This window comes from Schistocerca nitens, chromosome 4 (genome assembly GCF_023898315.1).
Source record: "Schistocerca nitens isolate TAMUIC-IGC-003100 chromosome 4, iqSchNite1.1, whole genome shotgun sequence".
Classification (NCBI taxonomy): Eukaryota; Metazoa; Arthropoda; class Insecta; order Orthoptera; family Acrididae; genus Schistocerca; species Schistocerca nitens.
The window spans coordinates 428,865,141-429,009,319 of record NC_064617.1 but is presented as its reverse complement, the minus strand read 5'-3'; the positions used below and the strand labels follow the sequence as shown (position 1 = coordinate 429,009,319).

Sequence of the window (144,179 nt, the reverse complement as noted above, 5' to 3'; positions counted from 1 at the left end):
CCAGATCTCTAGGGCTACACTTGTTCTGTGATTTGGAATCAAGTCTTTCCATTCAACCACATACCTGCATTGGATCCTATGGAGAAGTCTTTTAATTATAACAACCACCAGTGAATCATATTTCTGGCACTCTCATATCTGGAAACAAGTCACCCTTCCCGAACCAATCTGCTACAGTAAAATTTTAGATAGTCCCTATTCTTCTTGCAACTGCCCCTCGTACTCTGTGCTGCCGCCCTGCAGCTTTGCACATGTGATCGTTCCAGTTTAAGTCAGAACTGAGTAGAAGTCTCAGAGAGACCTATATCTACCACCTTCTGCAGTCTGTGTAGAAACAGGCTAAGCTGAGTTAGTGCACAGAACCAATTTTTGACCATTCGATGGAAACGGGAACATGTCTTAGCTCCGCCAACAGTGTATGATGTGTAAGGTCAGCGCCAAAGGAAACCTGCCCCTGCAACATGAGATAGTATAAAGACAATACGAACACTTACAGTGGTGTTTCTTAAGGAAGACTCAGCATCATACAGGTACTGCAGTCCGAAGCAGATCTACGTTCCTCAGGGTGCCTCTATTCCACACCGTCCAACAGAGAACTCAACAAGATTTTTATTGCATCTCTCTCTTCCCATATATCGAAAACGAATAACGTCTGTGTGCCGGCATTGAGCACATGTGGCGATCCTATTAAATATACAGGTATTGATCCATTGGAGCAGGCAGCCAGTGATAGAAGTCGCTTGCATAGACCAGTGTCAGGTATGAACGCCCATACTGTAGGAGGATGTCCGTATCCCACAGACTATACCGTCAGTCACAAGAGGCTCCCCGTGTCATTGTTTAAAACAGTGGTTTTTTTCTGCTGTAACACACTCTGTACACTGCCACACATTTTGTTTTTACCGCCATGATTCCAAGGTCTGTGCCAGCTTCTAAACTGACATTAACATGTTCTGATCCATTGCCTCTCACAGAAAACTAGATGTCGCATGGTGTAAATCATGTTGTTGCTCCTGCTACCGCAACACACACACGATTATTTTAAATAAAAGACAGTCACGACATAAGGAAACTGGTAGAGTTTTGCGGTGTTGTGGAGTGTTTCCAAACTGCTATCCAAAGGTGATTGATGACCTCTGCATCTAAACTCATCTGTCACAGTGACAGAATAGATGATGACTTTTCCATTTCGATTGACTCCTTATATTGCAGTCATGTATGTGATCACTTTTTCGGTGCTAGCCACCCCCAGAAGCTGGTGTCCCTCCACCAAGACTCTTTCTCCATCTCAAACAAGCAATGTCACTCAATCATAATATGGTATCAACAGCATACCAGTGGATGGATGAAATGGAAAGGACACTGTCAATGTACTGTAATAATAAACATCACAGCCGATAGTGTGAACAATTTTAGCAATTTTATAGCAATTACAACACCGACCAGTGACTCGACAGAATGCTTCCCAATTTCAGTATCATCTCTAAACCGCCCCTCCTATACTTCTCGAGTACCATTGCACATGTCATTCATTGTTAATTCTGAAACATATACATCATCAAAGTATACCAGACAGCGATCTACATGTTTCTAACACCTCAAACATAGTGCATAATTTACGATCTGTCTCTACGTGGATGGGAGTCACAGGACATTCTCGCATTCTTAGGATTAAGTTAGAGACTGAGAGACCCCCTGGCATTGACTTTGAAAAACCCACCCTGCAGCACCATTACCGATTTAATCTGCAGCTGACCAGGAGTAGACCTCTACATTACGGGTCTCATGAATGAATGGAGCTTGATGAATCCGGACCCATCCAAGTGCACAAGATTTCACCAAATGCGCGCCTGTCGAGGAGGTTAGCACCCCTTATCGGTGTATAACGGTAGATTTGGAAGTGTTGTGATGTAATAACAGACAGTTAACAAGAACAAGGAACGGGTGGTTTTTATGCATGATGGAGCTCCGAATGGATAGAGTTCAAAGCATTTTATGTAAATCAGCTATGCTATCAGTTCAAAAGTATTGTGTCTGGAATCAGTACCAGGCTACACGACTCTGCACTTAAAACAGGCTATAATGTCAGATCGCTTCAGTTTCTGACCTAATAGTGATGTGGACTGCTGTGCCATTAAAAATCCAATATAAGAAATATATTTCCAGCACATCAGATACATCCATCTTGCAGGTTTCTCTACGATAAAAAAAACTTCTTCCTTAAAACATTGTAAGTAAGTGATCAAATATTTATGTAGCCGGTTTCCTATGACGGTTTTGTCTAGGGGTGCATGGCGCATGGCAGTGGTGGCCTGTGGCAGGAATGATTCACGTATCCCGCTAATGGCAGGAGCCGTTTGAATGGAAAGACCGGTTGGGGTACAGGACTGTAGCTGACCTAACTGTGTCACCCTCTAGACGGCTGAATAGCGAATTAATACTTGGTATGTGTTGGACAGCCTTTGTGATCATGTGTGTTCTCCATGGAAATTTGAGAAGATTCAATATGGACGTGTGTTTGCGCTGGACCACTATACCCTCCCATGTAAATTGTCTGACTGACTGCTTCTGCACATTTCCCACCTTTATTTGGTTAAGAGAATATAAATTGTGGTGTGAGCATCTAGCAGGTGAAATACAGGTGGAAGACTCGTTCTCTGGTTCTCTAGACATGAGAAACACCTTAGTTGACTTTGTAAATTTTAGGGATGATTTGGAATCTGTTAATCACCGACATTGGTATTCACGAGTGGAAATATCAGTTTCCCCTATTTTTTTCGAGTCTTCACATAAAGATCTTGGCAGACGGAATAAATTTGTAGTTACTCAGTGGTTTACAGCACACTGAACCTCGCTAAAGTTTTGGGTTTCAAGAGAAATAATTTCCAGTCTGTATCTTCGGAATTATACTGTGCAAGCGATACTGCTGTACAAGCGATATTGCTATGTGCTTGATGTCAAGAAGTATGGGGTAAATGGTGTAATTTTCTGGCAAACCATGTGAAAATACATATCTTCTTGTAATCCCAGAGTCTGGAGACTGGTGTAGAACGCAAGCAAGCAAGAAGGTTGGGGCCAGAAACAGTGATGCCTTTGTGCCGAGGGGAACCCACCCAGCCTTTCTACAACAGTCTTCGCAGTATATGTATGAGTGTCTGGTAGTCGCTAGTTGTATGCAGAATGCAGAAGTGATGATTTTGTATGGTGCAGGATACAAACTGCGTGTTTACTGCATCGATATGGTATGTGGTGATATATAGCCGAGATGGCTCTGAAATCTATGCATCAGCCATGGTAAACACGTGCGCAGCCAGACGCACCTCACGTGTAGGATGGGCTGTACTGTTAGGATCGCCAGGGAGAATGTATCCTATGTTATTCTAGGAATAAAGATTTCTTTAGCGCGTCCGGAGGGAGACTTGGCAGTTATTTACATAGACATGTGACTTTAGTATAACACTGAAACCTTTAAGCTGCGCCTGCAAGGGTGAGCCGCTGTGGAAACGTCTCTTGCTCGGCACTTGACCCGCAGCTCTGAAAGCTATACGTCAGCCATGGTAAACACGCACATGACTAGACGCATCTCGCATGTAGGACATGTTTCGCCGTTAGGATCGCTAGGGAGAATGCATTCTGTGCTATCCTAGGAAGCATTGCAGAAGATTTCTGTAGCGTGTCCAGAGGGGAACTTGGCTGTTATTTACATAGACATGAGACGTCAGTATAACACTCGAAGAATTCTAAGTGTTTACCCAAAATCAGACGTGACTTTCATCTGATGGGTGCAGGCAGCAACGGCTTGAGAGTGGTGGCTCGCATCTGGCTGGGCCTGCAAAGCACATGTGCAGAGTCAGTGGCATCGGCGTCGGACGTCGGCTGGTGGGATGTAGTTTTTACTAGCGGTCTCTTGTTTAAACTATATTCCATGATTTACCCGACCAATGGGATGCTGGGAAATAAAAAAAGCTACCCCACACATTTGCAGAATATCGATTTAATTATTTCACAAAAAATTTTTATATCAACATGGTGTTCTCATTACAATAGTTAAGGGGACGGGTAGGCTGGGTGGATGACGTGGAGCAGAACAGCAGTTTAAGTGCTGTACACTAGGTTAATTTGTATAATTAACTTGCACAATTATTTATGTAAAACGTGATTCAGTAGTTTAAGGGGGCGGGGGTGGGTAACCAAGAAGACTGCATCAGAAATGGCGTACAACAGAATGTAAAATTCGAAAATTGCACCATAAAATTATGGGAGGACATAACTAATTACTTAATTTGGTATCAAAGGCGGTATAATAATTTAAGGGGATGGGGGTGACATGGAAAACCACTTAACAGAACAATAGGTTAAGTGCCAACAAAGGGCCAAACATTAGGTTAAGACACCCAGAGTACAGTGCCGAACATAAGGTTATGCAACATGTTTGCCCCATTAATTACTTCTTACAAGACCTACATCTTTCTGAACAGCAGAGAATGATGAGCAAGAGAAATCCAACCCCTGCAAACACATTTTTTTTATAAATAAACAATATACTCTTCAGTTTCCTGTAATGTGATCCTTCCTGTCTGCCACAGAGCCACCATCAACATTATCGTCATTTTCTTGGGCCTTTGTGCCACTTCAACGTGGGGTCAGCCCTGTTATTATAGATTTGGTAATGTTAGTGTCAGAGGGTGGCCAGACGCCCTTCCTGTCGCCACCACGTACCTCCCCAAAGTGGAAGTAATGTACCCCAGCTGTCTACGTCTAATGAAGCCATGAAATAGTGTGAATGTTTTCAAATGTCGATGAGTCGTGCTACTGAGGCGAGACATGGGGACCAGCTCAGTATTCACCTATCAGGATGTAAAAAACCGCCTAAAAACCAGATCCAGGCTGGCCGGCACAACAGCCCTCGACGTGAATCCGTCAGGCGGATTCGATCTGGTGCCAGCTCGCCTAGCCGAGTCCAGAAAGCAGCGCATTAGTGCTCTTTTTTTTTTATAAAAACATTTATTAAAAAAACAATGTTACACTCCAAATACATACTAAGTTATGCATACATGAAGTTATTTAAACATTTCAGTTACGCTGACGTTAAGGAAAGACAACAGAGGATTGTGTTACTGACTAATTACCAGAAAGAATTAATTTAAACATCAAGAACAAAATTTTTAAAGACATTCAAACTTCAACCTGAAGAAGTAAAATCTGCACTTCGAATTACATGAGGTGCAATCTTTACAGAAGCATAATTTCTTTATGATGGATATCAGCAAGTTGATGGGATAATTTTAATTATAACAATTTAATAATCATATTAGACAATTTCTGAAATACTTGAGAAAGGCGGAAAGGAGATATATAATAAATTTGACTAGCCTTCCAACTACACTTTCTGGACATTAATTGAATCTGAAGTGATCAGATCTATATAATCAGTCTTTCACTGGATCAGATTTATAATCAGTCTTTCACTGAGAAAATGACTTACACATCACAGTGCAAAAATGAACAGGGCAATGTGTCAGCCATTGAATATTACATTTATCAGATAGAATCTTATGGTTTTAAACAATCGATAAGGACATTTCTATAAAAACTGTCTATTTCCAATTTTCTAGTATAAGCCAATAATGCACCTTTAATGTTTTGTGTTTTGACACTATTTCGACACACAATCTCAATGTCACATAAGTTCTGTACATTAGCTTATACGTTGCAAAAACTACTCTCTGAAGTAGAAAAAGTACACATCATTAATATACTGTAAAATCTTAAATAGTATCCTTATGGTAACTACAATACATCACTGTCAACACAGTCTTCTTTTTTATCTTAACCAATTCCTATTCTTTCAAATACAATTTTTAACATATTACCGAACTTTTTCTTGTGATTCGGATAGCTTCTAATTTTGTGAAACTCACATAGCATGTGTACCTTGAACTCTATGATGCTATCGGATCCTAATTTGTTAAGGACGTAGTTAACAAAATTTCCCAGCAACCAGTGCACAGCGTTATTTTTTGCTTCTGGGAAATAGCGTGCGTCAGGCCTGTGTATCAATGACAGCGATATATACTCAGGGGATGTTCTTGTAATCAGAGCTATTTGCTCTCGGACCCACTTCCAACTATTCATGTGACCACTGCAAGTATATCTGTGAATTACTGTGTCAACTAGATGGCATTGTTGACATAAATTTGTTTCACAGAGTCCGATTGCGTGCAGTCTTTCATTGGTGCTAACTATGTTGTTAACTGTCTTGTACCATGCCGTTTTTATGTTAGACGTGAGCACATTAGAACTAATGTTTTTCCAAATCTCAGTCCACTCAATGTTTGGAAACTGTCGTTCTATTTTGTTTCTTCCTTCGCTTTTCTTTCGTTCCCGCATTATGGCTCTCGATGTTAAGTGTCGTGACTGCCTGAGTTCGACACTGACATAACTAAACTCAACATAGAAAATCCTCACGTGCTGTAAGCGACTGTTGATATTCTGCACGTCAATCGGGGGAAGCAGGCTTGGAGGTTTAATGATCTCGAAAAGTTGGCTGGTTATGCTTTCTCGCGAGTCTCTTATTAAATTAACTTGCCTTTTGATAAAAAGAGCAGAGGCTTTATCCGTTATATCAGTTAATCCTAGTCCACCATTTTTAGGATCTAAAGTGGCTACTTTAGCAGGTACTCTGAACACTTCACCTCTCCACAAAAAGTTGGTGATTTTGGACATTATTCTCCTCGCTATCATTCTCGGTATTGGAAACAGCTGGGCAGTATAATAAGCCTTAGCAAGGATGCATGAGTTGATATACTGTGTTCTTTGAACTTGGTTCATATATTGAGTTAAATTCTCTACAATGACTCCTTGCACTTTATCTGCCGCAACTTTCCAATTTAAAGCCGTCATTTTCATAGGACATGCTGTCAGGGTGATCCCAAGTGTTTTATGTTGTCGGACTATTTTTGCCCACTCGACATTGATATTATCAAAACCTCTGAGATTTAACATCTTACTTTTTTTTTTCGTTTGCATTGGCTCCAGATGCTCTACAGTACGAATCAATCACCGTTGCTAGCGTGGTTACCTCGTCATTATTCCTTATAATGACCCCTATATCGTCAGCATAGGCTCTTATAACTGTTTTATTTCCTGATAATGTTAAGCCTTTTAATGTAGCATGGACATGTCGGAGGAAAGGTTCCAGCGAAATGGCGAAGAGCGACATGGACAGAGGACTTCCTTGAGGAACACCTCGTTGTATTTGCATCGGCCTGGATTGTTGACAATTCACCGCTATTTTAGCATTTATTCCAGTTGCTATGTTCTTAATCAACTGTATGACCCTATCGTTGAAACCTATTTTCTTCAATGTCTGTAGAAGATACTCATGATTAACTACATCGAACGCTTTATAAAAGTCTAAAAACAATAAAGCACACTTTATGTTTGTTACAGAAGTTATTGCAATGATATCCCTGAATTCAGCTAGATTTTGAAAAATGGTTCTGCCTTGTGCACAGTTCTGATGTTGACTAATAATTTTATCTGTAAGGCATGAAATTCTCTTGTTTATTATTCTAGCTATTAATTTATAATCAGAATTCAGCAGTGAAATTGGACGAAAATTATTTAAATCTTTGTTTCCATTATTTTTTGGCACCAAAACAATTTTACTCTCCTTTAACTCAGCCGGAATCATTTTCCCCTGAATAACCTCATTTACAATGTCCGTGATTTTTGCACCTACTATTGGCCAGCAACGGATGTAAAACTCTGCTGGCAGACCATCCGGTCCTGGGGATTTTTTTGGTGGTGAGGCGCACAGAGTCTCATACACGTCTTCTTCAGTGACAACCTCGAGAAAATTTTCGTTGTCATCATCTGTCAGCTGTGGGGCTAGGATGTCAAGGAATTCTTCCAAGGAAGCATCTCTACTTTGATGTACAGAATATAGCTCGCAATAATAGCGATAAATCTCGTCCATGATATCCCGCTGGGTTCTGAGAATCGTACCGTGTTTTGTTCGAATTTCATCAATAAAAGTCCTTCTCCCGTTTTTCGTATGCTTCACTAAATGATATAGGGAAGTAGTTTCACCTTCTGACACCGAATTTGCCTTCGATTTTATTTTCAACCCTTCCATTTGACTTCTCTTGATATTAAGTAACTTGGCTTTGACTTTTTTGATGTCTGCTATCCGAAGTGAGGAACCTGCTGAGACTTGATCATATAGATCTCTCAAAACGGAATAGTAATACTCTATAGTGCATTTCATTTCCCTTGCGCTCTGGGCACTGTATTGAATAAGAACTTTCCTCAACTTTGGCTTTGCCATTTTAACCCACCAGTCAATAGCAGTGGCATATCTACTACGGGCTCGCAGGCATATTGCCCATGTTTCTTTAATCAGATCTTCTAAATCATGATTTACTAACAAGGAAGTGTTCAAATTCCACTGATTCTTGAATCGGCGAACCGGTTGTCTTGTTAGATTTATGCAAGCTAAGACACTTGAATGGTCTGAAAAGTACGTAGGAATGGTTTCTACTTTTGTCACGGAAGTTTCAAGATTTTTAGAAATATATAGTCTATCAATCCTGCTGCGTGATATTGCCGTGACATAAGTGAACTCAACACTGGAGGGGTATTTGATTTCCCATACATCCTTTAATTCTAAACCAGTAACTAGTTGTTTTAGTTCACTTGAGAAATGAAAATTAGGTAACTGATCTTTTCGATTTAAAACACAATTAAAATCACCTCCAAGTAATAACTGTCTTGGCGATTTCCTTAACAAGTATATCAGGTCATCTTTGAAGAAACGTGCCCTGTCAGCTCGATGAGAACTTCTTGAAGGGGCATACAAGTTGACGATAGTCACATCATAGATATTTAGTCCTATTCCTCTTCCGGATTCCAGTCGTTCCACCTCGCTTACTGCAATCCATTCCCTCACCAAAATAGCTGTTCCAACACTTGTTTCGGTAGACACATTTATGTAACTGACAAAACCGGGAATTACCAAATCCGAAATTAGAACTTCTTGTAACAGGGCAATATCAGTCGCGGATTCGTACAAAAATTCCTTAAGGGCCAATAATTTCAAACCGGTCGTGATTTTATTTATGTTTATAGTGGTGACAGAATAAGATTGCGTCATTGTGCTGTCACTATGTAGTTGTTTTGATGAACTAATATAGTTTCATGTGGTTCAGGGTTCAGTTAAGCTGTAACAGCTTTCTCGGAAGGCTGAACATGGAATAACACTTCAGTCAGCTTATTAGTTACTGTCCCGTTTTTTTCTGCTTCTAATGTTTTCTCTTGTAACGCAAGCAGACTGATTTCCTGGTAAACTTTCTGATTTTTCCTCCAGTGATTCGTGTACGACCGTTTCGGACTGAACATTCTTTGGGCTTGGGTCGCCCCTACCGGATTTTCCCTTCCCTTGGTTACGAACTACATTCTCATTTGGCTGTGTCGGTATTTTACTTCGCGGCTTATCTGGAGCAGCAGCAGACGCTTTCGCAATTTCGGTTGCCGGCGCCTGCCCTGAGGTGTTGACCGTACTTTCAGTTTGGCCGCCACTTCCTCTTTCTTTATTAATTTCACTCACTTTCTGATCGAGGGAAACAAGTGGAGACTGCAGATTTGCAACCTCTCCCTGAATCTGTTTATTAACAGATAGATTCTGATCTTTGCAATCGGCTACTGCACCTGATGTTTCTTGCAAATTAATGCTGCTTACACCCCCTTCATTTTCTGGTACCGTATGTGTATTATCTTTCTGTTCATTAGTTTCCATTCGCATTTTGCCTTCAGGTTCCTCTGCCTCCTCATCGCACTGTTTTTGCTTGCGAAGTGAGGGAGTGGGACAAGACAGCTCGTCCTCTGAACAACTATCAGTTATCTCCAGAGGTCGTTTTTTCGGTTGCGTTTCAGTTTCACGAGTAGTGGCAACAGGGTTTCCTTTTGTTGTTAACGGGGGAAATTGACTGTTATCGTGAAGGGAGACATCAGCTTGGCCCGCTGCGTTAACATCCTCAACCAGTTGTTCCGGGCTATTCTTTGGTAACAGATCATTTAAGGTAAGCTTCTGACGCTGTATCAAATTACTTTTAAGAACAACAGTTCGCCGCGGACATTCCTGTCTGAAGTGGCCGGTTTCGTTACATATATGACATGTAGCTTCCTGACCTGTATAAACAATTTGTGCCTTATACCCACAAACAGTTATGTGAGACGGAATATTCGTCTTAACGTCCATCTCTACACAGCGGACCCCGTTAAAACACTGCAGTTTAAAGCGAGGCGACCATCTTTCATTTGCAATTGATTTAACGTCTCCGTAGTTTGAAAGAGCTTCCTTAATCTTATCGTTTTCAATTTCAATGGGAAGATTCAAGACACGAACGGTTTTGTAATGAATGTCCGCTCTATAGATGGAAACCTTACTTTTATAACCATTTCTATGCACAAAATCTACTTCATAGCCCCACTTTCGTAACACTTTATCAACAGTCGAAGCACTGATTAACTTGACAAAAACACAGTATTTTTCCTGATCCAGTTGCCAGGTATGAACGGTTTCAGAATTTAGACCAATTACCTGTGTAATCCAGTCATCTATTTCCAGGGATGTCGGCTGAACAGGACGGGATTCCTTGTCAAAAGCAAATACCAGAGTATTCTTCCTGAGGTTTGTAGCCATGGTTAATCCAGCGAAGCAATTTCGGTTTAAGAACCGAAATTCCAAGTAGCAGCAGCAAGACCAGAAAGAGCGATCAGATCACAAGGAACAGGAAAGAACACGGAGATTAACGGACGGACGGCACTCGGCGGAGCACAAGTACAACGATGTAAACACTGAAGTGCAGCGCAACAGTTAACAGCGGCCACTCGCGAGCGCGGCTGAAACGGAACTACGCTCTCGGCTAACCTGGTAGGTCTTCCACCACAGAGCCACCAATTTCCATATATTTTATGTACTGTCTTGAATTCCATAAATTGTTTAAATAAACAATATTCCACACATTGTCTAAATTGCTTAAACAATATTCCATAAACTGAAATCTAATTCCCACCAAACGACCGATCAACTCAGTATATTTCCTGCCAATTTCCAGGAGGGAATGTGGGAGGGGAGGGGTTTACCAGAGGTGGAGCAGTTAATTAATTGATCAATTTAATTATGTAGCCAATCAAAGTGATAACACTGAGAGGGGTTATTCCAATAACACAGACCTGAAAGTGTACCTGTAGCAGTGAGGGGGAGCTGATTGGTTGGAGGTTCCTGAGTGGCTGGGCGGGGGGTGGGGCAGAAGGGGCAGGGGAACAGTAGTTAAGGACCTATCAATCAAAAGGAAGAATCCTTTAAGAAAAACAATAGGTTAAGAACCTGTCAATCAAAGGAGAATAATAGGTTTGCCCTGAGTGCATGCCTGCCCCTGATGTAGGCAACTCGCACCAACAAACGTGCTGGTGCCCCTGGTGCTCTCCTACTATCGTCGTCATCTTTGATAACTTTTTTACTAATTATGTACATTGATTGTCGTTTTTTGCACTTTTCATGTCACTCATCTACAATTAACATGGTATTCTGAATGAAGTATTTCTTCTTTTTTCCCAGAGCTTTTGTTCTTGCTTGCAAGTATTGTGCAGAATGATGATTCGACACGCGCTCATCATTTTATCAGTTATCCGCCCCAGTGACAAAAACTTTTGGTGGCCATTGCGCTAGACGATATTTTGACAGTTGATATCATTCAAGTTCAACAACATCTTGTGCGATGCCGCCAAGCGAAGTGTCACCATTATAGATGGTGACAGTCTTCATACTACTGGGTGTCCAACGAAGGAGTCCCTGATTTCAGAATTAAGTGTCTCGAAAACTATGATCGATAGACGACTGCAACAAATTATCTAGTTATTTCGAAAGCTGTAATTTATACAAAAGTTATACAGAAGATTCGTAATAGTTCGATAAGCTACTAACAGAACAATGACTTTGCAATCATATCACAATCTTTCTGCAATGTCCATTACTCACAGTACGAAGTGGAAGATGGAGCGATGGAGGAAACGAAGCACCTTTTCTTACAAAAGGAAACTCAAAACTATTGGAAAACTATTTTTATTAATCGCCAAATATAATAAGGTTACCATTTTACAATACCTAACTACTGCCAACAATGTACTTAACTGAGAGTGGAAATATTTTGCTTGGAGTTTACGTCGGTCGGAAAATCTATAACACTATGCAGAGACAAATCGTTCTTTAAACCTGTTATTAAAAATCTCTATAAGTACTTGACTGATTTATTTAAAATTTACACGGCACTCTAACAAATTTACAGGCGGATATAGCTACATATTTTCTAAATATGCACTGAAGAACCAAAAAAACTGGTACACCCTACCTAATTTCGTGGAGGGCCCCCGCGAGCACGCAAAAGTGCCGTAACACAACGTGGCATGGACTCGATTAATGTCTGAAGTAGTGCTGGAGGGAACTGACACCGTGAGTCCTGCAGGGCTGTCCATAAATCCGTAAGAGTACGAGCAGGTTAAGACCTCTTCTGAGCAGCACGTTGCAAGGCATCCCAGATATGCTCAATAATGTTCATGTCTGGGGAGTTTGGTGGCCAGCGCAGGTGTTTAAACTCAGAAGAGTGTTCCTGGAGCATTTCTGTAGCCATTTTGGATGTGTGAGGTGTTGCATTGTCCTGCTGGTATTGCCCAAGTCCATCAGAATGCACAGTGGACCTGAATGGATGCAGGTGATCAGACAAGATGCTTACATACGTGTCTCCTGTCAGAGTCGTATCTATGTATCAGGCGTCCCATATCACTCCAATTGTGCAGGCCCCACACCATTACAGACCCTCCACCAACTTGAACAGTCGCCTGCTGGCATGCAGGGTTCGTGGATTCATGAGGTTGTCTCAATATATGTAAACGTCCATGCGCTCAATACAATTTTAAACGAGACTCGTCCTACCAAACAAACGTTTCCAGTCATCAACAGTTCAATGACAGTGTTGACAGGCCCAGATAAGGCGTAAAGCTTTGTGTTGTGCAGTCCCCAAGGACACACAAATGAGCCTTCGGCTCCGAAAGCCCATATCGATGATGTTTCGTTGGCTGGTTCGCATGTTGCCAGTTCTTGATGGCCCAGCACTGAAATCTGCAACAATTTGCGGAAGGGTTGCACTTCTGTCACGTTGAACGATTATCTTCAGTCGTCGTTGATCCCGTTCTTGCAGGATCTTTTTTCCGGCCGCAGCGATGTCGGAGATCTTATGTTTTACCACATTCCTGATAATCACGGTAGACTCGTGAAATGGTCGTATAGGAAAATCCCCACTTCATCGCTACCTCGGAGACACTGTGTCCCATCGCTCATGTGCCGACTATAACACCACATTCAAACTCACTTAAATCTTGATAACCTGCCATTGTAGCAGCTGTTACCGATCTAACAACTACGCCAGACACTTGTTGTCTTGTAGAGGCGTTGCCGACCGTAGCGCAGTATTGTGCTTGTTTACGTATCTCTGTATTTAAACATGCACGCCTATACCAGTTTCTTTGGCGCTTCAGTATATATGGTATATAAGTATAAATTTACTATATAAAGAAGCAACGTTATTAGCAAAAATCTCGAAAAGTATTTGGCCGATTTACTTCGAATTTTTACACGATACGCTAATGAAACATCGGATCGATATATATATATATATATACTTCTAATGACAGAATGAAGAGAAAACATTTAATGTAAAAATCTCGAAAAGTTCTTGACTGATTTACTTCAGATTTTGATACGACATTCTAATAAACATTTGGATGGACAAAAAAGTTACGAGAGAAAAGTTAGTGACCGACTTACTAAAATTTTTACCCGCTACTCTAATAAACATTCTGATGGGAAAAAGCTACATATCTTTTTAATAAATAAACTGTGTAATCCTGCCTGTTTGCAGATTGAAACTATGTGAAATACTGGTTACTTAAGCTGTTTTCCTCACAGATCCTGAAGCAAGTGAGATCTCTTATACCCCATATACCAATGACCCCCACAGATTTACCCATTTATTGTAAGTGCCTTCAGATCCCAATAAAGGTTTCCCTGGCTATAATAACAAACAAGGTTCAAAAGGGGAGGAAGAGCAAACGGACAGAGTGGCTAGGGGGCAGGGAGTGGACAAAGAGAGTGGGAAGGAGGAAATGGACAGAGAGAGGTGGGAGAGTAGGTGGGGAGAGACAGGGGGAGCAGGAGACAGACAGAGAATGGGTGGAGGAGGTTATAGACGGAGCGAGGGGAAGGAGAAGATAACAAAGAGAAGACAGAAGTGGAGATGGACAGAGAGAGAAACGGGAGAGAAAGAGAGCAGCACATATATATATATATAATTCTCATACACATTTATCGATAGCGAAGCAGTGCCGGGATAGATAGTGTTCAAACATATGCGAACGTTTCCTAGAGGGTGTCCCAGGAAGAACTGCCAATATTCAGGAAGCTGATATGAAACGATCATTCGAAAAAAAAGTATAGTAAATTTGGGCTATAAAATGCTTACCTTAAGAGTTATGAACACTTCATCTTCATACTGTGAAGCAAATGTAAGACAAGGTCCTTGCTTTCGATATTTTGAGTGGAGGTAGTATGGGCCAAAACAAGAAAAAATCGTATAGTAAACATGGCTCTAAAGTGTACAGCCTAAGAGCTATGAGAACTGTTTTCATAGAAGACATGTGTTTCACAGTAAGGAAGGTGAACAAAGTGCTCATAACTCGTACGGTTTGAACTTTAGAGCCTATGTTTACTCGACATTTTCCTTCTTTTGGTCAAAATATGGAAATCTAAGGGCTTGCGGTAAAAGAAATTTGTTTCACAATATCGAAGATCAATAAGTGCTCATATGTCTCAAGGCATGCGTTTTAGAGCCCATGTTTACTAGACTTTTCTGCTTGGAATGATCGTTCCTGTCCTATCCTTGAACAACGACCATTGCTCGTGGGGGACCTTGTATATTCACGTTTTAACTCATTTTTGACATTGACTTTTAATACGAGAGAAAACATAGTGAATTGTGACACTACTGGAAGCTTTTAGAAGAGAAAAACCGTCTGGCATTTATAGTTACAAGAAAGATAACGGCAAACGCCGAAACAGTTTTCAGATTTTACTCCAAATGATTCAGGAAAAAAGCGCAGGTGACGCCTGTATATAAGAAGGGTAGAAGGACGGATCCTCAAAATTACAGACCAATATCCTTAACATCGGTTTGTTGCAGGATTCTCGAACATATTCTCAGTTCGAATACAATTAATTTCCTTGAGACAGAGAAGTTGCTGTCAATGCATCAGCACGGCTTTAGAAAGCATCGCTCCTCTCCTACGAAACGCAACTCGCCCTTTTCTCACATGATATCTTGCGAACCATGGATGAAGGATATCAGACGTATGCCATATTCCTTGACTTCCGGAAAGCGTTTGACTCGGTACCCCACTGCAGACTCCTAACTAAGGTACGAGCATATAGGATTGGTTCACAAATATGTGAGTGGCTCGAAGACGTCTTAGCTAATAGAACCCAGTACGTTGTCCTCGATGGTGAGTGTTCATCGGAGGTGAGAGTATCATCAGGAGTGCCCCAGGGAAGTGTGGTAGGTCCGCTGTTGTTTTCGATCTACATAAATGAGCTTTTGGATAGGGTGGATAGCAATGTGCGGCTATTTGCTGATGATGCTGTGGTGTACGGGAAGGTGTCGTCGTTGAGTGACTGTAGGAGGATACAAGATGACTTGGACAGGTTTTGTGATTGGTGTAAAGAATGGCAGCTAACTCTAAATATAGATAAATGTAAATTAATGCAAGTGAATAGGAAAAAGAATCCCGTAATGTTTGAATACTCCATTAGTAGTGTAGCGCTTGACACAGTCACGTCGATTAAATATTTGGGCATAACATTGCAGAGCGATATGAAGTGGGACAAGCATGTAATGGCAGTTGTGGGGAAGACGGATAGTCGTCTTCGGTTCAAATGGTTCAAATGGTTCTGAGCACTATGGGACTTAACGTCTAAGGTCATCAGTCCCCTAGAACTCAGAACTACTTAAACCTAACTAACCTAAGGACATCACACACATCCAAGCCCGAGGCAGGATTCGAACCTGCGACCGTAGCGGTCGCGCGGTTCCAGACTGTAGCGCCTAGAACCGCTCGGCCACTCCGGCCGGCCAGTCGTCTTCGGTTCATTGGTAGAATTTTGGGAAGATGTGGTTCATCTGTAAAGGAGACCGCTTATGAAACACTAATCGACCTTTTCTTGAGTACTGCTCGAGCGTTTGGGATCCCTATCAGGTCGGATTGAGGGAGGACATACAAGCAATTCAGAGGCGGGCTGCTAGATTTGTTACTGCTAGGTTTGATCATCACGCGAGTGTTACGGAAATGCTTCAGCAACTCGGGTGGGAGTCTCTGGAGGAGAGGAGGCGTCCTTTTCGTGAATCGCTACTGAGGAAATTTAGAGAACCAGTATTTGAGGATGACTGCAGTACAATTATACTGCCGCCAACTTATATTTCGCAGAAAGACCACAAGGATGGGATAAAAGAGATTAGGGCTAGCACAGAGGCATATAGGCAGTCATATTTCCCTCGTTCTGTTTGGGAGTGGAACAGGGAGAGAAGATGCTAGTTGTGGTACGAGGTACCCTCCGCCACGCACCGTATGGGGATTGCGGAGTATGTATGTAGATGTAGATGTAGGGTACACTTGCAACTATTCAGTATCCATTACATGCTCTAATTTTACTCAAGTTGACACTGAATTAATACATATGTTTGTGTGACGGAGGAATATGCGAGCTCGCATTCGGATTCTCTGGAAGGCGGAGTGGTGGCGTGGTTGGACGGCTGAGGGGGAGGGGCGAAGGGACGCGAGCTACTATTCCCAGCGCATGCCCTTGTGTTCCTGACAAAGGTATTTACCTACAGTAAAAGGTATTTGCCTGAAGCTTCCTTCTTGAACTACGACAACAGCAGATGCTTGTTCAGAGATAAATAAATGCTTCGTGTCGACGCCTTGTTTGTGTAAAATTGGCGCATTTAATGCGCTTATCTGTGTACATACTTCTTGCAGTGTCATCGTTAAGCAGATTCATGTCGGTAAAAATTTGCAATATCGCGATAAAACCATGGGCACTGTGCCTGCATGAGAAGGAGGGACAAGCAATCCTTCAGACGAATGCTTTCACACTGCTTCTACGAAAACAATAAATTGTACATCTGTCGTCATGTGGTTTTGTTCCTAGTTCAGAGCTCGCGTTTCTTGTTTAACACATGGCTTAAGAAAATGGAATGAAATTAATGATTGCCATAACATCTCCAGAATGAATTTTCACTCTGCATCGGAGTGTGTGCTGATCTCAAACTTCCTGTCGACTAAAACAGCGTGCCAGACTGAGACTCGAACCTGGGAACTTTCGACTTTTACGGGCAAGTGCTCTACAGACGTTTTGTTCAGTGATATAAATTGCTACAAAAGCTTATTACAATGAAATTTAAAAGCAAAAACTGATGCAATCGACAGTATCATTCTGGGACGTCACTGCCATCTGGCATGTCGAGGGCTGCTTCTCTCGGATAAAATGATGCATGTATAGGGCTCTCCTCGCACCCAGTGTTCACATCCGCACATGCCATTGTTCCCTCAAGGCGGCAATGCGTAATCGAAAATATCTTTGCCGTAATCTGTTGAATTTCAATCTCGCACCCAGGTTTGACATCCGCACATACCATTGTTCCCCCAAAGCGGCAATGCGTAAGCGAAAATATCTTCGCCGTAATCTGTTGAATTTCAATCTGTCTTTGAACAGAGGGATCATGGCCAGCGAGCTCGTGGAGGATTGTGAAATATATTCCATGGTATGTCGTTGTCACAGCATTTTGTCGTGAACGTAATTCATCTTGTACAGTAGGCTTGGCACAGTCGAGCCCCCAACGGAGTGTTGAAGGATGTGCTCGAAGGCGTCTCACACAGTTGCTCCAAGTCGTTTCTATGACCTGCCCGTTTTCCAGATCACGGAGATGGGCAGTATTCAGCATCCACGTGCGTCGACCGCGTCACAGCTTCTGCCACTGGAGTGAGACAGTGCAGATGTAGGCGATATGCTCGAAGCAGGCTGTAAGCCAGTTGCATTCCTAGCATATGGTTAAAGTTGGGATGTTGATCCTTCTGGGATAACACACAATTGAAGTCGCCAACAAGAATAACGAATAAAAATCTGAAAACGCGATCGAGTCAGTTTTTAATTGACTTTTTGCTTTTTAAGAATAACATGGTTGTAACGGCCCACAAACAAATGGACGTCTATTTCTGAAGAGAATAGCGACCGTTCCTGTCGCTTGGCCGTGCCCTTCGACTGAGCTAATCAAGCTTGACACACGACTCGTCCTCCCAGCTTCACTTTCGCCTTCAAAACTTTACACAGGTTCTGCTGCAGCCACGGGGAGGGGGGGGGGGGGGGGGATAGCCCTCATGAAAGAAAGGATATCTCATAATCTCAGAGACACATTTCCGTCACAGCCTGGGGAATTGTTTTCAGAATGAATTTTCTCTCTGAAGAGGAATGTGCCCTGATATGAAACTTCCTGTTAGATTAAAACTGTATGCCGAACCGAGACTCGAACCTGGGACGTTTGCCTTTCATGGGCAAGTGCTCAGCAATTTGAGCTATGCAAGCACGCCTCCAAACCCGCCCTCACAGCCCTGCTGCAGCCGAAACCTCATCTCCTGTCTCCGCAATATTGTTTCTTCCAAAAGTGCCAGTCCCACAAGTTATGCAGGAGAACTTCTGTGAAGTTTTGGAAGCTAGGAGATGAAATACTAGTAGAATCAGGGCAATTAGGCAGGGGGTCGTGAGTTGTGCTTGCATAGCTTGGTTGGTAGAGCACTTGGCAATGAAAGGCAAAGCTCCCAAATTCGAGTCCCAGTCTGGCACACAGTTTTAATATCCCAGGAAACCACAACTGTATGGCATCAGCTATTCCGTTGACTTTCGTGTACCTGGCCACCATTTTTTGTTGTTTCACAGAAGGTGAGCCATTTTCCATCAAATTATTTCGGATTCTATAACGCGTCATATAAAATGTACTAATGCTTTTCCACTATTGCTTGTGGTCTTCATCAGGGTACTGGCAGTAGTAGCTGAAACGTTGGTACCTTTTGTAACATGATACAGTCTACAACGCGGAATAAGTTTATAGAAATTTATTCTAGCCGCAAAAACTAAACTCCGCCCGAACAAGCCTTGAAGGCCCAGCGGTACAGACCGGCCGCCGTGTCATCCTCAGCCCATCAGCATCACTGGATGCGGATATGAAGGGGCATGCAGTCAGCACACCACTCTCCCGGCCATATGTCGTCAGTTCACGAGACCGTCCAGTCGCTAAAGATAACGAATTTACAAGACGAGGCATGTACTGTCATTCCTCTACATACAGTTGTTTGTAGTACATATCTTAAAGACTGTTCGTTCGACATAATGGTACATACAGTGTGTTCTAAAGATGGGCATGTGGTCCAGTATCAGTTTGGCATTATACAATTTTAAAAATAAATCCTGTGTAGTTGATGTAGACTTTTAGTCATAACGGAATTACAATTAGGACACAAAGAATTAAAGACATTAGCTGCCAGTGGGCATTGATTTACATCAATGGGAAAAGTTGAAAATTTGTGCTGGACTGGAATTCGAACCTGGGTCTCCTACTTACTAGGCAGATGCGCTGACCACCATGCCATCTGGACACAGTGGTCACCACACCCGCACAGGCTACCCTAGCACGACTCCCGTCAGACCCAAATTCTCATACCTCACACTAATGATGTAGTGCCCCTGCTCATTGGCCTCATTACTCGCGGTATCTCGTCGATTCCTGTAAATGTTCGAACTTCATATGCACTTGCACTGAAGATATCATTGGCCTTCATCACCTTAATTATATATGTCGTGTCTGTTCTTTCAGACGTATCTGAAAGAACAGACACCATCTTGATCCTACAATCACTATGAATCAAGACACAAAGGAATGAAAGACGTTAGCTGCCAGTGGCCATTGATGTATATCAACGGGTCAAGTTGAAAGTCTGTGCCACATCGAGATTCGAACCTGGGTTTCCTGCTTGCTAGGCACATGCATTCACAACTACACCATCCAAACACAGTGATCACTAAACCTCATGGACTACTTCCACTATTGATATAAATCAACGCCCCTTAACAACTAATGTCTTTAATTCCTGGAGACGCCCCAGTCAGTGGTGGGATACGAATCTAACTGTTGCCTGCCGTATGGACTGACATCCAGTTTGCCATTTCTTTTCATAGCAGGTCCCCTTTGATTGTCATCCGCAACACACTTACAGCAAAGCGGTACGTCTACCATGTTCTGTGCCTCGTTTTGTTGCCCTTCAAGCCAAGCCATCCTGAGTTCACATTTCAGCAAGATAATGCCTGCCCGCAAACGGCCACAAGTTTCTACTGCTTGTCTTAGTGCTTACCAAACTCTACCTCGGCCAGAAAGGTGCCGGGTCTCTCCCCATCTGAGGATGATTGGAGCACTACGTGCAAGGCCCTCCAAGCAGCTTGGAACTTTGACGATCTAACGCGCAATTTGGCACAATATCCCTCAGGAGGACATCCAATAACTCCATCAAACAATACCAAGCGGAGTAATTGCTTGCATAAGGACCAGAGGTGGACCAACGTATTACCGACTTGCTCAATTTGTGAAACACTTCCTCTCGAATAAATCATCCAGTTTTTCTGAAACTGTAATCACTTGTATGTCTGTGCATGTACGTCAGATCTACCGACTTCCAGGCCCATTCGATTTATTCTTTTGCGGAGCGTCTTTCTGTGTGTGTGTGTGTGTGTGTGTGTGTGTGTGTGCGTGTGCGAGCGCTCGCGCGTGTGTATGTGATGTACAAGGGCGTACAGTGTGCATCGTGTGTGGAAAGTTGTTCTGGAGCTGTAAGAATACTTACCTACGACAGAGAAACCAGCAAGGGCGAGAAAGGAATGCCAGTTGTTTCCAGCGTGAGGGTGCCAAGTGATAATCGCGCTAATTCCCACTATGCTCCAGCACTGTCTACGAACGAGATATAAAACGGTTTTGTCAGTGCAAGGTCACTTCCTCTCATCTTCATTTTTGATTGGGAATCTAGAAGACAAGAAGCCATTCCAGGCAAATGCGACACTAGAAGGCGGGAATGTTCCATGTTGCTGTCTGCGTGAATTCGTATCTAAGAGCCGAGAATAGATTGAGGTTAATACTCCTCGCCTTAGCTCGCCGAGATTAAATGGCACTTTCATTCTGCAGTAGTGCAAACAGCTGGATTCGCCGCAGTAGATCCGACGCAGCACAGTAACAGCGCTACGTCCAAATGGTGCTACGTTTGATGTGATCGTCCGATTTCAGCCACTAGAATCTGACGTGTCCATATAGACGTGAATCATTACAAAATGTCCACTTACACAAAACTACAATCACCTGTAATCGTCAACACATCGACTGCATTAAAACTCTTACGAAATCGAAATAAACGGTAGAAACACCAACTGTGGGTCGCAAACAAGAATCAAAATATTAGAATGATAGTTCTTGAAACTAAAAGTTGGTAGCATGCCTATAACAGGCTACACTATTACTACACACAGCTACAGCAAATCGTTTGGTGCCCTTGAGGTCTATCATAAGTATACAAGTATACGTGCTGTGCTGTACTCTGAATATGTCTCCAAAAGCCAATTACTGTTACGACCAACATGAAATACTCCAATAGCAAAGTCAGTCAGACAAAACATGTGACATTTCCGACGGAACCACCACATTAGAAAACTTTCCCAACAGCTAAACATATGTCATATGCCCAGCGCTATATAAATAATTTCGAACAGCCGTCTGAAGGTGAACCTGTAGGTTGTAGACATCTAACGGCGCAGTTTGTTTAGTGAAAATGATAACCATCATTTGCTAATTTACATAAACTGTTGGAAACCATTTTGTACCATCTACGTATCTACGAAAATGTAAAGAATTAAAGAATAAGCTTTATGTGACTAACAAAAATGACTATGAAAAAAATAAATAAAGGCATTCTTCTCGAACTTCCATATCTTTGTTCATAAGTTCTATCAAAACCATCTGCTGGGTAAGGCTTCAACATTGTCCTGCACCAACACATGCGTTGTAACATCCTTGAAATCTCATTGGCGTTCTATCCAATGGCGGCCATACGGTAGATAGCTGCGAGGAGGCAGGCAAGACCTGAGATTGTGGAGTATTTTTAATATTTTGAAAGACGAATTGCAAGTAGCCACAGAAAAACACACGTACAAAGAAGCTAACTGCGAAGAAATGTAATGATCGGATGGCATAGGTGGCCAGGACGCACCATCGGAGAACTTCGGCCTCCGAGTTGCAAGTGTTATTTCAGGTGACGCCAGGCAACTTTCGTGACGGTGATGATGATGAGGACAACACAACATCCAGTCCAAGAGCAGAGAAAATCTCCAACTCGGCCGGCAGTCGAACCTGGGCCCGCTGCATGGAAGGCAAACACGTTACTACCCTTTTTTATACATCTCATTTTTTTCGTTATTGGTCGTTGTATGTGTTCGGGGCGGATGTCCCATGCAGCTTGTTCAAATCCGTCGTTGATCCACACACTCAGTTTTTTATTACAGAAGACAGCTATCCCTCTAACCGAACACGCTGAACTAAGGTGCCAGCAACTAAGCTAAGCTGGCGAACAACGGCAGATAACCACAGGTAACACGGGAAATAAATGAGTTGATTGATGAAAGGAAGAAGTACAAAAATGTTCAGCGAAATGCAGAAAAACGGAAATACAAATCACTTAGGAATGAAATAAACCGAAAGTGCAGGGAAGCTAAGGGGAAATTGATGCATGAAAAATATGACGAAAACTAAAAAGAGATGACTGTCGGCAAGGCTGGTTCAGCATACAGAAAAATTAAAACAACCGTCGGTGAAATTAGAACCAAGTGTGGTAACGTAAGAGTGCAATGGGAATTCCACTGTTAAATGCAGAGGAGAGAGCAGATAGGTGAAAAGATTACATTGAAAGCCGTTATGAGGGGGCAAGACGGGTGTGTGATGAAGTGACAAAAGAAGAAACAGGAGTCGATATAGAAGACATAGGGGATCCAGTTTAGAGTCAAAATTTAAAGAGCTTTGGAAGACTTACGATCAAAGAAGGCAGAAGGGATCGATAACATTCCGTCACAATTTCTTAAATCATTGGGGGAAGTGGCAACAAAAAGACTATTGACGTTGGTGTGTAGAATGTATGAGTCTGACTTTCCAAAAAATATCATCTGCACAATTCCGAAGACTGCAAGAGCTGACAAGTGCGAGAATTATTGCACAATCTGCTTCGCAGCTCATGCATCCAAGTTGCTGTCAAGATCTATGTACAGAAGAATGGAAAAGAAAATTGAGGATGTGCTAGATGGCGATCAGTTTGGTCTTCGACAAGGTAAAGGTACTCGACAGGCAATTCTGACGTTGCGGTTGATAATGGAAGCAATAAAAAAGAAGTCAAGACACGTTCACAGGATTTGTCAACTTGGAAAAAACCTTCGACAATATGAAATGGTGCAACATGTTCGAAATTCTGAGAAAAGAAAGGGGTAGGCTATAGAGAGAGACGGGTAATATACAATATGTACAAGAGCCAAGGGGGAATAACAGGAGTGGACGGCCAAGAACGAAATGCTCGGATTAAAAAGGGTAGAAGACAGGGATGTAGAGCCGGCCGCTGTGGCCGAGCGGTTTTAGGCGCTTCAGTCCGGAACCGCGCTGCTGCTATGGTCGCAGGTTCGAATCCTGCCTCAGGCATGGATGTGTGTGATGTCCTCATGTTAGTTCGGTTGAAGTAGTTCTATGTCTAGGGGAATGATGACCTCAGATCTTAAGTCCCATAGTGCTTAGAGCCATTTGAACCATTTTGGACAGGGATGTAGTGTTGCGCCCCTACTGTTCAATCTGTACATCGAAGAAGCAATGATGGAAATAAAAGAAAGGATCAGGATTGGAATTAACAAGGTGAAAGGATATCAATGATAAGATTCGCTGAAGACATTGGTATCCTGAATGAAAGTGAAGAAGAAATACATGATATGCTTAATGAAAAGAACAATCTGATAAGTGCAGAAGTAATGCGAAGTAGCAGAAATGAGAACAGCGAGAAACATAACATCAGGATTGATGGTAACGAAGTAGACGAAGTTAAGGAATTCTGCTATCTAGGCACCAAAATAACCAAAGACGAACGAAGCAAGGAGGACATCGAAAGCAGACTAGCAGAGGCGAAAAGGGCATTCCTGGCCCAGAGAAGTCTACTACTATCAAACATAAGGCTTAATTTGAGGAAGAAATTTCTGCAAATATACGTTTGGAGGACAGCATTGTATGGTAGTGAAACATGGATCTCAGGAAAACTGGAACAGAAGAGAATCGAAGCAATTGAGATGTGGTGCTACAGAAAGATGTTGAAAATTAAGTGGACTGATAAGGTAAGGCTCAAAAATGGCTTCGAGCATTATGGGACTTAACTTCTGAGGTCATCAGTCCCCTAGAACTTAGAGCTACTTAAACCTAACTAACCTAAGGACATCACACACATCCATGCCCGAGGCAGGATTCGAACCTGCGACCGTAGCGGTCGCGCGGTCCCAGACTGTAGCGCCTAGAACCGCTCGGCCACACAGGCCGGCTGATAAAGTAAGGAATGAGGAGGTTCTCCACAGAATCGGTCCGGAAAGGAATATATGGAAATCACTGACAATAAGAAGGGGCAGAATAATAGGTCACTTGTCAAGACCACAGGTAACAACTTCGATGGTACTAGAGGGAGGTTTAGAGGATAAAAATTCTAGAGGAAGACAAAGATTGGAATACACCCAGCAAATAATTGAGAATGCAGGTTGCAAATGCTATTCTGAGATGAAGATTGTAGCGGCACTACCGTTTCGGATAGTAGAAGTCAGTTTTGATTTAATATTTCTGAGTGTGCAAGTTACAGCCAGGTGCGGGCCCGTTTCCAGTGAGTTATGCTCACCAGCAGTTGCGAAGTAGAATAGAGGCCACAGGGGCGTATAACCGCCAGAAAAAGTACACACAGCCATTTGCATGGCATTAGTCACAGGCAGAAGGGGCCCACTGGCCAACCCAAGTGTTATGAATACGTGACTCGGTGCGGCGTGTAAGCAAAACAGAGGCTCACAGCCGCGTGTAATTAGGTGCCGATTTTCTAATGCAGGGGTTTCCAAGTGTGGCAGCTCTCCTGGATGGCGGGGCGTGTCACACCACCAGCTACACATAGCAGCAGATGGGGCGCCAGCATTCCAGTCCACGGCGGGTCGCTGGCTCAACCCTCTGAGGCCGACATGGGGTCCATAGCTAGCCAGCGGTGGGCCACGCCACGGCTCGCTACCATGGGCAGACTTGTTGGCTCCCAACACACGCTGGAGGCATCCCGAGGCGAGGGCCGCAGATTCGGACGTCGGATCACAGGCACTTGTTGTCGCCAGAGATCTGAACCACGACAGTGAAGAAGCGTACAGCGGGCCACCTGCGACCCCGGCGAGCAGCGCTGAGGCAGCAGGGGCGAAGACCACTGAGTCGACTGTTGGCCCATCCTGATGTCGCAGCTGTACAAGGCCGACACACAGCAGTGCGGGAAGGGGTCACTAAGGCAGCCATTCTGTGCCAAGCCGTTTCGAAGTCAGCAAAGTGGTGTCCTCAGCATTGCAGGACACAGTGACATAGACTGAAGGAAACACAACACTGTAGCAGGAAACAATAAATCACTTGGAAAGCTCGGACGAGTCTTAATATGGTGCCTTCTACTTCTTCCCGCTACATTCGGTTTTGCTGTTACATTCAGTATCAGAAGTTGCCACTATATTTCGTGTCAGAATAGCAGACGTCGTCTGTACAGTACCACATTCGAGCCCACCGCCTGCATTACAGTCACAAGATGTGGTGAGTTTTGACCAGTTTTCTTTTGAGTGTTGGACGTTTCCTTTCTTATTCGTGTTTTTGAGTATGGCTCATGGCAGGCCATTTAGATGTTTTGCGTGGGCACAGTATTTTTTGTTGTCAGAGTAAGTGTTAGTGTATTTGGGGCAATAAGATTTTTTTTCGTGGCATTTAATTACTTTTGTATTGGTTTGAGTATGTTGTTACTGAGTATGATATTACTGAGGTGTAGGGAGTCGGGTTATTTTTGTATTCAATTGTTTTGTTTTGGGATTAACTGGGAACAAAAGCAACACAATGGCAGAGTCAGGAATGTGAGGTGTGTCAGAACCAGAAGCGGTACGGATTTTATTGGAAAAGGTGGCACAATTGACAGCACACAATACGCATTTGAGGAGTGAATTAACATCTAGAAGAGAGCGGGAAACCGCATCTGATCAGTCGTTGTTGCCTAGGGTGTAGGAGATTGATCCAGCTGCTGCGAGTTTGATTATTCCGTTTTCTGGCAAGGCATCTAAGGATTTGCGTTCGTTTGTGGAGGACTTGGAAACTTCAGCTGTAATGAATGGTTGGTCTGATGAACAGTTGTTACATGTAGCCAAGCTTAGATTAAAGAGTGAAGTGAAGACATACGTAAGGTGTTCTGATGCCTTCAGGAAGGCAGGACAGTTTAAGCAGTTGAAGGAGAGGCTTTTGCAAAGGGCTCGGTACTGTGGAGAGGTTGAGTACAATGACGAAAGACAGGGGCAGACAGTAGATAAATCTGCGGACAGAATAAGAGAAATTAACGAGTACACTTACGAGTTGGGTCAGAGCGATGAAGCGAATGGTGTTCTGTTGCAGAAGACCGAGCAAAGGGTACTTTATGTATTTTTGAGGGGGTTACCAGCGCATTTGTCACAGAAAGTGTGTGAAGGGACTCCGAAAGCTTTGTATTCGGCTATTCAGCTGGCAATCCAATGTGAGCAAATAGACGTGGCAATGGGGGTATGTGATGGACAAACAGTGTTAACAGCAGGTATAAAATGTTATAAGTCTGGTCTTATGGGACATGTTCCGAGGCAATGTACCCAGTCACCGAGGAACAGAGGAAGGGGTGGAAATCAGCAGCGTGGAGAATGGAGAAGTGGAGTTAGTAGAGGTGGACAATCGTTAAACGGCAGAGGGGGCCCAAGACCCACCTAAGGGAGCTCCCGTTTAATTTCAGTGCTACAAATATGTATGCCAAGGTGGAATGTTCAGTGGCAGTATCCATAGGAACTAAAATGTTTAAGATTCTCTTGGACACAGGGGCACAAGTGTCAGTTAATGGGATGAAGGAAGTTAGACCCACCACGTTATAGGCTGTGTGGAGTGGGGGATAAGGAGGTCACACCTTTGGGGTCAGTGACAGTTGATTTTCGCATAGGGGAAGTCCTATTTGATGCATGCATGGAGGTAGTACCATGGGTAAACGAGGGCTACGACATGGTCTTAGGAGTAGATTTCTTGCATCAACATCATGCCAAAATTGACCTTGGACAACGAACTGTGGAACTTGGTGGAATGTTATTTCAGCTAGGGAAAACTGTTGTAGATGCAGAGCTGTCGCGAGCGGCATTCAACGTAGTGAACAAACCAATTGAACCACGTACATTAGCACTAAGGCTTAATTCGCATGAGTGTGTGTCTGGTGGCACTGGGAAGTCACTTTGGGTAAGTGTGGGGTCGAATCAACCTGTGGGTACAGTATGTGTTATTGAACCATTGGAGGATATTGAAGTTTTGCGTCCATTGGGTTGTTTTGTGAAACTTAGTATTGTACACTTACAGGAGGGGAACGACGGGCGAGTAGTTCCCATGAACGTGGACAATTTTAGCGCTGTAGACGCGAATTTGAGAAAAGGAGTTTTAGTAGCAAATTTGGATGTGCCAGATGACGAAGGCTGGTGTCGAGAGGTAGGCGAAGCGATCAACCACCAACTGCCGATAGAACTGCATTGCATGACAAAATTAAGCAATTGAAAGGAGTATAAAGAGAGCATATGGAAGAATTATTGTGTGAATTTAACGGTTTGTTTTTTCCGCAAGGGCCGTTGCCAACAACTCCATTAGTTCAACATAGGATACCAACAGCGAATGAAGCACCTGTTTACCGTAAACCATACAGAATACCGAGGTATTTGCAACCGATTGTGGAGGATTTCATTGATCAGCAGCTTGCGGACGGTATTATAGAGCATAGTAATAGATGCTGGGGAGCGTGCATTGTCGTTGTGCCTAAAAAATCTTACGATGGAACTATGAAATACAGGTTCTGTTGTGACTACCGACACCTCAATAACAAGACAGTAACGAACGCATACCCCATACCAAACATTTGGAGACTTTGGATCACTTAGGACAGTGCCAGTACTTTTCTACGATGAATTCGACAAGTGGTTATCATCAGTTAGAGGTGGCTCCAGAGGATCGTCCAAAAACTGCTTTCTCTACTCATGGAGGCCATTACCAGTGCATCACAACGCCATTCTGTTAGAAAAACGCTCCGGCAACGTTTCAGAGGTTGCTAGACGGTGTCTTGAGGGGTTTGAAACCATGGCAGTGTCTTGTCTGTTTGGATGACATTATATTTTTTTATCAAGCAGTATGGAGCAACATAGACAGCGGTTAAGGGAAGTCTTTATGAGGTTAAGAGCAGCTCGTTTGGCGTTTCGCCTGGAGAAGTGTCATTTTGCATTAGAAGAAGTAAAATATTTGGACCATATTATCAGTAAGGACAGAGTGTGACAGATCCGAGATTGGTACAGGCTGTAAGGGATTTTCGGAAACCGAAAACAGTTAAGGAAGTGCAGTCATTCATCGGAATTTGCTATTTCTATCGAAAGTTCGTGAAGAGTTTTACAGATTTAGCACAGCCATTGACGCGATTGTTACAGAAGGGTGGGAAATTTGAGTGGACAGAAAAGTGTCAGAAAGCATTTGACAAACTGAAAGAAGTGTTAACATCAAGTTCGGTTCTTGTGTTTCCAGATTTTGAAAAGGAGTTTATACTAGCATGCGCTGCATCGAATCAAGCATTATGGTGTGTTCTTAGTCAGGAAATTGATGGGAAAGAACATCCTGTAGCCTATGCGTCTAGGCAGTTGAATGCAGCAGAGAGGAATTACTCGATAACAGAGAGGGAGGTGCTTAGCATAATCTATGGAATCGCATATTTTAAATGTTATTTATATGGGAGAAGATTTTAGGTAGTGATGGATCATGCTGCACTGAAGTGGTTGTTGGGGTTGAAGGATCCGTCGACTAGACTAGCTAGATGGACTGTGAGGCTTAGTGAATTCGACTACAAGGTGGTGAACAAGCCTGGGAAGAAGTATGGTAATGCAGATGCACTGAGTAGGTAGGTGGCAAAAGTATAAGTCATAGGTTATGACCTAGCGGTATGGCAAGAATTACAGGATGCGGACAACGATTGTAAATTGTATCGGACACAGCCATGATTTAATATGTACGACGGTCTTCTGTGCAGGTAAACGAAGTTAGGGCCAAGGGTAGTAGTGTCAGTGAAACTGAGAGATTAGGTTTTAAAGGAAGCACATGATCACATGTTATCTGGTCAAGGAGGGTGTAGAGCGACGAATACGAGAGTGGCGGAGAGGTAGAAAAATAGATGTGGATCAGTATATCAAGAATTGTGTACCATTTGCGCAGAGAGCAAATTTGAGTCAGAAACAGATACAGCTACAACGATTGCCAGACGTGACATTCCCATTCTCTATGTTGGGGATTGATGTCTTAGGACCTTTCAGGCGAACACCATTGGGGAACAGGTTCGTTCTAACAATAATAGACAATTTTTCGAGGTATGTGGAGATGGTGGCTATGCCAAATCAACAGGCAGCAATGGTCGCGCAAGCGTTAGTAAATGACTGGATTTTGAAGTATAGTGTACTGAAGACAATAATTACAGACCAAGGGACCAACTTCATGTAAGATTTAATGAAGGAACAGTGTAAACTGTTGAACTTCAAGAAGTTTAGGTTGAACATGTTGCATCCACAGGCCAACGGAAGGACAGAACGGGTACACAGAACGATCAGGAAGATGCTGAGTTTTAATGTGGACTCTCATCACCGCCAGTGGGACGAGTATTTGAAGCATATTGTATGTGCATATAATGCAAAAATCCATACAAATACCGATTTGTGGGTCACCGTATGAGGTAGTGTACAAGCGAAAAATGTCGTCACCGTTTGATTTAGTGAAGCTACAGAAATAAGGACCGGTGAATCTGTACGTCAATTCGCGAGAACAATTCGGGATGTTTGGGAACGTGTACAAAAGGCGAATACAAAGGCTTTGGAAAGGTAGGAAACAGTGAAGCGGAAAGGAAATTTACAGCAGTATAGAGTGGGGCAATGGGTAATGCCGTCCAGCCCCTATATGCAAAAAGGAAAACGAAAAAGTCCCTCACAATGTATCAAGGGCCATCCCCCGTTAATGTTAAGCTGTAGCTGCCAGCTAGAACAACAATAGTACACATTGGGTGGTTACAGCCATTTAAGGGTTGCCCGGATGTAACTCCAGACATGTCACAGGAAAGAAAGAGGAAGAAAGAGAGAGTGAAGAGAGGTGCTAAGCACAGAGAAAAACAGAAAGACAAAGTACAGCATGAAGTATCATATGCTTTGCGAGCCACAAAGAAGTAGAGTATTTATAGTTTTTTGTTTTTCTTGTTATGTATAACTGGGTTTGCGTAGATTCATTAGGCATTGTATTTTTATGTGTTATATGTGTTTTCGAGTATTGTAAGCCTGCCAAGGACAACGGTCTTTTTTTTATTTTTTTTTTTTTTTTTAAGAGGATGTAAGGGTTATGGTGATCACTGTCTTCAGGTCGTTGAAAAGGAGAGCATTGAACAAGTTTGTGGAAGTGAAAACTAAGGAGGTATTGCTGATCTCAGTTGGTAACAGCTGGTACACCGAGATGACAAGGGAGGAATTACGGGGCTGCCATAGAGGGAAGGTAATGGTATGTCCAGCCAGGATGGTAAGCACCAATCCAGAGACTCGTGCGCAGTGCAGTTATTTTAGCTAGGGGGAAAGAAATAGACTGTGCAAGGGACATCATGGAGCCAAAATTGAGCTTGCAATGAGTCGGGATGCATTGGAAATTCTCCACCTACGAGATTTGGTAGTAGTAGCAAGTTGTTTTGAGCGAGGAGTATTTGCAGAAGCGAAATGTATAGAGCGCGAGGGGAGAGATAAATGTTAGTCAATGGAACTACATGTAACACAATAGGAACTACCTTCCACCTGCCAGCATCAATTTCAGGAGTCACACAATTGAATGTTACGCAGCCACAGCTGTACTGCCCAGAAGGCACTTTAGGGTTTTTACCAGGGCAGAATCTGATCTTGGTAAATCAAACTCTGGAGCCAGGTCTGTTGAGACCCGTAAACCAGTTCATTTTGGAGCAAGAGGGGCGCATATCAGCCGAACAGCTTGTGCATCATGTTGCTCAGTATAGTGAAAGGCAACGACAGATAATCATTTTGGGTACCTCTGTGCCAAGTGTTTTGGCAGCCTTAACTTTGTTATGTGTTGTTTTCATCTGACCAGGCGGAGAGCCAATTCCAAGAGGGAACCAAGGGTAGTCCCAGTGGATTGGATACCGAGGGCGAGATACGAGTAGGTAAAGGGTTGATCGAGCAATGGTCGTCCAGTAAGGAACTTTTACGTTTTGTTTCATGTCACGTGTTTTAAGGGGCACTAGACCACATTTAAGTTTTCTAAAAGTAAGGAAATATGTCATAGGTGCCAACCCAAACAAGTTAAGAGTTAGTTAAAGGTCGACCTTGGGACTGAGTCTTTCCGAAGGGGAGAATAATGTAACGGCACTGCCGTTTGGGATAGGAAAAGTCAGTTTTGGTGCAATATTTCTGAGTGTGGAAGTTACGAAGTAGAATCGAGGCCACAGGGGCTTAGAACCGCTGGAAAAAGTACACGCAGCAGTTTGCATGAGTACATGACTCAGAGCGGTGTGTAAGCAAAACAGAGGTGCACAGCCGCATATAAATAGGCGCCGATTTTCTAACGTGGGGTTTTCATGTATGGCAGCTCTCCCGGACAGCAGGACGTGTCACACCACCGGCTACACACAGCAGCAGATGGGGCGCCAGCATTCCAGTCCATGGCGGGTCTCTGGTTCGACCCTCTGAGGCTGACACAGGGTCTGTAGCCAGCCATGCGGTGGGCCACGTCACAGCTCGCTACCATGGGCAGACTTACTGGCTCCCAACACATGCCGGAGGCATCCCGAGGCGAGGGCTGCAGATTGGATGTCGGATTGCCGGCGCTTGTTGTCATCAGCGATCTGATCCATGGCGGAGAAGAAGCATGCAGTGGGCCGCCTGGGGCTCCCGGAGAAGAAGCATGCAGTGGACCACCTGCAGCTCCCGATGAACAGTGGTGAGGCAGCAGGGGCGGAGACTGCTGAGTCGACTGTTGGCGCATCCTGATGTCGCGGCTGTACAAGGCCGACACACAGCAGTGTGGGCATGGGTCACTGAAGCAACCATTCCACACCAAGCCGTTTTGCAGTCACCCAAGTGGTGTCCTCAGCATTGTGGGATCCAGTGATGCAGACTGAGGGGAATGTGGCGCTGTAGTTGGAAACAATAAATCACCTGGAAAGCTAGGACGATTCTTAATACGGTGCCTTCTACCTCTTCCTCCTACATTTGGTGTTGCTGTTAGAGTCAGTCTCAGAAGTTGCCATTATAAGAGGTTGGCACAGGAGAAGAATTCATGGCAGGCTGCATCAAACCAGTCAGGAGACTGATGACTTAATAACAATAAATAGCCATAAAAAGTTCAATTTCCTATCCTGTTTAAAATCTGTGTAATAGCAGTTTTTAAATTATTTTCTTGAAAGGAAAACGCCTGACTACACTTTGGGAGTGCCCCTGCCCCCCCCCCCCCCCCCGCCAACCCCCACCAGGGCCCCCTCCATGGATGGGAGCCCTTGATTCTGTCCACCAGATGGTCGAGAAGATGCTGCTCAGGCGTGTTCTTTGATAATGTCCCATCTGAGATCATCAATTGTATGAGCAGCATTCCTGGGATGGCACTTTACAAATTTAAGCTGGTTCCAGTCATTCTCAAATGGTTCCATATCAGCAGGTACTGGAGGCTATTCGATTCCTTGATTCCTGCTTTCTGGTGGAAGGTGTTCACGAGGTGAGCATTGTGTGCTCGTGGATTACCACCTTGCAATGTTAACTCATTGATGAAATGGATAATATGTCGGAGGATAGTGTCCTGATACTGCACAACACTCAAATTACCCTCAGCAGCGATTAGAATCGTCGACTCAAATTACTCTCAGTAGCGATGAGAGTCGTCCAACATGATTCCGTCCAAAACATAAATCTTGAATCTGCATACTTGGGTCGTGCATTGGTACCTGGCTGCCTCTAGACGTCATCGACAGGCGTCAGACAAATCGTGCACTCATTAATGAAATGAACCCAATGACAATGATACAGTTTCGATTCCAGATGTTCCCCCCGCCCACCTTCTTCATACATCCCTGAGGGGGTTTGTACTGATGTATGTAATAGATGCCCAGAGACCATACTGACCACGTGGGCTGAGTACTAGGTACTATACAGGTGGAAACAGCTTTCCCAGTCGCCTCTACAAAGGCAGTGTATTGTAATCTGCTCGGAGTACCCTCGAGCTGTAATTTGTAAGTTGTGGTCATCTGACATGTTGACAGTGGGGGATCCTTATGAGCCAGAGCTTCAATAATCTATATTTCACGATAGTGATTGTATTTCCAAATAAGGTCTCTGTGGTGTATGCCCATTTCACAAGCAACTTCCCTTGCTGACAACCCTCCATATCATAAAGTGACAACGTATGCACAATCTAAGCTTAAAGTAATCCTTGAAACCATATTCACAAAATGAACAATGTTTACAAGACTCATTGTCTCGCTGGCGACTGGGGATTCAGAGCACTCTACTGAACAGCACTGGAGTTACATGTTTATTTTTACCTCCATTACATAATATCGATGAGCCCAAACGTTATGACGACTGGCAACCATGAGATTGAAGGTCGCCTGTTGGATTTGAGGGCACGTGACACAGTGAGGAGAGTATATAAGCGAAGCAGAGACGAAAGCGGAATCACTCTAGTAACGATATTGGCCGCAAACAGAGAAATCTACTGACATAAGTGACTTTAACAAACTGGAGATTGTTATTGCCAAGTGCTTGGGAATGAGCATCTTGGGAGTAGTAAAGCTGATCTGCTGTTCACGTGCAATTCTCGTGAGAATGTGTAAAAATGGTGGAATGGCAGTGAGACCATAAATAGGCGACAAGGTGTTGGAAGTCCATGCATCACAGAACTTGGAAGTTGGAGGCTTGCCTGCTCTGTAAAGCGGGACAGTTGAGGATCTGTGGCAGACCTGAAGATAGAGTACAATACTGATGCTGACAGAAGTATTTTGGAGCACACCGTTCAGCGCACGTTGTTGAACATGAAGCCCAACTGTAGACGACCTCTATACGCTCCCATCGTCAGTTACCATTACAGTGGACACAGGATAATTGACATTGGTTCGTGGATCAATGGAATCGTCTTGCTGGGTGAGAAGAAACACGTTTCTTATTACACAGAGTCAACGGTCGTGACCAGATACACCACCATCCACTTTCCCAACTGCTTGAAGCGTGTGCCACACAATGGACACAAGCCAGTGTGGTCAGTATTACTAGGGGGGCTCACTGCACACTGGCTCACTCTCCATTGTTGCCAGAACTCATTATATAAAGAAACACACGTGTTACATTCAAGATCATCTTCCCTCATCTCCCCCTCCATCTCCACCACCATTCTGGGCCAGTGGGGAGACTTAAAAGTGGTTGGAAATTCAAATGGGCATCATTATATTTATCGTCGAGTCGCCACAGCCCGCTTAGTTGCCAGATCTCCTTATGTAGGTAAAAAGCTCATTTGTTCTATTGTCTTACTGTAAGCAAAGATGTCGCATAAACAAAGTGGCTATAAGTTACTTTGATGTTTTATCTTGGCTTCAGCTCAGAAGATCCATAGTTCTTGTTATTATAACAGTTATGTCTCTTGGCCTTCGCACCAAACCACACACTTGCACTCTTCCTAATGTAAACAATGACATCACCTATGTAAACAAATGACTCACTTTACTGAAACCCTCATAAACAAGAATAGCAATTGTGTAAAGAAAATGGCCACTTGTTCTCTTATTATTTATTTACTTAAGTCCCGGATGTTTATCCCCCTATCAAGTTGCTGCCTCCCCAGCTCCTACTCCCTCCCCCTCTCCACCATTCCTCTAGCCCAACTGGGTGATGAATAAATGGTATGGCAGGCTGAATTACTAAGATTTATGGCGTCAGACACTTGACAGTATAGTGTACCTATGAAAAACAGTGGGGCGTTATCCTGTTGGCTGAATTACTATAATTTAATGTCGTTACACACTTTTACACTACAGTGATATACCATAAATCTACCTGCACAGTGCTGTTTACAGTTTTGGGGACATTTTTTTCAAGTTTGAAGCAATTTTCCCCCATTATTCCTGACATCCACTTTCCCATCCAATGACACACATATATCTGAGACTTTAAATATTTAACAATTAACACAGTGAATTACTTAAAGCAAATACACTGTTGCTACATACCAAGTCTACATTTCATTGTAAGGAACTTGTTCCTGTACTATTACAGTGTAAAAAAAATGGATGCCACACTATGTTACCAATAGACAGCATGCTGCGTAACAGGGGTGACACAATGACTTTTCTGTGGATTTGTAAAAAAAGAAAAATTGCGTGGAATTAAAAAAATCCATGGAGAAACGTTTCTACAGACAAGACATTGCTAATAACCCCCATCTGTGCTGCTACCACTAGCACAGGACAGGGACGATATTGACATCTTTTTTTTATAAACAATCGGAAATGTGGGGAGAGTTTCTTCTGAGGTCCACGACGTGTTTTCCAAGTGCACAGTACTAAGCCACGACTCACTGCCACTGCTGCAACCGCAATCCATTTGCAATAAGAACTGCTATAAGACTGGCAGCCCAAGTGTGTGGATGCTGAGAGGGTACTACCATCAGGCACATGATACACAAACAAATAACTCATCCCACACAACTCAGCGAGCAGCAGTGAACAAATAGCTCTTTATTCTAGGCTGTAGCACCGTCCTCCAACAGCCAATGCTACTGAGATACTTCGATACACATTATCGTGACTAAACACGTGATGATCACATTGCGGTAGCATATTGCACATGGCCTGAGCTTTCTGTCATGTGTAATTTATCTTTTCGCAGCACACCCGATGTGCAATATCCACGGTTTTAAGTTGGTAATCGTATTTCTAAATAACATCTGAAAAAATAGGATGAGACAACCTTATTACCATATAAAACTTTGTTAGGGTCACAGATGGAATGGCAAGCCAAAGACTACTTTTAACTGCCCAAACATATAGAAGATACACCAGATTTCTACTGAATGAAATCACCTACACTATACCTACCAGCCCCCCTTTAGTATATTGCCGTATGAGACTGTCTATCCCTACATTCTCGCCTATAACAAATGCCCCATTAAAAATGGCAATCTTGGCACTTCTCTCTTTCTGTAATTGCTACATCTCAGCTTGTCAATCATTCAACAGTGTACCTATGATTTATTATTTTTATGGCAACGGAGGCCTTCCACATAAGTATGAAATTGTTATATTCCTTTCAAAGTAACAGCAAAGAACCATATTTCTTTTATACCACAAAAGAAATACAAGGAACATGCTTTCAAAGTAGACTTTACCGCTACCATCGCATTTCTAATGTACAGGTCATAGTAATAATATAAGAGAAGGTGTATACAATCACTCTTTCACTGTTCAGTATGCATACAACACAGAAAAAATCTGCGACAATCTATACCAAGCATGTTGCTTGCACCTAGAAGTAATTTCTTTAATAATGATCTGCTTAATTTATTCGAAAGTACTACTGCAGGTTAAAGCCTCTAGTATGCAACAAAGGACTCAGTAAGCCATCATCATGTAGGTATAGCAAAACATCCCATCAATGCTCTACAAAGCTTTTCCCAGGCGATACTACTGTCTACACCGAAAATCAGATACACTACACCTCGTGTCACACATTGTAACTATCCCAGGTCGGTGAGCGAATACTTGTAAAAAGATTTATCCGAATAAGTGTTTTGTAAACTGCTTCTCTCGTGAATTTAATACTGCAATGTAAGCTGATATTGCACATGTAACGATTTAGTTTACTGTTTATTTTTTCCACAAGCTTTTCGAGGGCAGAATGAATTTGATATAGGATTTAGGGTAGGGTAGCATATATTTCCTCTGTTTGCTGCAAGAACCTGAAAGTAATTTCTTTTAAAGGGATCTGCCTAACTCTGTTCAGTACATTGCCTCATTTTCTTAATGATGCAGGGTACTTATAAATGGTGGAAAAATCGGAATTTTTTTATGACTTTATTAAATTCTATGGTCTGTTCTGATGACATTGATAAATACGTTATAGGGTTTCAAATGAAAAATGACCTATATGTACACCAAATTTTAAAGTTATGGTCATGTAAGCCACCACACATCCTTTATTTCTGTTACAGAAACAGGTATTATTTCGAAAAGAACTGTGAACTTTCTGTTTACAGCGATTACACATACGATACATTGTATATGTTGGTAACAGTGCAGGTTTCTAGTGTCTGTAAATGATTATTCTTGCTAGTATTTACTTTTATTTCGCTGAAGCAGTTTGTTCACGTGTTACTGAATCCTTGTTGCCCAAGTGCTACATATATTTGTGGAAGTACATATCCTTAAGTGTGCAATAAATGCGAACTATGCCATGCATCAAGAAATTCAATGAAAGGAAATTCTGTGGTAACCAATTCACAAACAAAGCAAGCCACACAGCTGAAAGTAACCTAGTTATCAATTCTTCAGGGAAGAAACTCCCATATGGCACACCTCCTGAAGATTCAAATTTTTGTGTTAACTATGATGCTGCTTGTAGTGGATTTGTTGTTGTTGTTATGGGCATCTTATCTTCTTTGATGAAGGAAGTGGTGAAATGTAAACAATGTGATGGTATAGGCTGTCTGGAAATAACTGAACAACAAAGTAGCAAGAAGGATTTAGCGCCAAAATTAGTTGTTCTGTGTAGATTCTGCAATGAATCTGCCTCAAATATGACTTTGAACATTGTGCATGATTCATATGATGTGAATTTGAAGATTTCATATGCAATGCGTGGAATAGAAAATGGAAAAAAGGCTGCTCAAACTTTTTGTGGTTTGGTGGACATTCCTCCTCCGCCCAGTAGGTTCGACAAGTACATTAAACTACTTTTAGGTGCCTTGACGGTTGTGTCTACAGAATCTATGAAAAGAGAAGAAACTGTAAATATTAGTGGAACCAGGGACATGTCAATGTTGAGGTCATTGTTCCTTGAATGGTGTTGTAAGTGCTACTTCTCTGGAGAATGCAAAAGTTGTTGATGTTGAGTGCTTATCTAAGTACTGCCAAACCTGCCATGGTAACACTGTAGGACATCTTGAACATCAGTGTTCGAAGAATTATGATGGTTACAGTGGAGGTATGGAGTGTGATGGAGCTCTAAAAAATATTTCAGAGGTCAGTGCCCATTTATAAAAAAAAAATGGTTCAAATGGCTCTGAGCACTATGCGACTTAACTTCTGAGGTCATCAGTCGCCTAGAACTTAGAACTAATTAAACCTAACTAACCTAAGGACATCACACACATCCATGCCCGAGGCAGGATTCGAACCTGCGACTGTAGCGGTCGCTTGGTTCCAGACTCTAGCGGCTAGAACCGCACGGCCACTCCGGCCGGCGCCCATTTATAACATTAGATATACGACATACCTAGGCGATGGGGACACTAAAGCTTTCAATAAAATTAATGAGTTCAATGTTTATTGTGATACCTTGGTAACAAAACTGGAGTGTTGTCAACATGTGCAAAAGAGGATGGGTGCTAGATTGAGGATGGTACAAAGAGAAATGAAAGGAAATCTGCTATCTGATGGAAAATCTCTCTCTGGCTGAGGCAGATTGACAGAAACTGAAATAGACCTTCTTCAGAGTTATTATGGACTGGGCATTAGACAAACTGCATCTCTGAACGACGCTACAGCAATGAGAAAAGCTGTATAGGCCACCTACTTTCATAAGTTGTTCACGGATGACCACCCTGTTGACGGACTTTGCTCTAAAGGAGCAGATTCTTGGTGTGGTTACCAAAAAGCAAAAGAAAGTGGTCAAATATAATTTCATAACCATTCTCTTCCTGAGCCTTTTATAAATGAAATAAAACCAATTTTTAGAGACCTGTGTAACCCTGTTTTGCTTAGTAAATGTCTTCATGGAGGCACTCAGAAAACAAATGAAAGTTTCAACCATTGCATGTGGGAAAAAATACCCAACAATGTTTTTGTAGTACTAAACACATTAAAAGTTGGTGTACTACATGCAGTGATACGTTTCAATGATGGAGTGATAGGAAGGTTGGAAGTCCTAAGAAATTTAGGCATAAAATGTGGCTCTAATATGGAAGATCAATTGCTTGCGTGTGGCAGACAACAGGTGCATGAAGCTGAAATATTCGCTCTTCAACTTACCAAAGAAGCAAGAAGTGCTAAAAGGAATGTCAAGAGGAAACATGAAGATGAAGAAATGCTGCAGGATGAAGACTATGCTTCAGGAATGTTCTGAGCCACAGTTTAATTTGACTCACGTCTTCATTCACAATTTCCCACAAGCTGTATTTTTCAGAATTGAGGTACAAATATTTCCTAAAGTTTATAAAACATTGCTCTCATTTTTTGCTGTAACTTGCAATAGTCCATACTTATGTAGTAGACCTAAGCTTTCTTGTAGAATCAACTAATTTATAGAAGAAATAATATTTTTATTAGGAAAAAAATTATAAAAATTAAAAAGTAAGATGTGATTTTTTTATCCTTGTAATATACATAATAGGTGGAATTAAATAGGTCTAGTACCTCAGCCATCATGTCATGCATATCAGGTAAAAATTCAGGCCCCTTCAAATGTATAACATTGAATTAAATGGTACCTCAATTTGAGGAAGCATTTTGGGAAAAAATGCATTAATTTCTTTATAATTTTTTCAATAACCCTAAGCAGGTTCAATAATATTCAAAATGCTGATTTGTTTAGAAAGTGTGCTGCATTACCTCATATCAACAAAAAATCTGTAAAAGATGTACAATATAAACAGTGCCTGAAGGAAATAGGTGTTGATTTTTACACAAATTGAGCTAGAAAAGTACCCTGTATCCTTAAGACCTGTAGAATAACAGTATTTGTAGGAGCAGTAATAGTTAACAGCTTAGGGTGCAATTTTCTTAAGGCATATGGAACAACAACATGTACGATGTACAGTCCACTACACATTGCCTGACACAATTAGGCTGTAATAGCCCTCCCAATTATGTTATATAAACAACTGGTGTGGTGAACTAAATTCATGAAGATTCTAGCTATAATGGAACATTTGTTACCGGCGAGAATATAAGGGGAGATTGATTAATAGCTCCCCAGAGCAATGATCAAGCAGGCCTTGTTGATGCATCTCTAATTATACATTGCTTAGTGTAGCTGTCTGTCCATTTTTCAGTAGCAGTTTATATAACAGTTAATATTTTTCCATTTTGATGGTACTTGCCCTATAGTCTCGAGTTTTTTTTCTCTCCTCCATCCCAGTTTTTTGTTCCTTTCTTTTAGGGGGGGGGGGGGCATAACATTGTTTGTGGAACCCAACCACAATTCGTTAATATCTATACTTGACAGAAATGTGGAGAATAATACCCTAAAATTATACAGACTGCAGACCTCTGTTATTTGAGACACCTTTAATGAATGTGGCTCATCTGTTTTGTACACATACTACTCTACATCTACTTATGGAGGATATTTAGCAGTACATATTTATTGAAGTGTGACCCTCGATTTCTTTTTACTGTGAGCTGTCAGTCCCAAGCGAACATGATATCAGACTCAGGTAAATGTCAATGTCACAATCGCCTCATAATGGTTAATATGTAGTGCTGGGAACATGAAATGGGGACAAAACTCTAGAGAATAAACTTGATGGTGGTTGACCTAAAACATTTTCTTCAATTCTGTTTATTATTACGTTTGGGTGTACGTGAAATCTGTTGAGCCTCTATTCCCATTTGGATGTGCTTAAAGAGTATGATTGCACTGTATCAGCAGGTAGTGTACTGGACAATGTGCATCTTGTTATCTCACAGATCTTAAGGAAAAAATTGCAATAAACTGCTTCTGTTTATCGCAAATTGCATATGAGATAAGTAGACTGTTTTTTAATATTACCCATATTTTGCATTTCATTAGATATACAGAGTGACAAATCCTATCTAAAAGTTAGTAATAAACACTGGGTAATTATAATGACTAAAAGATAAAGTTGTTTTTGTTGTAGTGACATAGACCTATAACACATTAATATTCTATATAGATAACCTCTAAATGGGGCAACTCTTAATATGATGGCTGTGATTACACCATGTTCTTAACACTATAGCTTTAAAAACATCATTTTATTGCCTGCAGAGTCCTGTTGTTAAGACCTGTACTACACAGTTACATATCATCTGCTTCAAGTGCTTTGTGGGAGGAATAGTATGCCCAGAGGCAACAGTACGCTACACTAAGCTACACTAACAATTCCAGGGAATACTTTTAAGCTACGATTTACAACTATGAAATAGATTGTTCGTGTTTGTTCCCATGGAGGACTGCCTAAATGTGTTAAATACTATCGATATGGAACTGTTAAATTAAAGCAGGAGGAATATACAGGGTGTATCAAAAAGAATCATCCGATTAAAAACAGTTGTATCTATTATGTTATGTGAATAATATGTGTGAACAACGTGCTGTTGGATAGAGAAAACTCTAAGAGTTTTACGTGGTTCCCGCTAACTAGCAGCAGTGTGGACCCACTTCAGTTGTAGTAATTCTGGTATCAGGACAACAGAAAGTGTTCTGTGTTCTACATTTTGCGCAGTGCGGGTCGGTAATAATTGTTCAGTGTGACCTTCTTACCAGGTATCGTGTGAATCCTCCTAGAGCATAGAGCGTTAAACGACGATAATAACAATTCCGAGAAACAGGTTGTCTTTGTAAGAGCAAATCGTAGGGCCATCCCAAAGTGGCTGACACAGTCGTCGAACGCATCTGCTACAGTTTCACAAGCAGTCCGCAGAAATCTGTTCGCCATGCAGCTCGACAGTTCAACATGCCACCGATGTCCATCTGGGTGTGTTGCATCGACGTTTACACATGAAACCATACAAAATTCAACTGCTGCAAGCTCTTCGTGAAGGTGACAAACAACAAAGTATGGAGTTCTGTAATTTCGTCTTGTTAAGATGGAGGATGACCGTTTTCTTTCACACTTAGTGTTTAGTGACGATGCAAAATTCCATTTAAATGGAAAGGTGAACCATCACAATGTGACAATATGGGGTACAGAACAACCACATGACGTTGTACATCATGAGTGGGACTCTCCAAAATTTAACGTGTTTTGTGCGGTTTCATGAGAAAAGGTGTATGGTCCATTATTCTATGCCAAGACCACTGTTACGGGAACCATATAGCCCGATATGCTTCAGAACTATCTTCTCCCACCATTGGAGACTGATCTGAACGACTTTATTTACTAACAGGATGGGGCACTGCCACGTGGGCATCTGGAAGGTCAGAAATTTTTAAATCAAAGGGTTATTGAACGATGGGTCGGTCTCACTGGACCAAATGATTCAGCCTCATGTTATTGGCTTCCAAGATCACCAGATCTGATTTATGTAATTATTTCTTGTGGTGATTTATAAAAGACTCTGTTTATGTGCCTCCATTACCAACAATAATGAATGAACTCAGGCATCGCATAACAGCAGTTGTGGAAGCTGTAACTCAAGCCAAGCTCACTGCAGTGTGGGAAGAATTTGAGTAGCACATTGACGTATGCCAAATCAAATGATTCTTTTTGATGTACCCTGTATTTTTTTCTCAGTCTAGAATGTTGTTCGCTACAAGACCATCAAATATTCAGATATTATCTAACTCCAACAATGTTCTTTGTTGCCCTTAAGAAAGAGAAGCAATGTGTTGAACTTACATTACTTGTATATTACTCATATATTACAGTGACACGATGCTAGGGTAACATCCAATGTCAACAGCCGGCGTACATTACCTTGGTTTTTACTTGGGTTCTTGTAAGCAGATAGCTCGAAGAGACGTGGTGTTCTTTTGGTAATGACACCTCATATTAAAAAGGAACTGAGGCTGATACTTTAAGATGAATATGAAACTATAATTCATACCTAAGTAGATGTTTAAGAGTGCTGAGTACCACTAGGGATACTTGTGTATGTTTCATGTTCTATTGGTCTTATTAAACGCCCTCATACCATGCTTCCTGGTGTCTTTTTCTTGACCTCCAAACTCCGTTTTGTTGAAGTACTTGGCAACGGTTTCGGGCTTCATTTCGCTTACTGCCAAGCCAATCCAATTTATTGCATCCAGGTCAGAAACTGATCATGCAAGAGCAAATGTACTTCTGGCTTCTTCAAAACTAGGAGTAAGAGATTGAATGGGACTTGAATCTGTATATAATCGTCTGGCCCATGAGTTGTGTTAGGCTGGTTGAATATGGTGGGAACAAAGCTAATTTCACGTTTGATAACTTGAGTTTCGGATGGCAGGTTGCACTGTATAGGAAAAGAAGAACACAGCCATTTTCTCCTTTTATTTTGGCATTAAAAGGGCCCAACAATATTTCCGAAACATCACTCACCACGCCTGTTTATTGCTTCCCCATGTGACTGGAAGCTTACTGACGTATATGTTTTTGAAACAAAGCGGTTTTTCCGTCTTTCCAATCACCAGTCGCTTCTCCATTTCACCCAACATGAGTCCACACAGCAGTACAGTGAGTCTTCCCTTGGACATTTCGCCGTCGGTGCACTTTTCATCTCGAACTGCTAGAGATCTTGAAGGCAGTAAGTTACTTTCATTGGCACTGAACACGCCTTTCCGGTCATAACTAGCAATTAGGTTGTACATTATTGTAGTCCATTCTGTTGCTACACTTCTCTACACATCCTTAGGTTTCCCACACACTTTATTCCACACAATGTTATTGCGTCCTGTGGATGCCTTAAACTCCACTTTTCCAAGCCCTTCAGCGACTTTCAGAGCCTCACTCTGAAACATAGGTCTAGACAAAGGTAAGTTTTTCACCCACACACTAACGAAGCATTCCTACACTATCTCGCCAGTTCCTTCATTCTCAGTCTTTTTCGCTTTTCTTTTCATTTGCCCATTCCCTTTCGTCCATTTGTCCTGCATCTTATTCTTGGTTCAGAAAGCGTCATAAATCTGTGTTTTATCGCATTTGAAACGCAACATTATTTCTCATACATAGTTTCTCTTTCTCACTCGCCTCGATTACCTTAATCTTTTCATTAGATGTTAGCAACAAATAGTTTTTGTTCGACACTTACAGTGCTGCTAGTCAATCAAAACTATCAGAAAATAATGCTGGTAGCGTATTTCTTTGGAATGCTTGACGTTGCCGGGTAAAACCATTGTTTAATGGAACAACACCGACGTCTTCCACTGCGAAGATCGCAGCGGAATGTTCGTAGGTCCGCAGCAATGTTCCAAAGTGCGCGCTGGCGCGTCACTAATAATGGAAAACGAAAAACGACAACAGGGCGCTGAGGAACTAACCATTCCTTTGATGTACCGGCACTGCAGATAACCTTTTCATTGTTGCATAGAACGGCGCAGCTTTATATCCACACTCCATCGCTGTGCTGGGCCTAACCTTTTTTCTCGATTTCCCTCACATAACAGAACTGTCAGTGCTCTACAGTCTTCGTGTTAAAAATAGCGTCCTTGTAGAGTCGTGTATAACCAATGTACATGTAATACAGTAGTGCAATATAAGCTATTTTCCGCATTATAGAATGATTTATTAATTAAGTCTTAAAATTTTCACTCCGTTTCCACATTAGGCACGTTCTGCTTTATTAAAAAAATTAGCATATTAAAATGAATTGAATGCGTCGGAACTAAAATAGATGTGTGGTTTGGGCAGATTTCCGAATTATGCAAGTTCCGCTTTGATCAAGTTTTACTAACGTCAGACTTTTCACAGACGGTGCAATTATCTGTGAAGAAGTACTCTCTGAAAGAAGCTGTCCAAATATTCAATTATATCTTGGTAAGATTTCTAAGTGGGGCAAAGACCGGCAATTTGCTTTCAATGTTCATGAATGTAAAATTGTGCACTTCACAAAACGAGAAAACGTTGTACACAATAACTGTAATATCAATGAGACATAGTTGGAATTAATCAACTCATAAAAACACCCGGATGTAACGCTTCCTAGGGATATAAAATGAAACGACGATACAGCCTGTCATAGGTAACGCAGGTGGCGGATTGCAATTCATTGATAGAATACTAGGAAAATGCAATAAGTCTACAATGGAGACTGCACACAAAACACTTGTGAAACCAATCTTAGAATATTCTTCAGGTATAAGGGAATGAAGTCAAACGGGACTAACAGGGTACGGTATCGACCGCAATCCTATTGGCCAAGCTCTTTCAAATACACGCGCAGCCAATTACCCTGTTGCGTTTCTTAGTGAGCTCAATATTAAACCGGAGAGACTACTCAAAGGCGTCTTTGCCTAAAAAACCGTGACGATCTTTGGTGGAGCCATCATATTGTAACAGGGTAGTTACACTTCTTGTCGTTCTTCTGCTCGTGACTATAAAGTGATTCTGTTTCCTTTTTTAACAAACATTGTTAAGATTTGTGTTGAATACATATGCAGTAATCGATGAATAACAGGTAGTGGTAGGGCCTATTCAATTCCACCTGTAAGTTGCATATACTTTAATATCTGGTAAAGGAAATAGTATTCGAAAAATTCAGATACTGTAAAAAGATATCTAAAATCTTTTTAGTTTTCCTCACTTGTGTCCAGAACTTTTAAGGAAACAGGTGCATGTAGTACGAAGGGAATACTGGACTCCATCGAAACATAGCATCATTTGTAGCTCTTATTTTTTACAAAAGGCAGCTATATGTTTGACCATGAGCTGATACACAGCTGCTGAAGAATGACGCTAGACCACGTTTATTCAATTTCCCAGGCCATTTGATAGTGAAAATCAATCGGAGAAGGCAACTTGTTTGGAGTAAACCATCAGTTCCTGGGCTACAATCATATATTTAACTAGCAACAAGAATACACATTGCTGTTAATGTATCTTTCTGCAGTTCTAGTAGCTCGTAATTGTTGCTGATGGATTCTATTCATTTTGTTTCAGGGAATGAACGAGAGCCAATTGACAAATACATTGTGTGAATCCGATGCCAGTCATGAGAAATGTGGCAGAAGTGTTCAGAGTGATACCTCTCACAGAATTGTAGCCCTTAGGAAAAAAGTGAGACGATTGCAGATGAAACAATAGTGGCGTGAAATAAAGGTGGGGACAGTAGCAGAATTGTTAACAGTGCCGAAAAATAAGAAATTGTGTAAATGACAACCTGGAAAGTGTTCTTCAGGAACATTTTAGTGGCTTTCCTTAGTCTTTCCTGTTGCCCAATTGACAAACAGTGGTACCAAAGCAACAAATCAGGAGATACATTGAACTAACTAAATAGTTTGGCCTCACTCTCAATTTCTATTCCCCTAGGGCATATAGATTTGTATGCTCTATCTCCTTTGTCCCACACCAGTATTCTTCATGGTTGGGTTCCAGCTTCCAAGCTCTTTCAATTGCAACCAACACCTTAACAAAATGGCAAAGGTAATGTAAATCATAGCACTGGGAGGAGTTTTGGTCTAAATAAGAATTGATTTACACTTTCGTAACACCACTCGACAAATGATGGTTAAAGAAACACCACACCAACATTTTATCTGACAATCACTTTCAGTAATATGCGGTCTATGGTTAACAAGGTGATCAGCTGGGGATCAAGGTACCACACTAACCAGAACTAATCGCTTTATCTGACTTCATAAATGTGAATCTGTGGTGTGGCCCAACGACTACGCTACTATCAAACATCTATACTCTACTGTTGCACTAAGAAAAATATGGTTCCAAAGAACAGGGCGCTGAGATTCATACAATGGAGCCCTACGCCGTAGCAGCGAATACTTTACCCTTCCGCAGGTGAGAGCGGCACAGCACCACGCACTCGCCAAATGCAATCACGGACAGCGGCAATCTGTTATTAACGGCGTGCCCGGAAATAGGCAAGTACGAGTCCTGCGTTTGGCTGATTCGGAATGCAGATACTTCCCTACGAGCCTCTGAAACCCCGGTGGATTCCAGTGTGCAGGTGGACCCATTTGCTGGTCTGCCAAACTAATTTGACTCCGTGGCACGACTGTGCATGACAGAATATGTCAAACGTTTGGACGGCCGACCCACGCATAACTCATTGAGTGTGTATTGCAAGAAGCAGTACCTCTCATGGTTTAGATAATGACTGGCACAGGCTCTAAGTGGCACACTAGCAAAGGACAGAAGTCTTACCGTCTAGGTAAAGATTTGCCGTTCTTTATTAGCGAAGTGCCAGTACAAGAGTGCTCTTCTCTTTCTCTACAGCTTTCTTCTGCATCTCAGTAGCATTGCACATTTGTATGCTTAGATCACACCCACTTTAGCAAAAGCCAATCACGAACTATGGCTCAGCATTCGTAGCTGGGAGACCGCCCCTGCTCTGCATATACAGATTTGACCAACCAGCTACTTTAAAAATTAATTGGGAGAAAAAGAAAACAGATTCAGCTTCGCGTCCTCTTTCCCACGTGTTTACGCCGTGTCTTTGCTAAAAGCATGACTTGGATAGAACCACAGCACTCCATAAAAAGATCGTGTTGCGTCCATTTCGCACTTTCTAAAGAGCAGCCATAAACTCGCTAAAAGCCTCGTTCCTAATTGGGAGAAAAGGAAAACAGATTCAGCTTCGCGTCCTCTTTCCCACGTGTTTACGCCGTGTCTTTGCTAAAAGCATGACTTGGATAGAACCACAGCACTCCATAAAAAGATCGTGTTGCGTCCATTTCGCACTTTCTAAAGAGCAGCCATAAACTCGCTAAAAGCCTCGTTCCTTCACAAATATGTTCTGTAGCAGAGTCTGGACGCCTGGGTACCACTGCCCTGTCCCACGGAATTCGCAAAAACTCTCTGCTGTCTCAACCACTTTCCACTTAACAAGGTCCCACACTCTGCTTTATTACTGGCCGTCAGATCTGACAATGCGCCGGTCAAACCTGCAGCGACTCCCCGGCGCTAGTCAGCCTATCTGAACGTGGCCGCCGACCGACCGGCGCCACCCAATGTATCTGTAAAATGAGACCGGGGGACTTGTCTGTCGGCAAACGTTTTCGCCCGGGTTCCGCAGAAAAAAGCTCCCCTCAGCTCTCAGCCGCTGTACGCTTCCATTGCTGTCAATTAACTCAACACTCTCTTTCTTCGAACACAGGTTGAGCCTACTGCCATGCCTTCACAAGGCCACACAAGCAAGAGTGTTAAATACTGCCAATCATTTCATCATATGAATGAAGTCAGATCGTTTCAAATGTAGCAACCAAATAATAAAGATCACATTCCCTATGGGCATTAAGCTGTATGACACCATATCAAAAGTGAGAGTAGAATTGTTAGTTCCGGGGTTTGGTGTGATGGATGTAGTAGTTTTTTTCACTGGGGGGATTGCAGTGGCGTGGGTGTTGGGAAAGTGGATCAGGCTCATCAGTGGTTATGTAGGATTTGCAGCAGAGATAGGAAGATAGTGGAACAGGAGGGGAAAATTGCTGCCCTTCAGGCTGAGCTAGATCAGGCTAGGGAAGATCTGGACAGGTTAAGGAGGGAGAAGGGCAAAGAGAGGTGGGAAGTGGCAACAGGTAGCAGAAGGAACAGGCCTAGAACTAAGTCTGACAGTTTTGTGGTGAATGTCAAAAATAAGTTTGACCTGTTGCTTCAGTTAGAAACTGATGAGCCTCAAGCAGAGGTAGGTGTAGACAGGACACAACAAACTTTCAATAGGAAATTGAAAAAGAATGTAGGAAAGTCATCGAAAAGGAAGAAAGTTTTGTTGTTAGGCAGTTCTCATGCCAGAGGTGTAGGCCAACTTCTGCAGGAGGAATTAGGACCAGAATACCAGGTCACAAATTTTTTCAAACCAAGTGCTAGTCTGGATCAGGTGACAGAGGATTTAGGTTCACTCTGTAAAGGATTTACCAGGGAAGACACCGTGGTTATTGTGGGAGGGCCAGGGAACAGCATCGACAGAGATCCTGGGTACAGTATAGAGTGTGACCTGGTAAAGATTGCGTCGGCATCGAGACACACCAATGTTGAATTTGTATCTGTCCTGAGACGCCATGACCGGCCTCATTTGAACTCTTATGTTGGGAGAGTTAATTTGGAGTTGGAACGGCTGCTTGGGTCGGGTGCGGGGGCTCATATTGGTGTGGTTCCTGTTGATTATCTCAGTAGGTGAGACTATACCAGGCACGGCCTACATCTCAACAGGAAAGGGAAGGGGAAACTGGCTGGGGTAATAGCAGGAAATTTAAGGGGGGGAGGCACTGCCATGAATGGTAAAATACTAGTGGTTACAGGTGTTGGAGCAGCACCTTTTTTAGGATAGGTAAGACAGAAAGATGTCAAGTTCTACGAGAGGTCAGGATTGAAACAAATCTTCAGTTTAGGAAAGAAATTAAACAGCACAATTCTAGCACATTGGATCACCAATCACAGCTATCAATTATAAATTTTCACCAATCACCAGAAATTTTATCTCCACCAAGTTGTATCTCAGTCCTAGGTAATTGCATTGATGAATTAAAGTCACCCACCCCCAGTTGACATAATCTGCCTCTCTGAACACCGTGTGACCACTGGTATAGGAACTAGGCCTAGCACAATGAGAAACTCAGACAGGAGAGTACTGCAAATGTTAGAATAAGGAAAGGTTCTCATAAAAGTATAATTAAAAATAATGTAAGTATATTTCATCAAAATATTGGGAGTTTAAAGAATAAAGTAGATGAACTTCTGGTTTGTTTAGAAGATTTAGAAGCTGAGAATGAAATAGATATACTATGCCTGTCTGAGCATCACATTGTTACTGATATGGATAAGGTAAATGTAAGTGGATATAAGCTCTCTGCACATGTAATGAGAGAAAATATGGAGAAAGGAGGAGTTGCCATATATGTCAAAAGTTATCATTGTGCAAAAAGTATAGAAACAAAAAAGTTTTGTGTAGAGAAACATATAGAAGCATGTGCCAGTGAGCTTAAATTAAATAAAGGCACATTTATAATTGTAACTGTATATAGGTCCCCATCAGGAAATTTTCATCTATTTCTGAAAAATTTGGACTCCTTGTTGTGCTATCTGTCAGACAGGGGGAAGCAAATTATTATTTGTGGGGACTTCAATGTAGATTCTCTGAAAGAGGGTAATAGGAAAAATGACCTTGAAGTATTACTCGGCTCTTTCAATTTGACACCCGTTATTGATTTTCCTACTCGGGTGGTAAAGGATAGCAGCTCACTGATAGATAACTTCTTTATAGACCAAGATAAGTTTAACCAGATAAATGCTCAGCCTGTTGAGAATGGTCTTTCTGATCATGGTGCACAGCTAGTTACAATATATGACATAGCTCCATTCAGCAATACTAAACAGTCCTCCAAAGTAGTACGTTCAGTCAACGATTTAACAATTGCAAATTTCAGGGAAAGCCTACAGCAGTTAGACTGGGATGAGGTGTACCGTGAACCTGATGCCAATTTAAAATATAATTTATTTCATGACATTTTTGTAAATGCATTTGAAAACTGCTTCCCCAAGAAAATAGTTAAATATACTCGTAAGAAACCTTGTAACAAACCATGGCTTACTAAGGGTATAAAAATATCTTGTAACCGGAAAAGGGAAATGTATCTCACAGCAAGAAAGAGTAGTGACCCAGAAACTATCAAAAATTATAAAAACTACTGTGTTATATTAAGAAAAGTTATTAAAAAATCCAGGAGTATGTGTATCATGTCTGAAATCAGCAACTCTGATAATAAAATTAAAACAATTCGGAATATTATTAAACGAGAAACAGGTCAACCAAGAGCAGAGGAAGACAGTATTACCATCAAATTGAATGAAAACTTTACGAACAAAAAGTCAGAAGTTGAAAATATTTTTAATAATCATTTTCTAAATGTTGTGGATATAGTAGGATCCAGGTGTTCATTAGAAGATGCCAGGCTACCTATGCAATTTGATACAATTGAAATCTCACCCACTTCTCCCTCTGAAATTAGGAAACTAATAAACTTGCTTAAAAGCAAAAACTCACATGGAATTGATGGCATTTCCAGCAAAATACTAAAAGCTTGTTCTCAACAGATAAGTAAGATTCTCAGCCACCTGTGTAATAGCTCTCTGGAACAGGGCATTTTCCCTGATAGACTGAAATATGCTATTGTTATACCTTTGCATAAAAAGGGGGATAGATCTGATGTCAACAATTACCGTCCAATCTCCCTTCTAACAGCTTTATCCAAAATTTTTGAAAAAGTAATGTATTCAAGAGTAGCTTCACATATCTGTAAAAATGAAGTACTAACAAAATGTCAGTTTGGTTTCCAGAAAGGTTTTTCAACAGAAAATGCCATATATGCTTTCACCAGTCAAATTTTGAATGATCTGAATAACCGAACACCACCCATTGGGATTTTTTGTGATCTCTCAAAGGCTTTTGATTGTGTAAATCATGAAATTCTGCTAGACAAGCTCAAGTATTGTGGCATGAGTGGGACAGTGCACAAATGGTTTAATTCGTACCTAACTGGAAGAGTGCAGAAAGTAGAAATAAGTAGTTCTCGTAACATGCAAAGATCAGCACATTCCTCAAACTGGGGAACTATCAAGAATGGGGTTCCACAAGGGTCAGTCTTGGGTCCTTTGTTGTTCTTATTATATATTAATGACTTGCCATTTTATATTCATGAAGAGGCAAAGTTAGTTCTCTTTGCTGATGATACAAGTATAGTAATCACACCTGACAAACAAGAATTAACTGATGAAATTGTCAATACTGTCTTTCAGAAAATTACTAAGTGGTTCCTTGTAAACGGACTCTCACTGAATTTTGATAAGACACAGTACATACAGTTCCGTACAGTGAATGGTATGACGCCATTAATAAATATAGACCTTAATCAGAAGCATATAGCTAAGGTAGAATATTGCAAATTTTTAGGTGTGTCCATTGATGAGAGATTAAATTGGAAGAAACACATTGATGATCTGCTGAAACGTTTGAGTTCAGCTACTTATGCAATAAGGGTCATTGCAAATTTTGGTGATAAACATCTTAGTAAATTAGCTTACTACGCCTATTTTCACTTATTGCTTTCATATGGCATCATATTTTGGGGTAATTCATCACTGAGGAATAAAGTATTTATTGCACAAAAGCGTGTAATCAGAATAATAGCTGGAGTCCACCCAAGATCATCCTGCAGACATTTATTTAAGGATCTAGGGATATTCACAGTAGCTTCTCAGTATATATACTCTCTTATGAAATTTGTTATTAACAACCAAACCCAATTCAAAAGTAATAGCAGTGTGCATAACTACAATACTAGGAGAAAGGATGATCTTCACTATTCAAGATTAAATCTAACTTTGGCACAGAAAGGAGTGAATTATACTGGCACTAAAGTCTTTGGTCACTTACCAAATAGTATCAAAAGTCTGACAGATAACTAACAAGTATTTAAGAAGAAATTAAAAGAATTTCTGAATGACAACTCCTTCTACTCCATAGAGGAATTTTTAGATATAAATTAAGAAAAAAATATATTTAAAAAAATGAAAAAATAAAATAAAAAATAAAGAAAAACGAAAAAACACAATAAAATAAAGTTGTTATATTAACTTAAGTATGTTGTTAAATTAACCTAATTATGTCATGTATTGGAAAATTCGACTCGTTCCACATCATTACGAAATATCGTATTCATGATCCATGGAACTAGTATTAATCTAATCTAATCTAATCTAGTGCCCTGCAATTTGTCAGGGCGTCATCATAAAATTGTGAACCTGGCTATCTACAAGAGGTTTTCAACTATCTAAAGCATCAGACCTAGGTTTGGTTGGAACAATAATCCCATCACATACAGTTCCAGTCTGCTCTGGGAACAATATTGCTCAAGAACAATGTTACTGCAAGTGCTGTTAATGTAGATGACATTGAGAAAGTGAGATCCTTCAGTATTCATGAATTCATGTGCCATAAGAAGCAAAGTGATAAGCTCACTGATCATTGTGAAGATACTAGTTACTTTGAGGCTCTTGATTCAACACTACTCGGTGAATACCAGGAGAATATTATTTATTATATATCACGATATGTTGCGAGTGAGATTATGCAAATGTTAAGATGTGTTCAGTGCAAAGAGCTTATGACTGTTCCCTACATGTGCCTGAAAATGTACACTATATGACAATCTGGTGTTTAGTTTGTAGTTCACTGTTAGCTACTGCCTGGTACCATCTAAACTTTCCCTGCAAAATCAATTTCGCAATAATTCTGCTGTGTTTACATGTGTAACTTCCGTACTGCCGCTAAGGCTGCTGACAAATTATGCTTCTAAAAATTCTTAACTTGGTTTCACTTTTCGCATTTTATTTCCTAAATGACTTAACTATATAGCAATATAAAATATTCTACCCCCATGGCCTACATAAACAATTATATACCTCTTTGGTTTTGGTGCAAGAATTAATATGAGTCACCTCTGAGGAAATTAAATGTATTCTTAACAGAAATAGCACAAAGCAAAAACAGCAGCAGTTAAGTAATGTAAATAGTACAAGTGAGAGCCAAGTACTGAAGAGAATGTATTTTGATAACTGAAATAGACTAATTGTGTGTTTGCTAACAGCAAGTATTTCATGTGCTATCACGTTGCTTTAGTTGCAGGTTAGGTGATTTGGTTTACTTTGAGAAGTAACTTGAGGGGGAGAAGCAAGTGCCAAAGAAGTGTTGGGAAATACAGCACAGACATCATAATGAAAGTATTTGGTTCCATGTAATCTCCCACATAAGACCCTACAGGAATCCTAGAACGAAAAAACAAATATGTCAGAATTTAAATGAAGGCACTAAAGCACTAACAGTTGAATAACTAATGTGTGGATACTCTAACAAAATGCTCACCACACAAGTTAAATATATGTGTAACTGATAATTAGAAATGGATGTATCCTCAGTGTAGATGTGGTCACTATTGGGCTGGAGTTTGACAAAATTTAATTGTCCAGTATATCATGTGGTCCACATGTACTGCATAACAGATACAACCAAATATGGTGTGCCTTTTGTTATCTGTAAATTTTTTACCATGCCTCCATCCACTATTAGAAAACCTGTAATAACTCAAATTCAGAAGATTGCAATAGTAGAAATGGCGAAAGGGGAAATAAGTAAGAGTAATGTCTCAGACCAGGTTGTAAAGAAATGCAAGGTGATGCTGGAATCTTTATAACTACTAATTAAGTCATTCGCAAAATATAAAATCAAATGAGGGTATAATCTAATTATAGTATTAAAAAAATTTCAACCTCTCAATAGCAGAAATAATGAAAATTTATGAAATTACTCGTATGTCAACAGCATACTGCAATAAGCTCTTAGCACTAATATGTTTTCCGTTCGTCAAAAAGAAGTTAAATGTAAGGAAACTCCCTTCTTTGATAGCAGAGTATGATAAAACCACAGCACTGTAAGTATTTTCAGAAAATGTATAGTGAGAAGTGACAAAAGAAACAGAAGATGCAGACTGGGTCAGTTATACACATTTTTTAATTCCTCTGTACTACTAAGGTTAAAACCTCTTGAGATACCAAAAAGGCAGAGTTAGCCATGGGAACAAGAAGTATAATACACTTTACTAAGGTATAAAATCATCATGTGTGCACAGATCAATTAAATGTGATACTTTGTTACACCAGTGTCTGTATGATTACAAAATATTATGTATGAACAGTTACCTAGGTGGAAAATGGCTTCAAATCAATGAAAAATATCTGTTAATAATCTGGATTTGTCTAATGCAAAAAATTAGTTCAAAACAGAAAGTGTCATTCAATAGTAGTTTGAAGCAGTAGGGCCTATTTTCTTTTTGGTTCAGCTGTACAGATGATTATGATCAAGAATTTTGGGCATCCAAATTCAAATACACTGACATGAATAAGCTTCAATGAAAAATTTTAGCACGTGGCTGTCGTTGGAGCTATTTTGGAAATCGCAACATAGTCATCAATATGCTGTTATTTGTGACAAGGTGAGTATAAAAGTCATTGGCGCTCGTTTCAGTTCCAGATATTTATTACATTAATATTAACGTTCTACGGTCTGTTACAAATGCGAAGATTAAAAAAAGAAGTTGCCTGAGGCAATTTCACCTCATAAATCCATCACTCTAACCATAAGTCAACAGTGAATTGTAGATCGCCACGTTGGTATTGTTCATATTCCTTCTCCTTAAGGAATTTCGCCGTTGAGTCATTAAGTGAAATTTGATGTACCAAGGTGACTTGTCTGAGATAAACCTTCAATGCACCATTACCCTCAAACGGCACACTAGTTACTAGTAGACAGTGGAGCCTTTGAAATGGACGTCAGTATGGCATTTCGAAAGTCGTCGATGATACAGGTACAGATCCTCTGGTACCAGGTCGAAAAGATTTCGTCACTTTGCTTAGCTTTTCGCTGTGGACAGCCAGCAACAATTTTGTTATTATTATGTCACCTTTCCTTCTTTGCTATTGAGTCAGCCGTGCGTAATTTCTCTGTTAATGAATTATAAGCAGTAGCCTTCCTTACCACGTATCGCCGTATTCCCTGTTTTTAATTTTTGACAAACATCTGTGACTCTTGTACATTTCGATAAATTCGGCAATGAACTTTCTAGAATACTAACATGCATCAGCTACTTTAAAATCCACTCTACGCGCACAGACGAGAAACACCTAAATGAAAGAACAGCTGACTCAAGCACGTTTTAGCACTAGATTTGGGAAGGTTTCCCGTCCACACGCAGCAACTTGTCTGTACAGATGTGATTTTAACCCATAGTTTTAAGCAATTTCGCTCAAACCTCCGACTTACAGGTTTGCGCACATCTCATATCTGCACGAATCTCCTGTTCACACGCAACAATATGTCTGCGCAGATGTGATGTGTGCAGATGGATCGTTACTTGTGGCTGGGCATTCTAGAAAAAAGACGGTTTCGATCGATGAGGAGCATGGAAAGAATGGCATAGCAAAAGCGTCTAGAGAGGTAGTGAGAGTGTGGTCGGGGGGGGGGGGGGGGGGTGTTTACCTGTTTCTCCGTCACTACTGGTAACCCATGCATGAGCTCGCCACCTACCAATGAGCAGCTGTGTTACAAATAACAAGAACCAAGAGGGGTTTACACTGGCAAGTTATTGCAGCAACTTACTTGCTTGGAGGAACTTGCAGCGCTAATTGCGAATATAAACATGTCACCAAGTCGGCTTGTGGCCGTCAGAAATTTATTGAGGAAGTGACTTGCTATGTGTCTCCTACTTCCAGTGGAAGAGCATGTGAGAGGCTTCTGCAAGCTACTTGCAGCTTTTGGGATTTGGTTCTATGTTCGGCAAGTATGAAGTGCAAGTTCTTGTAAGTATGTAGTTTGTGTCACACACATATTTAACATTTCACTGGGTGTCGCGAGTTAATTTCATGCAGCCACCTCACGTATTTTATGTTAAATTAACAAATTCCAGGAATGGAGGAAAAACGGTAATGGAGCAAGCAAGTCACAGTACATTTCACTAAAGCTTGTCAGTTTCCCTGAAATGATGGGACGCGCACTGCCACGATTTTGGAGACCCAATAAAGAAGACAAGTGCTCTTACAGAAATTGCGTCTGTATTCGACATGTTGATGAAGAAAGTTCAGAGGAAGTGGCGTAATTTAAAAACGCAGTTTTCTCAAGAATTAGAAAACTACAGAAAATCAAAAGTGGGTTTTCAGGGACAATGCCCGATTCTCAACGGCTGTACATCTACATCTACATTATTACTCTGCAATTCACATTTAAGTGCTTGGCAGAGGGTTCATCGAACCACAATCATACTATCTCTCTACCATTCCACTCCCGAACAGCCTGAGGGAAAAACGAACAACTAAAACTTTCTGATCGAGCTCTGATTTCTCTTATTTTATTTTGATGATCATTCCTACCTATGTAGGTTGGACTAAAGAAAACATTTTCGCTTTTGGAAGAGGAAGTTGGTGACTGAAATTTCGTAAATAGATCTCGCCGCGACGAAAAACGTATTTGCTTTAATGACTTGCATCCCAACTCGCGTATCATATCTGCCACACTCTCTCCCCTGTTACATGATAATACAGAACGAGCTGCCCTTTTTGGCATCCTTTCGATGTCCTCCGTCAATCCCACCTGGTAAGGATCCCACACCACGCAGCTCTATTCTAACAGAAGACGAATGAGTGTAGTGTAAGCTGTCTCTTTAGTGGACTTGTTACATCTTCTAAGTGTCCTGCCAATGAAACGCAACCTTTGGCTCGCCTTCCCCACAATATTATCTATGTGGTCTTTCCAACTGAAGTTGTTCGTAATTTTAACACCCAGGTACTTAGTTGAATCGACAGCCTTGAGAATTGTACTATTTATCGAGTAATCGAATTCCAACGGATTTCTTTTGGAACTCATGTGGATCACCTCACACTTTTCGTTGTTTAGCGTCAACTGCCACCTGCCACACCATACAGAAATCTTTTCTATATCTCTTTGCAACTGATACTGGTCTTCGGATGACAATGTATTTTATGGCAATGAAATTTTTAGAAAGAAGTGTCGCCGCAAACCACTAATAGAGTATGTTCACTATCAGCACAGGCAAGATGATGTTTCTAAATACCTTATAAGTTGACCTGTGTTTTCGTCTTTTTTTGACTGTCACTTCTCAATGGAATGTAGAAGTACGGTAATCTTCATTTTGAAATTTAAGTTTTGAAACATTTTAATATCTGTCTATATTATGCAGAAGAATAAACTGCTAATTAATGACATCCTTTTAATAATTTATTTAGTATTCACTTATTCAGTTTCTTTATTCCACTTCATATATTTGTGAATTAGTAACACACTGCTGTCTATTACCTGGTTATTTATATAAATGATGATGAGGGATAGGTTCTTATTTTGTATAGGCCTATTACCACCCTTGATAGAGATTGTCTTCCTGTTGTGTGAATGAGGTTCAGTCAAATGAAACCTGTGTCTTCCTTTGGCTTACACGTAAGGTGGCACCACGTGATTGTGGGTATGGTGGCGCCATCTATTGGTACAGAGACTGATGTGTGCACATCGTTTGATGTTGCATAGCTTCAATGAGGTTTCACGCCAAAGAGAAGGTGGTCACATAAGTTATCGTCTACTACCGAACATGCAGGCGAGTAAGCAGGAACAATGAAGAGTGATTCGATTTCTGGCAGTGGAGTGAGATGGAGGCCATCAAATGTATCAGCGGGTGAAGGCTGTGTATGGTGAGTAGAGGCTGAGTTGTTCAAGTGTTGCGGAATGGTGCAAACGAATCCTTGAGGGTCGTGAGTCACTGGTAGACGAAGCTTGTCCTGGATAGGCTCATCGTGTCATCACACCGGAAATGGTAGCAGAAGTGAATGCTTTAGTCTAGGACAACCACAGAATCACCGTGGACGAGATCAATTGGTTACTGGATATTAGCGTGGGCATCGCCCACACATTAATGCATTAACACTTGAACTTTCAAATAATCTGTGTGCAGTGGTTACCCCACCAACTGACTGCCAAATAGCGCGATACTCGAATGGCGCTGTTTTTGAGTCATCTGTAACGTTATCATGAGGAGGAATATGGGTTTCTGTTGTGTATTGTCATAGGTGACGAAACATGGTGTCACCATTTTTAACTGGAAAGCAAGCATCAGAGCAAGCAGTGGAAACACGCGATTTCACCACCTTCAAAGAAATTAAAGGGCGTGCACACCAGTTCTGGTAAGGTCGTGATGTCCTTTTTTTATCACAAGGGCCCAATGCTTGTCGAGTTCCTTGAATGGGGAACCTCCATCAATTCCCAACATTATCAAGCCACTTTACAGAACCTTAGACGAGCCATCAAGTCGAAACGCCGCCGCATGTTGTGCAATGGCGTTATCCTGCTGCATGATAACACCCTCCCACACAGCCAATGTAGTGAAGACAACATTACAGCAGTTTTGGTAGGCAACGCTGTAACATTCACTGTACAGTCCCGACGCTTGACTGTGTGACTTTCATGTGTTTGGACCTCTAAACCAAGCTGTTCGTGGACATCTTTTCGCAACCGACTACAGAGTGTATGACTGGATCCAGGCCTGGATCCGACGGCAGCCTACTAGCTCCTTCAAGGATGGAATCGACCAGATAGTGTCGCAATGGGATAAATGTGCCAACAGTTTTTGTGACTATTTTTGAGTATGTCTACTGTGTATAGCTACATTTTTCAGTTAATAAAATCATTACCATTACTTTACACTAGTGACCAAGTTTCATTCGAATGCCCCTTATATTAAGATTTAGTGTTCAGAGCATTATCGCTAGGTGTCAGTGTAGCATTTCTCTACTGAATGTATTAGTGTACGATCATTTCATTTTATTTCAGTGCAACACTTTACTTTCAGGACTGTAGTGCTTCCTGCAAATACGACAGCCATGTGTCATTCTACGTTAGCAGTGAGATCATTAATGTAAACTAGATCCAGTTTTAGGAAGTTAAAAAAAAATAATTTTACTATACGACATCATTGTTCTCAAATAACATTAATGCAGGTTGTTGTTGTTGTTGTGGTCTTCAGTCCTGAGACTGATTTGATGCAGCTCTCCATGCTACTCTATCCTGTGCAAGCTTCTTCATCTCCCAGTACCTACTGCAGCCTACATCCTTCTGAATTTGCTTAGTGTATTCATCTCTTGGTCTCCCTCTACGATTTTTACCCTCCACGCTGCCCTCCAGTACTAAATTGGTGATCCCTTGATGCCTCAGAACATGTCCTACCAACCGGTCCCTTCTTCTGGTCAAGTTGTGTCACAAACTCCTCTTCTCCCCAATTCTATTCAATACCTCCTCATTAGTTATGTGATCTACCCATCTAATCTTCAGCATTTCGAAAGCTTCTATTCTCTTCTTGTCTAAACTATTTATCATCCATGTTTCACTTCTGTACATGGCTACACTCCATACAAATACTTTCAGAAACGACTTCCTGACACTTAAATCTATACTCAATGTTAAAAAATTTCTCTTCTTCAGAAACGCTTTCCTTGCCATTGCCAGTCTACATTTTATATCCTCTGTACTTCGACCATCATCAGTTATTTTGCTCCCCAAATAGCAAAACTCCTTTACTACTTCAAGTGTCTCATTTCCTAATCTAATTCCCTCAGCATCACCTGACTTAATTTGACTACATTCCATTATCCTTGTTTTGCTTTTGTTGATGTTCATCTTATACCCTACTTTCAAGACACTGTCCATTCCGTTCAACTGCTCTTCCAAGTCCTTTGCTGTCTCTGACAGAATTACAAAGTCATAGGCGAACCTCAATGTTGTTATTTCTTCTCCATGGATTTTAATTCCTATGCCGAATTTTATTTTGTTTCCTTTACTGCTTGCTCAATATACAGACTGAATAACATTGGGGATAGGCTACAACACCGTCTCACTCCCTTCCCAACCACTGCTTCCCTTTGATGCCCCTTGACTCTTATAACTGCCATCTGGTTTCTGTACAAATTGTAAATAGCCTTTCGCTCTCTGTAGGTTACCCCTGCCACCTTTAGAATTTGAAATAGAGTATTCCAATTGCAGGTAGTACAGAATACTACAATTAACATGAATTAAAGCCACAGTTTACATGGTGAACTGTAATTTGCATTCACAAGTACAAACAGTAAAGTTCAGTGACAGCATGAAATTGTAACAATATCCACTGCATTTTGGTGACTGCTTGAGTAATGTGTATCCCATCAAGTGTCTTAACACTATGTAGAAAATTACGATAATTTTCAATTTAATTGCCTTTGTATTCCTTTGTATGCTTTTTTAGGTGTACAGAAAAGAGTTTTGTGATAGTCTTTTATTTTATATTTACTTATGTTTCTACTCGCAGGAAGAAGAAGTAGATGTGGAAGAAATTTTGACTGTAGCTGATCAAGTTAAAGAGAGAAAAAGAAGTGAGGGAAAGGGAAAGATGTTGGAATTCTTGAAAGGCCCAAAAATATTCTTGGCCAGTCGATTCACTCATCTGACGATTATGTGATTGGAGAGGTACAGTCATTAAAAAATGAAAACAATACAAGAAGACTGAAAATTATGATACAAAAGTGTATAATGAAAATTACCGAAAAAGATGATGCAGAAATACCACTCCTCCAGTCACAGCACTAATGGAGGTGAGTGTTGCTAAGGAATGTGGACTCCACATTGCAGATATTGTGGAAATCGAATATTGTTAGTAATTATTTCATATTGTGCAACTAAATACACAATGCAACATTAAAACTTTAATGTGCTTTAAGAAGTTTATATTTCAGGTAATCCTACCTCCCTTAACAAAACTTGGCTTCATAGACATGAGGCATGACAGGTGAAACTGGTCTCACAGGAATGTGTAGCAAGTACATCGTCCACTTTTATGTATCTCCTACAAATAAAATATTTTGAGTAGTTGATTTTTAAATGTTATGCTTATCAGAATCATATCTCTCGTAGCTAGAAATTGAAATGCCATAAGTTAGTATACACTGTTTGAAAAAATGTCCTTTTTTTACATCTGTAAAGGATTTCAAAGGTATCATGTTCTTGATACTTGTGCCAATATAATTATAGCCACAAATGTGTGTATATATGGGTCATTCCATAACAAATAGTCCAGAATAGTGAGGAATTGACACCCACCCCCATACAAATCCTTGAAATCTTGTGTAACTGATGTTTACATAGATTTATGAACATTTCCCAAATGTAAATGTTGCAGGTCAAGTACTTTTCAGTGTGACTTAAAGAAGTTATATGAATTCAGGAACTTGGGCAGTCATGGACAATCTCCTGCCCAATTTCAAAATGCAATAGTTTCTACAGCTTTTATAGCAGAACCTTGAATTTTGTTTACATTAAAGAGGAAGGTTTATATTTTTAAATTCATCTCTTTGTTTTCAATATCCACGACCTGTGTTAGAAAGAATTGTAAATAATTTCTTTTAAATGATACTTGGACAATATAGTAATTTTAAGGTATTGCCCCTCATACATTCTAAAGTAATGCAAGCCCAAACCTTCATCAAGTTTCTCAGCTGAGTCTTACTATAAGGCTAAACATGTCCAATTTGCAGTAACAGCAGAGGAATTTAGTATACATTGTTTGCTCCAATTATACAAAATACAATAACACAATGGAGATGAGTTGTCACTAACATGGAATACAGTCACACTCTATTAAAAATACATTACAGTGTAAACTTGTATAAACAATCACAAACAACAGTTTATGCAGGACAAAAACTACTTTCATTTCTTATAACAGTTTATACAACTGAAAGGATTATATTTTCAAGTCCACAGTTTACATTTTAAATGTATTTGTACTGCCAAGGTTCTTCACCATGTGCTGATAGAAAGCAATTCATGGATTCTTCACAAATTGCTCAGGTATTGCTAGAATCTCTGCTCCATTGTCCTGTTTGAATTGGGTTTAAATTTTGTGTTTCTTGCTCTTCATTCCTCTATGAGCCTCCTAGTACTTCACCATTCTGTACCTACACTGTATCAAAATTGCATCTGTTTGCCAAACTGCTACCTTTCCTATCCATCAAGAAATTGTGTAGGACACCTATAGCTGAAACTGTTGCTACAGTTTTTTTCAGGCCCTACTAACAGCGGCGCCTTAATACTCAGAACCATTGTGGAATGTAGCCAAAAAAGTTTTCAACAACTCTTCTTGTCCTTGACACTCTTTAATTAAATACTTTCTTTGGACCAGGCTGATTATGAAAAGGATATTGGCTTCAATAAGTATGACTTCAGTGGGAATACACCATCAGGTACAAGTACATAGGGGATGTCCTTTTCTCTGCCTGGGAGTACGTAATGCAGAGGAACATCAAGATGTCCTTGCTCCAAGGTTGAAGATAATGAAGGTGCTAAGCCCACCATCATCAGAAATTTTTCAGTCACAAACTGCGTCCATATATAATAAAATGTATTTTGCATCTGCAATAAAACAATACAATGGCAGTATTTGTAACTATAATAGTAGCTCCCAATGTCTTCTGGAGCTTGCATCACAATTTGCTTTCTATCCAGTGCCCCACTGCAGTTCCAATTTTCTTCAAACTCCTTTGCCACTTGCATCCATTTACTTATCCTTTAGGGGTCTAGAAAAACAAAATGACAAGTAATTATTATAAACCTAATTAATCAGCTTATTACTTTTCATTTTATGGGCATTAGAAAAACGAAACATTTTTATAACCTAATTTTTCCATACAATGCGCTTAGTTTTAATAAAACTTTACCTTTACCTTCAGTACTGTGTTTTCACATACCTCCAAATAATTTTCCCTTTTCATGGCATCAAAAATGGATCCACACACATCAGGTATCGTCAAAGACGTCGTGCTCACAGGAATACGAAAAACGGTACATCAGTGACTTGTATCAGTCACCAATCAAGAAAATTAATGTTTTTTTAAACCGAATTTCTCACATAAATAAATTAAAAGTCCTGTTTAATTTGTAGCTCACGCACAGTTATAAATCATAGTGACTAGTAAACGTTCCTTGGCTGAAATACCTGTGTGAAATGTTATGCCCCATTTTGATTTGATGTGTCCTTCTTTGTGTCATCAGTTTTCTGATTGGTTTGATGTGATCCGCCATGAATTCCTCTCCTGTGCCAACCTCTTCATCTCAGAGTAGCTCTTGCAACCTATGTGCTCAATTATTTGCTGGATGTATTCCAATCTCTGTCCTCCTCTACAGTTTTTGCCCTGTGCAGGTCCTTCTAATACCATGGGAGTCATTCCCTGATGTCTTAAGAAATGTCCTATCATGCTGTCCCTTCTCCTTGTCAATGTTTTCCACATATTCCTTTCCTCTCTGATTCTGTGCAGAACCTCCTCATTCCTTATCTTATCAGTCCACCTAATTTTCAACAGTCGTCTATAGCTTGACATCTCAAATGCTTCAGTTCTCTTCTGTTCCTGTTTTCCAACAGTCCACATTTCACTTCCAAACAAACTGTTCACCAAACAGATTAAGACTTACGTCTGATACTAGTAGACTTCCTTTGGCCAGGAATGCCCTTTTTGCCAGAGCTAGTCTGCTTCTGATGTCCTCCTCGCTCCATCTGTCATTGGTTATTTTGGTACCTAGGTAGTAGAATTCCTTAACTTCATCTACGTCTTTCTTCGATTTACTCTCAATCCATATTCTATACACATTAGACTGTTCATTACATTAGACACATCCTATTATTCTTCTTCACTTTCACTCAGGATAGCAATATCATCAGTGAATCTTATCACTGATATCTTTTCACCTTGTTAATGCCAATCCTGAACCTTTCTTACATTTCCATCATTGCTTGTTCGATGTATAGAATGAATACTATGGGTGAAAGACCACATCCCTGTCTTACATACTTTTGTTCTCAATACTACATTCTTGCAGCAGGTAATTGTAGGCTCCTTACAGTGGTTTTCTCAGTATTCTGTCCAGTCTTTAAACTAAATACTTCTCTCTTTTTTTCACGTTTTTCACAACAATAACAAGAGCTACAGCACATCAGACATGCCTACTTGTCACTTTAATTGGACTCACATTCGTACTGAAAGCACATTTTAATGCTATCTGCAAGTTGTTGATGCAAGTTACCTGTCACATAACTTGCGGAAGTATCTTGCTTACTTCTTGAGAATGCTATGTAAACACAGCAGCAAGCGGCTCGCAATAATTTGCTGTGATACCTTCTGCAAGTAACTTGCCAGTGTAAACCCAACTTAAAGACGATTATAGAGATGTTCACATGCAAACATACTCGTTGTGTTTCTCAGTTGACTCATACAACACAATAACATTCCTCATCACTTTGAGTCAGAGAAACAGCGGCAGCTTAGAATTGATTCAGTCAGAGTTCATGATTGAAATAAATTTTCACTGTAATTGCAGAGTTTGTAAATCTCCACAGGAAGATAAAATATTCTTCAGCTCTTATAATTGTGTACTTGTAAAGTGAACGTTATATATATATATATATATATATATATATATATATATATATATATGTGTGTGTGTGTGTGTGTGTGGTGTGTGTGTGTGTGTGTGTGTGTGTGTGTGTGTGTGTGTGCAGTTTTGTTAAATTTTATTGCGGTTATATTTGTGCATTATGACAACTGTTAAAAATGTTCCAGAACCAGACAATGAGAATTTACTGTGGCATTCTTGTTGCTACGTTTTCCCTTTCCTTACATTCTACTTTCTTATGTAGCATTTTCTTCTTTTCCTGCTTTCTTTGCGTGTGTGTTTCAGTTTTATTAGGTACGTCCACATTCGTTCCCTTTAATGTGTATCAGGGCGCTGATGACCTCGACGTTGAGCGCCATAAGTCCCAACACACACACATACACACACACAATGGGATGTTGGAGCGAAATGCGGTTGGCACACTTGCACACACCTGTCTTTAGTATGTAACTGCCGGAAGTTTCATTGTTTTATGTCTGTTAGTTATTGTTCACTGCTGCATTGAGTGGAACATTGGGTCGCACAGTTTCTGAATTTCGAGATGACAGAGCTAGATGCGTTAAATTTTGCGTTAAATTCAAAAAGACCTTTACAGAGACATACCAAATGAGTAGAAAGCCTACAGTAATGAGTGCTTAAGCCGCACTCACTGCTACGAATGGTACACACGGTTTAAAAATGGCCGGACGGAAGTTGAAGGTAATCCTTGTTTAAGGTGCCCTCCGACATCTACCAATCACTCTCATGTCAGCAACGTCAACGAAACTGTGTGTGCCAATTGAAGACTGACTGTCCGAGAGACTGCAGAAGAATGTAACATTTCGGTTCGATCGTGTCATGAAATCCTGAGACAGTATCTTGGAATGCATCGTGTTGCCACCAAGTTAGTTCCGCAGCTCATCAGTCAAGGCCAGAAAGAACTTCGCTTCACAATCTGTAAAAAAGCTTATGCATCGCGCAAATGAGAACGAGCTGTTCCTTAAGACTAACATAACTGATGATGGTGTGAGTCTATGGTTATAATGTTGAGACCAAGGTTCAATCTTGGGTTGGTAAGTCGTCTCCAAGACCAAACAAAGCTCTTGACGTTAAGTCAAATGTCAAAGCCATGCTGATAGTTTTCTTAGACTTTGAAGGATTAGTTCATCATGAATTCGTGCCACATGGACAAACAGTTACTCGATGCTACTATCAGGACACGTTGCGATGCCTGAGAGAAAATGTGAGAAGGAAATGGCATTGAACGTGGCGAGAAAAGGCATGGCTCTTGCATCACGAAATGCATCTGTACATACATCCCTGTCGGTGCGAGACTATTGCTCAAAAAACGAAATCATTGAGCTGCCTCACGATCCATGCTCTCCAGACCTGGCCCCTGTGGATTTTTTTTCTTATTTCCAAAGTTGAAAATCCTGTTGAAAGGACGAAGACTTGCAACGATAGACGAGATAAAAGAAAAATCGCAGAAGGGGTTTAGCGCAACCCAGAAAGAGGCGTACCAGGACTGCTTCTGGAAGTGAAAATCGCGTTGGGAGCAGTGTATAAATTGTGGAGGAGAGTATTTCGAAGGAGACTACGCACAATAATCAAAAGGAAAGGGCAGAAAAGTTTTGTGATCGAACTTCCAGAATTTTTTGAACAGATCTCATATATGTGACAAACAAATCAGATGTTTTGTTTTGATCACATTAGATTTATTGTTCATACCATGCACCCAAAAATGAGAGGATTCTCCTATGTGTGGAAAATATCAGAAAATATAATATAACAGACATATTTAGAACGCTTAAGTGTAATACTAATTTCTGAATTTGTAACACAATGAATCTTGTTACACGCTTTTACACTCTAAAATCTTTCTCTGTTTGTGGGGGTACCCCAGAATACTTGAACGCCCTTCACGCGTCAGTAAGGTAAGTGGGTGGTATGCAGTTTCGTCACACATATCATCAGATCTTACTTTGTCGAAAGTAGAGAATATGATACCATACGACCTAATAGAGTAAAAATAAGCAAAATATGCCATCTTTCATCTTTACATCTATGGTGTCACCTACTCCAAGAAAATATTACATAGTCGTGCGGCTGAAATTTATTGCGACCACATCTCTCCAAAACCTCCCTTAAATTGTGGTCAGATGGCGTTTTTCGCCCTTAAAACCACGATCAAATGTTTGTCACCCTAGCCACAGTACGTCTACAATAGGATATTGCATTAACTTAACAACGCTATCGGGCCAACTTAACGTTGCTTTTCGTAATATACAAGGTGATAAAAGAAAAACTGAAACTTTTGAAATGTGTAGTGGCAGCCACATGCAGTTGGCACACTGTGGAACAGGAACGTTGAGTTGTAAACAATCTCATCAGTGAGTTATCATGGATCACTGGGACGATCAACAGTGTGATTTTGTCTTAAAAATGTTTCACAAAACTATGATAGTTTGTCAAGTATGCAGATGGAGTTCCGACGTTTCTCCAACTTACGACGTCATGGTCGGATTCCCTCGAAACACGCAATAACAAACTTGGATTAAAAGGCTGCATCTGCTCCAAAAAAGTAACCAACAAGATGACAGAGAAGTGGTCGTACTCCACAGTATATCAAAACCACGGGCGTTTCAGTCTTATCGAGCCTATGGTGGCCAGTTCATAAGCAAGAAGCTCCTGGCAGAGTGTCCTGAAAGAATGTTCGGCGACTTCTACATTATAATTTAAAATTTCATCCATACAAGCTGCAGAATGTGCAACACCAGCAAGAGAACTGCTACTAGTTGCGATTAGACTTCTGTTAGCATATTTTGTTAAACATAAATGACGACAATGGATTTCTGGACAAACTATGAACGTCAGATGAGGCCCATTTACATCTCACAGGTTAAGGGAATAAGCATAAATACCATTACTGGGCACACAGCAACCCTAATGAAGTACTTGAACGCCCTTCATGCGTCAGTAAGGTAAGTGTGTGGTATGAAGTTTCGTCACACATGTCATCAGATCTTACTTTGTCGAAAGTAGAGAATGGATCACAGAGACTTTCACTTTGGATAGATATGTTGAGATATTGCAGTCTTTTCTTGCCTCTGCATTGAACAATATTCCACAATTTCATGAAACCTTGTTTCAGCAGGATGGCACGACGTTACACATTGCAAGCAGTCACTGGCAGCTGTGTGAGAAATGTTCAGTAAAAGTGTCATCTCAAGATGGTGCCATTCCCTGGCTCCCAAGATCATTGCCCGTTTGCCATTTTTCCTTGTGGGCCTACCTAAAGAGTCGGGCCTATATGACACGGCCAAGAACACTGGATGAATGGAAACAAAGAATTCAAGAGGAAATTAGTGGTATCCCAGCTGAGATATTGCATCATTCAATGAGAAACCTCAAAAGTGGATGGGAAGAATGCATCTACAAGAAGTAATTTTCAAATATTGATACTTTAGATTACTGTCTCGTAAAAGGCAAGTTGCAAATGATTCAGTTGTTATCAACACAATTTTTGTAGGATTTTTCTATCTTTTTGGGTGTTTCAGAAGTTCAGATATATGTAAATACCGAGTATGAGGTTCGTAGGCCTATATTCTCACTTTCAAGACAAGGAAAACCAGCAATAACTTCAAAATTTGCATTGAATGTGCCAATAGAGGATCAGTTACTTTAATTCGTTTGTTGGAATGGCGTTTGCAGTTTGGAATCATGATACCACCTTAACAAAAGAGACATTTATGAATGGACTATACACCAGTGCCTGTCGATGTTGTGTGCCATCGATAATCATAAGGTATGCAGGAGATCGCTGATGTTGTCGCAAATAGTATACATCTCTGACCACGCAGTGCATTTGGTGGGAGTGGTGTTGTGAATGTGTTGACAGAAAGTGAAATTAGGTATCTTGGAGACAGTAGATGATGTTTGACATGTTTGGGGTTTGATAAATAAATAACATAGTCTCGCGAGACATCACGAACAAGCGTCAACAATAAGCCAAAATCAGCTTATTTCACGATATGGATTCCAAATAAAATAAGTTACCGTTCAGTATTTATCGCGTTGGCTCAGTGTATTAAAATAATGGATAGATTTGAGTACGCTGAGCCGCTGCTCTCTACCGGTGAGTCGTACGTAACACGGGAAAAAGCTGTCAAGCTGTATGACGGTGATACAAAGGTATATAAACACCACAAGCTAGCTGTCAAAGCTTCCCCCACAAATTAAAAGTAACGTAATATTCTGTGACTGTGAAAGTAGCTACCACTATTTATGTAATTACGTCATTCTTTCTAGACATCATTCGAAGGAGGTGAACTTGTTCTCACTACTCATCGCTTGTTGTGGGGAAGACCAGGAGATATTCCTCGTGGCAGAACATGCCTATCCTTGCCGCTTCGTTATGTTGTATTTTCAGAAGAGGAGTCACCAAGTTCATTTGCATTCACGAGGAGCAAGAAAATAGTCCTACACCTTACGGAACCAATTCCAGGTTTAGAACTTGTCATATTATTACTATAGGTTGTTAAGTTTCAGTTTACCCATTGTTTCATATTGCCAATGGCTTAATTCTATTTACGTATACGTCATAATAATTGGAATCTTTGCATACTTTTCGTTATGTTAAATCATAGCTCTTTATGTGATCATCAGGCCTATATATTTCATTTTTACATTGCAATTGTGTTCTTAAAGGGAAGATCCCCGGTCCCGTCGGTAAAAGCAGCTACAATTATGTGAAGCTGTCATTTAAAGAAGGATTGGAACATGATTTCTTTCGTTTACTCAATGATACAGTTCAGAAGAAAGCTTGGGAAACTCTTTTGCCTGTTCCACCACCTACACAGGTAATAGAACAATGTTCTGGTTGAAAACTGTATGTCATGAATAATTTAGCTGAGCTTGCCCTTAGAGGCAGTGTGAACCGACAAATTAGTACCACACAAGACCCTCAAAAAATTTGAGATATCTAACAAGCAGCAAAGATTAACAAGTAGCATAGATTAACTCGTAACTGTACATTGCTCTGTGTTATAATGTGCCTTTTAGGCATTCAAGCCTGAATTCTTTTAGTTTCATGTTAAAGCTTAATATAACTTTACACGTTTGTTATTGATCCATTATTTTGATGCTCTGCAGTGTGTTTGCCTGTATATTGACTTAGATGAAAGTTGAGTCATAAGACTTTACATGCAGAAAATAATCTGTTCAAGGGCCGAATTCCATTGCACCTTTGTGATAGGCCTACAGTCATTAAAAGTTTTGCACATTTGGCAAAAAATACGTGTCAGTCTTAAAAGTTGTGCTAGTCCCCAATTCTGACATCTAAAAGAATATACATTTATTTAAATATTAATCTACTTTCTAACACAATTACCTACCTTTATTCATCCAAAGGTAATCTCCCAATGGTATAGGATGTGACAAGATAACGCAGTGCAAATGAATAGGGCAAAATATGCAAACGCAGCATACGTAATTGCTTTATGCATATGGAACAGGTGGTATAAGGGAATAGCTAGACAAATACTTTTTTGTCATTATTATTAATGTTACTGTACAATCTAGGTTTTGGGTTATAACCACATTTTCAAGTTCATTACTGATTCCCAAAGTTGATAATGCACAGATAAACGTGATCACAAGGCAAAGATTATCATCTCAACTCCTAAGTTATCAATCCATAGCTTAATGTAAAATTACATCAGTGACCATTTTTAATCAATTACATATGTAATTACACAATTCAACAATCACACTAACATGACAGGACTAATGTTATGCATCGGCCAAGAACTTTTTATCTACTGATGGACTAGGGCCCAAAGTTTTGCTTCTATTCTGGGATTGTGATCTCATCTAAAAGAGGTGAATAATTGAATTGAGATTACTCATTTAATAATAGGTGTGGGGATACACACATCTGTCACTTAATTTCTAAAATTCTTTTCCTCTGTGTATAAGACTTGTACATCTATTATGTATTTGTAGTCATTGTTCAGTCAGTGTCCCACAAAGGTTAAATCAGGCTTCTTCAATCTGCAGCTTCTGTGATGTTCTTTAAACCTGGTGCAGATTGACCTCCCCATCTGTTCAATGTAGCAAGACTAACACTCATGGTATGTGATTTTATAAACCCCATTTTTTGTGACGGCTGGTTTTTTTTTTTTTTTTTTTTTTTTTTTTTTTTTTTTAACAAGCAACTACCAATTGTCTGACACAGATAAATTATGAACCAGTGGCACACTAACATAGAGGTCAGCATGCAGTTGGGGGGAGGGGAGGGGGCAGCATAAATTTCCTGGACATTAGCTAAAAATAGAAGACAGTTACCATAAATTTAAAATTTGTTGAAAAGATTCCTTCGCTGACTCATTCATCCCAGCTTCCTCACAGCATCCTGGAACGTATAACTATGCAGCATTCCACCACATGGTAGGCTGTCCCTTTCTATCCCTATTCCGAAGAAGACTTTGACCAGGAACTTAATACAATAAAAACAATAGCCACAAATAATGAATTTAATCCCAACATAAAATTTTAGGTAAAAAGATGAAGAAGCAAGCCAGGTTCCTACTGTTCCCAATGAAAAGACAGACAAACTGGAAAAGAAATGGTGCAGATTACCTTTTGTAGGGAAAACATCAAAAGGAAGGTAACATTTTTAAGACAACGGGTGTCTGGGTGTTTTTCTATGTCCCTCAGCCAATAGGTAGTTTTTCATTCAGTGCAAAGGACATACAACCATCCATCACAAAAAGTGGGGTTTATAAAACCATATGCCATGAGTGTCAGCCTTGCTACATTGGAGAGATGGGGAGGTCAATCTGCACCAGGCTTAAAGAACATCATAGAAGCTGCAGATTGAAAAAGCCTGATTTAACCTTTGCAGGACACAGCCCCAACAATAACTGCAAATACATAATAGATGTACAAGTCTTACCCATAGAGGAAATGGGTCCAAACTCAACCAATTAGGAATTTTAGAAATTAAAACACAGGTGTGCACATCACCACACCTATTATTAAATGAGCAAACCCAATTCAGTTATTCACCTCTTTTAGATCACAACCCCAGGATAGAATCAAAACTTTGGGCCCCAGTCCACCAGTAGATAAAACGTTCTTGGCTAATGCATAACTTTAGCCCTATCGTGTTAGCTGCTGAATTGTGCAATCACTTATGTAATTGGTTAAAAAACAGTTATTGACGTAATTTTACATTACGATATGGATTGGTAACTTAAGAAGTTGGGATGATTATCTTTGCCTTGTCGTCATGTTTATCTGTGCATTATCATCTTTGGGAACCAGTAATGTACGTGGTAATGTGCTTATAACCCGAAATCTAGGTTGTGCAGTAACACCAATAATAAAATATGTGAAACAAGGCAAAAAACAGTGTTTGTTTAGTTAATTTACAATGTTTCAGCAAGAACCCCACAGTTGATAAGTGATAGACTGTGGCCTCGATTAAGGAACCATCCTGTCATTTGTCTTAGCAATGTAGGAAAACCATGGAGAAGGCAAAACAGGATGCCTGGACAGAGCAGTGCTGTCCTCCTGAATATGAGGTCAATGTCTCAACAGCTACACTGCGTCTTTTGGTAATTCCCTGTTGGATAATGTTCCTTGATTTGCACACGATTTGTTTCAGATGAGTTGGTGTAAAACATAGTTTTGTTCTCAACTGCCATACACACTAAGGCACCCGCTGATACCCCAGAACTGCAAAGGTCCTACTGTTCCCCTTTCCTCAATTCCAGACTCGATATTCAACTATGTGCCAGTGTTCACCTGAAAAATTAAGTGAATGGACATTACTATGACACGTTTTACATCATGACATGATTTTTGTGAAAGCAGTAAACCATAATCATGTATTGAAATGTGACAAGGTGCCATAGTAACCCTCTTTCATTACCACCCACTACTATGAATCCTCTGAGTAATCTTAAATTTTGTGATATGCATTACTTTGGAGAAGTTACACTGCTGTTTTAAACAAATGTATTTTAGTAATCTTTTTCACTTCATTTGCAAATTTATTATACAATTTGTTTGTTTTTCATGGGTAAATGTAACTCCAAACCGGCTCTTCTTCCATGATTAGTAATTATTTAGTAATATTTCCCTCAATATGCCCCAAAGGTTGGTAGATGTAATTACTTGATGCAATAGGGAAGCCCAATTTTGTAAATAGCTCTGAACTATGAACTCAACTACTACTTGCAGGTATTATTCTTATGATCCTCCTCTGCAGTTTAAAAACAATGCCCATGTTTTGTGCCTTCAAGCCCCAGAAAAGAATCCCATACTTAAGACTTGAATGTATGTAGGCATAATATGCCAACGTAAGCCATTTGCTGTTGCAGACTGGTGCTAACATCCAAAGAACATAGCATGCTGATGACATTCTTTTTGCCAGTATGTTTGTATAATTTGCTTTGTATACTTTGACTCATTACTTTAGTGTTATTCCATATATCCCACTGGGAGTGGTTTGTGGGACATGGATGGGAGCGAAAGATGTACCTCTAAGTGCAATACAATGAAATGAGCTTACATTACTGTGTTACATTGCTAATTTCAATTGTAAAATAACCGAAAGCATTAAATTCCTGTGAAGATACTGTTCAGTAGAGTAGTTGCCCTAACCATTTTTTAAACTGCAATTTTACCAGAAAATTTTGCAGAATACACTAGTTTTTTGTTTCTTTCTTTCTTTTTCTTCTTTTAAATCACCTATTTCAGTAATCATATATACTGCAAACATAGCTGAACCAAGATGCTTCGTAACTCTAGGCAGTGCATTTTCCAGCTGTCTCTAGTTCAGGCAACTGGCTATGCTAAATAGACTGATACTGACTGTCAGCATTGACCTGTGATGCCTTCAGTGTGGCAGACATGGTCATTTCACTCTTATGCAATGTGGAGACCATGATGTCACACGTTCAAGGTGCAAACAGATGAAAACAATCCAATTATACAAAATATAATCAAAATAATTCAAAGAATAATGTGAAATTAATGGGACAACTGAAGGAATTAGGAGGATTTGGTAGGACATAACAAAATAGATGATATCCGTGATACGAAATACATACCCAAAAATCTATGCAAAAATCCGTAAGTCAACATTGCATGAAATTCACAAAAATTCGCAAAATTGGTATTACTGTAGTAACACAGTTCACGTTTTCAGTCACACTTCAGAGTAGACCGAGAACTGTCTCATAGGCATGACCGATGTGAACTGGCTGGGCACGGCCCGTGCTGCCTGAGTTGTTGTTGTTGTTGTTCTGCTGGCAGAGGTCGCGGCTGAATTCTCGCGTGCCCTCTGGTGGATGGGACTCTATTTGCGGCAACTACCGTCTGTGACGCGCCGTGCCAATGTGCGCCTCCCGCGATCTTTCTGGTGGCTACTGCACTCCTCCTCCTTCGGGGGGGTGAAGCCACTGTGATCCACTGCGTCGGAAGGTGGAGCGTCGTGCAGGAGTGACGACCTCCACGTCCATCGGAAGGCTGGAGTCGAGGGGATCCGCCAACCCTCAAGCCGGAACCTTCGAATACGGCTGGAAGTGACCCACACGAAGAGGCCCCCATCGTCCCACCACCGGAACCCGGGACAGAACGGGAGACAGGCCATCGCAATCTGGATCCTGGTCCACCGCGGGAGGGTCAAGACCCAATGGCGGGGACAATGGGGAAGGGCCGACCACAGGTGAACCAGCCTGCTGAGAAACTGGGCCTGCAAGGGGGTCCGGCTCTCACTGGGGCATCGCTAATGATGGCGATGCCGGTGCTGGAGCGACTGGAAGCTGCCAAGGCTGAGAGCCATCACAGTACAGCAGAATCACAGGGGGGGGGGGGGGGGGGAGGGGTGGTAGCGTCCCCTGAGAAACCATCACAGGTGCCGGCAATGGGGAAGCCGGTGCCCGAGGGGTCGGAGGGTGGGGGCCCAAACGTGGACGAAGCTGATTTTGGTGACGACGTACCTCCCGGTCCCCCGTCTGCAAGGTATAGAGCCGGCGGCCATTTCGGCGCAGGACCACTGCCGGTATCCAACGTGGATTGCGACCAAACCCACGTGCCCAGACCGACATACCCGGTGGAAAGCCGGGTACTCCGTTCTGCGAAGACTGGCGAGGACTGGGCCGAAGGAGGTGCAGCAGAGTCCTAGGTTGGCACCCGTGGAGGAGCCCTGCGGGGCTGCGTTCTCCCATAGGTGTGGTCCGGTATGCCGTCAGGAAAAACGTCAACGCCTCCTCCGCAGGAAATTCGTGCACATACTTTTTCATCTGTCTCTTAAACGTGCGCACCATGCGCTCGGCTTCCCCATTCGATTGTGGATGAAAGGGGGGAAGGGGGGAGAGCAAATATGCCGAATACCGAAGCGCCTACAAAAATCCTGGAAGGTCTGCGACATAAACGGAGGTCCATTGTCCGAGACCAGGGTGACTGGCAGACCTTCCACAGAAAAGATTTTTGCTAGTGCCTGGATTACAACCTCTGAAGTGGTTGAGGAGCAGCGAACCACATATGGAAATCGGGAATAAGCATCAATGACAATGAGCCAAAAGCCATTGAGAAACGGGCCCGCAAAATCGATGTGAACACGTTCCCATGCCTGGGTTGCAGGCCGCCATGAAGAGAACGCTGACCTGGGAGATGCCTGTTGGCTCGCACACTGGGAACAGGCAGCCACCAAGTGCTCAATTTCTCTGTCAATACCGGGCCAGTACACATGTCTGCGAGCCAAGGTTTTAGTACGGGAAACACCCCGGTGCCCCTCATGTAATAACGTGAGGACTTCCCTTCGCAAACTTGCAGGAACAACCACGCAAGGAGCTGTATCATCGGTAGCCGGAAGGAGAACTCCTTCCAAGACGGAGAGGCAGTCTCGTAGAACAAAATAATTATGAAGAGGGTCCGAGGCCCGGCCTGGAGGTCGGGATGACCACCCCTGCTGAATGAGGCGAACCACTTGCCGGAGGACCGGGTCAGCTGCCGTTTCCCTGGCGACTCTAGAACTAGTGATCGGGAAGCCATCAACCGCTTCGCGGGACGCCACATCCAAATGAAAACACATAATCTCCTCTCGATCGAACTTAGGATCCGGGCCCACCGGAAGACGGGAAAGAGCGTCTGCGTTGGCATGCTGTCCGGTAGGGCGAAAATGAATGTCATAATGGTACTTAGAGAGGAACAAGGCCCAGCACTGTAGTCTGTGGGCCGCCCTATCCAGAATCTGAGAGGCGGGGCCAAATAACGATATTAATGTCTTATGGTCAGTGATTAACTGCAACTTCGTGCCATACAAGAAAGGGTGAAACTTGGTAACAGCGTAGACAATGGCCAAAGCCTCTTTTCCACCTGGGAGTAATGGGCCTGTGCAAATGCCAGTGGCTGCTCAGAACCATCTGAGTTGCGATGGGCCAGGACCGCCCCTACCCCATACTGCGGAGCATCTGTAGCCAGGACCAACGGCTTATGGGGGTCAAAAGTAGCCAAACACGGCGCTGACGTGAGGAGGCCTTTCAACGTGGTGAACGCCCGCTCGCATGCGGGCGACCAATCAAAAGGAACACCCTTGCGCAGAAGGCAGTACAGGGGGCGGGTGATGGTGGAAGCCCTGGGTATGAACCGGTGGTAATAGGCAAACTTGCCTAAAAAAGCTTGTAACTCCTTCAGCAAAGCGGGCTGCGGAAGGTCGATGATACCTTGGACCAAACTTCCTAGCGGCTGGACGCCGTGCCGAGAGATTGTGTAGCCCACCTACTCAATGGACGGTTGGAAGAAGTTTGACTTACGCAGGTTGCAACGCAAGCCCACGGACCTGAATTTGAGAAAGAGGGTGCGAAGGTTGTGCAAATGTTCCTTCGTGCTGCGGCCCGTGACAATTATGTCGTCCAGGTAATTAATACAATGAGTGATTGTCGACGTGACGTGCTCAAGATAACGCTGGAATATCGCCGGGGCACTGGATATTCCGAAGGCCAACCGCTGGTATTGGTAAAGGCCAAACGGGGTGTTGACAACCGCCAGCCATTTGGAGTCCTCATCAAGAGGTATCTGATGATAAGCCTCTGAAAGATCGATTTTCGAAAAATATTGGCCTCCCACTACGGCGGAGAACAATTCATCAGCACGAGGCAAAGGATAGGTGTCCACCACCAATTGGGAATTAATGGTGGCCTTGAAATCGCCACAAAGACGTAATTTTCCCGAGGGTTTCCTGACAATAATGAGGGGTGAAGCCCACTCACTAGAAGAAATGGGAAGAACCACCCCTAGGGCTGTCAGCTGGTCTAGCTCTTCTTTTACCTGAGGGCGGAGAGCCAAGGGGATCTGCCTCGCATGTAGTAAACACGGGCGAGCCGACGCCTTCAACATTAAGTGAGCTTCAAAGTCTGAAACATGCCCCAGGCCCTCCTCAAAGATATCCGGAAAGTCAGAGATCAAAGATTCTAATGATTGATAGGGAACGTCTTCGGAGACCAACTGTATGGTGTCAGCAATAGAAAAACCGAAAGCTTGAAAGGCATCCAGGCCAAAAAGGTTAGCGGAGCTCGCATCACTGACAACAATAAAAGTAATAGGCCGAGTGACTGATTTGTAAGTCACGTCGGTAGTGAATTGACCCAGTAGGGGAATGAACTGTTTACCATAACCTCGTAGACGCCGGTAAACTGGCACCAACGGGGGCGACCCAAGGTCGGAGTAAGTTCGTGCATTCAACAAAGGAACTGCCACGCCCGTGTCTACTTGCGGTTGTAATCGGCGCGACCGGACTGACACCTCGATAAAGAGTTTGTGGGCCGATGCGTCGGGAGCCTGGCCCGATGAAAATTCCTGAATGTCAACGTCCATGTCCTCTGTAACTGCTTCCTTCGAGTCTTTCGAGGCTGAGCGGCAAACTTTAGCAATGTGTCCTTTTTTATTACATTTGCGACAAATGGCCCAACGCTGGGGGCACTCTGACCGACTGTGGTGTATATAGCATGACGCACAGGACGGTAACAGGGGCCGGAAGCCGGAACTCTGTTTATGCGCCGTGCGGGAGCGGCCGTAACGGCCGGATTATACCACTCGCAAGTCGTCCACCCCAGACGCAGTGGATACGGCCACGCCGCCCTGAACCGCCGCGACGTCGCACCATGCTTCCAGCTGTTGACCGGCGGCGTGAGAGACTTCATACGATTGAGCAATGGATAGGACTTACTCAAGGGAAGGGTCTTCTAACTGCAGGGCCCGTTGCTGGACCTCCCTATCAGGGGCCGAACGAACAATGACGTCGCGCACCATAACGTGGGCATACGACTCTCACGACTGCTCCGTGACAAAATGACACTTGCGACTAAGACCGTGCAGGGTAGCGGCCACGCCCGGTAAGACTGATGGGGCTGTTTCTTGCATTGATAGAACTCGACCCTAGCTGCCACAACATCGGCGATAATATGAAGACAGTAAGGAACACAATGCGTCAAAAGACAAGGACGAGGGTTCCTGCAACGGCGCTAGCTGCCGCAAAACTTGATACAGCGAGGGAGATATCCAAGACAAGAAAAGAGCACGACATACCTCCACATCAGCAACATGAAACGCCTGGAAATGCTGCCGAAGGCGATGTTCATACGCGTCCCAATCCTCTGCCGTCTCGTCATACGGGGGAAAGGGAGGAGGAAACGGCGCCGGAGCAGACTGCGTGGAGAGTAACGCCGGAAGCACTTGTTTCATGGTGGCCATGAGCTCCGTCTGCTGCTCAACCAAAACCCGCACTAAATCCTCCATGCTGCGGATAAGCCGAAACAACGACGCAACATGCGAAAGAACGACCCTACTCGTCGCCAATTGTGTAGTAACACGGTTCAAGTTTTCAGTCGCACTTCAGAGTAGACCGAGAACTGTCTCATAGGCATGACCGATGTGAACTGGCTGGGCACGGCCCGTGCTGCCTGAGTTGTTGTTGTTGTTGTTGTTGTTGTTGTTCCGCTGGCAGAGGTTGCGGCCGAATTCTCGCGTGCCCTCTGGTGGATGGGACTCTATTTGCGGCAACTACCGTCCGTGACGCGCCGTGCCGATGTGCACCTCCCGCGATCTTTCTTGTGGCTACTGCAATTACTAACTCAGTTAACCCTGATCTGTGATAGCAACACACAAATAAATCTGCAAAATAACTGGTATTGGAAATTTTACTTAACCTGTACAGGTCAAATTAAGTCCACAAAACCATAACTCGCCCCAAAATCTGGTATGAAAACATCACTTTTATCTCCCAACAAAGTCTCCAATAACACAAGAACATGGTTTGCTCTGAAAACTGGTATAGCTAACTTCAGTTGAACTATATAGCTAGGATGAATTCCACAGTACCGAGAAACCACAATTTGAACCAAAAACTAGTATTGAAAACTTCACCTATATAGCAAGAGCAAACTCCACAACAACAAAAAACTAAATGTCACAGCACTATTAATGAAAAAGTCAGTCAGCCAAAACAGCTGCAACAAACTTCATGATACAGACCAATCTTAATTAACCATTATTAATTTCAACTAATTACACAACCCACATATTCATAAAAAATTCCATTAACAGCCATTTCCTGTACAATCAAAATGCAATCATGCACATAAATTAAACAAACAGATAGATTGTAGAATGGTAAGACAGAGATTTAGGAACCAGGTTTTAAATTGTAAGACATTTCCAGGGCAGATGTGGACTCTGACCACAATCTATTGGTTATGAACTGTATATTAAAACTAAAGAAACTGCAGAAAGTTGGGAATTTAAGGAGATGGGACCTGGATAAACTGACTAAACGAGAGGTTGTACAGAGTTTCAGGGAGACCATAAGGGAACAATTGACAGGAATGGGGGAAAGAAGTACAGTAGAAGAAGAATGGGTAGCTCTGAGGGATGAAGTAGTGAAGGCAGCAGAGGATGAAGTAGGTAAAAAGACGAGGGCTAGTAGAACTCCTTGGGTAACAGAAGAAATATTGAACTTAACTGATGAAAGGAGAAAATATAAAAATGCAGTAAATGAAGCAGGCAAAAAGGAATACAGACATCTCAAAAATGAGATCGACAGGAAGTGCAAAATGGCTAAGCAGGGATGGCTAGAGGACAAATGTAAGGATGTAGAGGCTTATCTCACTAGGGGTAAGATAGATACTGCCTACAGGAAAATTAAGAGACCTTTGTAGAAAAGAGAACCACTTGTATGAATATCAGGAAGTCAGATGGCAACCCAGTTCTAAGCAACGAAGGGAAAGCAGAAAGGTGGAAGGAGTATATAGAGGGTCTATACAAGGGCGATGTACTTGAGGACAATATTATGGAAATGGAAGAGGATGTAGATGAAATGGGAGATACGATACTGTGTGAAGAGTTTGACAGAGCACTGAAAGACCTGAGTCGAAACAAGGCACCGGGAGTAGACAACATTCCATTAGAACTACTGATGGCCCGGAGAGCCAGTCCTGACAAAACTACCATCTGGTGAGCAAGATGTATGAGACAGGCGAAATACCCTCAGACTTCAAGAAGAATATAATAATTCCAATCCCAAAGAAAGCAGGTGTTGACAGATATGAAAATTACCGAACTATCAGTTTAATAAGTGACAGCTGCAAAATACTAACGCGAATTCTTTACAGACGAATGGAAAAACTGGTAGAAGCCAACCTCGGAGAAGATCAGTTTGGATTCCGTAGAAATATTGGAACACGTGAGGCAATACTGACCTTATGACCTATCTTAGAAGAAAGATTAAGGAAAGGCAAACCTACGTTCCTAGCATTTGTAGACTTAGAGAAAGCTTTTGACAATGTTGACTGGAATACTCTCTTTCAAATTCTAAAGGTGGCAGGAGTAAAATACAGGGGGCGAAAGGCTATTTACAATTTGTACAGAAACCAGATGGCAGTTATAAGAGTCGAGGGGCATGAAAGGGAAGCAGTGGTTGGGAAGGGACTGAGACAGGGTTGCAGCCTCTCCCCGATGTTATTCAATCTGTATATTGAGCAAGCAGTAAAGGAAACAAAAGAAAAATTCGGGGTTGGCATTCAAATCCATGGAGAAGAAATAAAAACTGTGAGGTTCGCCGATGACATTGTAATTCTATCAGAGACAGCAAAGGACTTGGAAGAGCAGCTGAACAGAATGGACAGTGTGTTGAAAGGAGGATATAAGATGAACATCAACAAAAGCAAAACGAGGATAATGGAATGTAGTCGAATTAAGTCGGGTGATGCTGAGGGAATTAGACTAGGAAATGAGACACTTAAAGTAGTAAAGGAGTTTTGCTATTTGGGGAGCAAAATAAATGATGGTGGTCGAAGTAGAGAAGATATAAAATGTAGACTGGCAATGGCAAGGAAAGCGTTTCTGAAGAAGAGAAATTTGTTAACATCGAGTATAGATTTAAGTGTCAGGAAGTCGTTTCTGAAAGCATTTGTATGGAGTGTAGCCATGTATGGAAGTGAAACATGGACGATAAATAGTTTGGACAAGAAGAGAATAGAAGCTTTCGAAATGTGGTGCTACAGAAGAATGCTGAAGATTAGATGGGTAGATCACATAACTAATGATGAAGTATTGAATAGAATTGTGGAGAAGAAGAGCATGTGCCACAGCTTGACAAAAAGAAGGGACCGGTTAGTAGGACATGTCCTGAGGCATCAAGGGATCACAAATTTAGCATTGGAGGGCAGCGTGGAGGGTAAAAATCGTAGAGGGAGACCAAGAGATGAATACACTAAGCAGATTCAGAAGAATGTGGGTTGCAGTAAGTACTGGGAGATGAAGAAGCTTGCACAGGATAGGGTAGCATGGAGAGCTGCATCAAACCAGTCTCAGGACTGAAGACCACAACAACAAACAACATCATATTTCTTATATGACAGTACCAAGAGAAACAAAGAACATTAACTCTGTACTTAATGAACATAATCAGCCAACAGAAAAATTTATACAGCCACAAAGAACAAACATGTAGCTATCAAAAAAGAAAACACACACAAACAAACATATATTTCTCATACCAGGACTTATTTCTGAATGGCTACTGCAACGTACATCCCTTTGGACCTGCGTACTTCACACTTCCTTCTAATACTAAACTGGTGATCCCTTGGTTCCTCAGAATGTGTCCTATGAACCAATCTCATTTGGTCAACTTGTGCCACAGACTTCTTTTCTTCCCAGTTTTGTACAGTACCACCTCATTAGTCACACAATCTACCCATCTAATCTTCAGCTTTCTTCTGTAGCACCACATTTCATAAGCTTCTATTTTTTTCTTGTCTACAGTGTTTAGCATCAATGTTTGATTGTCATACAAGGCTGCACTCCAGACAAATTCCTTCAGAAAAGATTTCCTAACACTTAAATCTATATTTCATGCTTATAAGTTTCTGTTGTTCAGAATCATTTTCCTTGCCATTTCACATCAAATGAGTTTGCAATTGGGAATAATGGCAACTGTCAGTTATAGAATGGAATGAAGACAATGAAAATTTGTGCCGGACCAGGTCGCGATCCCGGATTTCCCACTTATCGCGAGCAGTCACCTTACCATTTTACTATCTGTGCACGACTCATGAGCAGACCAAAACCTTCATATGTCATCAACCATGCGTCTATGACCTGTACTCGTACATCCATTATGTATATTCCTATATTCCCATGCAGGCTAGATGTTGTACTTGAATGCATGTCCAAAGGAACTGTGCATTGTAATCAGAATAACACAGGCACTGAAATATCATATTTATCTGCCGATACTGGGCAAGCAACTTTCAAGTACAACATCTGACCTGTAGGGGAATATACATAATGGATGTACGAGTACAGGTAGTAGACGCATGGTTGACAACACGTGGAGGTTTGGGTCTAGCTGTGAGTCATGCACAAATAGCCAAATGGTAAGGCAACTGCATGCATATCCAAAGGAACTTTGCATCATAATCAGAGTAACACAGGCATTGCAATATTTTATTTCTTGCCATTGCCAGTCTGCATTTTTTATTGTCTCTACTTCTGCCATCATCCGTTATTTTACTGCCCAAATAGCAAATAGGTACGCTCCAAAAATTTAAAGCTCCAGTCAGTGGCAGCTTGTGATTATAGATTCTGGGTGTCACACATTTTTAGATTCAGATAAATTTGAGAGTGTGTAATTGATAGCCACTGCTGTATAACAGTTATGCTTATCAACAAGTTTATGGGGTCGACAGAAGCGTCCGATCCCACGCGTCGGCTTTGACCCGTGACGTAAGGGTGTTGTCGTGTGTGACGTCATGACGGCGCGGAGTTTGGTTTGAGTGTGGCAGTCTCCAGTTCTGTTTTATCTTATTTTATTTACTTTCCTGATCTGTTCGTTCTATCTCGTGAGATTTTTTAAATTTAAAAACACTTATTACTTATTTTAATTATTTGTTTCCTCCAATTTCTGTTTTAGTTTATTATATTTATCTTTCTGATCTGTTCGTTCTATCCCATGAGATTTTTTTTTTTTTTTTTTTTAAGACAAAAAACACTAATCAGCTACTGGAGCATCTTTATCTTCTATGGGTTGCAGGGGTTACGACCCCTGGGGAGGTGGGTGGGTATTCATGCATGGCTGTCTTCACTTACACGTTGTAGCTACGTAAGGCGTCTAAATTTGTTTATATTTAGTTTGCCCCCCACCCAAAACACACCATTTCCTGCGCTTGTCCCGTTAGTGTCATTAGGCTTCTTGTGGAAAGTGTGTGTGTTTGTTTTTGTTTCCGCCATATTTGTGACGTCATGGGTCAAAGCAGACGGGCAGGATCGGACGCTTCCGTATTTCCAGTTTATGCAACTACAGCCACTGCCGATAATAACAACAATAATAATAGTAATAATAATAATAATAATAATAATAATATGCATTTTTTCAGAGAAAACTTACAGGGATACCAAGCGCCTAGCTTGTGCTTCAAGAAACCCGATGGCTCTTTGGAAACCAACACGAAAAATAACTGCAAAATCTTAGCCCAATATTTCAGTTGCCTCCTCAACTGCGAACCACCCCAAGAAAAACTTGTCTTCTCTTCTCCAGTATTCAAACACCCAGACTCACATGCCCCGGATCTTGAAGAAATTATGGAGATAGTCAAGCAGTTGAAAAATAACAAAGCACCAGGAGAAGATGGGATCATTGCTGAGTTCTGGAAACTAAACGATCCTATACTTATGCAGAAATTACACCGTATAATATCAGACATATGGATAACGGAGCAGATACCAGAGGACTGGAAATGCGCTCTAATTCACCCGCTACACAAAAAGGGCGACAAGACAGACATGAACAATTACAGAGGAATTTCCCTGCTCCCAGTCGCTTACAAAATCCTTTCCAAAGCGCTTTTAAACAGGATAGAATCCCAAGCAGATACACTAATTGGTGAATACCAGGCCGGATTCAGAAAAGGACGGTCATGTGTGGAACAGATCTGGTGCTTAAAGACAATATTACAAATGAGGAAATGCAGAAACACAGTAGTTACATTCATCGACTTCAGGAAGGCATATGATTCAGTGGACTGTGGAACCCTGTTTAAAATCATGGAAGAATTTGGGATTGACCGAAAGACACGAAAAATCACAGAACAGACACTTATAGGAACAACGGCCAAAGTGAAATTCGTGGGCGAAGTATCAGAACCCTTCGAAATCAAATCTGGAGTCCGACAGGGGGACGGACTATCCCCAATCCTTTTCAATATTGTTCTAGAAAAGATAATCAGGGAATGGGAACCTCACGTAAAGGGTATCCAAATTGGTATCAAGAAAGAGAACCGAATTAAAGTCAAGTGCCTTGCTTTCGCTGACGATATTGCAATTATCACCAATAACAGAACAGAAGCGATTCATGCGGTGGAAAAACTACATGAAATTTCACAAAAAACCGGACTACAGATATCTTATGAAAAAACCCAATATATGGAAAGGCAGCCAGAAAATAAATCCCCTTTAATAACAAAATATGGTAAAATTGCACAAGTCTGCCATTTTAAATACCTCGGTGAAACTATACAGTCCTCAGGATTAAACCGAATTGCCAATGAACAAAGAATCACCAAGCTCCAGAAAGCCTACAAGCTAACATGGACGCATTACAACAAGAAGTGCATTTTGACAGACGCAAAATTAAGGCACTATACAACAGTGATTCTTCCAGAAGCAATCTATGCAGCTGAAACAATGGTGATTGATGGTCATTCTAAAATTAAGGAAATAGAAAAGCAGGAAAGAAAAATTCTCAGGAAGATTTATGGTCCAATCAACAAAAATGGCATTTGGATGAAGAGGCCACAAAACGAGCTCTATAGAAAGATCAACATAGTAACAGATGAAATCAGAAAGCGCCGAGCCAAATTTTATACACACATCTACAGGATGGAAGACTCCAGAACAGCAAAGAAATTATTCAATATTATAACAAGGAGTAAATGTGGCACGGAATGGCTGAAAGAAGTCCAGAGGAATCTACAGCAGATCAACATAAAAAATCTCGAAGATCGCACCGAGTGCCAGCATAAAATCACAAGTGTGAAGTTTGGGGAAAGAACATCACGTCAGCCTGGTAAAAAATGGACAGAGGAACGGAAGAAGGAGCATTCTGAGAGGATGAGGAGGTTTTGGGAAGCAAAGAAGAAAAACATCCGAAGATGAAATTATGAATTCAAGTTCAATCGCTCTCCTAAAGGGGAACAATCGTTATAATAATAATAATAATAATAATAATAATACTGAAAAAAGAAAAAATTGAAACTTCCTGGCAGATTAAAACTGTGTGCCGGACCGAGACTCGAACTCGGGACCTTTGCCTTCCACGGGCAAGTGCTTTACCGACTGAGCTACCCAAGCATGACTCACACCCCGTCCTCACAGCTTTACATCTGCCACTACCTCATCTCCTACCTTCCAAACTTCACAGAAGGTCTCCTGCGAACCTTACAGAACTAGCACTCCTGAAAGAAAGGATATTGCGGAGACATGGCTTAGCCACAGCCTGGGGGATGTTTCTAGAATTCTAAAAGAAAGAATTGTTTTTGTGCAATTTTGTTGTTTTACACATAATTAAATACAGTTTAGGGCAATAATGAAATAATGTGTAAGCATTTGCACCTCTCCATTTTGCATTTTTATGGGGAGATTTCGTGCTTCTCCATTTTTTTCAGACAAATGTACAAGATTCCTAACAGATCTATTAGTTCATGAATTTACTTACAAGCTAATATTCTGATGCAGTAAGTTTACTTTAACCTCTTTTTTATCTTCATATTTTGTGCTTAAAATTTTCATTTACATTTATGCTTAGTGTCTCTCCTTAAAGATACTGAAATCAACCCATCCATTTTCCAAAATTTTTGAGGTGGTGATGTCTTGCAGAATAATATTCCACCTGAGTAACAATAATGTCCACAGTAATATGCAATTTGGATTTCACAAGAATTGCTCAACTTAGAATGCCATTTACACCATTCCTCACCAAATTTTACAAGCATGAAATGACAAAATAGCAACAGTTGATATTTTCTGTGACCTGTCTAAGGCATTTGACTGTATGAATCACAATATTCTCCTATATCAGGACAGGCTGAACAGCATTCCACGAGTACTCCTGCCTAGTGCTCTGAGCACAAGGGCGAGTGGGGCTGAGAGGTGAGGAGGAACAGGAAAAGGTTGCATAGCCCAGGTTGTGAAGCAGCTACTGAAGATGAACATTTTGAGAGTTCTGCCACATTGTAGTCAACTCTCCTCTTGGCCTCAGTTTGACAGTGGCCATTTGGTCAGGTGAACAGCTGAGTGGTGGTCACGTCTGCTTTAAAAACTGTGTAAAAGATAAAGTACAACCCTGCCTAGCTCCCTTCTTTATTCCTGTGTATTTCACATCTTTCAGCCATTTGAACTGCCATGCAATTTCTGTAGAAGTTGTAGATGACCTCTTGCTCCCTGTTTGTTATTTCTGATAACTTCAGGTTTTTAAAAAGTGTATTCCTGTCACTGTTGTTGAAAGCTTTTTGCAAATCAACACGTTATAAACAGATGTTTGTCTTTCATTAAACAATCTATCTTCTAAGATGAGTTGTGGTTTGTGATTTGTGTGGTGCAGCCAATGAATCATGACACTGGCGATAGTTCACAATATCCTAATATCCTGTGTATTATCATTCTCCCCATGCATTACTTGTAAGAAGTAGTAATACAGTAGAAGAACATGACTGTAATGAAATAAGTACAAATCATATGGAGAATGAACTATTGTTAAAAATCTCAGAGATTGGAAATTGTTAAGTATTTATTGCTTTTCATGCACTTTTCCTCTGTTTAAAACCGTTATTGGTGTGTCCTTCTTTGCATCACTTGTCCTTTTTGTCTTTTAATTTTTGTAATTGACTTTTTTGCAATCAAAGGAATTTCCAGTTCTGAATATTTGAGGTTTTACCTTGTATTTCTGTAATCTTTTCTCAAGTTGTTTGTATGAACGATCAGTAAGAAATATATTTGATTAAATTTCCAGGCACACCAATCAAATATTAAACTACGGACTGGTATTGTTGGAATTGAGAGAAGTATAAGTGAAAAGCAGAAAGCTACTGATGAAAGTATCAGTGTTGCCTTCCAAGATTTGAACAAGTTAATGGTTATGGCAAAGGACATGGTGAATTTATCGAAGAATATTTCACAAAAGATTAGAGTAAGTTTTCCATTCTTGACTCACAGAAATGGGACTCGTAAAAATTTTGACAGTATAATGAAAAATGAATATATGTTTATTAATGTATCTCAGTTCTTACTAGTATTTCCTGTAAAGCATCAGCTATATTCATATTGTTAACATTGTACTTTAGGAAAAACAAGGAGATATCACTGAAGATGAAACTGTCAGGTTCAAGTCTTATTTACTTAGCCTGGGCATAGATGATCCTGTTACAAGAAATGATTTCCGCAGTGAAAGCCAGTACTTTCAGCAACTTGCTAAACAGTTATCTGAAATTTTGGTGGAGCCAATTACGGTATGTAAGAATTATTATTGTCTGAAGCTCAGTTTTGAGCTATTTCACGAGCATTAGTGTGAAAACAGTAGGACAAAATATACATAATATGGTATATATAAAGAGAAGTATATTGCCAAAATATAATTTTCAACCTGCTACAAAGTAATTTATTAAAATCAGTACTTTATCAAAATTATGCACATACATATGTGATCAAAACTATCCGGACACCCCCCAAAACATAAGTTTTTCATATTAGGTGTATTGTGCTGCCAGGTACTCAATATCAGTGACCTCAGTAGTCATTGGACACCACGAGAGAGCAGAATGGGGCGCTCTGTGGAACTTACGGATTTTGAACGTGGTCAGGTGATTGGGTGTCACTTGTGTCATATGTCTGTACACGAGATTTCTACACTCCTAAATATCCCTAGGTCCACTGTTTCTGGTGTGATAGTGAATTGGAAATGTGAAGTGACATGTACAGCACAAAAGCGTACAGGCCAACCTTGTCTGTTGACTGACAGAGACTGCTGATATTTGAAGATGGTTGTAATGTGTAATAGGCAGACATCTATCCACCCCATCACACAGGAACTCCAAATTGCATCAGGATCCACTGCAATTATTATGACACTTAGATGGGAGGTGAGAAAACTTGGATTTCATGGTCTAGTGGCTGCTTATAAGCCATACATATTGCTGGTAAATGCCAAACAACACCTCGCTTGGTGAAAAGAGTGTAAACATTGAACAATTGAACAGTGGAGAAACATTGTGTGGTGTGGCGAATCATGGTACACAATGTGGCAATCCTATGGCAGGGTGTGGGTATGACGAATGCCCAGTGAACATTATCTGCCAGCTTGTGTAGGGCCAACAGTAAAATTCGGAAGCGGTGGTGTTATGGTCTGGTCATGCTTTTCCTGGAGGGGGCTTGCACCCCTTGTTGTTTTTCATGGCACTATCACAGCACAGGCCTGTATTGATGTTTTAAATGCCTTTCTACGTCCCACTGCTGAAGAGCAACTCAGTGACGGCAGTTGCATCTAGCAACATGATTGAACACCTATTCATAATGCATGACCTGTGGCAGAATGGTTACATGACAATAACATCCCTGTAATGGACTGGCCTGCGCAGAGTCCTGACCTTACTCCTTTAGAATGCCTTTGGGATGTTTTGGAGTGCTGACTACATGTCTCACCGACCAACATCAATACCTCTCCTCAGTGCAGCACTCCATGAAAAATGGGGTGCAATTCCGCAAGATACCTTCCGACATGTGACTGAACGTATGCCTGTGAGAGTGGAAGCTGTCATCAAAGCTAAGGGTGGGCCAACACCATATTGAATTCCAGCATTACCGATGATATTCAAAGTAATTTTCAGCCAGGTGTCTGGATACCTTTGATCACATAGTGTATATACAGGGCAAATCACCTAAAACTTGCACTGCAAATGTAGTGAAAATCAAAAGTACTACTGATGTGCAGTTTTTACATAATGTATTGGCAGTCACTGGCTCATACTGTTAGCCAGTAGAGTACAATATTATGTGGTAGCACACACTAAAAAACAATACAGGTGGATACACCAATTATGTGGATTCTGACCAGTAATGAGAAAGCTGACCACCATGGATTGTGTTCAAAATGGCTACCAGAAGTAGCTATATGCACTTCCAGTCTGGTATGGAACAACTGCTGTACACATACCAGCATCTCAGTGGAGATATCTGAGCAGGCTGCGTTAATACATTGTTGCATGTCATTGGGTGTAGTTGGTATGTCCTTGTAGACAGTGTCTTTCAGCTTTTCCCACAGAAGAAAGTCTGCAGGTGTCAAATCTGGGAAATTAGCGGCCATGGTACGAGTCCTCAGCGTCCAATCCAACGATTTGGAAATAATTCGTTATGACATGCTGTAGTACTTTGTGCACTATGGGCTGGACAACATCATGTTGATACCACAGGTTCCTCCTAGTCTGCAGGTTTAGCATCAGTGGGAGAAAGTCTGTTGGGAGGCTGTGATATTTGTGCATTTTCAACGATCCTTTTATGAAAAACAGACCTATGAGCTGATATTTCACTATCCCACACCACTCGTTTACACACAGTGGATGCTGACGTTCCACTTGATGAAGCCAGTGTGGATTGTCAGCAGACCAATAGTGTATATGTCAGTGGTTTACCTGGCAATGATTGGTAAGTGTAGCTCCATCACTATACAAGATACTTGATACATCTGGAGTAGTCCATCTTAATGCCCATATACAGAAGTTAACATGTTTCTCATAATCATTTCTGTGCAGCCTTTGGTGGAGAGAGATGTGATAGAGGTAGAACCTACGTCGATGGCGAATGCGTAGGACACTTGCTTAACTCGTGCCGCTTCCTCATGTGATTGCTTGGGAGCTAACATGAGAATTACCCGCAACAGTAGAAAGAACATTAATTTCCCCCTCTTCTGTCATCACTTGTTTCCTTCTGTCACATTGCCTAGGCATTACACTGTAACTTTCATGTAATTGGTTGAAGAGGTTGGTAAATAATTGCTGAGATGGTTCATGTTTATAGGGATATGTTGCTGCATACGACTTACAAGAACAAACTGCATTCTTCCTATGTTCTCCATACACCATGAGCATGTTCGCTTTTTCTGTGTTGGTAAATCCCATCGTCCTCTAATGACCTGCTGCTTGGGCTGTCACACACCGACTGACTAGCAAGTCGCAGCGCACTCAAGGAACACACACACACACACACACACACACACACACACACACACACACACACACACACACACACACTATAAGCAAACATAACAACACTGAACATCGTACCTACCAACTACGCAGGTTGAATGTAGCCCAAACAAATATCGGTGAGGAAGCTTTTCAAAATACAATATCTCGTAAAGCACTCACACTACAATTTGGAACAAACACTACTGACATTCTAATTTACCCTACTTTTAGTTTGTTAATGTCGGTGGGCATTGTTCATTTAAAATAAGTCTATGTTTGTACAAAAAATGCGCTTTCCAAATATTATTGTAATTTTTTGATTGGATAACAGTATGAGCCTCTGAGTACCAATCCATTCTGTGAAAGCTGCACATCAGTGGCACTTTCCATTTCCACAATGCTTGTGGTTCAAGTTTTTGATTCACCCTGTATAGTAAAGAGGCCCTTAACAATAGGTAATCATCTGAAATGTAAAATTTTGCTGCTCCCACCCCATACTGTTGTTCCAGTCAAAAGAAAAGGGAAAAGAAAATACTTTGCAAAACTGCTGCTCAGTTGCAAAATTACTAGGCAATCTACAAATGCTTTTATTTTGGAACGTAATACTGTACATACAATTCTGTAGCAACGTAGTATTCTCTTCCTGAAATCCTCCGTTTTCTTTTTTATTCCAAAAGATGTTTATGAGGGCATATCTGACCCACCCCACACTCACCTAAAAACAATCTGAACCAGTTAATATCTAGTAGAAATTGGAAATAGGTGCCACTTTAACTCAGCCCTGGATTTCCTGCCATTCACGAGAGGTTGTCCTAACCATAAGACTAGCTGAGCAAGCCTCCAGGTGTTACCTGTTCATTCGCAGTCTCCCAGTGGTGCTATTCCTACAGACCGAGGACCAGATTAAGGGTGTGGTGGGGGTCCTTATGGGAGTCGTAGACCTGGTCCTTCATGTGGATGAGGGTCTTTCACTCTGATCATCATCATCATCATAATCATCATCATAAGATAAAATAGGACCAAAAATATGAAACAAATTTCTTAGTTTGTTACAGCCACCATCTTAATAAACTGGCATAAATCAGTGTTGAAAAAGAAGATTGAGTATAGTACATAAAAATAGTTATCCATATTTTCCCATTGAGTAGAAGTGTTCTCCAGTCTCATGTGACTATAGAATACCCAGTTCTAGTCCAGTAGATGTACAATAGGCTATGTTCCTTTAAGACCACAAGTTCATTCTGTTTATGTGTTCTGTATGCGTTGAGTTGGGTAAAAGTTTTTGACCACAATAATAGGTACATGAAATGTACTTGAAGTTGTGAGTATGTGCCAGACCAGGATTGGCTATCTGTGGCCAGGTCCAAATTTCCATGTGTTGTCATTCCTACATCACAACCTGTACTCGTGCACATAAGGAGGACATTTTAATTGTAAATTGGTGCCTGCTGTCAGTAAATAAATACAATTTTGCAGTGTCCGTGTTATTAAGAACAACAGTGCGGTGTTCCTTGGGACTTGAATGCATGTCTGAAGGAATGCTGCATCATTCTTTGTAACTTCACATGCATTGTAATATTGTGCAATAATAGATCGTTTACTTCAAACACATTTGTGCACTGTGAAATACACTCACTCCTCACCCCATCCTTCTTTTGTTTGCTGCTTTTATTGATAATCTATTGTCATAGAGTGGAACTGTTAATTCATGCACCAGTATTGTTTAGAGCTTTGGAATATACAATATATTTGCACATTGGCTGTGGTTAGTAAATGGGGTGAAACTGCGTATCATAATCTAATAAATTAGTACGTAACTCATATTTGAGTTTCATTTCTGGTATAGTGACTTAAATGTGAGCGAAAGAAAAGCACTGAGGAAGCAGCTGAATTAGTGAAGAAACTACCGAAAGTAACTTTGTATTTTACAAAGAAAGAGTAGTCCATTGATAACATTGGTGAAACTATGATTCTCATATAAGACATCGGATGTCGTCGTAAAAATTCCACAGTATTTCATCCGCAAAACTGACCGATATCTCCAGATGCAGTGAACACACTGCTCAGGCTGCGACCGAAACCCTCTATTTATGACAGTCATAGAAGAAACTGCACAGGCATGAACTAGCCAAATTTCAGTGACCAGTAGTGCAGATAAGCAGATCAGTTGCAAGAGAGGACATCTATGCCAACTGTCGGACAATGAATGCATTCAAAGAGCTGTCAATTATACTCTGCAGTGCCGTCGGCCACCCCAGCAGCCTCTGTTGGGAGCCGCCTGCCGAAATAGGTATGCATGCTGGCTTGGGCCCATCCTCGCCATTGTCAGCCAGATACCTGTTGCCATTACAGCGTCGTCCCTTGTACGACCAACAGTTCTTCTTTGTTTTCACTGTGATTTTAACATGGCCAGTGCTGGATCCCATGCCGTACTGAGGTGGTATCCTGTGTCCCTGTAAAGCAAATTAGAGAAGCTGCGAATTTCCACTGCTTCTTAAATAACACTGTCCCGATATGATGATGTCATTGACAGAACTTCAGTGGTTTTTGTTTTCTATACAATTTCCTGTACTGAGGCAGTGCTCCACCATTGCAGATTTGTCTGGTTGTTCCATACGTGTGTGTCTATATTAGACACGTCTGTCCTTCACAGTGCGACAGGTTTGTCCAGTGTATTACATCCAACAGCTACAGGGAATTGTATAGGCATCTGGCCTTCTTAAACCAAGATCATCTTTCATTGAGCCTAAAAGGGCTCTGAGTTTTGTTGGTGGATGAACTTCCTATTTTCAAAGAAACACTGTCGACATATGGCAAAGTGATTATTCTTCTTTGTTCTTTACTTTCTCCCAGCTCCTCACTTTGTCTAGTATGTGCCCGGCATAAGGCACAGGGAATCTCCCATTCAGAATATCCGTTCTCTAAAAGTTCAGTATGGAGGCGGCAGAGATCATCAGATAAGCTGTCAGAATCCGATTTGGCTTGTGCTTTGTGGACCAATGTCCTAAGCATGCCACTTTGTTGTGAAGGATGCGGAGCAGGTGGCCTGTAAGTGTAAGTCCATGAGTGTACGTTTATGGTTCATAGCATGAGTCATGATACCATTGTCCTTTCTCTGTACCAACACATCCAGGAACGATACTGCACTGTTTTTCTCCATCTCCATGTAAACTTGAAGTTTGTAAACTCATGTGGCAGTTTTACTGCATGAACAACAAAAATGTGATAAGTGATAAACTTTCTTCCTTTCATCATTTTGTGTTGTGTGTCAATGGTGAGAAAAAGTTTCATAAAGGTTTGAAATTATGTGTGAAGTTCGTTGCAAGTAAGTGCTCTCACTCTCAAATACTGTGTGAATAATGTGTGGATGTTTGCACACCGTGGGCTACCCTTTCTTTTTAATCCCCACCCCTTTGATAGCTAGGTGGTTCTTTACCCACAGTGCTTCTTTCCAGACAGTAAATGATATGTGTACCAAGTTTGGTTCAAATTGGTCCAGTATTTTAGGAGGAGAATGTGGTACATACATACATAAGAAGTCACGTGAGAAAAGTAATGAGAGTGACAACACTGCAAGTGATCTGGCAATGGTGTGTTGTTCTACATCATAGGTGGTCGGTCTGTTTCAGCTCCGTACAGCCATTGTGTGATTTTTGAGAGTGCCAACAGTGAAGCTGTGTTTTTGTTGTGCATTACAAAAATAGAACACCAGAATTTAGAGCAATGTTATGTCATCAAATTTTGTGTTATTGGCAAATCTGCGTGTGTGACATTTGAAAAGTTGAAACAGTCCTTTCAGGAAAAGTCCTTATCAAGAGCAAAAGCTTTTCACTGGCACAAATCATTTTTGGAAGTCTGAGAATATGTTGAAGGTAAACCTCACCAATTGGGACTTTCAATGTCAAAAACCAATGATAATATCAAACGTGTGTGCTGTTGTGGGATCAGACAGACATTTAACAATAGGGATGATGATTGACCTGTTAAATGCTTTCACTGTACAGCAAATTTTGACTGAAGTTTTGCACTTTCGTAGGATTTGTGCCAAAATGGTGCCCAAAAAACCCACAGCTGAGCAGGAGGACTATTGAAGAAATGTGTATTGATATTCTTGGGAGGACTGCCAATGACCATGAATGGTTCAGTCATGCAATCGCAGGCGATGAATCCTAGGGTTTTGAGTATGATTCCGAGGCAAAGCAGCAAAGTGAGTAGTGGCAGCTGACACATCTCCTCGGCCAAAAAAAGCTTGAATGAGCAAATCAAAGAGCAAAACAATGCCTTTGTCACACAGCCACTTCCATCACAGAATTTTTGCCTCAAAAGGCATTCCTGTTGTTCCACAGCCCCCATGTTCACCTGATTTGAGTCCTTGTGTTTTAAAACAATCCCATTTTGGGACTCTGGAGAACATTCAAAAGAACATGATTGATATGTTAAAGGCCGTAGTAGTTGAAATCTTTTAGCGCTGCTACCAAGACTGGGAATAATGACTCCGCTGGTGTATAGCTGCCAGAGGAAATTAAAGGGGTTAGTACTGTTGTCTGAACAAAATAAAAACTTTGGTGAATAAAAAAATCAGTTTCATTTCTTTTCTCACATTCCTCATACATACATTTTTATAATGTGTATGCATATAAGACATCATCTAGTCTTTTAAGCCATCATCTAGTCTTTCCTTTGTGTGAGATGACGTGTGTCAGATTCACTTCAAAATTCTTGATTCTAAAATTTTACATACAAACTAATTGCATTTTCGTGTCATTTCTTCTTCATATTTCAGTGATCATGTCAAGGCTTGTGTGTATTGTGATATGTTGTGCATTTTAGAATGTTTGTAAGTGCCACACAAAGTTGCTGCTGTTTCATCAGTTGTAAACTACTTTACTTTTTACAAATTTTGGCCGTAGTATCCTTATTTGGTGGACGGTCATGCCCCCAATTTCAATATATGTATATCTACATGACTGAATGTATATTTCTTAGATTCTTCAGAATTTTGGTAACATGCATGACATATTTCATAGGACATCAACAGTTGCAAGCTTCAATTATACTTTCTGCAGATTTTGGCATCAATATGGCATTTGTTCCAAAAAGTGTTTCACCTCAGCTGTAGTGTAGGAACTTCTTGTGCTGACCCTCTGTACACTCCATGCAGTTTTCAGCTTTCTGTTCATTGTTTAGGACTGGTTTTCCATCTGAGCTCTTGATATTTGTACAGCTTCTCTTTTCTCCAAAGCCCTCTTTCATTTTCCCATAGGTGGTCCCTGTCGTTTTCCTAGTGAAACATTCTTATGTGATGACACTATTTCCATCTTTTCCTACTCATTGTCTTGGCAGTGTTTGCCAGTTTCCAATCAGGACATAAATGTTTGGTACTAGCAGGCTTCTTTTGGCCAGACATACTCATTTTGCCTGTGCTAGGTTAGGTTAGGTTAGGTTAGGTTTAGTATGCTTTTCATGTCTTCCTTGCATAATCAATTATTTGTTGTTTTCCTTCCAAGACAGCTGAATTCCTTCACTTCATTACTTCATGGTTCCCAATTTTGATGTTAACATTTATCACTAATCTCATTCAAAATTAAATATCTTAAAAAACTAAGATCGACAAATGAGTGCAACAAGCGGTATGTTTATTGTGAAAGCTGTAAGAATTTTATACAGAAGGTTTGAAATAGTTCAAAAATCTGCTAACAGATGCACTTTCATTGCAATACATAGTGCCCATAAATAGTGTGCTGCAGCTCAGAGTGATCAGTTCTATCATTGCAATGTGAAAGGAGCTTAGTTTACCAAAGGAAGAGGTTGAAATCATGTATTTTGTTGAACAACAGGTCATAGCGCAGTCCTATGGCAACAAAGCATAGTTCTTAAATACAGTTTAATGTTTCAAAAGGACCAGATGTGATTTGCAAGCTTTTTGCCAAATTCCAAAGGACAGGCAGTGTGGCTGAAGATCTAATGGGGAGTGTTGGCTCAGACAAACTGTAGATATTCCTGAAAATGTCAGCACAGTTTTCAAAATTATTCAGCAAAATCCAAGGAAATTCATCTGCAGTATTGCAGCAGAGACTGGCCTGAGACATTCCAGCATGCATAAAATGCTGGAACAGAGCTTAGACATTTCCATTCAAAATCCAAAGCCACCTGTATAAGCTGTCTGACAGGTCTCACTTTGCAAGCCAGATTCACACAATTTGGTAATCAAGGATTTGATATTGGCTACATTTGGTTCACAGATGTGGCATACTTACACCTACAATGAGTTGTGAATAAACAAAACTGGCAATTTTTGGGTTCTGAAAAACCCTATGTGTGTGAAGCAAAACCACTATATTCACCCAAAGTTACTACTTGGGCTGCAGTACGCAGCAGAGGCATTTTTGGCCCTTTTTTCATGCATGAAATGATCACTAGTGAACATTGCATTGCAATTTTGGAACAATTTGTCATCACACAGCTAACATAGATGGTTCATGCAAAGTGGGGCCAGACAACATCCGCCAAACAGATGTTTGTTTCTTGATGAATATTTTGGGAATGGAGTCATTGGATTGGATCTGGTGTGGGAATGGACTGACCTTCGTATTTGCCCGATATTACTCCTTATGACTACTTTTTGAGGGGCACATTGAAAGACACTGTCTACCAGAATCATCCCACCATCCTGAGCGATTGTGAATCACAATCTGTGTGGCATCTGAATCCATTTCCATTGAGATGCTACAGGATGTGATCACAAATTTCTTTGTTCGTTTGCACCACCTCCATACCATGAGTGATGGACATTTCAAAAAGACTGTGATGTGATTCAGAAACTGCTTGCAGAGTACGAGTTTCATTATGCACGCTGATACTTGAATAGTTGCACAGTGTACATATGCTAGCAGCTTTTTGAACAATTTTGAAACTTTTGTATAAAATTCTTACACCTTTTACAATAAACGTACCTTTTATTGTACTCATCTTCACTGGATGCTATGTACGAGCTAACACATTATCATAACATAGCTAGATAGTATCTCCCTCTTTGTTTTTTGTAGCAAGTTACATGTGCAATCAGTTAAAAATAAGTAATAATAGATGTACTGTGTCCTGCTATAGTGCCCAGACAGCTGATCAAAATTCAATTCCAGAAATTATATGTAATAACTTGTCATTACTTTAGAATTTCTGTGATATACTCTCAATTCATTAGAAAGTTTACTCAATTCAACAGATCGTATAATTATTCATCACTTTCATCTGGGCATTTTATCACTGATATCATTTCGCTGTATTGAACTGTAATGCCACTCATGAACCTTTCTTTAATTTTTTATGCAGTTGGTTGAACATGGTGATTCAAGGTCCTCAACTGTAGCAATTATTTGGAAACAAATACTACTTTTAAACACCACTTGAAAACATACAGTAATTGCAATTGGTGATGTGATGTCAGTTGTTTCAAAACTTTCTTTTAATCGTGGCTTTGCTTCGTTAATGTAACGATTGAACAGTACCAGATAAAAGCTGCCTCCATGCTGTACACCCTTTTTAATCCAAGCACTTTGTTCTTCGTGTTCTATTCATGTTGTTCCATCCTGGGTCTTTACATGTTCTTTCTTAAGTCTTGCTCCCATTATTAAGTGCAACATTAGAATTACATCTCAGGTGTCTTCCCAAAGTCAGTCTGATTGTCATCATAACACATACTAAGCTTGCTTTTCCATTATTCTGTGTTTTATTCTTGTCATTAACTAGTATGCATGAACTGTTTAAGCTGATTTTGTTATAAATCTAGCATTGATTTGCACTTTCCATCTTAGGGTTTGTGTGTTTGTGTGGATTCCAAAGGAATGTTATCTATACTTTCTTCCTTATTTGACTGCAAGTCTTCCAAAGCTCTGTCAAACTGCTTTTAATGCTGGGTCCCTACATCTTCTAAATTGACTCCCATTTCTTTGTCTATTATGTCATTAGACACTTCCTCTTTTTTGTAGAGGCCTTCAGTGTACTCTTTCCACCTATCTGCCTCTTTTCTGTTTTTGACAATGGAATTCCTTTTGCATTCTTAATGTTAATGTTTTTACTTTTTGTTTCACCAAAGGTTGCTTTGTCTTTTCTATACCTTGAATCTGAGTGTCAAATGACCATTACTTTTAAATTTCTTCACATTTTCATGCAGCCGTTTTGTTTTAGCTTCTCCAGGAAATCAAAGAGCTGTTGCTACTCTTTGAGTTGACTGTGAATAGTGGGTTTAGTGGCTCTGTGCAGGGGAGGTAAACATCAGGAAGAACTCAGGATGCCTCACCCATACACCTTACCAAGAGGTTTGAGATGCTAGCAGTGTGAAACTGACTAAGTGTAACATGCTTCACCTTTTGTGGGAGGGAGGGAGGAGCTGTGTCTTGTTAGGGGAAAGATGAGCAAAAGAGTAACATCTGTGAATCACAGATATTGTGAACATAGGCAAATAATGGGACTCATTACAGAAATGGCAGCAAGGGCTGAGAAGGGTCACCTTGTGCTCTCAATATGTATCAAGAACAGTCTGTTCCAGCACCCATTTAGGGAGCAGGTGACAACCAGATACTGATTGTGGCGCATCATAGTACAGTTAATAGCTGTTTTTTGGGTTTAGGAATCATACTTCACTCATTCCAGTGACTAGTAGGCAGTTAAAAAGGAATATAATGCATATAATGAAGCTCACAATCAGCAGCCTAGCTCACAGTCAGCAGCCCTGTGCTCAGAACTGATCATGATACCCTGGTTCTGAGTTGAATGGAAGGTTTGGACCAGAGACTTCAAATTTAGTGTCACAAACAGGGCTGTGATGTTCTAGACGTAGACTTACATCGTAGGGTTGATAACTGTGAGAAAATCCAACGGAGAGCAGCACGCTTCATTACAGGATCATTTAGTAATCGCGAAAGCGTTATGGAGATGATAGATAAACTCCAGTGGAAGACTCTGCAAGAAAGACACTCAATAGCGCAGTACGGGCTTTTGTTGAAGTTTCGAGAACATACCTTCACCGAGGAGCCAAGCAGTATATTGCTCTCTCCTACATATCTCACGAAGAGACCATGAGGATAAAATCAGAGAGTTCAGAGCCAACACGGAGGCATACCGACAATCTTTCTTTCCACGAACAGTACGAGACTGGAATAGAAGGGAGAACCGATAGGTACTCAAAGTACCCTCCGTCACACACTGTCAGGTGGCTTGCGGAGTATGAATTTAGATATAGATGTAGGGTCGCTCTAAATGACACGAGGGTGCTCTACAGAGAGACTGGTAGTGTGTGTGGGATGCACACAAGGTTTTTCTTTTTAACTGAAGCATGTGCTACAAAGTCTCAGAGTTTTAAGCACTCATAAAAAGCAGTGGACCTCACATAATGCTAGTTACAGAAAGCTGTCTAAAATTCAAAATTGACATCAGTGAAATTTTTGGGGTAAATCTAAGTGTATATTGAAAGGATAGGTTAATGGAAAATGGAGATGGCATTTTCATCACAGCAGACAGGAAATTCATCTCCATGTGAGTTGATGGGAAAGACTCAGCATAAATTCCTAATTGGGTCCTTTTATCAACTGCCAAACTCACTCCTTGATGAAGAAAATCATCCAGCAGTCAATTGGGATAATTACAGCTTCAGCACCATAGGGCAGTTTTCTGGCAGAGTAACTATTTTGAAAAAGAAATTTGTCATGCATTCCAGCAGAATGGGTCAAACTGAGGGTTGGCACACTGGACGATGGACGATGGTTCAAACCTGTGTCTGGTCGTACTGATTTAGATTTTCTGTGATGTTCCTAAAACACTTCAGGCAAATCTCGGAATGGTTCATTTGAAAGGGCACAGCAAATTTCCTTTCCCATCCTTCCCTAACCTGAGTTTGTGCTCCAAATTTAATTATCTCATTGTAGATGGTATGCTACACATTAATCTCCTCCTCCTCGTCCAACTGAGGGAACAAAATGAAGAAGTGGAGCCCCCACTCTCACAGCTTCCTCGCTGTACTTTGGTAGTATTTCCTCAAGTAATGTAAGATTCCTCAACAGACACAACATTAGATGCCTTTTGTCCCCCAATGAAACTGAGGCATTTGTTAAGCCTTTTTAAAGTGTGTTTTGGCCTCAGGAAACAGGGTGTATAAGAAACTCCTTGTGAGTGTGGAATGACCCATAGTGACCAGACATCTTGTACAGTGATGTGATGTGATGAATGCCAGTCATACACATCTGAGCCATCTGGATACATCTGCAACAGCAGAACATGCCCATAGTACAGAACACCACATTGTCTATGAGAAGACAGAGTTTTCTCCTCTTTCATTTTTCTAGGCCGGTGTGACAGAGGAGGACTCTAAATTCCAATTAAGTACAGCCTGCACTTGCTGCCATTAGTTAACAGAGGGAGAGCGGAAAAAAGAGAGAGAGAGAGAGAGAGAGAGAGAGAGAGAGAGAGAGAGAGAGAGTTTCCAATGTCAATTTCGCCTCACCACAGTGGAAGATCCACCTAGCTACCAATTTTGGTTTGGCTCCTGCCCTCAGCAACACATCACATCCCCAGGAACGTGGCACAGTGGCGACCACTTCTGCTCAGCTTCTGATAGAGAGCTCTGATGGCATTGCCATCCTTGTGCAAAATACTCAATCGCATGTGTTTAACTGTCAAACACCACCTCCATAACAGACTACTATCAAAGTGAGGACCCCAGCAGCTGACAGTGGTAGACAGCACTCGCTGCTTGGTGATTTGAACAGTTACGTTGAGGAAATATTGTGGGATTTAAAAAAACATGTTCTGGCAGCATACCTGGGTGTCACATATTGTACATATCCTCCAGGAAAGCCTGAAGACTCAAAAATTTTTCATCTTCAGAATTGCTCTTCTTATAGATTACCAGTCTGTATTTTACACCATCTGTACTTCAGCTACTGTTCGTTATTTTGCTGCCCAAATAGCAAAACTCATGTGATACTTTTAGTGCCGCATTTCCTAATTTAATTCTCTTGGCATCACTTAATTTAATTCATCATGCATTCCAGCAAAAAGAAGTTCAAATGAGGGAACAACATTATGATACAGACACACCATTTTCACAATATTTTTGCTACACTTTGCATATCTTCAGGTTTTACTTTACTTTTTTTGCCCTGTCTCCCTACTTTCTGAACTACGGCTTCCTTTTTATATCTTTGACTTGTGTAACTGCAGTCTAGTTTCTCTACATGTTATAAATAACCTTTCACTCCCTGTATTTTATCCCTGCTACACTTCCCACTTCTTGTATTTTATCCCTCTTACTGTCAGAATTTCAAAGAGTGTATTCCAGTCAATGTTGTCAAAAGCTTTCTCTAAATCTACAAATGCTACAAACAAATGTGTTCCTTTTTTATTCTGTCTTCTGAGATGCATCACAGAGTCAGTATTGCTTTGCATGCTCCTATATTTCTCAGAAACCCAAACTGATTTCTCCCCAGTTCAGCTTCTACCATTATTTTCATTCTTCTGCAAGTAAGTCATGTCAGTATTTTGCAGCATTGAATTGTTAAACTGATGTTTTGATAATATTCACTGGCCTTCTTAAGAATAGGAACTGTGACGTTCTTCTTGAAGTTAGAGCCTTTCTCTCCTACAGACCAGGTGAAATGGTTCTGTCATACATAGTATGTTCAGCCAAGGATCTCAGTAATTGTGAGGGCACATTACATACTCAAATTTCCTTATTTCCACTTAGATATTTCACTGCTGTCAATTTCTTCATGCAGTACCATATCTCCCATTTCATGTTCATTTATTTGCTCTTCTCTTTCCTCTGTACAGCCCTTATTTACTCCTTCCACCTTTGGTTAGTACTGCTACCTTAGCTCATAATATTCGTACTGGTGATTTTCTCTTCTCTAAAAGTTTCCCTACTATTCATGTGGGTGGCATCTATCTTCCTCATAGTTTTGAGTATGAGCACTCACACTTGTTTACAAGCAAATGGTAGGGAGTGAAGTAAGTAAATGCTAGTCATGTGGTCACAACAGCATGGGAGTAGCACCAACTGTGAAATAGTGTAGGGTCAGTTTTGACAGTGATGCCATGTAATAAATCTTGTAAGTGGGTCGTGTAACAAACCATTCAAAGTAATTTTAGCTAAATAATTTAGCATGGCATCTCAAAATTTTGTCGGTACTTCGTGTTTTAAATGGGAGTATGCTTCAGCAGCTTCTTATTTCTCCTTTGAAATTTTGCACTTTCCAGCACTCATTGTTTCCAATGTTTGCAGGAAAGCCAATTAATTTAACAGGCCAAATACAAATACAGAGTGTGATCATCTCAAAATGTTAGTCGTTAACTGTTGAAGTATTCAAAGTAAAGTCCCAGAGCTCACATCTCTCACAGGAAGTTGTCACCCCACACCATACTACTAACTGTGAGTTGGTTGAAACCCAAAAATTTTTGCTGGTAATTTTTTGTCATCATGTGGAATGTATATCGGAAAGATAGATTGTAGGAGTAGTAGTATTAATATCAACAAGAATAAACTTTGGGTCTAATGAGTCCCAAAATGTATCATTTTGCGAACTAATATGGACAAAAATAACTTCCATCGATGGACTTAGATTAAACAGTGGAGCATACTGAGATAGCCTAAACCAGGTTTAATGACTTGCTAGTTTTGAGTATGAGCACTCGCGCTTGCTTACAAGCAAATGGTAGGGAGTGAAGTTAGTAAATGCTAGTCATGTGATCGCAACAGCATGGGAGTAGCACCAACTGTGAAATAGAGTAGGGTCAGTTTTGACAGTGATGCCATATAATAAATCATGTAAGTGTGTTGTGTAACAAGCTATTCAAAGTAATTTTAGCTAAATAATTTAGCATGGCATCTCAAAATTTTGTCAGTACTTCTTGTTTTAAATGGGAGTATCTCAGTTCACAGTTTTCAAATCAAAATCTCACTTTATCTTTATGGCACAATAGGGGAATTTATGTGCAGTATTTTCCAAGCTTTCACTGAAGCTCTGATCATTATGCTGCAATCTTAGGTCTCTCTCTTTCTGTTTTCTTGATATATTTTCAGCAGTTGAAAACAAACTAGAGTTAACTTCGTTACGGGACATATTTATGGCAGTTCAACTATCTGGAATTTATTGAGCTACAAAAGCTCAGTGTCATGTTTACACTCTTATATGTACAGTGATTGAGTGAGAAGTTAACATCACCACTTAATCTGTAGGTTATTTACAGTCGTAATTTTTAAGTTGTGTACAGTTTATCTTAGATTTAAAACCCTCATTTCTTTTATTCTGCTGCTGTTCAAACTTGGAGATACTGTTACATTTTCTTCAATACAATATTAACAAACCACATGACACTTGAAAATTCAAAACCATTTCATTTAAAGAAAACCAGAAAATGGTGTCAAAATCACCATACCTGGCTTTCCTTGGAGCACAAGATGAATTTCTCTCTGTGGAACTATTTAATTACTAATAAAGTTTTGTATAATTTTTCTTGAGTGTAAGGTAGATCAGTTGACGGGTTTGCTATTTACTGCTGAATTTCTTTCCAAGAAATAGAGAGATAAATAGGAAGTGAAGATGCAGCACTCCGCATATGGGCAGCTAGGGAAAAAGTGAAGATCATAGATTCAAGAATCATAGATCCAAGAATCATTTTTACATTTTGTGCACTAGTATGAAAACGGTGAAGCAAAGTGTTATCAAGAATAGATACAGCAACTTGTTTTAATTGCTAAATCACTTTGACTATTGAAGAAGTCGAAAAGAAATTTGTGCAGTGCCCTACTCGCTGTGATTAGTTTGCATTCGCATGAAAATGAATTAGATGGAGTACTGCTTTAATGTTTGTTGCCCTAGTTTAATCTGGCTCTTCAGTATGATTTAATATATCAAATTATTTGTAACCACAATGTACTATTGTGTCTTCATTACTGTGTTAATTATTTTGTTGTAGGAAGTTGGAGGAATGATGTCACTAGCAGATGTATACTGCCGAGTAAATCGTGCTAGAGGCCTAGAGCTTTTGTCTCCTGAAGATCTCATGCATGCTTGCAATATGTTGGAAAAATTAAATTTACCGATCAGACTGCGCACATTTGACAGTGGTGTGAAAGTGTTGCAGCTTCAGTCACATGATGATGAAAGTGTTGTTGAGAGGACTCTCAGTGAGGTTTGTGTCACATTTCAACTATGTTTCTATTGAAATTATCAGTACAGATGTACATATTGCACTGTTAAGTACTGCATGTGATTTATCCACTTGGAAAGCCTGTTGTGTCACCTTTATTCTTAAAAACAATGAAAGAAAGAAATGACTGTCATGTTAAGCTCATAATGATGTACATACTGAAAGTGTAGGAAGTGTCCAGATTCCATTTCCTTCGCACGAATATACTGGAGCTGCTGCAGAACACATCATGGTCCTTGTTAGAAATGAGGTACACAACTTGCTATGTCATGCAGTAATAAAACAGTTTAAAGGAGTGATTTTTATAAAATTTGTTTTGCTCAAGATTTATGAACATTTTGTTTAAACTCTATATTTTCATTACATATCCAGAAATTCAGTGGCAGTTGGTAGAATTAATGTCTTGAACTTGGCAGTCTAGTTCCATGTTGTTGCATCAGTGATGGGAAGAACTGAGAACTCCAGTGAATCAAAAATTCTTTTGTTGAGAAGCAAACTGATGCAATTATGCATCTGAGAGTTGAGATATTTTAGAAGTACAGCCTAGCTGCTAGATCAACTTATGACTCAGCCACACTGCTGGCTATTCTTGTAAGGTTCTCAGTTCTTGCGCGTATTTTTAGCATGCTTGTGTCATCAGAAGTTGTTTTAAAAATAATTTAATCCTCTATATTTTTGTAATAGTTTCTGGAATTGATAGAACAAAACGTAGCAAAATTATCTGGATTGTATTAATGCAAATAAAGATATGTATGACACACTATTGCCAGCTGGGGTGGCCGAGCGATTCTGGGCGCTACAGTCTGGAACCGCGCGACCGCTGTGGTCACAGGTTTGAATCCTGCCTCAGGCATGGGTGTGTGTGTGATATGTCAGGTTAGTTAGGTTTAAGTAGTTCTACGTTCTAGGGGACTGATGACTCAGAAGTTAAGTCCCATAGTGCTCAGAGCCGTTTGAACCATTTGACACACTATTGTTGATCTAAATTCAACTTTCAATGCAATGTTTTGTGTACAACAAGTGAAAGTAATTGCCAGAATTCAAGCAGTAAGAGGCAGCTGGAAACAAGTATACATCAAAGAATGTTTACAAGAATGAACAACTACTTTTTTCATTCTGGTCACAAGTGCTGCAGTGTGAAGTGGAAACTTGTTATCAGAAGCGGTGTTCCGTATACTCAGCATCAATTCTTGAGATCATGTTGGAATTGAGAACTTCATTTTCTGATTTCCTAGTGTTATACTGCATTTATATGCAAATTATCCCTTAACAATGTTGATTTGTAGGAAAGTTCTGGTAGAATATAAATAGTTTGTGAGTAAGGGAGGCCACTCACTGAAAAGAAGCATTGAGCTGTTGACAAGTACACACAAAAAGAAAGAAAAAAAAACCTTGATAACTTTTGAAGTAATACCTTTTTTGGGTGTGCCTACACACACACACACACACACACACACACACACACACACACGGCCCTACATAGCACCAGCTGGACACGCAATGCCAGTGCTGCATTTCATCGGGTGGGGATTGTGTTGGGTTAGGTAGGTAGAGAGGCAGAGGCAGGGAGAGGGATTGGGGTGGGTGACTAGCAACTTAGATGGAAGCATGATAGGGCTGGGAGGGGGGAAACTGTTGGATGGCAAGTATGGGGGAAGTGAATGACTAGAGGTTGAGGCCAGATCATGCTGGTAATGGGAGTGGAGGATGTGTTGTAAGGATAACTCCCACCTGCATGGTTCAACTGATGATAAAGGGAACGATCCAAATGGCCTGAGTTGTGAAGCAGTAATTGAAATTGAGTATGTTATGCTCAGCTTCCTGTTGTACCACCGGGTGACTGACTGTGTTCTTGGCAACAGTTTGTGACCAACTGTGTTCTTGGCAATAGTTTATGACCAACTGTGTTCTTGGAAACAGTTTTGCGGTGGCCATTCATCCTGATGGAATGCTGGTTGGTAGTCACACTGGGTGGGTGGGTGGATTTAGTAGGTCTTGTAACTGGGTCTTCAACAGGGATATGATCCCTGGAGTGTGGGTGGTACCAGGATGGACTGGGATGTTGTGGAGGTTGTGTGGGTGACAGAACATACTTTAGGAGGGGTGGGAAGGGTCCTTGGTAGGATGTCCCTCATTTGTGGACGTGATGATAGATAATTGAAATCCTGACAAAGGATGTGGTTCAGTTCCAGTTCAGGGTGATATTGGGCAAAAGGCGGTGGGGGGGGGGGGGGGGGGGGGAGAGTGCTCCTTTGTAGCTGATTCTTTTCTTGAGGGTGGTGGAAGAATTGGGGGTATGTGAGGATGTGGCATGGGAAATCTGTGTGTTGGACTAGATTTAGGGTGTAGTGCCTTTCTATCAAGGCCATTGTAGGACTCGGCATACTGAGCAAGAGAGTTCTCACGTCACTGCAGATACATTGTCTACACATGGCCCAGCTGTAGGGGAGGGATTTTTTGGTGTGGAAGGGGATAACATCTATTGAAATGCGGGTACTGGTGGTTAGTGGATTTAATGTAGACAGAGATGTAGATGGAGCCATCAGAGAGGTGGAAGTCGATGTCCAGGAAGGTGACCTCCTATGAAAGCAGGCCTGACACATACTAAATCTGCTGCAAACACTGCAAAGCATTTTATGTCAGTATGACAACCAACCAGATGTCCGCCAGGGTGAATGGCCACCGCCAAACTGTTGCCAAAAACAAAGTTGATCAACCATTGGCACGACATGCACCTAAGCATAATGTGCTAAATTTCAGTGACTGCTTCACAGCCTGTGCCATCTGGAACTTTGTCTGACCACCACATTCTCTGAACTATGCAGATGCGAGTTATCCTTGCCACACATCCTCCACTCACCTAACCGTTATATAAAAGAATGCTAACTTTGATGTTGTAATGTGTCAGTATTGTACTCCTTATGTATCGCTGGTGTCTGGAAGTTTTGAAGCTGATCACAGCTTTTCCATGGAGGGTGCATTGTCTTACTGTTAAGTAGCAACAGTGTTCCAAAGCTAGTGATCGCGTGCCATCCTGATGTTTGCAAGTAGAGTAAGTAACAAAAAGTTAAGTAATTACAATGTTTTTACTTTTTGGAAGAACATTTAAAGATTCCAGGTGAAAAGACAAAATGTGTGGTTAACTATAGTTTGAGAGTATGTCAAAGAAAGGTCCATAATTCATTGTTTCGATGCTGTACCACAGGCTGACAAACACAGACATGGTATACTTTTAGTCTGTCAAGTCCATTTCCGATGACTAAAACAAAAATAAAATGGATAATGGAATGTGTTGCTTGTTTTGCCAAAAAATGCATTGCCTCAGTCCAATAAATAAGATTTTTATTAAAGATACATACAGCTGCAAAATTAGCTATGCATCTTAAACTATTGTAAATTTGGCATGTCCAGTAGGTCTTTATTCTATAACTTAGACAGTGAAAATTTATATTATTTTGAAATTTTCTGGTAAGAAGAAAGCTACATTTTATGCTCTTCTGAAAAAGCAACACCTTATCATTTCATCTTAAAAAACTAACAGCTTTTTATGGTTCCTGAATCTTTCATTTATTTGGACATGAGTTCTGCCAGTGGACCATTCATTGTAACGGTATGTCTTGCAGTCACTGAATTTTTGTAAATACACATTACAATATGTACAGTACATGATGATATAATCCTTTTATTTTTAACAAAGGAAAATTCTTGTGGAAAAACTAATAATTCTGAAAGCTAGGATAGTGTATTTATGAGGACATGCTGAAAAGTAATGCCTCCAAATTTTTTACATGAAAACTCTGAAAGCTTTTTAAATAAAACAAATGCTGTTAACATTCTGCATCTTTATTCTTCATGTCTAAATATTTGCAGCCCTAGAGAGCTCCAAGTTGTAACATGTAACTTGGTTGTCTATAATGTAACCAAGTTGCTGCATGAGACAGCATGCTGCAATTGAGTTTCACATTCAAGAAGTTCGTTCACACATGGAGCACCCTAGCCTTCAGCATGATGATGCCAGACCATATACAGGGTGTTTCAAAAATGACCGGTATATTTGAAACGGCAATAAAAACTAAACGAGCAGCGATAGAAATACACCGTTTGTTGCAATATGCTTGGGACAACAGTACATTTTCAGGCGGACAAACTTTCGAAATTACAGTAGTTACAATTTTCAACAACAGATGGCGCTGCAAGTGATGTGAAAGATATAGAAGACAACACAGTCTGTGGGTGCGCCATTCTGTACGTCGTCTTTCTGCTGTAAGCGTGTGCTGTTCACAACGTGCAAGTGTGCTGTGGACAACATGGTTTATTCCTTAGAACAGAGGATTTTTCTGGTGTTGGAATTCCACCGCCTAGAACACAGTGTTGTTGCAACAAGACGAAGTTTTCAACGGAGGTTTAATGTAACCAAAGGACCGAAAAGCGATACAATAAAGGATCTGTTTGAAAAATTTCAACGGACTGGGAACGTGACGGATGAACGTGCTAGAAAGGTAGGGCGACCGCGTACGGCAACCACAGAGGGCAACGCGCAGCTAGTGCAGCAGGTGATCCAACAGCGGCCTCGGGTTTCCGTTCGCCGTGTTGCAGCTGCGGTCCAAATGACGCCAACGTCAACGTATCGTCTCATGCGCCAGAGTTTACACCTCTATCCATACAAAATTCAAACGCGGCAACCCCTCAGCGCCGCTACCATTGCTGCACGAGAGACATTCGCTAACGATATAGTGCACAGGATTGATGACAGCGATATGCATGTGGGCAGCATTTGGTTTACTGTCGAAGCTTATTTTTACCTGGACGGCTTCGTCAATAAACAGAACTGGCGCATATGGGGAACCGAAAAGCCCCATGTTGCAGTCCCATCGTCCCTGCATCCTCAAAAAGTACTGGTCTGGGCCGCCATTTCTTCCAAAGGAATCATTGGCCCATTTTTCAGATCCAAAACGATTACTGCATCACGCTATCTGGACATTCTTCGTGAATTTGTGGCGGTACAAACTGCCTTAGACGACACTGCGAACACCTTGTGGTTTATGCAAGATGGTGCCCGGCCACATCGCACGGCCGACGTCTTTAATTTCCTGAATGAATATTTCGATGATCGTGTGATTGCTTTGGGCTATCCGAAACATACAGGAGGCGGCGTGGATTGGCCTCCCTATTCGCCAGACATGAACCCCTGTAACTTCTTTCTGTGGGGACACTTGAAAGACCAGGTGTACCGCCAGAATCCAGAAACAATTGAACAGCTGAAGCAGTACATCTCATCTGCATGTGAAGCCATTCCGCCAGACACATTGTCAAAGGTTTCGGGTAATTTCATTCAGAGACTATGCCATATTATTGCTACGCATGGTGGATATGTGGAAAATATCGTACTATTGAGTTTCCCAGACCGCAGTGCCATCTGTTGTTGAAAATTGTAACTACTGTAATTTCGAAAGTTTGTCTGTCTGAAAATGTACTGTTGTCCCAAGCATATTGCAACAAACGGTGTATTTCTATCGCTGCTCGTTTAGTTTTTATTGCCGTTTCAAATATACCGGTCATTTTTGAAACACCCTGTATGAGCACTGTGACATCTGCAACAATTCAGTACCTTACATTCACCATCAGCCATTATCCTCCATATAGTCCTGACTTGGTACTACCTGATTTTACCTGTTTTCAAAGCTTAAATAACACTTTTGACGACTTAACTTTCATAGTGATGAAGCGGTGCAAGCTGAGATGAGGTTGTGACTCTGTCAACAAAGTCAGATGTTCTACAGTGACGGTATCAACAAATAGGTCTCTCATTGGGAGAAATTTGTGTGTCACTGGGTGACCATGTTGAGGAATAAGTATGTAGAAATGATGAATAAAGATGTAGACAAATAAAATTCTCTTGAGTTTCCAGCTACAACAAATGGTTTAAAATCCATGAGCTTTTGGCTGAGTACTCTTCAGCCATTATCAAGTGGTTTTTTTGGTTGCTGTGACCGTCCTTATATAGTCACATTGCCTTCTGTGACATCACTACTGCTCACTCCAATGTTTTTATTGCACACTCACTGTGCCTGCTTCAACCTTCCAATGGCCGGGTCCCACATCGTGCTTAGCTGCATGCCCCCATCTTTATTGAACATGTTGTCACAAATCTTTATTCAGTTGCTTCTTTTATTATACAATCCCAGAAACTATTAGTCCTCAGTAATAACAGATTCCTTATTGAATGCAAATACTTTGTGTGTTTTCTAGAGCATGCTCTGCTACCACTGATTCCTTGGATTATCGAACATGAAAGCATCTCTTGTGTTCTACAGGGCACTGTTCAATAGTATACATAGCTTCTCCTACATAATGGTATTTTACATTCTCCTGGTATTCTGAGGCCTACATCATCTTTCACAGGCCTCATGAGTTGCTAAGTTTCTGATAGAGCCCTGAAGAACAAATCAGTTTTATGCCTCTTTAGGAGTAGCTAATTTTTCCTGTTAGTGAGCCACAGAATGTCAGAAACCCAAGCTTCTTCAAGTCCTCCGTGGGGTCCTTCTGTTTGCCTGTTTCCAGAAAGATGGCTTTTTGAAATCTGGCAGTTGTTGTAACCATTTTCCTTTAATACTTTCCATAAGTGGCCTAGTTCCTTAGACAGGAATTCTGCATCTGAGACAGCTTCTGCTTGATGCACCAAGGTGCATGTTTTTACCATGGATAATGATAACTTTTTGCATGCGTGTGTCAGTCTGTGTGGGTGGGGTTCTGGTAAACACCCATTTTCCTTATGGCAGATGAGGATGTCTAGGAATGGCAAGGCACCATCTGTCTTTACCTCGAAAGTGAACTTGATGTAGTCATGGATACTGTTGATGTGATGCAATAATCATCCCGCTTTTCATGATCCTGAGACCGAATAATGAACATGTCATCAAACTAATGATAAAAACAACTAGGCTTTGCAAGAGCCATGTCCAGGGCAATGTCCTCAAAGTACTCCATAAGCAGTTTGGCTATAACTGGAGCTCATTGGTTCCCCATTGAGATGCCATCTGTCTGGTTAAAATATTCTCCATCATACAAAAAAAAAAAAAAAAAAAAAAAAGAAAAAGAAAAAAAAAAAAAAGAAAATACAGTGATGTCAGAGTGTGCTTAAATAATCCTCAACAGTGTAGTCAAACTTCATGAAGCTCATGATGGAGGTAGGGACAGATGGTGCCTTGCCGTTCCTTGATGTCCTTATCTGCCATAAGGAAAATTGTGCCTCAGCAACAGTGTTTACCAGACACCCATCCACACGGACCGATATCTTCACACTAAAAGCTATCACCATCTGTTGCAAAAATGTTCAGTTCTGAGGGCTTTGGTGCATCAAGCAGAAGCCATCTCAGATGCTGAAAACCTTCTGAAAGAAGTGAGCCACTTACAGAAAATATGAAATGTAAACTGCTAAAACACCCTCCAGATTTCACAAGCCAGCTTTCCGGAAACACGTAAGGAAGAGGACACCGAGGAGGAGGAGGAGGAGGAAGAGGAAGAAGAAAGAGTTGGCATTTTGTGGCTTGGAAACAGGGAAGGTTGGCCAGCTCCTAAAGAGGCATAAAATCAATTTGGTCCTCAGAGATACATAAAAAAATTCAGCAACTCATGAGGCGTATGAAAGATGATGTAAGCCTCACATCATCAGGAGTGTATAAAATACTGTGCGAGTGTGGACAGCTTTATATCAGGCAGGCTATGCGAACTATTGAATTGCACTATGTAGAACATGATAGATTAGATTAGATTAGATTAGATTATTTTACATTCCATAGATCCGTGCTGAGGAGATCCTCGTGGATGCGGAACATGTAATTTTTTTTTTTTTTAAGCTGAAATAACAATACTAATAGTATGAATATATACAATACATCATTTGTTTCTATTAAAAAATTCGTCAATGGAGTAGAAGGAGTTGGCCACTAGTAAGTCTTTCAGGCTCCTTTTAAACTGATATTTATTTGTAACTAAATTTTTTTATGTTTACTGGCAAATTATTGAAGATGAGTGTTCCTGAGTAGTGGACCCCTTTTTGAACTAAAGTAAGTGCTTTTAAGTCCTTGTGCAGATCATTTTTGTTCCTGGTATTGTATGTATGAACTGAGCTGTTTGTTGGAAAATGAGATATATTATTTAGGACAAATTTCATTAATGAGTAAATATACTGAGAGGCAGTAGTTGGTATACCCAGTTCTTTGAAGAGGTTTCTACAGGACGTCCGTGAATTTACTCCACAAATAATACGTATTACACACTTTTGGACCCTGAAAACTTTTTTTTTACGTGAAGAGTTACCCCAAAATTTTATACCATATGACATTATGGAATGAAAGTAGGCAAAGTATGCAAGCTTTTTCATTTTCATGTCGCCTACGTCTGCTAACACTCGAATTGCAAATACAGATTTGTTAAGGCGTTTCTGCAGTTCTGTGGTGTGCTCCTCCCAACTGAATTTATTATCAAGTTGTAATCCCAGGAATTTAAGACTGTCAACCTCTTCTGTCTGCTCTTCTTTGTATTTTATGCATATGCTGGGTGGAAACCTCTTACAGGTTCTAAATTGCATATAGTGAGTCTTTTCGAAGTTTAATGTCAGTGAGTTGGCTTTAAACCATTTATTAATATCCATGAAAATATCATTAGCAGATCTTTCTAGAACTACACTTGACATACTATTTATTGCAATACTTGTGTCATCTGCAAACAAAACGAACTCTGCTTCTGGCAGTCTAACTGATGTGAGATCATTAATGTACACAAGAAAAAGCAATGGCCCTAAGATGGATCCTTGTGGGACACCACATGTAATTTCTTCCCATTCTGATGATGACTGATGACTTAATTCACTAGTCCCTTGCACTGACACCCTTTGTTTCCTGTTAGTGAGGTATGACTTGAACCATTTTGCAGCACTGCCCGTGACACCATAGAATTCTAATTTACTTAAAAGGATGTTGTGGTTCACACAATCAAATGCCTTTGACAAATCACAGAAAATACCTGCTGCTTGTAATTTGTTATTTAATGAATTAAGTACATTTTCACTGTAGGTGTAAATAGCCTTCTCGATATCAGAACCCTTCAGAAATCCAAACTGTGTTCTTGATAATATGTTATTTGTGGTCAGATGGTTGAGCAGCTGCCTGTACATTACTTTTTCTAAAAATTTTTGAGAATGCTGGCAAAAGTGAAATCGGTCTGTAGTTTTGATGGTATCTCTTTATCCCCTTTCTTGAATAGAGGTTTAACATCTGCATATTTTAGCCAGTCAGGAAATGTCCCCGTTATAATTGACTGGTTACACAAGTAACTTAGAATTGTACTAAACTCACAAGAACATGCCTTAATTAACTTTGTTGATATTTCATCGTACCCACTAGAATGCTTTGTTTTTAAAGATTTTATTATGGATGTTATTTCTTTTGGTGAAGTGAGTGATATATTCATGTACTTGAAGCTATTTTTGAAGGCTAGTTTCAGATATTCAAGGGCATTATTTACTGATCCTGAAAGTCCCATTCTATCAGTAACGGATATAAAGTACTTGTTAAATAGATTTGCCACACTATGCCCATCAGTTACTAATGTGTCACCTACCCTTAGTGCTATTTGCTCCTGTTCCTTTCTGGTTCTACCAGTCTGCTCTTTCACTATATCCCATATTGTTTTTATTTTGTTCCCTGACATTGCTATCTTCTTCTTGTAGTGCATTTGTTTAGACATCTGAATTACTTTTTTAAATGTTTTACAGTATTCCTTGTATTTAGCTAAATCATCAGCATTGGAGCTATTCTTGGTCGACAGATACATTTTCCTTTTTGTCTTACAGGAAAATTTTATTCCTTGTGTAATCCATGGTTTTATTATAGACTTCTGTTTAATTTGAGTAACTTTTAGAGGAAAACAGTTTTCAAACATGGTACTGACATTGTTCATGAATGTGTTATATTTTCATTCATGTCATGAGCACTATAAACATCTTTCCAGTTCATATCTTTGAGCAGTTTTCTAAAACACTCAATTTTTGGTTGATTGACTACTCTACTGTACTCAGATTTAGCAGTCTTGATAATCTGCTTAGAATTTACATCTAAAACAAGGAGCTGCATGTCATGATCTGACAGTCCATTTATAACAGGTTTTATGATATGATTTTGTTCCTTTGATTTGTCTATAAAAATGTTATCAATGACTGTCCTTGAGGATTTAGTGATCCTAGTTGGAAAGTTTACAGTGTGAGTTAGATTGAAAGACAACATTACTAACTGCAGTGAATGTTTACTGGAAGATTGCGTTAGAAAATCTGTATTAAAGTCACCAGCAATCAAAATTTCTTTGTTTCTTCCTGTTAAATAACCCAAAAGAGCTTCTAGATTATCTAAGAATAGATTATAATTTCCTGCAGGTGCTCGGTAAATAGTTATTATTATATAGGATCTGTTATGGAACTCTACTTCTGTTGCACATGCTTCTAGATGCTGCTCTAAACAGAAATTATTAATGTCAATGTTCTTGAATTTATGGCAGTTTTTGAGAAATGTGGCAACTCCTCCTCCATCCATATCTACTCTGCAGAAGTAGGAAGCTAGCTTAAATCCTGAAATGTCTAACATATCAGTGGTCATTTGATGTTCAGAGAGGCAGATTATGTCAATTTGGTTAGATGAATTCATTTCATCGATACAAATGAGTAGTTCATCAACTTTATTTCTAAGTCCCTGAATGTTCTGGTGTAATAAAGATAACTGATACTGCATACTAATGGGATTGTAACTGCTTTGGCGAAGATGAACTGGCAGTTTCTGATTACTTTCTGTTAAACACTGTTTCAATGGAGGCTGTATGATAAAATCTGACTCCTGTTCATCTGTTTTCTCAAACTGAGTGTGTCTGCCAATCTCTCTTAAAACTCGTTTTCTTTCCCCCTTCCCTATCCTAAAAAAGGCATCCCTCTGACACCTGTGACCACTGGTATTTTACCGCTTGTGCCAGTGTCCCCCATTAAGTTTTCTGCAATCAACCCAGACAGTTTTCCCTTCCCTTTCCTATTGAGGTGAAGGCCATGCCTAGTGTAGTCCCACCTATCGATAGCATCCACAGGAATCAAACCAATATGGGACCCTATATCCGTCCTAAGCAGCCACTCCAACTCCAAGTTCACCCTCCCTACGGAAGAGTTCAAATGAGGCCGATCATGGCATCTCAACACAGACACAAATCCCACACTCGTATGCTTCGTTGCTGACGCTATCTTCACCAGGTCACTCTCTATGGAATATTCAGAGTCTCTGCCAATGCTATTTCCCGGACCACCCACTATAACCACGGCATCCTCCTTTGTGAAATCCTTGCATAAAGCACCTACATCCTCTGTTACCTGACCCAGATCTGCACTAGGCTTGAAAAAGTTTGTGACCTGGTACTCTGGACTTAGATTTTCCTGCAGTAGTTGGCCAACACCTCTACCATGGGAACTACCTAACAACAGAACTTTCTTTCTCTTTACAAATTTCCCTACCTTTTGCAAGTCCTTGAAAGCTTGTTGTGCCCTTTCTACAGCTTCAGCTACATGAGGCTCGTCTGATTCTGACTGAGGCAACAGGTCAAATCTATTTTCAAGATTTATGACAAAGCTGTATGATGCTCTCCTTTGCCTGTTCCCCCTATTACCTGTTGCCACTTCCCACCTCTGTTCACCCTTCTCCCTCTTTAACCTGTCCAGATCCTCCCCTGCCTTGTCTAGGTCAGCTTGAAGAGCTGCAATTTTCCCTTCCTGTTCCAATGTTTTCCTATCTCTACTGCAGATCCTACAATACCACTGGTGAGCCTCATTTATGTCCCCATTTCCCACGCCACTACATTCGCCCCAATGAAAGAAACTACAGCACCCATCACACCATACCCCGGAACTAATGATCCTACGGCATGTCACACACTTCTCACTCATGGTAAAAACAGAAATCGTATAAGCTGATTTAAGTAGTGACTAAAACGTAAACAAAGGACCCTAGAAACTATTCAGGCAGATATAAATAAATTGAAAGAGTACTGAATAAAAAAACTGGTGATTACATATAACTCACTGTTTACTTACGATACGCGCGTGTGAAATTAAGCCTAAAATCCATGCTATAGGCGCGAGAAGGAAAATAAACTTCTTACCCCGTTTAATCTTCTTAAACACTTCACTAACCCTTCCACTAATGTAACAACACTTATATTATATTTATACCAACTGGAAACATTTATCTATAAGTTTAATTCACTGCTTACTTACGATTCGCGCGCGTGAAATTGGGCCTAGGATTCGTGCTACAGGCGCGAGAAGAAAATTACGCTTCTTACCCCGTTTAATCTTATTTTATACTTCACTAACACTTCCACTAATTCAACAACACTTATATTATATTTATAACACCTGTACACGTTTAAAAATAGCTTAATAACAACACTTTTTATAATTAATTAGTGCAGCAAATACTCGAAGAGTCCGCGTCGGCGCAGTGTTGCCAACAAGTATGCTTTCACCTTTCACAGCCTGAGAAATCTCTGGTAGCATTCAATGAGAGATCTGTTATTATGTGGACTAATAGTTTCTGGGATAGCATAGTAAAAGAAGCAACTGAGATACAGATTTTTTACAACACCCTCAATAAAGGCAGTGGCCTGCAGTTAAGCACAGTTTGGGATGCGGCTATCAGAAGGCTGAAGCAGGCATGGGGGGCATGCAAAGAAAACATTACATTATATGGCACTGAAGCAAGCACTAGTGATCTCACAGAAGGCAGAGCAATTATATAAGGATGGTAGCTGCAACTAAAGGACAGTCACCACTTGACAATGGCCAAGGTGTTCTCAGCTGAAAGCTCAGCGATTTTAAACTATTTGATGCAGCTGTAAGCTCCAGAATTTTATCAGTACACACTGCTGCGAAATCGTGCCAAGACATAGAACATTCATAACGTTTGTTTTATTTAAAAAGCTTTAAAGATTTTCACATAATAAATTGGTGGCATTACTTTTCAGCATACCCTCATACTTTAATATTTGTCTCTTGGCAGTACTGATACTTCTCCTGAAGATACATGATGGCCATTGACTGTGTCTTAACGTTATAATTTTATGCTATTTTTTATTTGTGTGTATTGCTGTTGCAATATGGAAATAATGTACTGTTGCTATTTTTCATTACAGTTGGAAGCTCAAGGTTCTCTTACATCAGAAGAATTAGCTCAAACATTGGGAATATCTGTCTTGTTAGCTAGGGAGCGACTGCTCACCACTGAGAAATATGGGAAAGCATGTAGAGATGAGAGCATAGAAGGCCTGCGGTTTTACCCAAACCTTTTCCTTCAGCGTGATACATAGTCCAATATTGTAATTTTGGAACTGGAAGTTGCTGTTCAATAAAGTTTTATGTTTATTATTGTTACTTCTTGAAGTCTCAGAAATTGTGCTGTGTATTTCTCTCATAGTTGTTCTCATCTACCAGCGATAACATAATAAGGCAAGAATTATACTGTGGACTTTTCCACGATTTTGAAAATGTTGCAATTTCAAACATGTATATTATGACTTGATGTAGATAAGAGATATACATAATAGGAATTTTATACAGGTAAAGTAATTCAGGCTGTGCTATTTATACTTTAAAGAAAGAAAGAAAAATTACAACTCTCAAGTGATAAACTTTTATGTAAATGATGATTCAGAATTTTGAAAATTAATCAATAGGACATACTTTACTTTCAATTCATGAAATATTGAAACAGTTTTTGTTATTAGACGAACTGTGTGACCAAAACTCAAAAATCTGTCTTGTTACTAATGTCAATACCTTTTGCTTCTATCACATTGAGTGATCTCTTCAGAGACGAGTTGTCACTCATTTCTACTAGACTTAAGAGAGAATTAATTTCTATTCTTTTTGGTGCACTATAAATAGTATTTTAAGACATTTATTATGCTCCAGGTCAGGGCTTTGAGCAAATAAATCTTCCAAATCCACTTAATTTTTTTCAGCCCATGACTCAATGGTCTCTGCTTTGTGGAGAGAAGCATTATATTGGTAACATAAAATGTCTTATTCTGAAGTTAAAGTGTGGGAATCACATTATCAAAAATGTTTTGTCAGTACATTACAAAAAAGTAATGTTCTGAACTTGGACCAGGAGAAACAGCTACAGCCACAGTGTGTCTACTAAATACCTCTGTTGTTGCAGTATACTCAGTTAAATAGTGTTCACTAGACATCAGCCAGGTCCACAAATTTGTCTCTTAAGTGGCACCTCCTGTACTCACAGTTTCATAATACCTTCTTCCATTGCTCTATTAACTGAAGATGGCACAGTATGCATTGCTTTAACAAAATCATGTGCTTGTAGTGACCAGTGACTTCTGGGAAACAACTCAGCCACAAAAACCAAGTACCATGCCATAGGCTGTTCTGTAATTGACCAGTGTACCTGAAGTGCAATGCAAGTCCACTGCATTAGTTAAAAATGTTGGAGAAATTGTTTGTGTAATGAACCAAACAATGGAAAGTCCAAGTTGGATATCAACCATATTATGAAAGGATAGGTTGCTACTCACCATAAAGATGAAACATTGAGTTGCAGACAGGTGCAGTGAAAATATGTTACACACTTAGCTTTCAGCCGGCTTCAGAAAAGACAAAAAAGAAAATTAAGAAAAAGAACACACACAAGAAAGCACATGTACAGGACCACTCCCTCTGACCACTGTGGCCAGAGATAGCATCAATCTAGAGTGGGCAGGGAAGGGGCAGTGTATGGGTGGGTGGAGAGGAGGGAGGGAGTAGGGGTTGGGCAGTGAGTGGAAAAGGAGAGCAGTAGAGAAGGAAAAAGACCAGTGATGTTGTTAGAGAGCGGAGCGCAATGAGGATGGTGGACATGAATTGGGAGAAAGTGATAGAACAGAGGGGCCAGAAACTGTTGGCTGAAAGTGATAGAACAGAGGGGGCAGAAGCTGTTGGCTGGAGTGATGTGGAACCAGTAGGTTACCTTAGGTTGAGGTCAGAATGATTTCGGGAATGGGGAATGTGTTCTAAGGATAACCTCCACCTGCACAGTTCAGAGAAGCCGATGGTTGAGGGGAGGTTCCAGTTAACCTGGGTTGTTAAGCAGCCATTGAAATCAAGTGTGTTGTTTACAGCTGCATATTGTGTAACAGGATGGCCCACACTGCTCCTGGCCATAGGTTGTCAGTGGTTATTCATCCTGGTTGACAGATGGTTGGCAGACATATCAATATAAAAAGCTGTGTAATGATTGCAGCAGAGCTGGTATACGACATGACTGCTTTCACAGCTAGCCTGACATTTGGTGGGGGGTGGATTGGGAATGTTTTGCACATGGGTCTTTCACAGGAATATGGTCCTCCCTGTGGCAGCGGGTAGGGGCTGGTAGTGACATAGGGATGGACTATGATGTTGACGAGATTGGTTGGGCGACAGAACACCACTCTTGCAGAGATGGTAAATATCTAACCTCATCGTAATTCAGTGGCTTGTGGGGTAAACTTGTGTATTTGTAAATGGTGGAACTGCATGTTCCTCTTGTGAAATAGGTTTGCATAGGTCTTGGAAGTCAGGTAAAATGCAAAAATACCAGCAGAGGGAGGAGTGCGTCAGATGTAATACGATTACAGGCACTGAAAACTCTGTTCCTCTAAGTGTTACTTTCGGCTAAAACCATTCAGTAATTCTAAAAAGCATATTCACCCTCCTCTTTCTATGTTCATACTATCTGTCAATGAATATAGTGTTGAAAGTCTTCAAGACCAGTTGTTGCAGTGTGTTAATATCTGAAAAGACCCTGTCTTAGTTATTTTAAGCAATCTAGGCCCCATAAATAATATTCAGGCAGTTAAGTAATTACTGTCTAATCCTGGTTATGTGTGTTACCTACCTCAAGTTTCGTCTTTAAAAGTGTTACTGGTTTTGTGAAGGTTTTCATCTTCAATTTAATTGTGTAATTTTTAATAATATTACACAGATCTGGACAGCCTTTCTCAATAACATGTTAGCCATGTTATTTGCATCGACCGCACGTAGTTTATGCTAATTATATTTACTATGATCCAAAAGAAACCAAAGTTGTTATAAATGATCTAGTATTTTTAGACATAATTTATAAAGGATCTTTATGATCTATTCTGTGGGGACGTGTAATCTATTACAGATGTGTATGGTCTTGTGTGATGTGTGCATCCACAGCTTCTCTTTCATACAAGAAGATCAACTACACATTGAACGAAAATATGTGTGATTCTGAAAATTCGTGAAGAAAGAATATAAAATAAATTTCTTCGTTATACTATATGACAATATGCAACTTATTTATTCTCAACTGTGATACAACTTGGAATTTTCATCTAAAGTTTTCACGTATTTATTGGGGATAAAAGTTCATCCTACTATTTGAAATTTAGTTTGTGACAGTGATGAGCGAGATATACGAGGTGCGACAATAAAGTAATGAGACTGATGTCGAAAAAAAGAATGTTGCTTACTGTTTTAGTCAAGGTTAGTGTTCTCTCCTTCAAAGTAGTTCCCTTCTGATTGCACACACTATTTCTAGTGCTTCTGCCATTGATGGTAACATTTCAGGAACTCATCTTCTGTAATACCCTCCAAGACCTCGTCACAGCTTTTTGGACATCTTGTGTTGTTTGAAAATTGTGTTCCTTGACCGCCGTTTTGACTCTTGGAAATAGAAAAAAGTCACACGGAGCGATATCTGGTGAATAAGGTGGCTGTGGTAGTATTGAAATTTGTTTTGAGGTTAAAAATTGCTGTACTGGCAGAGCAGTATGGGATAGCACATTATTGTGATGCAGAATCCAATTATCAGCAATTTTGGCATGGACACGAACCATTTCTCGATTGATGTTCAGTTCTTATGCAATCATTTTCATGGATAATCTTTGATCAGATCATACGAGTTCACGCACCCTGGCCAAGTTGACCGTTGATGGTCGTCCACTGCGGTCTCCATCTTCAACATTTGTTCTGCCTTCACTAAACATTTTATGCCAATGAAAAATTTAAGCTCTTGACATAACCTCCACTCCAAAAGCCTTCTGAAGCTTACCGGAAGTTGTTGCGTTTTCACCCAATTTAACGCAAAAAGAAATGGCATACCACTGCGCAATATTACGTGGTTCCATTCCGTGACAAGGGTTAGAAGCATGTGTTAAACTTATTACAGCATTACTGATCAGTTGCATCGATGTGCTGCTTGGACTAGCAGCAGCATATAGACCAAATTCAAAGATACTGCGCCTACACAAGCCTGCAGGGTTACCACATCTTGCAAAGAAAATCAGTCTCATTACTTTATTGTCACACATTGTATGTAGCTTTTTGTGACAGCAGACATGAACCCCTGTGTAAGAGCTGTAGGGATTCAGGTAATAGTGGTTGGGAAAATTAACATCACTGAGGAAGAGGGAATTATAATGTTTGCTGGGAATGGAGAGATCTAGTTGGTAGATAATAACAGAGCAAGAAGATGGCTAAAAATGAGGACTAGCAGAGATAAAAGCCAGAAGGCTTGCAAAAAGAATGTGACCTGTGTACACCAAAAGAGCCAAGGGTGGAGAGACTGGACATGGTAGGCATCTGATTGGTTAACATAACTACATAGAAGATTTCACAATACTTGCAGTGAACTGGTACATACTGTGGCTACTTTCACCATGTATCTACTGACCAACCCCCCCATGAACCATGGACCTTGACGTTGGTGGGGAGGCTTGCGTGCCTCAGCGATACAGATGGCCGTACCGTAGGTGCAACCACAACGGAGGGGTATCTGTTGAGAGGCCAGACAAACATGTGGTTCCTGAAGAGGGGCAGCAGCCTTTTCAGTAGTTGCAGGGGCAACAGTCTGGATGATTGACTGATCTGGCCTTGTAACATTAACCAAAACGGCCTTGCTGTGCTGGTACTGCGAACGGCTGAAAGCAAGGGGAAACTACAGCCGTAATTTTTCCCGAGGACATGCAGCTCTACTGTATGATTAAATGATGATGGCGTCCTCTTGGGTAAAATATTCCGGAGGTAAAATAGTCCCCCATTCGGATCTCCAGGCGGGGACTACTCAAGAGGACGTCGTTATCAGGAGAAAGAAAACTGGCGTTCTACGGATCGGAGCGTGGAATGTCAGATCACTTAATCGGGCAGGTAGGTTAGAAAATTTGAAAAGGGAAATGGATAGGTTAAAGTTAGATATAGTGGGAATTAGTGAAGTTCGGTGGCAGGAGGAACAAGACTTTTGGTCAGGTGATTACAGGGTTATAAATACAAAATCAAATAGGGGTAATGCAGGAGTAGGTTTAATAATGAATAAAAAAATAGGAGTGCGGGTTAGCTACTACAAACAGCATAGTGAACGCATTATTGTGGCCAAGATAGACACAAAGCCCATGCCTACTACAGTAGTACAAGTTTATATGCCAACTAGCTCTGCAGATGATGAAGAAATAGATGAAATGTATGACGAGATAAAAGAAATTATTCAGGTAGTGAAGGGAGACGAAAATTTAATAGTCATGGGTGACTGGAATTCGTCAGTAGGAAAAGGGAGAGAAGGAAACATAGTAGGTGAATATGGATTGGGGGGAAGGAATGAAAGAGGAAGCCGCCTTGTAGAATTTTGCACAGAGCATAACTTAATCATAGCTAACACTTGGTTCAAGAATCATGAAAGGAGGCTGTATACATGGAAGAAGCCAGGAGATACTGACAGGTTTCAGATAGATTATATAATGGTAAGACAGAGATTTAGGAACCAGGTTTTAAATTGTAAGACATTTCCTGGGGCAGATGTGGATTCTGACCACAATCTATTGGTTATGAACTGCAGATTGAAACTGAAGAAACTACAAAAAGGTGGGAATTTAAGGAGATGGGACCTGGATAAACTGAAAGAACCAGAGGTTGTAGAGAGTTTCAGGGAGAGCATAAGGGGACAATTGACAGGAATGGGGGAAAGAAATACAGTAGAAGAAGAATGGGTAGCTCTGAGGGATGAAGTGGTGAAGGCAGCAGACGATCAAGTAGGTAAAAAGATGAGGGCTAATAGAAATCCTTGGGTAACAGAAGAAATATTGAATTTAATTGATGAAAGGAGAAAATATAAAAATGCAGTAAATGAAGCAGGCAAAAAGGAATACAAACGTCTCAAAAATGAAATCGACAGGAAGTGCAAAATGGCTAAGCAGGGATGGCTAGAGGACAAATGTAAGGATGTAGAGGCTTGTCTCACTAGGGGTAAGATAGATACTGCCTACAGGAAAATTAAAGAGACCTTTGGAGAGAAGAGAACCACTTGTATGAATATCAAGAGCTCAGATGGAAACCCAGTTCTAAGCAAAGAAGGGAAGGCAGAAAGGTGGAAGGAGTATATAGAGGGTTTATACAAGGGAGATGTACTCGAGGACAATATTATGGAAATGGAAGAGGATGTAGATGAAGACGAAATGGGAGATAAGATACTGCGTGAAGAGTTTGACAGAGCACTGAAAGACCTGAGTCGAAACAAGGCCCCGGGAGTAGACAACATTCCACTAGAACTACTGATGGCCTCGGGAGAGCCAGTCATGACAAAACTCTACCATCTAGTGAGCACAATGTATGAGACAGGTGAAATACCCTCAGACTTCAAGAAGAATATAATAATCCCAATCCCAAAGAAAGCAGGTGTTGACAGATGTGAAAATTACCGAACTATCAGTTTAATAAGTCACAGCTGCAAAATACTTACGCGAATTCTTTACAGACGAATGGAAAAACTGGTAGAAGCCGACCTCGGGGAAGATCAGTTTGGATTCCGTAGAAATGTTGGAACACGTGAGGCAATACTGACCTTACGACTTATCTTGGAAGAAAGATTAAGAAAAGGCAAACCTACGTTTCTAGCATTTGTAGACTTAGAGAAAGCTTTTGACAATGTTGACTGGAATACTCTCTTTCAAATTCTGAAGGTGGCAGGGGTAAAATACAGGGAGCGAAAGGCTATTTACAATTTGTACAGAAACCAGATGGCAGTTATAAGAGTCGAGGGGCATGAAAGGGAAGCAGTGGTTGGGAAAGGAGTGAGACAGGGTTGTAGCCTCTCCCCGATGTTATTCAATCTGTATATTGAGCAAGCAGTAAAGGAAACAAAAGAAAAGTTCGGAGTAGGTATTAAAATTCATGGAGAAGAAGTAAAAACTTTGAGGTTCGCCGATGACATTGTAATTCTGTCAGAGACAGCAAAGGACTTGGAAGAGCAGTTGAACGGAATGGACAATGTCTTGAAAGGAGGATATAAGATGAACATCAACAAAAGCAAAACGAGGATAATGGAATGTAGTCAAATTAAGTCGGGTGATGCTGAGGGAATTAGATTAGGAGATGAGACACTTAAAGTAGTAAAGGAGTTTTGCTATTTAGGGAGTAAAATAACCGATGATGGTCGAAGTAGAGAGGATATAAAATGTAGACTGGCAATGGCAAGGAAAGCGTTTCTCAAGAAGAGAAATTTGTTAACATCGAGTATAGATTTAGGTGTCAGGAAGTCGTTTCTGAAAGTATTTGTATGGAGTGTAGCCATGTATGGAAGTGAGACATGGACGATAACTAGTTTGGACAAGAAGAGAATAGAAGCTTTCGAAATGTGGTGCTACAGAAGAATGCTGAAGATAAGGTGGGTAGATCACGTAACTAATGAGGAGGTATTGAATAGGATTGGGGAGAAGAGAAGTTTGTGGCACAACTTGACTAAAAGAAGGGATCGGTTGGTAGGACATGTTTTGAGGCATCAAGGGATCACAAATTTAGCATTGGAGGGCAGCGTGGAGGGTAAAAATCGTAGAGGGAGACCAAGAGATCAATACACTAAGCAGATTCAGAAGGATGTAGGTTGCAGTAGGTACTGGGAGATGAAGAAGCTTGCACAGGATAGAGTAGCATGGAGAGCTGCATCAAACCAGTCTCAGGACTGAAGACCACAACAACAACAACAAACAACTACTGACCAACAAGACAATTCTCTTGAAATGGACAGACTGATTTTGTTCCTCGTTTGAGCCTGTACTATGTGTCTAATGACTCTTTTGTAAATCCAGCCAGATATGAACTGCCTGTGAGAGGACTGTAATATATAGCTGTGAGTGATGGCATGGAATAGGTCTTAAATTGGGGCTTGGGGCTATACATGTAGAAGTAATCCAAGAGCTACAGTAATGGAAGCAAGAGTAGCATGGGTATCAACTAATATACTGTGTTGGATGGGTGGGCACCATAATACCACTTTACAGGCAAATGCAGCACACTGAATATTGCTTCCTTCATCTCAGGTGCTGAATAAAATGTGTTCTGAGCTACACATTGGCAAATGGCGTGGTTCACTTTCCTAATACCTGGATGCTATTGGGTCATCAGACAAGTACTGGTCAGTAGAGTAACTTGAATAATGTGATAATTTCAAGTGTTTATCAAGAGTTAAGTAATCAAATTCCATAATTTACTAAGCCTTAATTAATTTCAATTTATAGGTCCCTTCCATATGTTTATAATATTTTCCAAAGATAGATCTGTCAATATTGTAAAATTCCGTTAGCACAAAACAGAAATTCCTCAACAGTTAGTGACGTTCAATGTTGAGGAGTACTAATTTCCTCACTCTAAATTTTCTGTAAATTTTTATGACCTTATAGACTTTAGTGTGACCAGAAACGTTAATCTGTGAGCAAGGATCATGAAAATTCTTTGATTTTGGTCTATACACTCACTGTAAATCATTTGCTATGAATAATATATGTACGTAGGATGCACTGTACTTGATGAGTGGGCATGGCTGAGTAAAACTGACATACTTCCATGGTCAATGCAAGTAGCTGTGGAAGTGGATCAGTTCAGAACAGCCAGGTGAAGTTACATCAGAGTCTACCTGCTGATATAACAAATACTGTCTTCGAGACATCGAGATGATTACCACAACCTACAGCTAAGCAGAGGGACTAAAAGTGTGATAGTACTGATGCAGCAGAAAGGCACAGCTGCTGTGACGTAGGTGACTTGATTGCTTCGTATCCAAGTCATAGTTCTGTTACATCTTACATAATAGAAACCGATATTTTAGCAAAACAAGGACAGGCCAAGCCCATGTAGATACTCCTCATTTCTCGTTCAGAGGTGCTGGAATCTGTCAGCCATCAGCTTTGAGGGGGATCTGTGACAGTCTGAGTCTAGATGGATCTAGCAGTGTCTGCCTATGGGTTCTGCCACTGTTTGTCATGACCTTGCTGCTCAAACTGAGACCCATGCATTCTCCAACCAGCAGGCAATCTGATGGCCTATAGTTTCAGCCCAGGGTAGTGCAGCTACCTTTGCTTGTGCAGGCAAACTCCTTGTTGACTTCCTTTGCTCGTGTGGACAGAGACTGCTGCCGTGTTAACCATCTCATCCTCACTGGGTCCACAATGTGATTCTGTGCACCTCATCATGCTCCATCCTGTACAGCTGCAATGTAGTCCACCTCCCACTGCTGTGGTCAGCAGCCTTGTCGAGTCACTGCCGTACTCATTCCACCGGCCATATGATGCTGCATCTCGCCAGGCTGCTGGCTGATGGCTGCACCTCTTCATGGGCTACCAGTCACTTACGTCCAGGGGACCTTGGCTTCTCTTAGTATCAGCACCATTACTGAAGTTTATGAACAATAAATGAATTATGTTGTTGTGGTGATACATTGGATGATGCCCAGGCAGCCAGTCACTGCTCCACTGCTACCCCCCTCTGATGGTGAATTACTGACCTGCTGACCTTTGCCAACCTGGTTCCACTGCCCACCATAGAGGACTGCCCATATAAATATTAAAGTTATGTAAATAGAAACACAATGAAAAGTTAACGTTGTGGGTTGTTTTCAGTCCAAACAATGGTTTGATGAACTCTCCTTAGTAGTCTTTACTGTACAAGCCTATTAATCCCTGCATAACTGTTGTAACCTATATCCATTTGAGCCTGATCAACCTCTACAGTTTTCACACCCCCACCCAACACGCTCACACACGCCTGTCCATTACCAAACTGACAAGTCCTCGATTCCATCTGGATGCATCTTGTCAACTGATCCCTTCTTATAGTCTTGTTGCAACAAAAAATTCTTTTTCTTCAGTTCAAATAGTACCACAGCATTAGGTATTTGATCTACACACCTCGCCTTCAGCATCATTCTGTCACACCACATTTCAAAAGCTTCTATTTTTTCCTTGTCTGAACTATTTTATCACCTATGTTTAACTTCTGTACAAGGCCACAGTCCAGACAAATATCTTAAGAAAATACTTCCTAATATTTAGACTTATATATGATGTTAACAGATTTCTATTCATCTGAAAAGCTTTCCATGCTATTGCCAATTTGCATTTTATATCCTCCCTGTTTTGACTTACATCAGTTATTTTGCTACTCAAATAACAAAGCTGATCTACTACTTTTACTGTCCCATTTCTTAATCTGTTTCACTCAGCATAAACTGATTTAATTTGACTATATTCCATGACCCTTGCTTTACTTTCTTTTTAAGTGTCTTTGAAAGAGATAGTGAGATGAACATTATCTTAATTCAAATTGGAATTAATGTTACATTACATGTTTACAAAGACTCAGCACAAAAAATGTGTGACTTTCAACATTTTACACAAGGGGAAAAGGAGGGGGGTGGGGGGAGGGTAGAGAGCTGCTTGAGCCTCAAGTAATGAATTAGACATTTTGTTAACATCCAATGACAATATGTCATTGAAAAAGAGAAATATGTTCCTCTATGGAAATAAAATTCACGATCAGCATGCCAAATGGCATTTTTATGATAACTGCTATATTTCACTGGTGACATAATTTTGTCGAGGCTGGCTCTCTCAGGGATCTCAATATAAATGAAGGAATGTTGTCATACAATAACTGAATTCTCTATAAGAACATGACAATAATGTCAAAAAGGAAGCCTTTCACTGATGTTCCAAAACTTGTATGTTGCAGCCACATACAAAATGACGTGTGAAATACAGAGGTGTTAGTGATTCAAACAAATAGAGTTTACAAAGGAAAGTATGACATTGCTTAAAAATTGTGAAGGATATTTTTATGTTTCTGAAAGCTAGCATTCTGTGAAACATGGTTATTGATTTTATGTACTTCCAGTCATCATCTTACTGCTTTTGCTAACAGTGTAGACTGTAGAATGTCAAAATTTAGATTGTGTCAGTGGCTTTCTATAAAAGGTGTTCTGCCTTTCCTAATCTCCAGCCTCTCATGTCCTAAAAACATAATTTCCACTGCTCGGCCTGAATGTTCAATATATACTTTCCCATGATGCTTGTAAGTGGTCTTATGTACTCAACTCTGTGCTAAATGTTTCGTTGTATCTTTGCTATTGAATAATAAGTACACCAAACAAAAAATTAGTTACCCCTGGGAGATAACACCATGAAACACAACCAGTAGCTTTGGCAATGGCCTCAAATTGCTAACAAAGGGAGCCCACAAGTTTCTTCAGGTATGCTATATATATATATCTGATATCACTCATTAATGTTTAAGGTCTCTTAGAACTGTCACACTGTGTGTATGTAGATCACATCTTTTCATCCAATGTTCCAAATAGTGCCAGACATTTTCCATGGGATCAGCATTGGATGATTTAGGTGGTCAGTCAAGCTGCAGTAGGGCACTTGAGTGTAAGACAAATTAGGATGGTATGCTTGCAGTTCTGTGAATGCAGCTGTTGTTATTTTGGAGGATGTGAGTATCCACAGCATACCGATAATGGAGATGTGAGAGAAAAGGCAATACTTATTCACCGTGAATGTAGAAATAAAGAATCTGGTTCACATCCATTAAAGATGAGCAGCTTTATATACCACAGTGACCATTGACATTTTGGAACACCAAATATCCATTGCATTCAGTTCACTGCACAATATACACTTGAAACTGGTTGACATGTATCCTTATTTACTGTCGGCAACAATTCCTGTCAGGTTTGAAACCAGTTGTCATTGACAAGGCATGACATTTTTCTCCACTCACTGTTGGTTAGAATTTTTTTATGACCAGTGGTCTTATGCTGTGTTACTGTACTGCAACTGATATACCTTTTCTTGTAGACACGTTGGGTAGTCCATGTTGTTTCACCAACGGACTGGGCAACTCCATTTCCAGTGTGGTCATGGGACATCCAAATGCATTAGTTCCTTTCACATCTCCACTTCGACTTACCTTACCGTGTTGATTTCTTGCAACCAACTGGGACATACAAACAATTTCACTGCCCTGACTTATGTAATCAGTGAAGGGTCACATGACTGCCTGGTACCAGATCTATACCATCTAAAATGTTCAAAAGCAACCAGTGCTAATTTAAGGTGTTGTCCAATATTTTGTCCATTGAGCTTACCCTCATTTGTGAGCACTGTGTATCTGTATCACTAAGATATGTCATTCACATGTCATTTTAAGTATGGTTGCTACATACAGTTGTCAACTGATGGCATAAGAAGCCAAAAAATAATTTGTAATCAAATAAATAATAGTTGCAGAACATCTGGAGAATGTTTCCTTTTCGATATTAATATGTAAAAAATTTAGATTTAGAAATGATTGCTGTGAGCCCCAGGTTCTGTGTTCAACATTTTCTAAAAATTGATGTTGATAAATTCTATTCACATTAGTTACATTCTCATAAACAGTAACGCCATGCCACAAGACAGACAATTTTCAGAATCTTCCTATCAGGGTTTGACTTGAAAGACAGACTTTGCACACTAATGTATTCTGCATCTACATGCTCTGCAAGCCAGCACTGTGCATAGTGGAGAGCGCCTTGTGCTATTGCTAGTCATTCCCTTTCCTCTTCAACCAGCAAATGGAATGAGGAAGAAATGACTGTCCATATGCTTCTACATCTAAATACATACTTCACAAGCCACCATGCAGTGCATGGTGGAGGATACCCAGTACCACTACTAGTCATTTTCTTTCATTTTCCACTCCATAATAGATTGAGGGAAAAACAGTTGCCTATATGCCTTTGTATGAGCTGTAATTTCTTGTATCTTATCTTCTTGGTCAGTACAAGAAATATATCTTGGTGGCACAAGAAGCATTCTGCAGTCAGCTCCAAATGCTGGTTTTCTCAGTTGTGTTCCTTGAAAAAAGTGTTGCCTTTCCTCCAGGGACTCCATTTGAGTTCCTGAAGCAACTCAGTAATACTTACATGTTGTTTGAACCTACTAGTAAGAAATCTAGCAACCCACCTTTGAATTACTTTGATGTCGTCTTTTAATGTCTTCCTTTAATACGACCTGGTGCAGATCCCAAACACTCAAGTAGTGCTCAACAGTAGGCTGCCTTAGCATCCCATATGCGATCTCCTGTACAGATGAACCACACATTCCTAAAATTCTCCCAGTAAACTGAAGTTGACCACTCCTCTTCCCTACCACAATACTCACATGCATGTTCCATTTTATATCACTTTGCAACATTATGTCCAGATATTTAAATGACATGACTGTGTCAAGCAGGCCACTACTATTTTGTATTCAAACATTACAGGTTTGGTTTTCATGCTAACCTGCATTAACTTACATTTTTCTACATATAGAGTTAGCTGCCATTCAACATCTAGAAATTTCTGTATGAGTCCTGATTTTACACAAAATGTGCATTGGTGGAAATATAGTGTTTCACAGTCTGTTGAAAATGCTGGTCAAGTGAACTTTATTGCTAGTGTTTTGTGATAAGGACATCATCTTCCCTCCAGGGATTCCCAGGCGAGTTCACAGAGCATTTCTGTAATACTTGCACACTGATCAAACCTACTGGTACCAAATCAAACAGTATGTGTCTGTCAAGCACAACGCCCCTTACGGCATTCAAACATTACATCCTACTCATCTGCATTAACTTAAATTTTTCCAAATTCCATCACTCCAAATCGAAATTTTTTTCAAGTCATCATGCATCCTCCTACAGTTCTTCAATACCAAAACTTTTCTGTACATTACAGATAATCAGCAAAGTCACAGACTGTTGCTAACTCTATCTGTCAGATTGTTTATGTATGTAGAGAACAAGAACAGCGTGATTGTAGAGGCATTGGGCTTGGGTAGTATTGGGTGACAAGAGGGGGGACTTCTATATCAGCGCCCCCCCCCCCCCCTTTGTCACCTAGTACTAAAAAAAGCCATGAACACTCCATTACATTAATGTCACTATCAGTTTCACAGGACAGCATCATCATTCAAAGTGCAACTGTTTTTATTTTTCAGGAAGTGTATGTTTTAATTGCATGATAAGTTTGTTTTTAAAAGTGTCTCAAGAAATCTTACAGGTTCTTCTCCCTGAAGCATGTGATTCTTATGGCTGATACGAACATAATTTGATTCATCTTGGTGAATATAAGTGTTCCTATTGCCCAGGAAATAGTGAAGTTCCAATCCCATAGAAAATAAGAGTTTGTTCAGAATGAAACTGAAAAGACATTAATGCAATATGTAAAGAAATAATAATGCATGATTGACTAAATCTTTTTCAATACATTCACTGACACAAAGCTACCACAGACCACATCAGAGCTGCTAATTGACACGGTGCCCTGACAGTGAAATGTCCATCATTGTGCATGTGGCTTTCCATGTATTAACTATGGTAACAGGAAGTCCTTTGTAGAGTATAAATAACTGAAGAAGTAAAGGTAACAGTTCTCCAAATAATTGATTCCTGAGTTGGTTATAGGGACATAAACAAGACTGAGAATGTTGCTAAGTTTCAGATGGAAACTTTTTTTCAGAGCTATAAGAGCTCTCTCTCTCTCTCTCTGTCTCGCACAGACTTGTGGCAACCAACATGGATTCCAAAAACATTGGTCACATCGATCATCTATAACCTTTCTTGCATTTTTCTCACATGAAATTCTGAAAGCCATAGTTCAAGGCAGTCAAGTAGAGGCATGGCAGTGAAGTAGAAGCATTATTTTTTGAGCTGCAAAACACACACAAGCTAGAACTACAATTAAAGTTTATTAATGAAAGCACAGTCATACTAATTTATCAAGGAAAACTTGAGTGGACTGAGGATTTCTTGGCAGGGAGGTACCATTATGTTGCCTCAGATGGAGAGTCATCGACAAGTTACAAGTAAAGTCAGATGTGCCATAGGGAGGTGTGTTGTGTCTCCTACTATTCGTGTTGCACATTAATGAACTTGTAGATAATATTAATAGTAACCTCAAACTTTTCACAGATGATGTGGTTATCTATGATGAAGTACCATTTGAAAAAAAGCTACAAAAAATTGTCTGATTTTAAAGACTGGCAACTTTCTTTAAATGCTGAAAAATTTTGTGTTCTTCACAAATTGAAAACAAAATATAGTACCCTATGAGTTACGATTGGAATTGGTCACAATTTCTATGGATGTGAAATTAAATGATAAGATGGACTGAATTGTAGGTAAATCAGGTGATAGACTTTGGCTCATTGGTAGGATGCTGAGAAAATGCAGTCAGTATACAAAGGAAATTGCTTATGAAACACTCAGGCAATGCATCACTTACTTGTGTGTTTGGGAGCTGACCCAAACTAAATAGGATGACAAGAGACTATTGAATTTATATAATGAATGGCAGCATGAACTGTCACAGGTTTGTTTGACCCAATCGTGGAGATGCTGAAAAAACTGAATGGGCAGATGCTTGAATTTGAAGATAGCTGCAAACTATCCCATGAAAATGTACTTACAAAGTTTCCAGTAGCAACGTTAAGTGAGGAATCTAGGAAAATATGACAACCCCCTATGTATTGCTCCCATGGGGATTGTTTTGTAGGTATCTGCTCCACTAATATTTGCTGCAACTTGAGTAGTTCTTGACAATGTAGCTAATAACTTGGTAGTGCCAAGAGAAACAGCAAGAAATTCAGGTTGACGCAATGTTTCTCTTTCAGAATTATATGTTTATTGCATAACATGGTTACAAAAATGGCTCACAAAAACTGTTGGAGTACTGAGACCCTGTTGGCTGATTTGCCACTGCTTATATATTATTTTAAGAATCATTGGTTATCATCCATTGTTACAAATAGAAAAATTATGGATTACAACCAAAAACTTGCTGGTGTATATGTTACTGGCCAAACCTGATTTTAGGATGAACTAGTTTTGCCTAGGTCAGTCTCGTTCATCCTGTTACCAATAGGATAAAACAGTTTAGCCTAGGTCGAATCGGTTTACCCTAGTTAGAATTTACATGCTTTAGGATAAACTGGTACGTCCTAGTCTGAACTAATTTTGCCTAGTTGGAATGCATGTCGCTGCCTGTACGAACGGAGAATCCCCGAATCATCTCTGGCTCGCCACTCTCACCTCTCAACCATTCTTTCCTCGCACTGTTCTTTGTTTTGAATGATATTTTGCATTGATGAGTGCGCGTGTTAAGTTGCTGCTTGAATTTCAAAAAAATTATTACAATCCTAGTATAATTATTGTGTGGCATTTCATCATGGATGAGCCTTCGTGCAGTAGACAAACCAATCAAAAGCTGTGAAGAGAGAAATTTCTCGAGGAAATTTTGCAGAGTGAAAACAAAAAAACCTTCTCATTATAATGAGTTATCAGTAGACAACTATGTGGATTTGGTTAAACAAGCAGAAGATGCGGAAAAGTTGGAAAAAAGAACATCATTACAAAAAAGAAGACTGAAACGATTTGCTGTTTAGAAAATTGGTGCTGTGAAAAACTCATTGCACGGTGTGAAGGGAATATAAAATACTTTGTTCCAGCTGATGAACTTTATGATATGGTTGACACAGCTCATGTAGCTGCGGGTCATGGTGGTCGCAATAGGATGTTAGCCGAGACATCAAAAAAATATGCCAATATCACAAAGGAAATGATATGCCTCTATTTATCAATGTGTGATGTTTGTCAACAAAAGAATACAAAAAAGAAAAGAGGGCTAGTTTCAAAGCCAGTTCTACATTCGGAAATGAACAGCAGATGCCAAGTCAATTTGACTGATTTCCAAATACAACCCGATGGGAATTTAAAATTCATTCTAGTTTACCAAGACCATCTCACAAAATTTGTTCTCCTTCGTGTGTTAACATCAAAGAGCGTTGAAGAAGTTGCTTATCACTTGAATGACATATTCCTAACTGTAGGGGCACTGTGCATTCTTCAATCTGATAATGGCAGAGAATTTGTCAATAATGTTTTAAGTGAACTTGCAAAGCTTTGGCAGAACAGAAAATTGTGCATGGAAAACCAAGCCACAGCCAAAGTCAGGGTTCTGTTGGATGTGCCAACCAAGACATTGAAAATATGACAACTTCTTGGTTAAAGGACAACAATTCGACGGAGTAGTCGGAAGGATTAAGGTGTATCCAATTCATGAAAAATCGAGCTTGCCACTCTGGCATAAAGCAATCACCTTACAAATCATTATTTGGAATTGAACCTAGAGCAGGACTTTCCACTTCCTCATTGCCTCAAGAAATCATAAATGATGTTCAGGATGAAGGTAACCTAAAGAACCCAATCAAAGATGACAGCTATACTGAACAGTAAGAAGACAGTGATGATGATAACATTGTGAAAATTGGCACAAATGACATTCAAAATGCTAGAAAAATTGTGACAGAAAATTTAAAAAGCAAGCCAAAAGATTGAAAGCTTTCTCTGACATTGGAGACAATGTAACCACACCTGTTCCAGATATAGGTAAAGGCAGAGGTGACCTTCGAAACATAATTGGAGTAATACCTCAAAAGACTGATGACGGCCTCTAAAAAGTTGGCACCAAACATGGCGTACTTCAAAAACATTATTGCAGGTATAATTTTAATAAAATATTCCATAATTTTTTGTAATAAAATGTTAAATAATTTGTTTAACTTCTTTTTTATTTTTTTAGAACTGATTTCGACATCTGCATTCAGAAGTTTTTAGATGTGGGAAATATTAACCAGGATATTGAAATATCTGTAAGGACTGCAGCCACAAAACATTCTGTTGGATCAGGGCAAGGCTTCATGAAATGCAATTGCATGAAAAACTGTCTTTCTCCCTATTTATTTATATCCGGATCCTGCTCCAGGTACTATCGCGTCTGGGTGCTGACAAGTCCTCTCCATTTGGCTCGGTCCTCCCACCATTTTTCTTCCTCCACTTGCTGCCTGGTCACACCTCTCCTTTCCACAGATATTCTCACTCCCGGTTTCTACTGTGTTCTTGGGCGCCCTCTAGGTCTTTTTCCATCCATCTTTAGTTCTTCCATAATTTTGGGGAGTCTCTGCCCACGCATCCCCTTTTTTTCATACTTTCTTCTTTAAAGTCCTTTCTAATATCTACATTCCTTACTCTGTCCATTCTTGGTTTTCCCTTAACTACTCCGAGAAATTTCATTTCCTCTGCTTGCAGTCTGCTCCAGTCCCTTTCTGTCATTGTCCATGTTTCTCCTCCATAGGCGACAATAGGGAAGTAATAACTCTTATACATAAGCAGTTTTGCTTTTCCTGAAACTTTCTTATTCCAAATCAGGTGTTTTACTGTTTGGTAGAAATTGCCTCCCTTCTGTAACCTCCTTTTAATTTTGTTGGTTATTCTTCCATCACTAGATATTTCACTCCCTAAATAAGTGAAACTGTCTACCACTTTGAGGGGCTCTCCATTCAAAGTAATATTTCCATTGATCCCTTTGTCTCTTCCAAATACCATTACTTCACTCTTATCTTTATTTATTTTTAATCCATACCTTTTCATTATTTCCTTCCAAGCATCAAGTTGGAACTGTACATCTACCTCTTTATCACCCCATATTACCATATCATCTGCAAAAATCATCTTTTTGTCTTTTTCTTTTACTATATCTTTAACTGCCCTATTCATTCCCTCTGTCACAACATTAAAAAGCGCAGGAGATAGAATACTTCCTTGTTTAAGTCCTTATCTTATTTCGAAGTATTCAGAGTCCACCAATGGTGTTCTAATTCTACAATTGTGTCTTCTGTACATTGTCTTTATTACATTAATGTATCCATCTTCTATATCTATCTTCTTCATTTCTTCCCAGAGTCTTTACCTGTTAAATGAGTCATATGCCTTTTCTATATCTATAAAAACCATTATCACCCTTTTGTTATACTCCCAACTTTTTTTCCATCAGTTAAAGGATAGAAAATATCAGGTCGATCATGCTTCTTCCTTTCCTAAACTCATGCTGTTCTTCACTCGGTTCCTTCTCTATCTTTTCACTTATTTGATTTAGTAAATTCTTTCAAAAACCTTGGCTGTATGATTCATAAGGGTTATTCCTCTGTAGTTTTTACAGAGTCTTTTATTGCCTTTTTTGAAGATGGGAACAATGTCTCCTCTTCTCCAATAATCAGGTATAGTACTATTTCTCCACACACTTGATAGTACTCTGTACAGCCACTGCATTCCCACTGGACCTGCAGCTCTTATCATGTCCACTGATACTTCATCAGGTCCTGGGGCTTTCCCCCCATTCATCTTCTTCACAGCTATTTCCATTTCTTCCCGTGTAATTTGTCCTAATTCTGCTTCCAAACTTCTCTGAATTTCTCCATTATTTGTTGTTTCCTCATGTACCTGCTCCTCAGCATTTAACAGTTTCTTAAAATGTTCTCTCCAGAGATCTTTTATATTCCCTGGATCCTCAATCACAGTACCATTCTCTGTTTCCATCTTTACTAGTACTTCCGAAGCCTTCCTTTATTTTTCATTATTTTATAGAACATTTTCTTATTGCTCTTCACATCTTCACATTTTTTTTTGTAAACTCTTCCCATGCCTTTTTCTTCGCTGTTTCCACTATTTCATTGCACTTCTTCTTTTCCTCTATATATCTTTTATGGCCCTCGTCACTTTTAGTTTTCCACCACTTTCTCCATGCTCCATTTTCTCTTCTGACTGCTTGGATTGTGGTGTCTGTCTTACTTTTTCCTTTCCAGATCTTCTACCACATACTTTTTGTGCTGCTTTGACTGAAGTGTCTTTGGATAAACTCCATTCTTTTTCTACATCGCAGAAAACTTCTTTTGAAAATTTTGCGTGATTAATCCTCTATACTTCTCAGCACTTTCACTCTCCTTCAGTTTCCAATCCTGTTTCCTCATCACTTTCTTGTATTTTCTATTTTTCACACACTGATTCATTTCCCATTTTCCCACCAGTAACCTATGGTCTCCATCAGCACTCACACTTGGAATTACCTTCACATTTGTTACTTTCTCTCCTCAGTCCCTATCTACTAGAATATAATCAATTACACTCTTGGTTCTCCCATCCCAACTGTCTCTGGTGATAACATAACTTTCTCTCTTCATAAACCAGCTGTTTGCTATTTTCATTCCATTCCTCTCGCACAAATCCAGGAGGCAGATCTTCATTTCTGCCTCCATATCCAAAACATCCCAATACTTGCTTAAATCCCTTTCTGTCTTTGCCTACCTGTGCATTAAAATCTCCAATCACTATATTAGCACACACTATATGGTTCTCTAACTCATTTTCAAAGTCCATCTTCTCTTCTTTGCTACATCCCACATAAGGTGCATAAATCTGGATAACTTTTAGTGTTTCTTTTTGGAATCTCAGGTTAAAGATTATGATCCTGTCTGATATATACCTCACACTCTCAATACAGCTTTGTACATTCTTATTCACCATCACTACCACACCATTTCTTCCAAACCTGTTATTCCCACTCCAGTACAGTTTTCCTCCTCCTCCTATCAAATTCTTCTCACCTTTTCCCTTCCACATGAAAAACTGTACAACAAACAAATGCAATTGTAATAAAAACAAAGTACTCAGCAATTCTAAGTGCCACCAAAGTAAACCTTGCAAAAATAAGCAAATTGCAGATAAGGTGATTTCTGTGGATGGATATATGTAAGTTGATCTAGTGATAGATGTGAAATTACTGATTAGTTAATAAATAACTTTTATGAATCATACTGACTATTTTATTTCTATCCCTTTATTCAATTTACTTTGAAAAGCGTACAGAAGATACAAACTAGGTGAAATTAGTTCAGATTAGGACGTACCAGTTTATCCTAAAGCATGTAAATTCTAACTATGATAAACCGATTCGACCTAGGCTAAACTGTTTTATCCTATTGGTAACAGGATGAACGAGTTTGTCCTAGGCAAAACTAGTTCATCCTAAAATTGGGTTTGGCCAGTAACATATACATACTGACATCATGGAATTATGTATTAATTTGTTTCTCTCACATTTGCAACATAAAGTTTTACCCAGCTTCTAGCACTGAAATTCATAAAATCAGCTTGTCAACAATGCTTTTTTATAAAGTTGCTTTGTAGATTATTAGCTGGAAAATATTCCTGGCATGTACATGTGTTCACTACATAAATGCTAATGAAAAGCTAATCTCGTTTCTTGTGAACGGTATTCTGGAATTACAAAATGAGAATTGTTTTAAATATCGATCAGTAACAGTTGACCCAGAATAGACATGTAATGAATTTAATGAGACTGTAATAAACAGATATCTAAACTGATCAGATAAATGAAATAAGTATGTTGTAAAATTTATATAAGCCTGTAAATGTGGCAGCCTAACCCCTGAGATCAACATTTCATTTCATACTTGCCCTAACAATCATATATCGGTACGTTTCAACAACCCCTCAGAGTATTATAGATGAGAATCAGATACAATGCTCCATCAAAAATTAAGCTTCAGTCGATGGCCAGAAACACAGGATAAAATTTCCCCTATATTACCATTCAGCAAACATGAAGTTGACTGCAGACATCAGTGAACATAAAATTTAACATTTGGTGTAGCAGATAAAATATGCAATCACTATGAATACATGTTCGAAGCATAGCATAGCAAAAAGGTTCAAATTTAAACCTTGTCTGTTTCTACATAATTTGAAAAAGAAAGAAAAGATTCAATTATACATAAGTATAAAAAAGATATGCATTGTTTGTTGTTATACACTTGTCTATCTGCTTGAGAAGATTTCAGTCCATCTGTGATAACACCTTCTTCCAGCCTCTTTATGTTCCTATGGTGCTCCCAGAAATACAGTCTCCATCTTCAGTAATTTCTGTAAATGCATACAACTTATTTACTTACTATTCACCATTCAAACATACACAACATAGTCAATAACGAAACAGAACAGGAAAATTTTACATAGTTGATGCTCAAATATGAAGATGTAGTGTTTACATGAAATAGTCTCTAGTTTCATTATCATCACACAAATATGGTTTCATAAACTGTAGTTTTCTAGCAATTTGTCAATTCTGCCAACATGAGTGCATGATTCCTTAAATGACATTTGTAGGTAACACGTACATTCTCAAATGTCACCTCCAGGACAGAGTGCATGTGTATATAGGTTACTTAACGTGTACAGTCCACTGCTTCAGCAATCTCTTCTAGTGCCAAGCAAACTGTCGGTCACATAGGTAATACTTGGGACATAACTTGCAGTATTTATAGCTGTATAGTTGACATACTCAAAGAATACAAATAAGATGGAATTAATACAAAAAGAAGATAAAGATTCAGTACCGAGACTGAGATACTCTGTAAGATGAACATTTCATTTTTTGTTACTGAGTAACTTTTCTATGTGACTCAAGCTTTTTTTTTTTTTTTTTTTTTTCAAATATGCAGAATTATTGTAATTCTGCAGCATTTTTAAAATGATAATTGACATTCACAAGTCAGACATCAGCAGCTAGGATCAAGGATAGAATAAAACAGTATTAAGAGGATAACTATACCAAGCAAAGGCTGAATTACAGAAGCAAATGTTACAGGGTTGGGCCACTAGAGGGTGCCACACTCTTAATGTGCAAAGAAGACATATTTCCCTGAGGGAATATTGACTTTATTGTAAAATAAAATCATATATCACACTTATGTATTCTGGAAATAGGATTTAAGAGATTTCTAACTTACCCTCTCCACACCACATCACAGTTTACTGTCTCTTTTCTTGCCTGTAAACTATTAGTTGTACTACATTCCTTAACCCAAATATTTTTCTTGTTTTATGATAAACTAATCTGTAAGCATTTTTATGAGGATTTGATATCACTTAAAATGACCCAAATTATGTGTCAGAAAGTTCTTGATTTATTTATTAATTGCTCTAGGTGTGTCTGTTTTCTTAAATTGTATAGTTGTTCTGCAGTCCGGCTAACAATTCCTTACGTTTCACACACAGTTAAGCTTTTACATTCAAGGTACCATACATTGATGTGATATGCTATGGCAGTAGTACTGTGTACATGAGGTGTAAAAGGGCACTGGATTGGTGGAGCTGTCATTTGTACTCAGATTCATGTAAAAAGGTTTCTGATGTGATTATGATGGCACGAAGGGAATTAACAGACTTTGAATGCAGATTGGTAGTTGTAGCTAGACACATGGGACATTTCATTTCGCAAATCATTAGGGAGTTCGATATTTTGATATCCGTAGTGTCAAGAATGTGCCGAGAGTACCAGTTTTCATCATTACTTCTCACCACAGACAATGAAGTGGCCAATGGCCTTCACTTAACAACCGAGAGCAGCAGTGTTTGTGTAGAGTTGTCATTGCTAATGGACAAGCACAACTATGTGAAATAACCACTGAAATCAATGCGGGACATATGCTAAATGTATCTGTTATGACAGGGCAGTGAAATTTGACGTTAATGATCTGTGGCAGCAGTTGACTGCCACAAGTGCTTTTACTAACAGCATGACATGGCCTGCAGTGCCTCTCCTGGGCTCGTGATCATATCAGATGAACACAAGATGGCTGGAGATCCATGGCCTGATCAGATGAGTCCCAGTTTCAGTTGGGAAGGTCTGATGATGTGTTTTGAGTGTGGCACAGATCACACGAAGCCATGGGCCCGATTTGCCAACAAGGCACTGCGTAAGTTGGTAGTGGCTCCATAATGGTGTGAGCTGTGTTTACATGGAATGGGCTGGGTCCTCTGGTCCAACTGAACTGAACATTGACTGGAAATGAGTATGTTTGACTACTTGGAGAACGTCTGCAGCCATTCGTGGCACCTTGTTCCCAAACAACAGTGGAATTTATTTTTATGGATGACAGTGCACCTTGTCACTGAGCCACAATTGTTCATCATTGGTTTGAAGAACATTCTGGACAGATCAGACAAATGGTTTGGCCACTCATATTCACCTAACATGAATCCTCTCAAACTTTTGTGGAACTTAATCAAGAGGTCAGTTCATGCATGAAATCATGCACTGACAACGCTTCTGCAATTATAGATGGCTATAGAGGCAGCATGGCTCAATATTTCTGCAGGAGACTTCAAATGACATTGACTCCATGCCATATTGGGTTGCTGCAGTATGCCAGGCAAAAGGAGGTCCAGTGCAATATTAGGAAATATCCCATGACTTTTGTCATCTCATTGTAGTAGTTCATTGAAAATGGTGTCAGGTTTTTTGTCGTACGTAATTACATACGGAGAGAATCCTTTAGCAGAGTGCTGTGAGCTATTTAAAATGTCTTCAAAATCCTCACATAGTTTATTCATCCACATTGATCTTTACTGCAATATGTTCTCTCTCATGTACCTTTCTGTTGGGTAACTAGCCAGAAAATACACAGAAATTACTGTGTGTTTTACGGTTTCATTGCTCACAAAGTTTTTCCATGCTTTGGAGGTGAATAATGTCTCATTATCTGACAGTATGGGTCACCTACATTCTGAAAGTAATCTTTACACATATTAGAGATAATGCTCTTGCTTTTAGCTTGTCTTAATGGGTAAAGTTGGATGACTTTTGAGAGAAGACTAATCATTACAAAAATAAAGCTGTCACTGTCTTTAGATTTTGGTAATTATAAAAAAAATCCACCCCTACTAATTTGTTTAGTGTTTTTGACAGAACATTTTGCACATAGCCCTGACACGTTTGATTACTATCTTTTGTTCACTGGTATCTGTCACAAGTTGTTAAAAGATTTCTAACCCTTCTTGTCATGTTATAAAAACATAAACTTTCTTGAATTTTATGTGTAGTAGTAGTAGTAGTAGTTTATTCATCCAGAGACAATGTACATTGCATGGATTTCGTCAAAAATATATATATAACAGAGGGAAACATTCCACGTGGAAAAAATATATCTAAAAAGAAAGATGATGAGACTTACCAAACAAAAGCGCTGGCAGGTCGATAGACACACAAACAAACACAAATATACACACAAAATTCAAGCTTTCGCAACAAACTGTTGCCTCATCAGGAAAGAGGGAAGGAGAGGGAAAGACGAAAGGATGTGGGTTTTAAGGGAGAGGGTAAGGAGTCATTCCAATCCCGGGAGCGGAAAGACTTACCTTAGGGGGAAAAA

General features: G+C 40.4%; 1 protein-coding gene across 1 annotated transcript; it reads left to right on the top strand.

Annotated features, from left to right (window-relative positions):
* The first annotated feature begins 69,533 nt into the window (after positions 1 to 69,533).
* On the top strand, positions 69,534 to 119,139 carry LOC126253054 (vacuolar protein-sorting-associated protein 36). The gene is made up of 7 exons (XM_049954139.1): positions 69,534 to 69,873; positions 69,991 to 70,186; positions 70,390 to 70,541; positions 88,256 to 88,432; positions 88,587 to 88,751; positions 105,450 to 105,665; positions 118,902 to 119,139. The coding sequence occupies exons 1-7, from the start codon at positions 69,778 to 69,780 to the stop codon at positions 119,073 to 119,075; spliced, it is 1,176 nt and encodes a 391-aa protein (XP_049810096.1). The 5' UTR covers positions 69,534 to 69,777; the 3' UTR covers positions 119,076 to 119,139.
* The last annotated feature ends 25,040 nt before the right edge of the window (positions 119,140 to 144,179 follow it).

Coding starts and splice junctions, on each gene's coding strand:
- LOC126253054 (XM_049954139.1), top strand. CDS start 69,778: ATGGATAGATTTGAGTACGCTGAGCCGCTGCTCTCTACCGGTGAGTCG. Junction 70,542..88,255: donor CTGTTCCACCACCTACACAG/GTAATAGAACAA, acceptor TTAAATTTCCAG/GCACACCAATCAAATATTAA. Junction 88,433..88,586: donor ATATTTCACAAAAGATTAGA/GTAAGTTTTCCA, acceptor ATTGTACTTTAG/GAAAAACAAGGAGATATCAC.